Source organism: Dermacentor silvarum, chromosome 1 (genome assembly GCF_013339745.2).
Source record: "Dermacentor silvarum isolate Dsil-2018 chromosome 1, BIME_Dsil_1.4, whole genome shotgun sequence".
In the NCBI taxonomy this organism is placed as follows: domain Eukaryota; kingdom Metazoa; phylum Arthropoda; class Arachnida; order Ixodida; family Ixodidae; genus Dermacentor; species Dermacentor silvarum.
The window spans coordinates 449,605,292-449,749,470 of record NC_051154.1 but is presented as its reverse complement, the minus strand read 5'-3'; the positions used below and the strand labels follow the sequence as shown (position 1 = coordinate 449,749,470).

Below are 144,179 nucleotides of genomic sequence, written 5' to 3'. Positions count from 1 at the left end.
TCTAAAAAAAAGAAGGAAGTTACGTGCCTGATGGTGGGATCGAACGATGGTCCCTCAGCATACGAGCCCGGTACTACTGTGCGGCGGGACCTGCAGCTTCCCGAGTTTTGAACAGGCGCCGGATGAAGTGCCCGAACGGTCAACGAGTATACCGCTGTCCATCACGTGCGTCATATCAACAAATCGCTTGGAAAAACGAGAGCGTGCCAGTTTCCCACATTTTGTACCGTCTTCTGGATTAGCCTTTTAGCGGCGAGAAGTTGGAGTGGCGCCCTCTCCCGAGTGACGTCATGTTCAGGACGCCGCTCGCTCCCGCTCGCTCGCCTGCCGCGCGCGCTCGTTCGCTTCGTGCATGCTCGATGTATGGGGTGCGCCAGCCGTACTTCCTGAAAAAGTGAATGGGCGTTCCAGTTAACTTTGTGCTTCAATAAATAAAACAGCGTTTTCCTCAAAAAGTTACCTGGAATGCCCATGTATTTTGTCGGACATTTTAAAAATGAATACCTCGAAACTGGTTCAGTCCTGAGAATTCATTCCAAGTAGATGCGCCTTGCGAACTCAGCGGCTAAAATTCGTAGATTGAGTAATGTGCCGTAAAACAAATAATTAAAAGGTTAATTAGCGTAATTATGTAAATTTTTCAGTTAAGCGTTTTGATTTCTCATGGAAGTAATGGCCGCGTCATCGAGTAGTTCAGATCAAGGATTATAACTGTGCTATGTGCCACACGCAATTTTTTTAACAACTTGGTGTAGCTAAAATGAAACGCCCTGTATATGGGCCACAACGCAACACTGTATTTGTATAACGTACAGCCTGTATATATATATGGGCCACAATGCGACACATAACTATTATTCCAACGTAGTTATAGAATGTATAGTTTATCTGAAGATCACAATAAGACCGCCACTACACAGCATATTAGACCACAGGGGACATGCAGGGGTATTACCTATTACTAACTGGTCAGAGAAACTTATAGTAACTGCTTTGTGAAGGCAGCACTTACTACAAGTCTGAGTTATTAAAGGTAGTAAACAGCTAGTAAAGTGGTAGTAATAGGTGTTAAATTTAGTATCTACACACGTCACCTACCTCTTTACTAGCTTTCTTTGTAAGAGTGTCGCGTTGGCGAGCTTGAGGTCACGGGTGCAATTCCGGCAGTCACATTCCGATGAGGTTGGAATGCAAGAGTGCTCGTGTACCGTGCACGTTAAAGAACCCCAGCTGTTCAAAATGAATAGCGAGTTCCCGCCCCCTCCCCTCATAAAGAGATGGTTGATTGGGGAAGTAACCCCTCCCTACCCCCTTTTCATAACTAAAGAACGATTGAGTTAGGAAACAATGGCGTCACATTCTTTATTGAATACTACGTTCTAAAAAATTACAATTATACTAGCGAACAGGAACTGCATGAAGAACGGGACAAGAAATATTTTTTGCGATATTTTTTTCTTAGCATAATGTACCAAACAGCAAACTACAACGTCGTCTTCATGAAAGGTAACACGTCAGTGCGTGGCAGTTAGCCTCGCATGATGCGTGGCGCCATGGCCAGATGCGGAAGCAAATGGAGAGAAGGGAATAACCGCTCGGCTTGCACCCCTCATCATTTTAAATAATGTTACTCTTCGTCGTGATGCGCCCGCAAAAAAGAACTGCTTTATTCAAATTTCATATCGACGCACTGTATCTATCCTAGCTTTGGAATTCCAATAAGAGTATAAACGTTGAGTATGACAGTTAGCACGCTCGTCCTATCAGATTCTTCCGTTCTCCGCTCGCGAGCAATATCACCAAAGAAGGAAGGAAATATCCAAGAATTGGTGCTGGCAGTGGAGGAACGGCACCACTCTCACCTTTTGTTGTCGAATTTCTCTATGGTACAGCGCAATGTGCGGCCGATGAGACTATCTGCCAGGAGCTCGTGTGTTACCTTTCATAAAGATTACGGTAGTACATTAAATGTTCATTCAAAGTTGACAGAATAAACATGCAGGTCAAGAATTGCATACGTAACATTCCAGTCCGTCATGATCGTACATACATGCATACAGCCTTCAAAACTTCCTCAACAGTTTTGTTACTTAGCTGACACATTGCAATGCAGAAATATTGTGCACGACCTGTAAAGACTCATTATGCTCTCACAATTGCGTTAAGTTCATCAGAATGAGAGCAAATCATTACATAGCCGGACTCAAAACATTCGCTTCAAACACAAGCTGAATTTTCGTTCGCATTCAATTGGATCCCTGTACTTTCTCATGCGGGCACTCACAGGTAAAAATTTTAAATTACTTATGGGGTTTGACTTGCCAAAACAACGACCAGATTATGAGAGATGCCGTAGTGGGCGACTCCGGAAAAATGTGGACTACCTGGGGTTCTTTCACATGCACCTAAATCTAAGTACACGGCTGATCTTGCAGTTCGCCCCCATCGAAATGCGGCCGCCGTGACATCCCGCGAACTCGTGCTTAGACGTCCAACACCATAGGGGAATTCACAGTTGAGTCGTATATCATAAGCAGTTATTCACCACGGAAATTACAGCCATATACGTGCAGACAGACTTTTGAGCGGACAGAGCGCGGATGTACAGAATGCGGTCTGAAGCGAGGCTAAGAAAATAAAGACGCACCCGCCGTGGTTGCTTAGTGGTTATGGTGTTGGGCTGCTAAGCAGGAGGTCACGGAATCGAATCCTGGCCACAGTTGCCGCATTTAGATGCCGGAGAAATGCAAAAACACCCTATTTAGGTGCACATTAAAGAAGCCCAGGCTGTTCAAATTTCCGGAGTCCCCCACTCCGGCGTGCCTCATAACCAGATCGTGGTTTTGGCACGTCATCATCATCATCAGCCTATATTTATGTCCACTGCAGGACGAATGCGACTGAAGTATGCATTCCATTCTCACAAACAGACACAAATGGCAGATTTCGTTGCGTAATACGCTATTGTACGTTGGAGCACTGGACCCTACCAGATCGTCAACACAAGAGAGTGCGTAAATGGGGCCCAGAAATGAAATACCGCATTCCTCACAAGCTCAAAAGAAGCCAAACAAGCATGGTGCACCGGATTCGCCTTGGTGTCACATTCACGAATTGTGATAGACATATGATTGGTTGCAGTGACACTAGCCCCAATTGTGAACACTGCCAGGTACCAGAAACACTTGATCATATTCGCCTTGGTGTCACATTCACGAATTGTTATAGACATATGATTGGTTGCAGTGACACTAACCCCAATTGTGAACACTGCCAGGTACCAGAAACACTTGATCATATACTTTGCGTTTGTCCCGCATACGCGCAAGAACGACAGAAACTGGTCTCTTCAATTGCAAAAGTCGATAAGAGGCCCCTACCAGACGAGTTTCTTTTAGGTCCTTGACCCAATGCAAACAGCGCAGCCCTGATGATCAGCGCCGCTATAGTCTTTCTAGAAGCCATTGGGCTTGACGCACGGCTTTAGAGATGCCGCAACGTTGTAAACTTGTATATACACACCTACTCCTCTTATCATCATCATCATCATCATCATCATCATTCATTAACCCTTTTCCTCCCCGTCCCTTTTCCCCAGTGAACAGTAGCAGGCCTGAGCAAGTACAGCTTAGGCCGATCTCTCTGTCTTTCTGTAAATAAATTTCTCTCTCTCTCTCTCGACTGCGCTTCCCTTCTTTAGTATCCATTCTGTAACTCTAATGGTCCACTGGTTATCCACCCTACTCAATACATGGCCTGCCAGTAAAACCCCATATTTTTTTTAATATAACGACGCATAAGCGTTCAAGCGATTGCGCAACCCGACAGTTCTACGTATGACGTACGACAACGGATCACCAAAAAGTGCTGAGCATGTAGCCGGTCACTGCCACATAAACTTAGGCTCGTATATATAGTAAAGGACAGCGTAGACAAATAGTGGTCTGGGCGATGAAGCGCTAAGTGGAGGACAGTAAACTTGGGCATCACCCATAATCTATCCATGACATGCACAACATGTGCACTACAATGCAGAAACGACTGGACAGCGGATAATGTTCTGTTTGTAAAATCTCACGCTGTTAAAGTTGTTTTCGGCGTTTTTAGTTATATACCTTTTGTACAGTTATGTGTTTCTGGGCGAGAGAAGAGCGAGAGGCAATGAAAGAAAAGCGGGTAGGTTAACTAGCCTTTATCCAGTTTGCTACCCTACACGGGGGGAGGGGGAGTGAACAAGAAACAATGATGGAAGACACTTGCCCAGATCAATCGTACGCACCATACAAGCAGCGTGTCTACAGTCTGCCGCTTAAGTCTGTCGCCTTCAGGTACGATGAAGAGCCCGTGTGCCTTTCTTGGCTGATGAGCTAGCTGTGAGGCCAGGCTGCCCGGACCTGTGCTTCGCAACAGATTTCTGTGCATTTCTTTGCGCTGAAAACCATCGCGGCGGATTATAGTCGCAGGTATTTGCTTCATATGATGAAGACAGCCAGTTCGAGTCCGGGTATCCTTGGGAGCTAATAGTTAATATGCAGGGTGGCCCAGCTAACCTTAGCCAAGCTCTTCAACGAAAAAGAAAGTATTGAAAGAACACGGTGCAGGGCACGATTTTAAGACCTATATATGGTGTTTGGTCGTCAAAAGTGCGACCACCGAACACCGTAGGTCTGACAACTGTTCTTCTGGAGTTCTTTCTTTTCTTTTTTTCGTTGAACAGTTTGGCTAAAGTTAGCTGGGACACCCTGTATCTATACACACTCTAACGAAGGCTGGCCCAACAGCCAGTACGTGATTCTACGTACGACGTTTTCATTTCTGACGCATTCGACTGCTTATACGGGTTTCCCGTTTCGTGCCTTGGTATTTTCCCGAGTTGCTCTCTGGGAACCCCTATTCTAACGACCTCATCCGACGCGACAGTTGCAATGATCACCGGGAGCTTACAGTTAAAGCCGATAGAAGCGTGCCCTCGGCTTGTGTGATCAAAAATTACGAGACCTAATTAATGGCGTCCAAATATTGGTTGGCCGGCGTGCGCCGCCAGATCTCAGATGGCATGCTTCAATGCGCTGAAGCCTTGGCAAGTCTAAGAGTAACTTCAACTAATGGCAAATTCCATTGGGAGAACAGGAGCACTCAAAAGCACGCTGAAAGTGCTCGTTCCAGAGGCGACGTGTTTCAGTGGTCGAACAGGAGTGGGAGAGCCGTCATCCAGTGGTAGAACAAGAGCAGTTTCGCTGCGCCGAGAGCAGCCGGGAGCAGTCCGGACTGCTCTCGCCTGAAAAGCGGAGTACGGAGGAAGTCACGTTACTTAAACCGTCATATCCTGCTCATTTCTATTTATTTTGCTTCAGCCGGCGCGCGCGGCGGCAATGGCAGCAGCCAAGCGTAGCTGGTGTTTTGGCACCGCTGTTTTTGACGTCGGTGACACGAGCGAGCTTCGCAGCGATTTAGCGACAGATCCTGGCATTTCTAGTCCGCCTTGCTTTTCGTTGGATGCGCGGGGGACAGCGGCAGCAAAGCGTCTTCGCCTTGCTGAAGTGCTTGAGGCGCTCGACGGCGACAGCAGCGATAGCTGCTGGAGCTCAACTTCAGATTCAAGTTGCAGTTTCAGATTATTTTCGCAGGCGAAAACATTGGGGGATGCGTCGGCGCAGCACAAATGTGTGTAGTACGTGGCCGCAAACGGTGACAGCGTTACGCCCGAGAGATTACAAGACGATCACGCGTGTTTTGCCGCTCTCCTGCAGAGAATGGTGGCACGGCGATTGCTTTAATCACGTGGTACATTTCTCCTCACACGTCCCCCTCCCACCTGCTGTCCGAATGCTAGCCGTATTCCAGTGGCGGGTCGAGTGTCCCCGCTCTCACTGCGCTGTCACCCGACTCCGCACGCGCGGCGCCCTGCTCCCGTTCTCCCGATGGAATTCGCCATAAGAGAGGCGTGTATGTCACATGAGGAATTGCTGGCATGGGACCGGTGCACTGTATTCTCCTTGATTAACTATAGGCACCGTGCACCCTTCGCACGGTGGCGCAACTAGCGCTTTAGAAGGAAGTGCCCTCATGGCGGTGAAATTTCCCTGGCACTAGAAGTTGGCGACATTCCCGAAGGGAAATGTACTCAGATATTTGTATTTTTCTTAGTGGTTTCAATACATTCGTCCTGTGTAGGTGACGTCGTTAACCTTTAGTATGATTTAACTATTGTCCACAAACCCAACTACATGTTTATGAGACGAAGGAGCCCGAATAAAAAAGAACAGAATCGAGCGCTAGCCACGTGCTAAAGGTTTTTTATTTTCGTTGTTATTGATCCTTGGCTGTAATTTGGCGGAATCATTTCCATAGATGTTGCTCTGATAAAGGCCGAACAAAAACAACGCAGGTAGCAAAAAATGGAGAGGCCCTACCCAGTGCGCTCTAGGACAAAAATGTGGAGAAAGTCATGTGGTATTTTTCGCTGTAGCGGCCGTGTTGTCGTGGCACAATGCCGGTTTTGTTGTGCAGGTGTGTGCTCATGTGCGTGCTGCTCCCTAGGTCTAGTACCGTGGCAAAGGCGTCACAGAACACCTTAGCAAAAGTCGCAGCGAACGCAAACGCAGCGGCCATGCAGCCTAAGATGGAGCGAGCGCCTCGGCCGTTTAGGCAAGCGGTGACGTATCATGGCGCCCTCTGATTCGCTGAGAGTAATGAAATCCGTGACGACACTGCTTGAGCGCCGAATATGGGGTGAGAGAAATTGAGGAAGAGACACTCGGTTGTTGTTTACGAATTTCTCCGCTAATAACTAATATTTTTGCACCCAAGAAAAAATGCATCCATTCCTGAAGGGTCCCTCTTTTATTCCAGCTGAACTTCCTGTTTCTCTTTAGTGTCCCTTTAATGGCAAGTTCACCTGTGTAAAATGGCAAAAATCAGTCGAATGACAGCAAGCTTGTTCTGCGATCATCTGCTGTACGCTGATTTGAGTTGGGCTGACATCGAAGATCTATTTCTACCGTTGCCAGAAGCGATTTCCCGACGGCATGGCCGGCGGCAGTATACGTCTCGCAAAGGTTGCGTATTGACCGCAGCGAAAATGCTTTCTTCGTACTCTCTGTAAGATTTTTTGCTACTTGTGGCCACAGCTTAACGTCCTGAAAAGGGTTCGTTGAAAGCACTTTACGCAATATGCAGACGTCATGTTCTGCTGTATAGTGCGAGCGCGCGTACGCAGCTCTCGGAACAGTCATGCTTACCGCCTGGGAGATAACGGCTTTGGATGGCTGGGGCTCATGCTGCTCTCCTGGATAGCTCGCGATTTCTCGTAATCCGCGAGGGTGGCCCACAACGGCTTGGGGGCCCACGCTCGTTTTCGATTTTTGGGTCTTGGGTAAACGAGAATGCAAGAACCCAAGACTGGCTTAGGTTCTGCGCATGTACGCTTGTGTCCCGCAATTCTCTTAGGTCCGCAAGCCGCTTGGGCCCCCAATTCTAAAGCTCCCTAATATGCGGTGGATTCGAAGGCTAACCGACCCGAGATAGCTGATGGCTTCGTACGTGTGCGATTTGTTCTCGCGCACCTAGTTCGCGTCGAAGCGAGGGGCAGCACGAATGGGCGGGAATTCGCTCGCCGCTGCTGCCGCTATTCATCCCGCCAGCGTTCTGACAGCGAATGTCCGGGGTCGTTGAGTGAGATGTGTTCATGGTGGCCTGTGCGAGCGTGACACCGTGCTTGTTAATTTAGCTAGTAAGCAAATGTTTACAGCGGTTTATACAGCTTATAAAACGACCAACGTTACTGCGTATAGCTGTCTAATAATTTGCTACCGAAGTCAATGCTTCGCCTTTCGGGAAAAATGGCGACTTTTTTGATAGCTAAGCATCTCTTGGCCTTGTCAAGGTCAAACGCGAAGCTTCCCGACGTCGCAGAGTTTGTCACGCACACCCGTTGCTGTCGCGTAAGTGCATGGCGCTGTAGCGTAGGCGCATGCGCCGTGCGCCAGCTGTCCTGCCGCTGTGGGCTCGGCGCCTCCTTGCTCCACTCGCTGGTAGGGGTACGCGCGCCAATTCATGTAGGTGATGTGGCTGGTTGCGCTAGGTGCGCTATACATCGCGTAGGCTTCTTGTTGTAGATAAAACAATGAACCTTCGAAAGTATCAAACAGAAGAGGAACGGAAGGATGCAAAGGCTCTGCAGAGGCGACAGAAGCACGCGATGTGTATACCGAAGCGGCGAGGGCGGCGAGGCAGGAGGCGAAGCGCCGAGCGGACGAGATACGCGCGGCCGTGGAGCAGCGCGAGCGAGAAGAGAAGCGACGTTACGGTTGAACAACAGCGACACGCCAAGCGGACGGCCGCCGAACAGGTCGTCGATGCCAAGCGGCGCCGATTGGATGACTTGACGTTGTGGGGCACAGACTTTCAAAAGCACTTCATCGAAGACCAATTTGGTGCGGCGTGTTGCGTCTGCGATCCCGACTGATTCCGATCGGACGTCGTCACGGTGTCGCGGCCCGTGCATGCGGCGATCCCCGAGCGAGCGTTTCCCCGAGAGGACGTGGTCCCGCGGCCGCGCGTAGCTCATCCCTTCGCCTTGCCAACCTCGCCGCTTCGGCATCGCGCGTCGTTGACTTTCTGAAATGATTCGCATTTACTTTGATAATATCGTGGAGGATGGTTTCTGGCGCATTCTTTTCCGTAGACGTTGCTGTGCAAGGTGTTCTAAATTTTGCTTTCGTTTAGACAATTCTACGCCACGCCATGCACTCAGGACAAGAGAATTGAAATGGCCACGACATGGCAACAATTGACCGGAATTATCACTAAACTTACTAAGCAAACTAAGTTTTGTTGTCGTTAGTCTATTTCAGTAGCTACGTTTTTTCATGGTCAAATTTTTATTTGTCCCGAAAGATTACACATACACATCAAAACCACTGCTCGCAGGTGACTGCGACCGTTTTTTTCAAGGCACAAAGGGCCAAAGATGACGTGCGTGCCGGTATCGTTGACGTCAAAGCTGCTAAGCGGACCCCGGCTAACATGAAGCGCTCCCCGTTCTGCCCGGCGGGCTCGTCATGGCGTTTGGGTCGTGACGCACTCCCCCCTCCTGTACCCCCCCCCCCCCCCGCCCTATGGCGCATGTCTTCCCTCGACAGTATTCTTACGGAGGGCCGATAGCACAACGAGCGCGTATGGACGTTTTCCAAGTCGCTATCGCCGTTTGTGTGCGTGTGCGTGCGTGCGTGTGTGTGTGTGTGTGTGTGTGGTGTGTGTGTGTGTGTGTGTGTGTGTGTGTGTGTGTGTGTGTGTGTGTGTGTGTGTGTGTGTGTGTGTGTGTGTGTGGAGGTTGTACACCATGCAAAGACAAACTCCTAGCACTCCTCGGACACGCGTGATTGAACATGAGGATGCAGGTTTTTGCATTGCCGAAACAACGCTTTGCTTAATTTAATTCTGACAAACGTTTTTCATTGTTAAGGCGTGCAACCACTTTGCATCAAACTATGCTATTGTAATAAAAAATATAAAATTTCGTTTACGTATTCATGCATTTATATAATGTATTTCGATGACCTAGCTGCTACATGACTTAGAAAAACGAACGGCGCTAAAAACGGGGCCAAACAAAAACAATACAGCGCACTGTCGTGTGTCTTGTTGCAGCCCAGATGTTCTAGTGAGTAGTTAGGCTACGTACAGAAGACGGCGGGTATGTTGCAAGTCGACTATCACTAAATCGCGCTGCCGGCGTTGTGGGCATGCTATATTATTCTAGATTTAAAAATACAGGAACGAAGCTTTGCGTTAGAACTTCGATAGTATCATATGATGCAAGTTCCACTCATTTTCGATGACCTGGCGACGGACTTGTTTGAAGAGATGTTTGAAAATAACTTGCGATCATGGTATTGTAGTCATCACGCGACGCATATTGTTATTTGATCACATTCGAGAATTGATGAGGCAGACAGCCCGAAGCAGAGTTGATTCCTGTTTTGAAGCTTTGAGAAAATTACGGCTTCCGTAGTTCGCAATAAGGTAACGGCTAGTTACTCCGAGAGATTTGAAAGTGTCGTGTCTCCCGACCCCTGTCTAGTCTGAAAATTGCCGAGATGTTTAGTTAAAATGGCCTCTCCGCAGAAAGCAGCACGTGTTACGACGGGGTAGGTGAGCCTCAGCTAGGAGACTGGCCATGGCCGTCTGGTGTTCAGCGATCGGGCGGTGACGAGACGCTCTCTCTATGTCCATAATTATCCGCCAACTTTGTTCTTGACGCCTTTTATGCCCGTCACCCCCCCCCCCCCTCCTCGAGCGTATGCGTATTCATGCCCCACTCCCTTTCTTAAAAGTCGTTTCAGTTTGTCACCTTTGCACTCTTTAACATTCACTGGATTGTTGGATGGCACGGCGACCCCTAGCATTCCTATATTTCTGTTTCCGCGCGAACTTCAAGGCCATTCACCTACCTGTCCTCCCACCTGTTTGTTGTGGTGGTTTCTGATATAGCTTCCCCGGTCCTCTCCTACAGAGGTCCGTACCGATGCCAGTGGTCACGATATCGGAGCCGTCTTAGCCATACGCCAGCAGGGACAAGATCGTGTTATCGCCTACGGAAGCCGCCTTCTCACAGCAGCGGAGCGCAACTATTCGATTACAGATAGTGAATGCCTGGCTCTCGTCTGGGCGGTTTCCAATTGCGCTCGTACTTGTATGGCACGCACCTCCCTGTATAATCACGGACGACCACGCGCTGTGTTGCCTTTCTTCACTCAGGGATCCTACCGGCCGGCTTGGTCGCTGGGCCCTGCGGCTACAAGAACATTCATATGCAGTAGTGTACAAGTCAGGCCGCCTAAATCAAGACGCAGACTGTTTATCACGCTATCCAGTGGATGAATCACCCGCCGACCTTGACAACGATGCCAACGCTTGCGTTTTCTCCGTTTCTCAGCTTATACACGTCGTCGACGAGCAACACCGTGATGCCACCTCGCGCGCCATCATTGATCGCTTGGAATCTTCGCCTTCTGATTTGTCCCTTCCCTTGTTTGTTCTCAGGGATGGTGTATTATACCGCCACAACGTACGCCCCGACTGTCCTGCCCTACTCCTCGTCATTCCTAAGCACCTCCGGTCTGCTTTTCTCCGAGGACTTCATGACTTACTAACGGCAGGTCACTTCGGCGTCTCCCGCACCTACGACCTGATTCACCGACGCTTCCTTTGGCCAGACCTTGCTCGCTCCGTCCGGAAATACGTTGCGGCGTGCGAGAAATGCCAGCGTCGAAAAACACAATCGACGCTCCTTTCCGCGTGCCTTCAAGCGCTCGACATTCCTTCGGAAATGTTCTTTCGCGTTGGCTGGGACTTACTTGGCCCTTTCTCTCTATCAACGTCGGGCAACAAGTGGGTTGCTGGGGCGACAGATTACGCCACGCGTTACGCCATCACCAGAGCGCTTACATCAAGCTGCATCATAGATGTCGCCGATTTTCTTTCACGTGACAATTATCTGCAGCATGTAGCTCCACACCAACTGCACACTGACCATGGTTCGACATTCCTTTCTCAAGTCATCGCCGACATCTTGCAGTCCTCCTCAACTAGGCACAATCTGACTAGGTCTTACCATCCACAGACTAATGGTCTCACGGAGCGTCTGAATCAAACCCTGACAGACATGCTTGCAAAGTATGTCTCGTCTGACCATACTGATTGGGACCTTGCCCTACCCTACGTCACATTTGCATACAATTCTTCGCGTCACGACACTTCCGGTTATTCCCCGTTCTTTCTATTGTTTGGCCGAGGACCCACATTGCCGCTGGACACATCCATTCCATCCGCCGCATCAGAGACCAGCGAATATTCACTTGACGCCATCACCAGGGCAGCCCAAGCACGCGAAATTGCCCGCGCTCGCCTTCTGACTTCCCAAGAGAACCAACGGCGTTTGTAGGATCGACAACACAGATACCTCCACTTTTCGCCCGGATCTCTGGTAATCCTGTGGTCGCCGACTCGTCACCTTGACCTGTCAGAAAAACTCCTGTCTCGGTACACAGGTCCACATCGAGTGCTGCAGGAACTGCGCATGGTGCAGCAGGACCTGTCACAGCAGGACCTGTCATGTCACAGCAGGACCTGTGCCGTGACTCCAGTTACTTATGAAATCGCCCCAGTCAGTACCAGTGCCTCATCTGCCGCAAATTTCACTGACGTTGTGCATGTCGCACGCCTCAAACAGTATTACTCTCCTGTTACCTCCGATATTTAGACGCACCGGGACGGTGCTTCAGCCGCCGGGGATCATGATGCATGCATATTGCCGAGGACCCACATACGATGCGATGCGCGCGGGCACTCCGACGAAGAAGACGAACTGCTTCTTGCTCTCGAGCAGTCGGCTGAGCTGGTTGTCTTTTGTAAATGTACATTGTAAATAGTCTCCAGTGCTTAATCCTTCGTTCGCGTAACAATAATATGGTACGCTAGTAATGCTGCAGCGTAGGCGAATTCATGGCTTGGCGCGTGGCCTAAGGCGCTACATAGGTGAGCTAGCGCTTCACCTTGTCTGCCTTCTGTAGATCATGATAATTTGATGCATTAGCGCATACTTGCTTGCTTGCTTGATCCTCATCCGTGGCGATTACCCACTACGGGGGATTGGCCAAGAAGCCGGCGGTTAAAGGTTAAACGGAAGGGGGAGACGGAGAAAAAAAAAACAAAAAAACTAGACGGAAAACTAAATCAGGGTGAAGTATAGTGTTTATGATAATTTGGGAAGAGATTTACAGGGCATAGACAGAATTAAAATCATTGTAATTGTATAAAAAAACAGCACAAAAATTTTGGTGGTATTAGAATAATTTCTAAACACCAATTAGCGATTTAATGAGTTATCCAATTATTTATTTCGAGAATTAACTGGGTAGTCTTTTTGTGTCACAGATATAGTCACAGAGGGCCACGCAGATGTTCCTGTGGCTAAAGCCCAATGAAGAAGCCCCGAAGGAGAGGATATTTTCAGTAGTTATTGAAATACCCAATTTACGGAATGAAAATTCGAATTTCTTCCTCTCATTCCTAAAGCGATGACAAAATAATAGAAAGTGGTCAATGTTTTCGGGTTCCTGGCAGGTAGGACACAGAGGGGACGGTGCCAGACCGGACCTGTGTAGGTAAAAATTTAATGGTGGGATTCGGCAGCGTAATTTTGTTACGGAGATCTCTAATTTACGTGTGGGGCACCATTTATTGTTCCACGAAAAGGACAAATGATTAAATTCCGACATTTGGATTTTCAGTTTTGTAGAATCTTGTAATAGGGAAAATTTTCTAAACCTAGCCGCAGTGACATAAGCCGAACTAGGCATGACAGACATAACTGGTCCATCAAGAGATATCCGCGCAAGTGTGTCAGCCATTTCATTTAAGAATATACCACGATGGCCTGGAACCCTTACCAATCGTACCAGACTTAAGTTAAGAGGGGTTAACAATTTAAATGTATTGGTTACAGTAGTGTCTGCAGATGAAGTGAGCGATGTACATACGGACAGTGAATCAGTCACTACAACCACTGTTGAGTAATTTGAAGGAAGTTTCCGCAGAGCTAAGATAATCGCTGCTAGTTCAGCCAAAAATATGGGTGTGAAATCCGGAAGGCGTACTGCATAAGACCAGGATAGTGATTCGGAGAAAATACCCACACCCGCTTTCTCTTCATTCATTGACGCGTCAGTCGCGATCACGTGATCTATTCCTAGTTGCGTTAAATGATCTTGTAACATGCCGTTTAAGTATGTAGTGGGCAGGAGTTTGGCATTCGATGGAAATATATCGTCAAATTCAATCATTATATTAGGTAAGGGTTTGTCTGAGCAAGCGATCTCACGTATATTAACATTTAATGGATCGAGCTCAGCTTGTACAAACAAAACTTGAGGTCGAAGTAGGCGGGACCAATGCTCTTCGAAAAATGCCCTCATTTCCCTAATAAATACAAATTGTGATCTTCTCAAAGAAGATGCATAAATGTTTAAATATGTTTTTACCGTTAGAATGCGGAATCTGCAGGGAAGTGTAGGCAGTCGTGCTTCTTGATATAAAACATTGTTGGCTACAAATTTTGGCAAACCGAGACAATTCCGAATTGCCTCCCGCTCTGGAAGAACCAGGGGGTTAATTTTGTACGCTGGCCCACCAGAGAATAGCACGCATCCAAATTCCAATATCGGACGAACATACATACGATAAATCATCATTAAAGTGTCTCTGCGTAGCCCAGAGCGATGTCGGCCAAGTTTGCTTATCATGCCAACCGCGCCTGTCGCCCTAGATTTAACATGATCGATGTGATTTCGCCAGCTCAGGTTTGTGTCGGATATTACACCGAGATATTTGATAAAGTCAACTTGCGGAATAATTTCCTGATGATATTGGAGAGAGATATTAATTGGTACATTCAATGGAAACGCAATCAAAGCGCTTTTGTTAACATTGAGCGACATTCGAATATTCGCAAACCAGGCTTCAAGTGTTCCCAAGTATGACTGTAGTGTACTCTGTAATGAGTGAATATCACTCGCAGACGCAAAGAATGCTATGTCATCTGCATAGACATATACTTGTACACCACCGCACAATGGGATTGAACTTAGTAAAATGTTAAACAAAATAGGAGAAAGGACAGATCCCTGGGGAACTCCTCTTGTTTGACTATATTTTTGTGTCACCAAGCCACGCTGAGAACAATAAAATTTTCTATCCTTTAAAAATTCATGTATCCAATTGATAATATATCCAGGGAAATCCATGCTATTTAAAACGTTTAGGAGTATGACATGTTCTACACTATCGTAGGCTTTAGCTAAATCAAGGGTCACTAAAGCTGCATACTGCCGCCTGTGCCGTGCAAGCTTAATGCGTTCCTCTAAATCGACATGGGCGCACCATATCGAACATCCGGGTCTAAAGCCAATCTGACATGGGCTCAATAATGTATTATCCGTTAAAAATTTCATAATACGAATGAGTAATACCCTTTCTATGAATTTCACGACATTTGAGGTTAATGCGATTGGTCTGATATTATCTGGGTCCAATCCTGCTCCTTGGTTTTTGAGCAGGGGGATTATATTTGCGAGTTTCCAGTCAGGAGGAATCCATGCGTTCATGAGGGAGTAGTTAACGATATTGGAGAGGTCTCGTGGGGAGAGGTCAAACAATATTTTTAACATGCCTGATGTAATGCGATCTGGACCTGGAGCTGTGCCAGGGAGCAGCCGAATAACGTGCTGAAGTTCTTCCATTGATACCTCTATAAAGTCATCCCCTGATAGAACCCCTACGACGTTTACTTGCAGCTGAGTTGTAAAACGCTCTTCTAAGGCTTTTGCGATCTTATTTAATGATTCTAATAATTCTTCTGGTGGCAAAACCACTGAATCAATATTTATGGGCACTGGAAAGGCCTTACGAGAGCGAAAAAACCTAAATAATGCTTTTTTATTATCACTTTTCGATAAAAAGTTGTACCGTTTCTCATCATACTTATCTTTCGCTAAGGAAACTGTTCTTTTAAACGTAGCAGCAGCATATTTATAATTACCCCAATTAGTAGGGCACTGATTGGAAATAAGTTTCTTCCATGCAGCTTTTCTGCGTCGATAATCTCGTGCGCAATCACTATTCCACCATGGACAATCAATGCGCTCTTTTGTTGATGATACTACAAATTCTGATTTTTTAATAGTACCCTTCAAAATTGCACTAAGACTCATCGCTTTAATATCTGTTTCCATATCTGTTCTAGAAGCCAAGGTTGACTGTAAATTGTTTTTAAATTTTGAATAGTCCACGAAAGTATGCGTATGTGTATTTAAAGAAATGAGGGGGTTGTTAATTTCAATGACAATCGGGCGGTGGTCACTACTAGTGGCGGCATCCACCACAGTCCAAGAAGAAATGGAAATGCCTGAGCTAGCAAATGTCAAATCTGGGACAGATCGTGACTGCGAACGCACGAAAGTGGCAACTTTAGCATTTAAACATGTGATATTTTTAACATTAGCCCAATCCCATAAACGTTTTCCAGATGAATCTGTGCGGAAGCCCCATGACACATGATGTGAGTTGAAGTCACCCGCAAGCAATATGTTCTTTTTGCAGTATGTTACTGCGACATCAAGTGGGCGTACGTTTTGCACTCCAGCGGGAAAGTAGGAGTTAATTATAGAGAGCGAGGCGCAACCCGGAATAGTTATTTCAAATATTAAGATTTCACATTCGGAAGATAGGGTATGATGCGAAATTTTTGCTCTATGACAGAATTTAGACGAAATGAAAAAAGCTAATCCGCCACCTCGGGAAGGCCTATCCAATCTAAAACACTTGTAATTGTTTAAATGAAAGTCTTGGTCAGCGGACAAACAAGTTTCTTGTAATAGTATAACGTGTGGTGATTGTTGGGAGATTAAATATAATAAATCTGTAGTTGCAGAAAGTATAGATCGGCAGTTCCACTGCAGTATCCTTAGGCACCCTATGTTGACGGTATACAAGCAGCCGCAACCGCTTGGTCCAGGATACTGTCTTTTAGAAAGTCAGTCCTCGTAAGTGATTCTTTCACACACTTTTTTGTTTTGGAGTTAGGAGAACGAGGGATTTTGTTGTTAGGCGATCTTGTGCGTTTAAGAACTCAGTGTCCATATCTACATCTCGATTGCCTAGAGAGTCTGAATCGGAATGGCATTCATGATCAACCTGAGCGGAAGTCGAAGGGCGTACTGAATCGTGACTGTTAGAAGGAAGAGGTGTCTGATATTTAGGTGATGTTGCAAGTAGGGCGGCCGTATTTTGTGCACTGTTTGTTAGTGTCTGAGATATACCAGCCAATTGCGTTGATATTACTGAAGCCAAAGATTCAGAGATATTTAGTAGAATTTTTTCTAATGCCTTTTCCATCGCTTTTTCTATTGCTGCTGTAATTGCCTGGGGCAGTGACTGATTCATGCCGAATGACTGACTGGCTGTTACACCGGCATAACCCTGGGGCCTGCTCTGAATTTCTTCAAGAGCTTCTCGACGAGAGCACCGTCTCCTCTCAATTATTTCAATCACCTTGATTTCTTTGGATCTGGCAGGGCAGTTGGAGTAGTCTGCAGCATGATTCGCATTGCATAAACAACATGACTGCTCCTGAGACGTGCAATCGTTGGCATCATGTTCTTCTCCGCATAATCGGCATCGAGCAATTGAACGACAGGCATTAGCGCTGTGTCCGTACCGGCAGCACTTGAGACATTGTAGTGGTCGTGGAGCTAAGGGTTAAACCCTGTAGATTAACGGCCATGCCTTTATCTCTGATGGGCGAGCCGTCCCTGAAAATGTCGCTATGATTGTTTCTGTAGGGACCCTCTTATTATCTACAAGTCTGGTACAGCGGTACACGGAAACTACACCTGCTGCAGAAAATATCTCTAGGATTTCTTGTGGAGTTAAGCTTATGTCCACACCGCGGACTAGGCCTTTGCAGCAAGCTAGATGAGGAGGGATGAAAGATCTCACCGGCTGCGTGGCAAAGTTAGTGCACTTGAGTAGATCCTGTACACAGGTCTCGTCTGGTGAACAGCAAAGGATTCCCCCACGTCCAAACTGTCTGACCTCGATGATCTTCTGAAAGTGGGATGAGATAGCTCGAAGTTCTGATTGAATAACCTTGGGGTTCTTCATACAGATAATTCCTCCATTGTTAGGTACCAAAGCCACAGGAACGCTACTGGCTCCACTGCGAAGAAACCATTCCACCGGTAGATCCTGAGGGGGAATAGAAGCAGACCAGAGGGTAGCCCTCTGGCCTGGAGATGAGACAGACATCGCCTTATCAATAACCACCACTGTCTCTCAAGGGGATTAGAACAAAAGAAAAAAAAGAGGTAAGAAAAGTAACCGCCGGCTACTTGTCAGCAAACCCGGATGAGGACCGGATCAGGGCACACCAAGGCAGCGTCCTTCGAACTGGCAGCGTCCTTGATCCGGCGTGACCACTCAGCTTCGGGGCGCAGCTGGTCAGTCTGCATACTCTTTGCATCGTTACCTGCCAACGTTCTCTTCGTCTTCTTTTATGTTCCCTTTGGTCACAGTGAGGTTAATTTTACATTAAGCGAAAGACATCTAGTAAAAGGTTGGAAACTGCCTGCCTGGAAGGTGCACAACGGCTGCCTACCTCAAAGGCGACGCGGCAGGAAGGGCACAGCAAAAGCATACAGATGTATCAGAAACTACCGAATGAGAACACACGCCATTATATCCGCTAAAATTGCTGGTTATGCAATGCAAAAGCCTTCCGCAGTACGTCAGCAGGAAAAACAGCGCTGCAATCAGAAAAGCCTCGATAAACGGCGAAAACTTCTTGTACTTAAGTCTCTAAACATTGGTAAAAATTCTGCTAAACACTGATACACTGTCCCTAGAGCTATACGACTTCAATGCTTAGGGTACTTAGACACACACGCCAAATTAGTATCATCGTCCATAGACCACTCTTGATGCCTTTGGAAAGCTTGGAAGAGCGCTCTGCACTCTTTTTGCTCCGGCCGAATTCATGTGCGTTTACGAATACAAGTCGAAAAGTCTGCATACAGTTTTACAGCATAGCCTAAATTTCGATAGTTGTGAAAGAGCGTTGCACATGCAGTCGGCATTAAATTAAATTATGGGGTTTTACCTGCCAAACCCACGATCTCATTATGAGGCACGCCGTAGTGGGGGACTCCAGAAATTTGCACCTCCTGGGGTTATTTAACGTGCACTTAAATAAGTACATGGGTGTTTTCGCATTTCGCCCCCATGGAAATGCGGCCGCCGTGGCCGGGATTCCATCCCGCGTCCTTGTGCTCAGCAGCCCAACACCATAGCCACTGAGCAACCACGGCGGGTGCAGTCAGCATTGCAAGAATGGCGTGGAAATGTAGTTTCGTACAGTTGGCGCTAGCGTCTACAGGAGCTGCAAGCAGGGGCAGTTAAGCCAGCACGAGTATATGAATTTGCCCAACTTCCGGTTTCCTTCTGGCTTTAAACGACCTTGTCACATAGCAAATGGATCATTTTCAAGAAAGTACTGCGTTATACGTAATTAAGTAAGCGTTATTAAAATTGTCCGACGGCAGAGTTCAAACGCGGGACCTCTAGCACAGAAGTCTGATACGGAAACAATTACGTGACGGACGCATGGACAAGCGGAACCGCAGCAATTAGCAGCGGTCGTGTGTCTTCGCAACGTCTTATTGCCTTCTGCATTCGAAAAATTTATCGATTGCTTTGAAATTTTGGCCAGTAAAGGCAGATAAAGCGCACAAACTAACGCGGTGTTTCGGGCGCGTTGGTATCATATGACGAAGCTTGCAGTGCATGATAACACGAGGACACAGAAAGACGTGGTACCACGTCTTTCGTGTGCTATAAGCTTCATCGTATGAACTAAGCCACAAGAACGTCTAAAGCTACAAGCACCCCCCCCCCCCCCCCCATGGAGGCACCTGGATCAGGCCCTGGTTCACGAGAAAGGTGGGATACTGCGCTGCGATACGTCCACGGGTCAAAAACGTATACGCACCGAACGTGTTTGTTGGCAGGCTAAACGTTTAGTTATATTTACTAGTACTGACATGAGTGGCACCAAATGTGTATATGCTGCATGCACAAGGAATACTCTCATTGGTTAATTGGAATTCATGGTAAGTAAGGTCAAGATTTAGATATACGTTCAGAATTATTGACTACCTCATGGTCAACAGAATGAGGATTAAATATTTGCGTCGCTAGTATTGGTACGTGTTTGAGTTCTCGCGTGCGGCAGCGATAATAAACGTGGATACTGGAGAGAACAATGAGACAGCAATAGACACTAACGCCTGGAACTCGTGTTGGACATTGAGCAGCGCTCCCCGCGCACCGCTAACGCTCCCGGAGATAGAGCGGCGAGTAGAAGCGGCACCGGAAGGTCCAGCAAGGTTCAATGGTTGCTCTGATCCTTGTCGGTGTTTTATTCAACTTTGTCAAATTTTGGCACCGATGTTCGTGCCGATCGCTCAAACGGTGATGTTTCCATCACTGGGGTACCGGGGATCGAGTTGTGTCGCAGGCAGCCGGCGCATTGCTCCCGGGATTCCAGCGGAATAAAGCTCGCCGAAAATCAGAAGCGAAGAGCTCATGAAGTGGACCCACACCCCCGACGTCACTTACATCTTCCTCCGCAGGGCGGTCTAGGTCTACGTAGGCCTTCCTTCGAAGGCGAATTCCTCGACGCGCATTTATGCGACCCGCGCGCCCTGCCCTGTCACCACTCGTAAACGCGGCTTGCTTTCTTCCAGATGAGGTCCCCGGCTTTGGAGGTCGCCGCTCTTCGACCGAGTCGTGTTCCTCGGGAGCTCTGCTGTCGCTGAGCTGTGCGCGGAGATCGCCCTGGGACCACCACGATCGTCGGCGCCGCGGCTTCCGTCGTCGGCGGCGATTGAGATTATTTAATTTGTTTCGCAGGTCCGGATGTCCTGGGCGATCATGGCCAGCTTCCCTCGCCTGGCGCTCGGGTGAGGTCGAGGCATCGCCGGTGCCGTCGTGTGCCTCGAGCTGAAACGTGGGGACGGCCTGTGGCGGTGCATCAAGCTTGGGCGCCGCACGTGCTGTAGGTGGCAAATCTGGGCGCGGCGCTTCGGGTTTCGCTGAAGACGTCAGCGACCTAACTTCGCCAAGGAAGTCGTCATCATCGCTTCCGATCTCAATATCGAGAACGTCTCCCGACTTGTTCGAGCTGCGTGCGAATGAAAAATAAAAATTATCAGAACACGCTGCTAACGTGTTTCTTTCGCCAACTAGAGTGGCCAGAGTTGTATGGTGCGAACTAGTGACGCCAATGACATCGCCAAAAGACGCCTAAGTGCCTCAAGTACGCTTGAAGTACGACATTACTGTTAACAGAGTAGTTATACTAATGGCCAGAGGACAGGCAATACTTTGAAAGGACCAGAATGGGAACCGAGAAGCGATCTGAGAGCATGCATGTTCTATACCAAAGACATTTCTTAGACATGCTTCTGTATCTCTGAATTGTAACCGTAATTCATGCGTACTAAATAAACATAGACATATAAAAAATTACTTCCCGAAAACTTCTGACGCCTATTGAGCTCGTGCACGAATTAAAGGACTACCGTCAGATTGAAATGTCGCCCATTGTAAACTTTATCGGAGCTCTAGAACTCATGCGTTGGCACCGCCTTATAAGAGCACCCTGTGGCTATTTTCAGGTGAAACTTCATCAATATAGCACGCAGCTCTTGGTAGAAGGCACTGGAGTAGAGGTATCTTTGCAGTGAAACTTGATATTGAAACCTCCGAGAGCCGTTAATGAATTACAGTTACTCATTTGGTAGAGCAGCGGCACTTGTCCAGCATTCGGTGGACCTGAGAGCAAATTCTGATTTGAGGCCAATTTATGAATACTGGAGTGCCATGAGCTTTTAAAATATGCCTGATATTTACTATTATAGAGTTAAGAGGCTGGAAATGTACCGGCGCTTAATATATGGGCAGCCTTACCCAAGAGCCCACTGAGCCGGTGAAAAGGCCAATATCTTCATTTGAGCATCGACTGATTCATGCAACAATAGGCGTCGCTCCTTATATCGTGCTTTATATCAGGTCAGGGGTGCTTGCATGCACCCTACTCCGATATTGACATTAGAAAAGATAGTTATATTATCTATGATACCCCTTATAACGATCTTCATATGAAAAAAAAAACGAAATCATGCAGCGTATATCATTCGTGTATTTTAGGTCACTCTAATCCATGCCATTTTGTTAGGTTGAAAGCATTGTACGTTTCTACAGGCCTCGTTTGAGCAAACTAATCACGGCGCGCAAGCACCCTTTCATCTGCTTTTTGTTCATATTTCACAGGATTTCCCGCATGATACACACACACACACACACACACACACACACACACACACACACACACACACACACACACACACACACACACACACACACACACACACACAGACACGCGCGCGCGCGCACGTACGCACGCACAAACACACATGAATACATACACACACACACAAACACATGCGTACATATACTCTTATTACAGTCCCGTATAACGTACTGCACATAAATGGTATATTCTCGTTCCAGCGCAAAGTACTGCATACAAACGGACTTTCCGGCGATATTACGTGTGAGAATATCCGTGGCAGGTGGCTAGGCCCGCTACATGCGGCCGTGAGCGGGCGCAACGTTTATATGCTGCCCTGCAAATTTGGAGCCTAAAAAGCGCGCCGAAGCTTTGAGAGAGCGTTACAAAGCAAACGATGCAAGGAGCGGTGAGAGAGATGCTGGGAGGGAGAAAGAAAAGTGAAAGCCAAAAGCATAGAACGCAGAGAAAGATTTCGCCTCCTTGCGTTGCTTTGATGGTGGAGGAGGAGGAAAGACTGTGCCGGCCGGGAAGAGTGTTACAGCGGGGGCGTGGCACGGCTCACAATAGCGGTCCCGTGGCTTCCGCTTCTTTAAAAAGTCGGCGAAATGTTAAATTTACTGTGGTATGTAATGCTAAACAACATTTTATAGAGCAAGAAATACTGTGCTCGAGGCGCATTGCTGAAATTAACACGTGTTGTCATGGCAATCGTGGAGACGCCGCGACGCAGCTAGGGTGGCGCTGCAGCCTTGCCGAGCGCAACTTATAGGTGCCCTAGGGACAGAATCGTTTGGGGACTTTTGAGAAGATGCGTTGAATGTCTGGCATGGTCCGCAGCTTCGTCGAGCGGTGGGAGAGTGAGCTGAGAGAGAGTAAAAGCAGAGTATAAAAAATGTCAGTTTCGCCCTAAGGGCGAAGCAATGAATGCGATAGCAACATAGCAATGTCATACGAAGTAAGGTCAGCGGCTTTGGTAGCAATATGAATTGTAGTAAACATGAGCTGATTAAGTAAGCAGGTGTGCTGCGGCGTAAGTAGACCGACATGAAGAGAGACTCGACGACCACGAGAAGGCGCGTGTGAAACGGTGCTGCTGATGAGAAGCGCTTCCCGTGGGCAGCGCGTGCGAAGGGACACACCTGTAGCGCTGCACTGCCGATCAGGGCAGCATTGCATGTGTAGCGTGCGTTGGAAAATGTGGCCCGACTATTACTAACTGAATGAACAAGCGTGGTGTGAGCGCTCACAAACAAACACGAATAGATCACACTGAATGACTGCAGACAACGACTGTCAAAACGCTGGCAGCAAGCATACGCCGCAGCGGGCGAAGGTACGTGCGGTCTATCGCTTCAACGGAAACTGAGCGGCGAATGCACGGCGCGTAAAGGTCAGAGCCGTGTGGAGATAAGAGACGGTGCGGACGAGCGACGAGCGCGGTTGTTGGCACAGTAGAAGTTCGCCCCCCCCCCGCTCCCTCCGGCGCTGGCTTCCTGCTTCCTTGCTTGCGCGTGGGAGATTGAGTGCGTTCGCTCTCCGTCATAGTGCGCGTCCCCGCACGCTTCCGCTCGGGCATACGGCGCGCGGCGAAGATTTTATCTATAGGGAACCTGACGGCGACGGCGACGACGACGGCGACGCCGACGGCAGAAATCCGGTTTAAGTGTTCATATAATTGCTATCGCAAGAAAATAGAATTGCGCAGTATAGCGGATACGAGCGGGAGAGGAGGAGTGAGGCAGGTGGTAGTGGGATGCGTAAAACTGCTGCAGACGCCGACCGCGTTTCCGCGCGTTCGCCCCGTACGCGCCCGGTGTCCGTGACTGCTGCCGATGCCTCTGGCCGCGGCTCAGCAGGTTTCGACCAGAGAAATGGACACTCGTCGCTTACGAAAGACTGAAGCGAGAGCTACGGAAGCTGATACCAAGCGTCGCAGAATAGAACATCCCGAGTTTAGATTAAGTGAAGAGGAGAGTTCGCGTAGGCGAAGAAATAAAGATCCGGAGGCTCATGAACGTTGCCGGTTGAATTCATCGCGATACTACGCACACCATCGCGCAGAAATCCTGAGTGCCAGGAAACAGAGAAGACTGGAAGATCCTGGGTTGCGTGTGGTCAGGAACTTTCGCAACATGCAACGACTTTGGACTAACGGTGCTAATGGGCGCTCGCTTCGCCGGTCCTTTTTCTCGCAGTGAAAAAAAAAATACGGAGTGCTCTGCTATATCGCAAACACCAGAGACTAGCGGAGATGGGGGAAGCCCAGCAAAAGGTAGACTAAGTGTGTGGTTTGCCACTACTTTACAAGGGTTTCTCCAGCTCCACTGGTCCCTGGTGTTTGTGATAGCAGAGCCACGCATAATTTTTTTCAAAGTAGCGGAAGTCGCGGGACCAGTTATGGCGATCCGTGCCCATGGTGTACGTGCCCACGACCTACTGTATAGTATTTGAGCAGGTTATGTATGTGCCATAGCAGGTGTAGCACTCTAAGCTTGATTTCTTCCGTTTTTTCTTATCTCATTCGTGGACTTAGCAATATGAATTCATTGCATTTCGTAGTTTAAGTTTGCCGAACGAAGGTTTTATTTTGAACAATTATTGGGTCTTTTACGCACTTTCCTCTGTGTAGTGTGTTGATTTGCGTAGGTATCAGATTTCCTGTCGATGTGTCGAGTTCACTGAAAGTTAAAGCCCGATTTTGCTCTAAGCTTGCTTGACGCGAAAATATTGATGTAACTCCGACGACAGAGCAGATCCGAATGTTTGGTTTGCGCTTGAAGCAGCATTTGCTGCAATATCTCTTGGAGATGAGCATTACACTCGTTACTTGTAGAAGGAGCGAAATTCCGTGCCAATGGCAACATTTCAACAGTGCGATATGGCACGTGGAGCATAGCAGTTTCAAGTTTTATTGCAGAGTGAAACATCTAAGGTCTTCAGTACTTGCGTCATTTCATAATGTTGTCAGAAAGCAACGCTGCATATCTAAAAGCTATGAAAGAACCAGAAGAACATATCAACAGGTTGGACATCTTGCTTTTGTGTAGTGATTGCCATGTAGTATTGATTTTCGGCTATGAGGTACCTACTAGCCCCAAAACAGGCCTTAATAAGATCTTTCTTATGAGCTTATAATTGTGGCATTATCGAATTCCTACAGTTTCGTTTTAACCGCCGTAGTTGCTCAGTGGCCATGGTGTTGGGCTGCTGAGCACGAGGTCGCAGGATCGAATCCCGGCCACGGCGGCCGCATTTCGATAGGGGAGAAATGCGAAAACACCCGTGTACTTAGATTTAGGTGCACGTTAAAGAACTCCAGGTGGTCCAAAATTTTCGCAGTCCCCCACTACGGAGTGCCTCATAATCAAATCGTGGTTTTGGCACGTAAAACCCCATTTTCATTCACAGTTTCGTTTTATTCTCACCTATGTATTTTTTTATACAGAAATAAAGCGGGAGAGGTCGACACTGATAACGCCACCACAGGAAGCAGAACCTCCGGCTTTCCAGTGCAGCTATAGAGTGGACCACAGCACCGGTAAGCGAAAATCAGGCCCACAATGACCGTTAATTGCACTGAACAAAGATCATAAAAGGGTGGAAGTGTTACGCTATTTGCGCCACGCTGCGCCAATCTGCTTTTCCTTCGCCTCCCTGCTCCAAAACGCATTATTGCGCGAAAACTACTCCCAAAGCAGTGCCTAATGAAACACTCCGGCGTGTGTTTCACTCGTCCTATAATGTGTATTTATGCGGGAGTTTTAGGAGAAACATGATGCTAAAGGGTTACAGCGGTATACCTGAGACCTCGAAGAGCAGGCAGCACATTTAAAACGGCAGCCGCCTACGAATTAGCCGCAGGTCCAGTCAACGGAAAGGAACACTCACGACTTACCTCCTACGTTGGCTCATTGAAATCGACCTGAGGCTTGTTCCGTGAAAAGGAGTCCGCGTGTTGTTCTGGTTGCCTGTCACGTCTGTGGATCCACTTGATGATGATGATGATGCACCTCCGTTATGACTCGCACCCACTAAGGGGGATAGGCCAAGAATCGGGCGGCAGTGGGAATGCTAAAGAAAATTCATATTCTTCGCTGTTCGACGTGGCTTAAGCTTCTCCTTTTTCTGCTCTCTCCTTCCAAAATAATTGGCGGCGGCGTGCGGTCGGCATTTATTATTCACTTATCATGGTTCAATATAAATAACATAAAGAGCCAGGGACAGGTCATCAACTTACACTGGAAAGACGCTATGCCCGCACGCTTAAAAACGCAACGACATAATCGACAGCAAATAGAGACAGAGGTAGAACAAAGACGACGACAGAGAGAAAATGGAAGGCGGCAAATTCAAGCAAACAATTGTGACCAATCCCCCCTGTGGGTACGAGCCACGTTTTGAGGCAACAATAGCGACAATTATGCGCACAGATGGAAGTGTCCTTTCGTTTCCGACAAGAAGTCTGTTACTTTGTGCATCACTACATCTTTGCAACAGCGACGCTCATGTGTTAAACACCTCATTCCACATTATAAACACGCATTTTATGCGTTTTTTCATACGGCCTAATCAAAGATCAACATGATCACGTTTCAATTATTTATGTTCAATTTTTAGAAATACCGGTAATAGTTACCATTAAGTTATCGCGAAGCCATTTCAAATTGTTTCCGACGTAAGCCTTGGCCTACATGACCAGGAATTTGAGACATCGCCGAACAGCGCCTCTAGCGGCCGCCTCTGAAAACATGCGCGTTTTCTATCGGAGAGCGTCATTTTTCCCTAATAACTAATCATAGAAACCATCTTTCAATATATTTCCGTGGAAATAGGCTCTAGGCGCTTAGCCCGACCTCTCATGCCAGCGGTACCATTACTTACGGCAGAAAACCCGTTCCAAATTGCGGGCGAAATATGAAGTATGGGAGTCTATGGAAATGCCCAAATTTTGGAGGCTTTTTTGGCCAGTAAAAACAATTTGCGATGAGCCTATTCCATTGATCGACGTATTCCCGGGGATTTATCAACTTCACTGACTCATCTTTCAGCTAGTTGCAGTAGCATCTCTTGAAATGGCAAAAAAGTCGTTCCAAAATGGCAGTTTTCATAAAAAGCTCGCGAAATTTATTCTGGAACATATATAAACCTAGTTCTTGCCTGCAGAATCGCGTCGAAGCAATAGCGGAGTGTTCTAAGTGACCGCAGATCATTATCACTGATACCATGATCGTGAGTTCGCCGGTTCGAAGCCAGCTGCGCACCTGCTTTTTTCACTCTGTCACTGCTTAGTTTGGCGGTTTTCCACCAAATGGCGTATTGCGAAATGCAGGTTCTTTAGTTACGGTTTTTGTTTTGTTTCTTTCTACTGTACCAACGTCTTCCTAAAAAATTAGCTCGCTGGTTACGTGAACATGCGAACGTGCTTCCAAACTTCTTTTGCACTTAAGGTGCAATGTATTTTAGACAATACACCCAGGTTACGTGTTTTGAATGTTCATTTATTTCTTAAGGCGAATAGTTAAGAAGACATTACTTAGAAATATTTTTGCCTCTTCAGCTGTGTCATGGGAAAGGCGTGTTGGTGCGACTTTTGTGCAGCTTCAACCTTAATACCACAAAAATAAATAGCGTCCAGTGTGTGCAATTAGAATGCACAGAAGTAGAAAAGTTGTCTGCAGCCCCAGACGTAGTATTCTTACAAGGGAATGCAGTTGAAGCTATGTGACAGTATATTTGCATTATAATAAAGCAGAATTTTTGTGTACTTGATCTTCGGTGCAAATAAAGGCTGTCCGTATTATGCCACAAGCTTGTTTGCTTAGTACAAACCGGTACCTCGAAACATAAGCATTCTATCCTTAATATGCAGCGCACGTCTCTTATCATTTGAATCATTCCCATATACCTTCCCGAAATTCCAGAAATACTAAAGCTCTTCGTATCCTTTGACCACGACTTACGCAGAGGAGTATTGGAAATTATGCGAAAAGACACCGGGACGTGTTAATGTAGCCTGTCGTGTAAAAATAGAGAACGATTCCAATCACACACCAAACCCTCTGTGAGTTAAGTTCACAAAGTTGTGCAAGAAGACATTGTTTTCGGCTACAATCACCAGAGTTGCTATAGCATTATGCTGTTCTGTTCTTGACTAACCCTATTGCTGAATAAGGTCGCAGCACCATGATATAATTACTGGTGAAATTCTTGAGTAATTCTGTGAGAACATTCTCCTGCCCTAAATTTAACGTATTTGAACAATTGACGAAACATGAGAAAGGACCGTGAGGGTTTGCATAAATGTTCCCTTATTAGAATACTTGATGACCCATATCAGTGCGGTGGTTTTGTCATAATCATGCCAGCGTCCACTGACACCATTTATAACTTTGTCTATACTGCCCGTAAATAAAATACAAAAGCGTTGTTCCTTGTGCGTGAGTAGCACAATGGTAGCAGAACCTTTCATAGGGTCCCACTAAGCCTATTTGTCGCTCACCCGCTGAAAAACTACATCGCTCTCATCTGGACTCCAGCCCATCAAGGACTACCAGGCAACGAAATGGCTCAGGCCGCTGCTCAAAGATTCACGGACCGAGTGGACGGAAATGTGGGCCTTACTCTAGAACCCAATGGCTCCCAACTACGCACCAATAAAGACACACTCATCACATTCCATGTAATTTGCAAACATTAAAAACAGCAACGCCTAGCGTATTCACCTCTCTCTGTGTCGAGCACGCGCCAGAGAGAAATATTGTGGCGCCAACTACAAATTCCCGCTTTTCTCACCCCACGCACTTTGCACTTATTCTTTCTCGTCCCATACCCGACACTAAATTGTCGCTTCTGTCCTGCCCAGACAGCAGATCTATCCCATATCATGTGGAAATGCCCCATCAACTATCCCCCCCTGCACCCTCAAACAATTCATTAGTAGCGAGGAGCTGTGGTAGATTACCTTGCGCCACTCCGATCCCACCATACAGGACCGAGCGCTGAGGTAGGCTGAGGAGGTAGCGGAGGCCCACCACGACTGGTAGTCGGAGGCCCACCACGACTGCTGATACTGGAGCACACATACCTCCCTATCTCCCCCGGCCCCTCCACTTTCTTAAAAAAGGGAAATAAAAGTTTATTCATTCATTCGCTCTTTCCGGTTATCAAATATACGCTCAGGTACTCTGCAGACGTCTCTTTTCGGACAACTCCTATTTAATATTCACATTAGTGACATTGTAGACCTGGCGGAATCACCTGCGTCGTAAAAATTATTCGCTGATTGCATCCTTTTTACACCTGTCAATGGTGGCAGTGATCAAATCGCTCTGTATAACACTTTGAATAAACATGCTGGTTGGTACGATAAATGGGAAAGGGTAATTAACTACACAAAAGCTGCGCATAACTGCATTACCAACAAGAATAATAAACTTCGTTTTGCCTACCAAATATATAACAGTATTTTGCGGGATCAAATTCCGGCCACGGCGGCCGCAATTCGATGGGGGGTGGAATGCTAAAACGCCCGTGTTCTTAGATTCAGGTGCATGTCAACAAACACCAGGTGGTCCAAATTTCCGGAGTCCCCTACTACGGCGTGCTTCATAATCAGATCGCGGTTTCGGCACGTAGAACTCCATAATTTAGTTTTTAAATAACAGGGATGGAAATATCTAGTTTTCACTATTAACATCCAATCCTAACTCGACGACCCATATAAACGACATATGCTATACAGCCCGAAAAAATAGGCATTTTAAACGTAAGTTAGGCGAATCATTTCCTTCACTAAGATTGATGAGCTGTAAGATATTTATTAGACTATCTCTGGTATACGGCAGTGCAGTTTGGGACCCTTTTACCCTGAGAAATGCAGGAAACTTCGTTCTTCTTCCTGGAGTTTTACGTGCCAAAACCAGTTCTGATTATGAGACGCCGTATTGGAGGGCGCCGGATTAATTTTGACCACCTGGGATTTTTTAACGTGCACTGCAAGCACACAGGCCTTTTGCATTTTGCCTCCATCGAAAATGTGGCCGGGCCGCCGCAGCCGGGATTCGATCCCGCGATCGCGTACTCAGCTGCGCAACGCCTTTGCTGACTGAGCCACAGCGGCAGGTTGCAGGAAACCTTGAAAAAATGCAAGGGTTAGCAGTCCATCACGTCTACTCGTACAAGCAGTTAAAACGATTTGATTCACCCTTGGTCATGCAACAGTTGGTTGAACTAGAACCACTTGCTCAAAGAAGGTAAATTACACGTATTAACTTGTTAGCTTCTCTCTACTTTGGGAACCTTGGAATAAAACCGTACAATTACTTTGTCAGGCTTGCATCAGAGGACAGTTTTATAAATGTAACGATTGAAGAGCTTTCGCCCATTGTGAGACATCTACCTGCCTCAGCTCCAGGTCCAGATGATATAACAACGACCATGCTATAAATATTTGACGTGTCTCCACAGGACCTATTTAATATCATCAACTACTCCCTAAACAACATTTCGATTCCTCCAGATTAGAGGCTTGCTAAGATTCTCCCCTACATAAGAAACGAGAAGCGGGATTGCATATAGACAACATATGCATTGCATTAAACTAGCCCTGAACACCTCTTTATCGAAGTGGAGATAGACATTTGAAGTCAAAATAGGCTATTTCAGAATCACTTTGCCGCAAAAAGTACCTCAATGCGTTCAGCAGAAGCGGAGTTATCGGCAGTCAAACACGGCCTCCATTGTGCTCCCCTTCCTCCTCCAATGCCTCGCACTGCGAAGGCTACGGCAGAGACGTCACCGTGACGTCCCTGAGGGCACCCTGACGCGCAGTTCGAACTGCCGATTTGGTGCCTACGCCGCGCTAAACGTAAGCCAAACGCGGCTGTCCTCAGAGAGCCGCAGTGCGCTTAGCCAGTGGACTCTTGGCGGGACCTCGCGGCAGCCGCGGTGTGGCCGACCGCAGCAACCAATAGCAGCCGCGTATTGGAGTGTGCTTTAGTGCGAAATAAAGCACACAGAAAAGAGCGAGGATCATGGGGTTTTTGAAACGAGAACGGTTGAGAAAAAAATTTGTTGCAGTTTCACCTGAAAGGCGAAGCATCAATTGCGATAGAAAATTTGTCGATAGAACTTGTTGTCGACGCCGTCGGCGTTTTACCCGGGTTCGCACCGAATGCGCGCGGCGTTAGTGGCTGTTACCGGTGCCTCTAGGGGCGGCTCGGAGGTTTTCGACGAGATCAGACTGCGACACTCGTCGAGCAGCGTCGGAAATCTTACCCACCTTCTCGCCTCGCAACGTTTTTATATAAATACGGTTTTGGTGTGGCATCTAAATGTCGCCTCCCTTCCTTCCCCCCACAGCCTTTCGCTCGACGGAAAAAGTCGCGTTTGCTGCCTATATTTGATGATTGTAAAGGAGGAAAGAGACGCTTAATTCTGCAGCCCTTCAGGGAGCACGGCGCAGAACGCGCGTTTGCTCTACGACGTGTGTTCGTTTCCCGTGAAAGCGCGCGTCCCTCGCGCCCTTTCACTCGCACATACAGCGTCCGAAACGCAGCGACAATTTCATCGCCGTTGACGTCACATGGAAGCTCCCGGCGACGGCAACGGCGACGCCGACGGCAGAAATACACTTTGGAGTGTCCATATAATTGCTATCGCAATAAAAGGTGACTTCGCTCTCCGCTTGTGAGCTCCACGGACCGCGTACGGCAGCAGAAATTGGTTGAGATGTCCACAACAGGGTATGCTACCCGCGGACTATGTTATTTCACGAAGCCCGAGGGGTGGTTCAGGCCCCCTTTAGCATCTGTTGTTATGGAACTAATAGAGAGATTGTTATACGTCCGTATAATGAGGTTTTTAACTAATAACAACTACTGAGCTCATGTCAGATCAGATTTAGACCGGGATGCTCGATTTGGTGCACGCACGTTCATTTGGAGGGATGTAATAAGCTTTGCTAATGTCTACAAGGATTGCACAGCAACCTTCGTTCTCCACAAGAAAAGTAGAAAGATACCTATCAAGAAAGGGGCCAGGCAAGGAGACACAATATCTCCAATGGTATTCACTGCATGCTTAGAAGAAGTATTCAAGCTCTTAGGCTGGGAAGGCTTAGGAGTGAGGATCAACGGCGAATATCTCAGCAACCTTTGGTTTGCAGATGACATTGTCCTATTCAGCAACAATGGGGACGAATTACAGCAAATGATTGAGGACCTTAACTGAGAAAGTGTAAGAGTGGGGTTGAAGATTAATATGCAGAACACAAAGATAATGTTCAATAGCCTGGCTAGGGAACAAGAATTCAGTATTGCCTGTCAGCCTCTAGAGTATGTAAAAGAGTACGTTTATACAGGTCAATTACTGACAGGTGAGCCTGATCATGGGAAAGCAATTTACAGAAGAATAAAATGGGGTTGGAGTGCATACGGCAGGTATTGCCAAATGCTGACAGGGAGCTTACCGCTGTCGTTGAAAAGAAAAGTGTACAATCATTGCATTCTACCGGTGCTAAAATATAGGGCAGGGACTTGGAGGTTAACAAAGAAGCTCGAGAACAAGTTAAGGACCGCACAAAAAGCGATGGAACGAAAAATGTTACGCCTTACGTTAAGAGACAGGAAGCGAGCGATGTGGACCAGAGAGCAAATGGGGATAGTCGATATTCTAGTTGACATTAATAATAAGTAGGATGGATGACCGGTGGACTATTAGAGTTACAGAATGGATACCAAAGGAAGGGACGCGCAGTCGAGGACGGCAGAAAACTAGGTGGGATGATGGAGTTAGGAAACATGCAGGCGCAAGTTGGAATCAGGTAGCGCAAGACAGGGGTAATTAGACATAAGAGGGAGAGGTCTTCGTCCAGCAGTGTACATAAATATAGGCCGCTGCTGATGATGATTGAGCTTGCTCGACACAGGCGACAGTTTGCAGCGCTGGTGGCTTTTGATATAGCTAAGGCATACGACAGTGCAGAGCATGTCATTCTTCTGAATATCCTAAAGAGCATGAATTTTCCTCCATATATTACAAATTGGATTTATTAATTCTTAAGAAGTAGAAAATTCTATTGCTCACAATAAGTGTTTCGACGTCAAAATATAATCAGTTCATGTGAGTTCCACAGGGTTCCGTTTATTCTCCCATTTTGTTTAACATTCTAATGAGTTCAATTCCATTGCTTGACGATGTAGAAGTGTATGGTTACGCAGATGGCGTTGCATTCGTTGCGTCAGCGAGTGATATTCACTCACTGCAGAGAATATTACAATTATATTCAACAATACTTGAAGATTGGCATGAGGATGTTCGTATGACCTCATATGTTAGCAAAAGTGCCTTGCTTGCATTTCCCTTAAATATACCTGTTAAGGTATCCCTCCAATACCGTCAAGAAATAATCCCTCAGGGTAACATTATTAAGTATGTAGGCGTTATATACGATCAGAAACTAAGTTGGCGCAAGCACATCGAACATGTTACGTATAAGGCAGCGCGCGCTGTTGGCATGACTAGAAAACTCGGTCACCGCCAGTCTGGGCTACGCAGGGACACCTTTATTATAATTTATCGTTTATATGTGCGGCCCATATTGGAATTTCTGTGCATTTTATTCTCTGGTGGGCCAGCACACTAATTAACCCCCTCGTTCTTCTAGAGCGAGAGGCCCTCCGGATTTGTCTTGGATTGCCAAAATTTGTTGCTAATAATGTATTATATCACGAAGCCCGATTACCCACACTCGTTTGCAGATTTCAACTCATTACAGTAAAACCGATTTAAACATTTACGCATCTTCATCCTGCAGTGGCCAAAAATATAGGCTGATGATGATGATGACCTTCAATGAGACGATCGCAGTATGTATTTATGAAGGAAAGATTTGCGTTCTTTGAAGAAACATGGTCCCGTCTATACAAACCACAGGTTCTTTTTCTGCAAGCTCAACTAGAACCATTAAATGTTCAGATACGCTAGATAATTCCCCTCAAAAAGCCCGTAAATGCTATTAGAATTGAATTTGACGACATACTTTCTTCCAATGCGAAACTCTCGCCAACTAAATATCTAAGTGGATTATTACAAGATCATTTAAAGCAAATGAAAATCAATACTGTAATTGCGACAGATGCATCAGTGGGTGGTGAGAAAGTCGGTGTAGGCATTTCTCTGAGGCGCTATCCTGCTCCTATTCAATTCGACTTCCTGATTTTACACCTATATTTCAGGCCGAATAATTAGCAATTACTTAAGCTCTTCGAAAATTTCCTGGAAATTCTTTGAGAGCTGTAATAGTAACCGATTCGTTGTCAGTGTGCACAGCACTAGCCTCATCCTGAGACAGTACAGTTTTGAATGAACTAGAAACATTAATCCCTTTGACCTTACGTCTGGTGCACTTAATATGGGGACCAGGTCACCATGGATTGTTTTTAAATGAAATGGCCGACGCACTTGCACGTACATCCCTGCATGGGCCAGTCAAGTATGTTCTGCCGACTTCTACTTATATCACCGCGGCTAGGTTTAGAAAACTATCTCTTTTAAATTACTCTGCAATATATACATTCCAAATCACAGACTAAAAAACATTTGCTTTACCATTGGGACAATCAATGGTGTCTCACACGTAAATTGGAAAACTCCCTTACAAAATTGCGATGCTGTATCCCACCCCTAAATTTTTATCTAAACATGTATGGTCTGGCGATGTCCCTTCTATGTCATTTCTGCCAAGAACCCGAAACCATTGATCATGTTTATTAACCTGCAGCCGATTAGAAATCAAGAGAAAGAAATACTTCAAAATTCCATTCTGAAAGTTATGCATTGCTCTAAAGAATGAAAACATTTTATCCTCTAGAGTATTCAACATTGGGTTTTAACCATAGGAACGTATGCAGGGCCGTTTGCGAGCTCCTTGGTGACACAAGGAGAATACCTAGTTAATTTACCGATTTATTGTTTATTATTTTACGAAACTTTAATTTACGTTAATTTACTGATTTATTATTTATTCATTTAGAGAATTTCAACAAAACTGGTTAAAATTCATTATCTTCTATAGCTTACGTGTGTTCACAAGCACACGTTTTTCATGTAGGAAAAAATGTCTCTAACACCAGTTTGTTTCCTTAGACAATTTCAACGGTTCCCTCACAATACTTTTTCCCTCAAGTTTTTTCCCCGCGCCCCACCCAAACCACCGGCTTTTGGCCAATCCCCCGTAGTGGGTCTGCGCCATGGCATAGGAAGCAAGCAAACAGCTCCGCTGTTAAAACTTCTTTTTTCCCTTTTTTGGCCGCGTGAGGCACGATCATCTCGTGGTCGCGAGCACGACTGGCGCGAGGCGAACGCGCTCGTTTGGCTTGGCTGTGGCTCTTTTTTCCTGCCAGCGTCGATCTAGTCCAGCCGTTGCGAACTGCTGACCCTTGCCGTCACGGAGAAACTCATGTGCGGGCCCTTGGTCAAGATTCGGGGCGACGATATGGCGCGCTTCGACTGGGATTTTGTGCGGGAGAGGCTCATCCAGCCGTGCGTGGACGCCCACCTGAGGGTTTTCGATATGTCAATCGAACGTCTCGACCAGATCAACTACCAGCGCAACGGCAAGGACTTCGTTGTCCCCGGACCCGGCATCCAGATCAAGTACTCGCCTGCTATGGGAGCGCCCTACAATCTTGACGTAAGCACCGGCAAATTTATTACGCAGCACCTAAAGGGCACCTCACCGGCCAGTGCTTAGATCACGCACCAACTATTGCGTCCGAAGAGTATCAAACGCTGCACTACGTTACAACTGCGCAAAAATAGCTGTAATTTCAAAGGAAAGCCCGTGCGCGCACACTTCCACTCGAGGGAGCTCGCCTTCCTGTTGGAGAATCAAGGTTACACGCATAATCGCCTGCGCTTCAATCTCACTGCGTTAAACGTGACAGATTATGGCACTTGACTTCGGTAAATCATCCATTGCGCAGCGCAGAAAAAAGGCAAGTACAAAAAGAAAAAAAGTTGCAGTGGCTTAGCTCGGCTATGCCAGGATATACGTAGCGTTAGCAAAGGTTCAGCTGATTATTCTTAGCTTTCCTGGTTGTCTCCTACGCTCAACCGCTAATTGCCAGGCAACTACTTCGGGATCCGATGAGTCAAGCTTCTCCGTTCTTCTGCGCTGTTGAGCAGCATTTGCGCTCTCCTTCTCCGTGGCTATACCACACTGGCAAACGCCAGTCAGAAGCGCAGCGGCTCCAGCGCAGTGTCAGACGGCGACTCCATAGCGAGCGCGCGCCGGCGCCAGTGCGTCTACTACGGCTACGACGTCACTCCTCTGGAATGCGCAGACCGGCGGCGGTGAGTCGCGCGCCGCGGCGGCGGAGTGCGCGAGAGGTGCCGGCTCCGGTGGCTTCGGTGCGCAAGCCGTGTGACATCACTGATGCTTGCGCATGCGCAGCACGACTCTTGATGTGCCGCGCGAAACGGTCTTGGCTAGGCCAGTGTAGCTAACGCTACAAAAAATCAACCGACGATCGAATTTTGAGCGCAGCTGTTTAGGGGCTTTGAATTCGTGATATGTTTTCGCAAAGAATTTCATTCTTGTCGACAGGGTCCTCTAGGCGGCGGCGCTTAGCCTTTGCTCGGGCAGCTCATTTAGCAGCTGCGGCAGACGAAGCATTTACACCGGTTGCGTCGCTCATTCTTCAAAAGGAGCTGGCTGACACTATTTTGTATTTGATTATATGGTCACGTGGCAGTGGCAATAAAGAACGACGCAGTGTCGAAACGGTGAGTTACAAGTTAAACACTTTATTGGGCGAACTTGTGCACAGCAAAAAAGTAACACTCAAGCACAACGATAGCGGAGAGCAGAGTCGGCGATCGTCGGAAATCTTATCAGCGGGTTAATCGCGTCGGCTTTTATGCGTTACTCGTCGAATGTTCCAGTGCAATTGCAGGTGCGCGCGTGGCTTCCATAAAGTGCTACACAATTCGTGTCGTGCGTACAAACGGATTACAAAAAACCTCTGGTGGCAACAGCCAATGGATAAAAGTATCGTTAACATGCGAGAAACTTCTTATACATGCAGGCGCGTCGTGCATCGAGGGATAACGTTTAACATTAGTTAGCCGGTGAAAAGCAGTGGCCGAATAAAGGAGGGAACAGTCGACGCACGGTACTCTGGCGCCTTCTCGTAGCGATCGTTGCGGAACACGTCCTGCGGGGCATTACGGTTTTCTTCTCGCGCACTCTTCGCCATCGCCGCTTTTTATTCCCTGCTGCGCACCACGTCGCTCTTTCATCCTTCGGTGTTTTGCGCATGCGCTCGGTTACGTCGATGCTTGCCGAAGAAGCGGGCGCCGAAGATCTTCGTTCTCAAAGAAAAAATACTGAACCAGCCCCGAATTCCGTGTGCCCACTGGTTCACAATCATTTGCGACACTGTGCATTGAACGGGTAACATATGCTGTCTTCCGTACCTTAACCCAGAGTTAGTCAAAGTCGAAGACAAAACTAAAATGGCTCTATATATATATTACCATGCAAGAGAGATAGGGGGAATCTTTCAATTAGATACTGAAGTAGTTGAACTGACAGCATTTAGCGACCGTCGTGCGCATACATAAAGCGGTACAGAAGGCATTTGCAGTGTACGAAACCGCTTGTGTACTACGTACTGCATGTGGTGTGTACGCGCACATAATAGTGTCTAATAAACAGCACGTCACGTATGTACCTCTCGAGAAAGGACGTTCGTGCTGCGACTGTGCCACAGCACGGATGACTAATCAGCTCACTCTCGCTATGCAGGTGATCTACTACGTCATTGTGCGTCTGCTGCTGCCTGCGCTTGCGCATGCAGCATTGCCAACATCAGCGGAATACGACCTCGCCTGTCCTGGAAGGTACGGGGGCACAGCCCGGTTCCTACCTGTCGGCAAGCTACAGTTCCTGCGTAAGCCACATGAGAGACGCTGGACACCTGAACTCTGCCAAGTATGGGCGGCCGCATCATCAACAGTAACCATTCCGGCAGCCAGAAAAGAAAAAGCACCTTCGACGCAACCCTGTGGGCTTGGTGACTGTGCCATTGCACTTATCACTAATCAGTTCACTCTCGCTATGCAGGTAAGTGAACCTTACGCCATGTTTACGAAAAAAAAGCAATAATTGTCAGGTACAGCTGCCCAGCCCACGATACTGTGTTACTATTGTTGTGGAATGTGTCCATGTAATGCGCTCGCTGCTACTCCTACCTGGTGATATTGAATCTAATCCCGGCCCTACTAGTGAGACAGTTCTCACCGAATTACGCAACCTGTCAACTGGCCAAGCGCAGTTAATTGCAGAAATGCAAGGCTGAAGGCTCAGTTCGGTAATACTGACAAAACAATCAGGGAATTGAGCAAAAGAATAACAGATCTCGAAACTTATCAAGCATTGGTACCCCTGCGGAAATAATTTGAGCTCATGCCCACTAGCACAGAGCGCACTGCTTTTTGAATCTCTGAGCTGGAAGCCCGTATCGATGACACTGGAAATCGTTCGAGGGGAAATAACTTGATCTTCTATGCCATCCCGAACCCTTCCACCACGGAAACATTCGTTGAGTGAGAACAGTTGGTCACAAACCTTTGCCGCGATAACATACAGTTCAACTTGGAACCAAGGAATATTTAAAGCGCGCATCGCCTCGGTCATCCCTAAACTGGTCACTGCCGCGCCAAAATAATGAAGCTTGCGTTACACAAGACCAAAACTGCAATATTGTCAAATCGCCGGATGCTTAAAGGGACAAGTTATGGCATCGGAGAGGATTTCTCGCGCCCAGTTTAAAATTCTCGTAAAACACTGATTGCGAAAAGCAAGAACAAGCCATTTTCCGTCGCTCTCATTATGCTGCAACATGAGCCGAAAGCGTTACATCTTTGACGACAATGTAAACAGTGTCAAAGAAATAAAAAACAACTTTCACTTTTTACAGTTTACACTAACATCCGCAGTTTTATTAACAGGCGTGAACGTATATCTAGCATTGTATTATCCTGTAGAAGTAATCTACTAATACCGACACGTGGTTCACTGATGACAAGCGATACTGAAGTGCTATCAGACTTACCAAATTTTCGGGTGTACCGCAATGACCGTCTATCTGCGCGCCGTGGCGGTCTGCTTATTGCATTCGTCGAGCGATTGTCTTGTGCAGTCATCAATATTCACTCACAGCTAGAAATACTATGGGTGATTATCCAATCACGCCCACAGATTTGTACTACTAGGCGTTTGTTACCTACCGCGCCACACTACTTCCGAATTTTGCAGCCAACTTAACCAAACTGTGTCAGCCCATTGCTGCTCACCCAAATACACACATACTTCTTTTCGGCGATTTTAACTTTCCACAAGTAGACTGGCGCACTTACTATATGTGTTCATCGACAGGACTAAACGAAGCCAGCAACTTTCTGTATATCTGTCTTAAATTTAGTATGACCCAGCTAATTACTGAGGCAACACGCGTTTCGCAGGATACATCCAATGTCTTAGATTTAATACCAGCCAATAACCCTGAAAGCCTATCACGAATTTATTATCTCAACGAAGTCAGCGACCATACAGTAATTCTTGCTGTTTATTTTTTATTTTTTGGCCAACAAAGCACGAAATATATGAGGAAACGACACAGCTCTACGACAAAGCTGATTACGAACCAATAAACGTGGGCCTTGGCACATTTTAACCCACATTTCAGACTACTTTTCACCACCATAATGTTGGTACCAATTGGACACGCTTTAATAAAAAGCTGAAGGAATTAACAGATAAACTCGTACCTCGAGTGAGTTTCAGAGCCAGTCATCACAAACCGTGGTTTACAAAAACATTGCAATGCCTTAAAAAAAAAAAAACTCCTATTCCAGGTCGCAAAGCTTAGAGGTCAACCAGGTGCATGGAAGAAATATTACGAATGAGATCAAAACTATATTTCCGCTCTACATCAGGCAAAGCACTCTTTTTGTCACTTATAATTGCCCAAACTACTAAAAACTAATCCCAAAAGATTTAGAAAACACTGAAAGGCGACGAACCACGATAAATTGCACTCACCAGTAAACTAAATGTAGCGATTACCGATGCGGATTGTGTGAACATGTTCAACACCACGTTGGCTACTGTTCTTACTGATGAACGCACCCTCCCGTTTACCTTTGCTTGACTGTGACATGCCAGGCGATAACTTTCTGCGAAAATGGAATTTCATCCATAATAGAAAATATTAAATGTAATCTTCAGCTGGAATGGACGAAATATTTCCAAAATCTTGAAAAAGGGCAAACACAACGTCTCACTTTCTCTCACCCTAATTTTTCTGCCACTTTATTCAGGAGCCATTCCAGACCACTGGAGGACAGGGAAGATCATTCCGGTCTTATAGTCATCTAGCAGAAATTCCCCATTTAATTACCACCCCATCTCTCTAACAAGCGTCCCCTGTAAAAACATGAAGCATGTGATTTACTCCTGCATAATAAGCTTTCCTGACAGTAATCACTTTTTCATCCTTCACTACATGGTTTCCGCAAGGGGATATGTAAAACACAGCTTGCAGTTTTCTTACACGATATCCACACCAAGCTGCATGGTAACGTACAAACTGACGCGATCCTACTTGATTATGCTAAAGCGTTTTATAAAGTTCCTCACCAATGATTGCTTGCGAAACTCTCCCAGCTAAATTTGCATTCTACTGACTCAATATGGATTACAGAATTTCTTACTAATCAAACGTCAATATGTTATAAATAACCACCTTCCCACTCTGATTCCAGTAACGTCAGACATCCCCCAGGGATCGGTTCTTGGCCCGCTCTTATTCTTAATCAATATCAACAACTTACATTTGCATGTATCCTGTAGTATACGTATGTTCTCCAATGGCTGTGTTATCTACCGCGCCGTACTAAACACGTCAGATTAGATAACCCTCGCCGGTTTTCGTACACAGTAATTTGGCTCTAGAATCAAGTGACACTTATAAATACCTCGGAGTCACTGTCAAATGACCTGATCTGGCGTACGCAAGTGCATACCATCATTTCAGCTTCTAAGAAAACACTAGGCTTCTTAAAACGTCATTTGCGGATCGCTCCAAGTCACGTAAAATTATTTCCCTACACATAACTTGTACGAGCGAACTAGATTACGCCTCCGCAGTCTGGAATCTGCATCAAGCATATCACACTGACGCTCTTGAGGCTGTAGAAAACCGCGCCCCTCGATTCATCCATTCTTCATATGACATCCGCGTCACGTCACTGAAATTATTATCAGGGCTTCCAGACCTCATTCTACGTCGCCGCATCTCTTGCCTCTGTCTTTAGCACTAATTGTTTTACAATTATGTCCTTCATCAAGCATCCAATATCATGCCAGTATATCGCGCATATCATACCGGAGCAGCCATCCACAGCAAGTTGCACGACCACGTTCACGAACGCCAAAGTTTTCAGCCTCGTTTTTTCTTCGTATGGCGGCAGACTGCCATTGTCGACGTAACCTGCCCGTCCGTATTTTTACAGCACGTCACTGACCATCTCCAACTACGTTGTACTTGAATTTTCATTCTGTACGTTGTGTGTGCTATATGTGTGTATGTACAAATGCAAATGTGAGCTTTATTATTTTTCTGTTTATGTGTGCATCTACATGTTCCTTACTACTAAACAAGGTTACGTTAACGTGTGTTGTTGTAGCCGACGCAGTTCTGTCCTGTCACCTCCTTTATTGCGTGTTAGCTACTGCCTGCAGGGATAGTCTCGTGTATACATCAAACAAAGGAGTAGACCTCTGCTGAGCAAAGATTCAAGGCTGCGCTCTGTTAAATCTTAATAACCGTATATTTCGAATTTTGACCCCAGGCATACAAAACTTTTCGGAGAATGACTACTGAAACAACAGTGTATAAAAGTTATATACCCTTGCAGTCATCGAACAACGGCTGACAACCACAATACCGACAATGACAACCGATACCGATGAGATGCCCTTGCACCGTCCTATATAAATTATTCCCGAAGCCTATCGTGAAGCATCTGCCTGTTTGGCCTATGTAATTTCTCCCGCATAGCATAACATAGCAATAATGTATATAGGCTTGTGCAAGGGAATCTGGGTTTTCATTGTCGGGAATTCTCGGGATTGCGGTTGTCAGCAGTTGTTCTATGACTACAAGGTTATAGCCAGGCACAATAATAAGGCGACACGATAGATTGAAGCGGCAGAAATTCTGCGCCTCGGCGTGCACAATACATTAGACGAACTTATTGAGGCCCAGAGAGTGGCGCAGTATGAAAGACTTACGCAGAGTTTGACGGGTAGACACATATAAAACGACATCGGAATATCCTACGAAGCACAGCACGGACTGCGGGGAGACATCCCAAGGAAAATAAGGGAAAATCTCTCAATACTCCCAATCCCCAGAAACATGCACCCGGAGTTTCACGAAGATAGAAGAATCGCAAGAGCGAGAGCTCTCCACAAAAAATTCAGTAGTGCTAGGGACGTGGTCTATGTGGACGAGGCGGAATACACAAATATACAGAGTATGTCGATAGTTGCTACCAGTCTAGAGGGTGACTCCAGAGTTAGTGGCAGTGTAAAAACAGGAAAGGCTGAGGTGGCGGAGGAGGTTGCCTTAGCACTGGCAATAGCCTCCGCGGAGGCCAACATCATAGTCAGCGACTCCAAGACCGCCGTCAAAAACTATGCCAAAGGAAGAATCTCGCCGGAAGCGCTACGAATTTTAGCTAATTATCGTGAAGATCGAAAAGTTTACATTATATGGGCACCCGCACACTCCTCCCTTCCCGGGAACGAAATTGCGCACAACCTGGCTCGAGAACTGACGGACCGAGCTGGTAACACGCAAATACTGGGAACGGAGATAGACCGGATGACCAGCTTTACAGAGATAACCAAACACTATAAATTGGGCAGGGCCCGTTACCCCCCGGCACACTCCTCGCTAAGTAGACGGCAAGCGACAGCATGGCGCTTGTTGCAAACAGAAACATATCCGAACCCGGTGGCCTACCACCGCTACTATCCAGAACTTTACACCGATAGATGCAGATTCTGTCAAGAAAGGGCGGACTTGCAACATATGGTTTGGGCTTGTCCTGGGACACCCATACAGAATAAAACGCACAAGACCAGAGAGCAGTGGGAGACCGCGCTGCTCAGCTCTGCACCGGAAGACCAACTTAAGGCAATCCAGCAGGCCGAAGATGCCGCCAGAGCCCAAGGGCTCGAGGCCGTCATCTAGGTAGAGACGCCTAGGTCTCACAAATCTGCTACACAAATAAAGTTTATTCCTCCTCCTCCTCCTTGAAGAAAACTGCTTGAGAATGGCTTCATTGGGACAGTCGGAAAAAGAACTTAGTTATCTTAACTGGGCCGAAATTTACTAAAGCTAGACGACAGATTCGAAGGCCATCGATATGTGTGTCTTGAGCCTTACTTATTATTTAGAATTCATCCGGCTATCTTGCTTGTGCGAATGCACGTGTACATGTTTGTTCTGTCAATTACACATGCATTTTTTATAATGTTATCGATGTTTCGTCACATGTATGTATAAAACCACTCGACTTTCTACCACTAGATCCAGTTGAAAAGTTCGCGCTTGTGTCGGTCGTTTCTAGACCATGTTTCAAGTGGTGCGCAAATAACATTTGTCATAAATTGTGACCAACTAGCCCAAAGCAGTACCCTTCATAGCTTTCAAAATAGGGCGCGCAGTTGCTGCAGAAGAACAACGCCCCCCGGCACCTAGCGCGTGATGGAAGACGGCGCGCACCTTCTCGCTTTCCTTACTTGCGCGCTCGAGACTGAGCCGCGCTCATCGGCTCCACTCGCACATACATCATACTGCGCATGGCGACGGTGTTATCGCCCTTGGACTTCATACAGAACTTGACGGCGATGCCGAAGCCGACGGAAAAAATTCGCTTTGAGCGCCCCTGTAATTGCTATCGCAATAAAATATTCACTGTTATGCAGCAACATAGCTGCGATAAACAGAGTCCAGCCCGAGTACGGTATTCATTTTTGTGGTGGTTTCACAATGCAGTTCAAAGCAGTCATTTCGGGGCCGAATGGAAACCTATTGGCTCAGAATTCTCCAGGAAGGGGCATGCTCAGCCGTGGATTACCCTGCGTGTGGTTTTGCCTCCTTGGGCTACAGTCCGCACTGCCACCTGCTCGACATGTCGCCGTACCCGGTGACGACGCCAAAGTCCAACTATGCGGAGCACGACGGCGACACACTTGCGGCACCCACGTCAAGCAGCTGCCTTTGGAGGCTACACGCGAGGTGAGTCAACTTCTACTTCAACAAATTCATGAAAACCCGCCTGTGGGTTTTATGACACTTCAACTTGGGCCTCTATTCTGCAATGGGAGGTTACATTGGTTTCTGCTCGGAAGGCAAGCAAGTGAAGGCTTATTCCGCCAGCGGTGACAGACAGTACCTTCCCTTGATTGTCATAACATTATTCTTAACCCTTGTGCGTAACACTTCCCTAAACATTGTCTTCAACACGGGGATGGGAAGTTACGCGTTCTCTATTACGGGTTCTGTTTTTTCTGCCAGTTTGTGACTGCGTGGCATTAACAACGGTACGTATGGAATTTTGTGGTTATTAATGGCACCGACGCAGATTCTGATGATCAGCATATTGTAGCGTGCAAGTGTAGTAGCAGACCGTTTTGCCACTCTAGGCAGACGTCACGACGACAAGCGACCAAACAGGCAGCTTTACATGAGGGGCATTGATGCTTTGAGTACCGAAACCAGTGACCACGTTCGGTTCTGGATAACCCGGAGCCCATGCCTTTTAGTACAGAGCTCTGCGCTTGCAGCAACATCGAGAGCTTGCAACGCCATTTCCGCACAGAATCAAACTCAAAAAAGCAATATTTGAGAAACTAAAGCCCTTGACTTATGGGAATGGTTGCATTTGTTATGCTTTTAAATATATAGGTGTAATTGTAAGAACTTATTTTCCGGCTATCCGGCTCACACATTAAGCAATAAGCGTAACGTTAGCAGGACGTTGTAAGAAAAATAACAGCAAAAGCCCTGCTAGGGATCTTTCAAGCACAAAATAAATAGCCTTCGCCCTGTCACCTTTCTTGTCCATCTGTAACGCCACGGTTATTGTTTCAAGTTGTGATTGAACAATGTGGTTGACAATGGGTAATTGATCAATAAATAATTAGTATTTTAAACGTTCTCCACCGCGCCAATCAGTTTTCCTGTCGGAAGCGAATGAAAGCAGCTGCAGTCATTAACCAATCCAATGGAAATTGGGCTACTCTAGTGGAAAACATCCTGCTTCAGGCCTACGAGCTTTTGATCGAAAGAGGATCTCGAAAACATCCGCAATTTATCGTTCGGTCTTCCTGAGTTACGTTAGATGAGTGAAAGCGATAACGGTTTAGAGCGCAGCTCGTAGGCGCCGGTTCCGCGCTGAGCGTCGGCGTCCCTCGTCCTACCTCGGCGTAACCGAGCGAATGAGCACAGTGAAAGATGAAAGAGCGAACGCGTAGAGATGAAAGAAGGCGAGAGCGAAGAGAAAAGTGGTGGAGGAGGGTGCAGGGGAAGCATGAGGTGGAAAGCGGAGGAGGAAAGTATAGCGAAAGGGTGAGGAAGAAAGCGGAGTGCCGCGCAAGACGTGTTCTGCGGCGACGATTGCTCTGAGATAGCGCCAGAGTAGCACGCGTCGTCTGATCACCGATGACGCCATTGATAAGGCATGTGGCGAGTGCTTCAAAAGAAAGCGCTGCATGAGCGGAGGTCTGTCTGCGGCGGCTGCAGTGAACTGCACCCACGCGTGACCCGCGCACTGCCTCTCGCGGACTCCCAATTAGGGAGGCAGTCGCACAACACATCGCTGCGTTTGCAACGTGCCGCACGAGACTGATTGTCCAGGCCAACCAATATATCGCGAAATGAAAACGCGTATAGAACTGCGCTCCATTTTCGAATTAGGGAGTATCGTAATCGTCTGATTTTTTTCAGCCCACGTACGTTTGCCACGATCTTTAACAATTACTGAGAACTCAGTAATCAGGCCAGATTAGGTGCTAGGGGATAGCTGTACGTCGCTTTGATGTTTGTTTATGCAAAGCTCTGGGGCTACGGAGTATGGACCCAAAACCAAGGAATCTGATATTGTTCCGTGCATACACAGTCGCGAGACCTTTTGCGGTATAGGAAGTATTCCAGACTTGGGTGACCCGCCGTGGTTGCTTAGTGGCTATGGTGTTGGGCTGCGAAATACGAGGTCGCGGGATTGAATCCCGGCAACGGTTGCTGCATTTAGATGGGGGCGAAATCCGAAAACACCCGTGTACTTAGATTTAGGTGCATGTTACAGAACCTCAGGTGGTCCAGATTTTCCGGGGTCCCCACTACGGCGTGCCTCATAATCAGATCGTGGTTTTGGTACTTAAAACACAATAATTTTTATACTTGGGTGCCTCTACTCAAGATCATCCTTTTCACGCGGTGTGGATAGCTTTGTAGCTCAATCTCAAGGGCCACCAGAAACATGCATGGGTAATATATGGTGAAGAAAAATAAATGTGGCTTCAAATGTAGGTGATTCTCGACTCCCACAAACGTCTTCGCAGACTTATGAAGTCCAAACCAACCTGAAGTATTCACCATTATTGAACGCGTACAGAATTAAACATTTATTCATCACACATTTTAGTGAATCCTGTTTCCGGCGATTTATTCTGGAACACGCCTGTCAGGCTAGAAGAACTATATATGTGAGAGTGCCTGCACTTGGATGAGATTATTTCTAAACATTGACATGCCTAATCAAGTTTTATATGGTCATGCGCATACACTGAAAAGAAAGAAAGGAAACAATAAGACGATAGCTTAAAGAGCACATGTCACACCCCGCCAGAAGAAAAGGGAAATTATTTGAGAATAGGTTGCTCAGGTAAATAAAACACGTCGCAGTGTTCGTTGCCAATTTTGTTCGTGGAAAAGAAAATAAATTTTTCACCTATGAATGTGCAGTTTTGGAATGAGTTCTTGCCACTTCCTTCCTGCTGATCACACTGAATGTACACCTTTTTATATCTGTGAGTTACTGTAAACACACTTGCTCTTGTTAAATCACTTCCAAGTGAATTTCGAAAAAATGTTGCAGGCAATGGTGCAATGTATTGTACAAGGGGTCTTAGGAGGCTATCGTGAGAATGCAAAGCCAAGTGCAGACAAAGAGCTTGGAATTGTAGAAAGGCTACTGCTGACTGATCTTTGCAAATTATCCGAGGAGTGATACAGGGCGCTATAACGTATAGCTATTCCAAAGTTTTCTATTCTAAGTTTGCAATAAGCCCTCTATGATTGGTCAAAAAATTTCGGGCCACCCCCAACGTCGCCTGTATGTCACGTGACGTCACAAAAACCGCGATAGCTCCCCATCTCATAAGACGTGTACACACTGAGAATGCATGATTAAATCGAGCAAAAGAAAAATAATTATTTCTGATTTGACTATTTATCGCCATTAACTTTTGCAAATGGGCAAAAATGTTTGTACTGCGCCCACTTCGCCTGTCTGTCACGCGGCGTCACAAAACCGCGAGAACTCGCTGCATCAAAGTGACGTGTACGCGTTAAAGATCCATTAATATGCCAAACAAAACTGAAATGTTTTTTTTCTGAATAGCCAGAGACTGCCCCGTTCCGAAAGGAATAAAAGATGGCTGCCCGCCGATCGCTCAGCTAGTAGGAACAGGCACCTGCCGGTAGCGATGGATTTATTTAGGTGTGTGGTGTCACACTGCGCACAAACCTGCGCAGCCTCCGCCTCGCCACTTGCTAGCCCGGCGTGACATAGCTGCATGCTGCACCACGCCTCCGATAAGGGACAGCGCCACCGCAGCATTACCGACGGTGGCTATAAAACCAAGCCTGCCAAGCTCGAGCTTGCTTCCTTCGCTAACCGTTCGAGCGCAGCGGCGGTATGCTCGCCCCGCCGCTGCTACTACGGTAATAAACAGTCGTTACGTTTTATGTGGGGACGCGTCCTTCCGCCGACACGGTATCCAACATCTGGTGACCCGGAAACCGAACAAACCGCACCGTCATGGCTGAACCAGAAGTCCTCACCGCTCTTCGCCAGCAAGTGCAACAACTTCAACAGGAACTGCAGACCCGGCAACAGCAGCATTCTCGCAACGCCTCCACAACCGAGGCCGCGCCTGCGGGCTCTGCTGAGGACGTCACTGATCCTACAGAAGGCACCCCGCACGCTGCCACATACGACACCTGGCATGTCGCCGTCAAGCTTGCGCCGTTTTGGGTGGACTCGCCCGAGGTCTGGTTCGCCCAGGTCGAGGCCCAGTTCTCCCTAGCGTGTATCACGCAAGACCGGACCCGCTGCGATCACGTCGTCGCCCACCTGGACGCACGCTATGCCAACTAGTTCCTTGCCAACCCACCAACGGCCAACCTCTATGAGCACCTGAAGACTGCACTTATCCGCCGCCTGTCGCTCTCGGAAGAACAGAAGATACGACAACTTCAGTCCGCAGAGCTTGCTGAGCGCAAACCTTCGGAGCTCCTGCGCCACATGCGTGCGCTCGCGGGCATCATGCAAGTCCAGGATTCTTTCCTGCGAGCGCTTTGGCTCCAACGACTCCCGCCGCACGTCCAGACAATTCTGAAGGCTCAGATTAGGCTACCTCTCGACGAACTTGCAGAGATTGCCGATCGCGTCATCGAGGCCTCCTTGCCGCAGTTGTCGCCCACCATCGAGGCTGTCGCCGCACCGCTGAACACCACAGAGCTTGCGCGCCGTATCGACGACATCAATCGACAGCTCACCTCCATTCAACAACGTCTGGGTGAACGTCTTCAGATGCAACAGCGCCGCCACTTGCAAAGCCGCGACCTTAACACCACTTTGTCGCGGCAACCTGATAACAGCGGCCCGTGTTACTACCACCGACGCTTCGGGCACAGAGCCCGGCAATGTCGACCACTCTGTTCCGTGGGACATGCGGAAAACGCCAACGGCAGCTCGTAGAGACGGCCGCAAGCTGCCAACCCGCAGGCCGTCGCATCTTCGTCTCCGATCAAATCACGAAGCAGCGGTTCCTTGTCGACAGCGGTTCCGACATTTGGTGGCACCCGCGATCCCATCTTCAAGGTCCTCGTCCGCCTACGTCTTTCGAGCCCAGTGCGGCAAACCACTCCACAATCACGGCTTGTTTTTGGGTCCCTCGGAACAGTGAAAACAACCTAAATGAAAATGAGGGTAGCCCGCACCACAAACGTATCGCAGGCTTAAACCAATCAAACAAAAATGAATAAGGGTATAACCCAAAAAGTTATTGAAGGAAAGCCAATTGGAAAAAAATTTAAAGAATGCCGAGGGTGAGCCGACCCAAAAGCAGAGAAGATATTCGGCCAGATCCTGTCATAAGGTGGAAGCTAATTGTGTCTGCCATGGCATGGCATGTCGCGTCTCAGCTGTTTATTTGAAACACACACGTAGTTCACAGACATACTTACATAGAGTAAGAAAAGGGGAAAAAGAAATATAGAACGAGATAGAGAAAGGAATGACATAGATCGAACAGCAAGGGAAAGGAAAGAAAAGAAAAGAAAAGAAAAATTAGAGCAAACGCTAGCAGCAATGGTCCAGATAGCACAGTTGGCGTGCATGAAGAAGGCGTCCAGGAGGCATCAGCACTACCGCCAGTCCGGGCCCGTGACATCGAGCAGGACCCAATGACACCAAAGACGGACGGCCTGGTAGGCTAGTTCAGGGATGACTTTTAGGCTCAAAGAAGGAGTCATGAACAAAAAAAGGTGAGAGAGAGTGATGATGATGATGGTATGGACCAGACATTCCGTCCCAACTGTCCCCGGAGGCAAGCTCCACCTTTGTTGGCATAATAAAGGACAGCAGAAAACGAAAGCTGAAAGTGAGTAAAAAAAACACTACAACCTCCTTCCGGACTGCCGCAACGACCTCCTCATCGACGCGACAACGGGACACTCCACACCAGGCCAGCGAATGACCGCCCAACAGCCAAGCATCAAGGTACTCCGTGTTGACAATCATTCGCCGTACCACGCCATCCTCGCCGAATTTCCCGGAATCACGGCGTACGGCTCGCTCCGCCTGAACATCCAGCTCAGAAACTTACGCCATGACCTTCACTGGAACTTCGTCATCGCCGACGTCGCCGAGCCAATCATCGGCTTAGACCTTCTGGCCCACTACAACCTCCTTCCGGACTGCCGCAACGACCTCCTCATCAACGCGACAACGGGACACTCCACACCAGGCCAGCGAATGACCGCCCAACAGCCAAGCATCAAGGTACTCAGTGTTGACAATCATTCGCCGTACCACGCCATCCTCGCCGAATTTCCCGGATTGACGCGCCCCAGCGTACTGCCACGCAAAGTGCAGCATACCTTCTGGCCCACTACAACCTCCTTCCGGACTGCCGCAACGACCTCCTCATCGACGCGACAACGGGACACTCCACACCAGGCCAGCGAATGACCGCCCAACAGCCAAGCATCAAGGTACTCAGTGTTGACAATCATTCGCCGTACCACGCCATCCTCGCCGAATTTCCCGGAATCACGGCGTACGGCTCGCTCCGCCTGCACATCCAGCTCAGAAACTTACGCCATGACCTTCACTGGAACTTCGTCATCGCCGACGTCGCCGAGCCAATCATCGGCTCAGACCTTCTGGCCCACTACAACCTCCTTCCGGACTGCCGCAACGACCTCCTCATCGACGCGACAACGGGACACTCCACACCAGGCCAGCGAATGACCGCCCAACAGCCAAGCATCAAGGTACTCAGTGTTGACAATCATTCGCCGTACCACGCCATCCTCGCCGAATTTCCCGGATTGACGCGCCCCAGCGTCTGCCACGCAAAGTGCAGCATACCACCGTGCACTACATTCAGACCACTTCAGGCCCCCCGGTTTTCTGCCGCGCCCATTGCCTTGCCCCGGACCGCATGCACATAGACAAAGCAGAGTTAGAGGCCATGCTCCGCGAAGGAATCGCCCGCCGCTCGGACAGTCCATGGACCTCGCCACTCCATCTTGCGACGAAGAAGACCGAAGGATGGCGGCCCTGTGGGGACTACCGTACCCTCAACGCGTGCACCATCCCGGACAGGTTTCCCGTCCACCACATACAGGACTTCGCCCATCGCCTTCATGGCTGCCACGTGTTCTCCGTGCTAGACTTGGTGAAGGCCTACACACAGATACCCGTCAATCCGGATGACGTCCCGAAAACGGCAATAATCACTCCCTTTGGCTTGTTCGAGTATCCCTTCATGAGCTTCGGCCTGAGGAACGCTGGACAAACCTTTCAGCGCTTCATCGACGAAGTCGTCCGCGGCCTCGACTTCTGCTTCGTTTACCTGGACGACATACTGGTATTTTCCCGCGACGCCGAAGAGCACCACCGGCACCTTCGTCTGCTGTTCCAACGCCTCGATGACCACGGTCTACTCGTCAATATCCAAAAAAAGCAAGATAGGCGCTTCCGTCGTCCGCTTCCTCGGCTACGAGGTTTCTTCTGAGGGAACTCGGCCCTTGCCCCAACGCATCTCGGACCTGCAAAATTACCCTCAACCCACCACTGCTAAAGACCTTCGCCGTTTCCTCGGCATGCAGAAATGTTACAGGCGTTTCTTGCCACACGCAGCCGACTACCAGGCTCCCCTCCACGATGCTTTGGCTGGCCTACGAGGAAACCAACCCGTCACGTGGACACCAACGTTAACGAAAACTTTCGAAGAATGCAAAGCCGCCCTCTGCACCACCACGATTCTCACCCATCCCGTGCCAGACGCTCCTTTGGGACTCTTCACGGATTTCTCACGGACACATCTAGCTTCGCCATCGGCGCCGCCCTCATGCAACGCGTGCACAACACCTGGCATCCCTTGGTGTTCTTCTCCAAGAAACTCGCAGCTCAGAAAACGACCCCTTCAACCGCCAGTTCCACTGACGAAATCACGACCACCGCCCCGACAAGTTTGCCATCCTACTACAGAGAACTTCTGGCGATATACGAAGCAGCTCAACACTTTCGCCATATTCTCGAAGTACAGAACTGCACCCTCTATACCGACCACTATCCTCTTACCTACGCCTTCGATCATCTCTCAACGTCGCGACAAACTCCCGCCTGCACAGCAGAACCAACTCTCGTTCATTGTACAGTTCACCACCGACATCCAACACATCAGCGGAAAAGACAATGTGGTCGCCGACGCGCTTTCACGCTTAGCAGCCATAAACTCTGTGCAGATAACAGCGGACGTCCTCGCCGAGACTCAGACTACGGACGCCGAACTGCAGGAACTTCTCAAGGGCAGGTCCTCACTACAGCTACAACAAGTTCCCATTCCAGGGTCGACAACCACAATTTGTTGCGACATGCTGACAGGACGAAGCAGGCCCTACGTGGCCCTGTCTCATCGCCGTGGTCTTTTCGACCAGCTCCACAACCTCAGCCACCCCGGCATACGCGCCTCTACACGCCTTGTGGCTGACCGCTATGTCTGGCCCTCCATGCAGCGGGATTGTCGCACCTAGGCGCGCTCCTGCATTCAATGCTAACGCGCTAAAGTCACCAGGCATGTCACGTCACCACTCGGAACATTCCCTCAGACTTCTGGTCGGTTTGAGCACGTCCACCTCGACATCATAGGACTCTTTCCCCCGGCTGGACCCTATCGCTACTGCCTCACTGCCATCGATCGGTACACTCGATGGCCCGAGGCATGGCCCCTCGAGGGAATCACCGCGGAAGATGTCGCTTCGGCCTTCTTCACCTGCTGGATGGCTCGTTTCGGCGCCCCCCGCCGCGTAACCACCGACGAAGGACGACAGTTCGAGTCGCACCATTTCAGGCTCCTCGTGCTGACCATCGGCTTTGAACGCTTCAGGACCACCAGTTACCACCCCTGCGCCAACGGAATGATCGAGCGTTTCCACCGACAGTTCAAAGCAGCCATTATGTGCCACCCGGACTCAACCTGGCTTGAGGGCATCTCAGCCGTCATCGTCGGTCTTCGCGCCACCTTCAAGCCGGACATCCACGCTACACCAGCAGAGCTCGTCTACGGGGAAGCACTCCGCCTCCCAGGTGAATTTCTCGCTGCACTGCCTTCCAGCACTACGACGTCAGATCCCACCGACTTCGTCGCCCGGCTCCGACGCACCATCGCCGCCTTACGCCCGTCACCTGCAGCCCACCACTGCAAGCCTACACCTTTCGTGTTCAAGGAGCTAGCATCGTGCACGCACGCTTTCCTTTGGTCACGACACGCCCTGGACGTCTGATACGCCTCCCAGATTTCTACAGACCCTGAGGGCTCTACACTTCGCGGGGGGGGGGGGAGGGGTGACGTGACGACACACTGCGCACAAACCGGTGCAGCCTCTGCCTCGCCAATTGCTAGCCCGGCGTGACACGGCAGCATGCTGCACCACGCCTCTGGTAAGGGACAGCGCCACCGCAGCGTCACCGGAGGCTTACGTCACCGGCGGTGGCTATAAAACCAAGCCTGCCAAGCTCGAGCTTCCTTCCTTCGCTAACCGTTAGAGCGCAGTTAGGCATGCTCGCCCCGCCGCTGCTACTACGGTAATCAACAGTCGTTATGTTTTATGTTGGGATGCGTCCTTCCATCGACACGGTATCCCACAGGTATAATAAACCTTTTTGCGTGGCAGTAAAACTTTATTCAGCCGGGACGTATACGACATCGATCTGCCAACTCTTCCTTGCTGAGGATTCGTTTTATCAGCATTCTTAATCTTCCGTTGCTCGCCGCGATTTTCGACCAGCCACCGGAAGCTAAGTAAGGGGAAGCGGACCAATCGTAGACGCCGGCACCACCCTCTTCATTCGGTTATCTATTTTCATTCTACCGACTCGGCCCCTTTGAAACACTCTCCACTTGAGCCTGCTCCTCGCCTATTGGCCGCCAATTAGATAACAAAAACCGCTCAGTGTAGGCAATGTTATGCGTTTTGACAGGCAACAAAGGTGACCTCCTATAAACGAGGAGAGCGTTTGATTCGGCTGTTCAGACAAAGCTGTGGGTCACCGCCCGTTGCTTGCGGCGGTGGTTACGTAAATTTGACGTCAGCAGATTGAAATAAAAATAGGTTGGAATAGTTTTACGTAATGGGGCCCCAGATATAGAAAAGCCATTAAGTTGCACTTCGAGAAGGGGCGCCAAGTACGCCATATACCAGACGTTGGACTGCTAGACCTTGTCCTCGTACGGAAAGGAATATCAGCCAGTGATGCAAAGATTATAGGACGTTTTTAACCAGTGAAGTCATCGGCGCAATAAGGTGTACTCAATACTGTGGGGTATATGAATACTGACCAGCAGGAGTTTGCGGCCATAAGCAACGTTCTTCGTTATCACCCCAGGAGGGGTGAAGCAGAAAAGGGAGGAAGTGTAATCTAGTCGAGGAAGAATCGATTAAAGCGTTCTTTCTGAAGACAAATTGGGGAGCTTTTGGGAACATAAAGTGATGGCCACCTCGCTGGCCTGGAGCGGCTTGAAGGAACATTTCATAAGGAAAATAATAACGATTTAATGACGTGTTATTAAACGTTTCCTAAAAGGCTAGAACATCGTGCCTATCTACAAGGACCGGGAGAAACCGACTTCACGCAGCTGACCCTAGCTCGGTGACCTCTCCGTAGACCAGTGGTGCTTTATCTCAATCAAAACGCGGGTATAACTGGAGGCATGAATGACTCTTCTATTAGACGGCTGGCTTGTTCGCACCTAAATTTTCTTGTGAGCACGAATACTGCGGTCCATTTCATTACTTACTGGAACGTTCCCACCCCGTGTTCGCGGTCGAGGCTTGCCTCGTGGCGCTAGAGCACAACTACTCAAGCGAAGGGTTGGCTGTGTGAGCGTGTGCGAACGTTTATACCGACAATGACGTGTGGCCAGTCCACCGTGTACGTCTTGCGATTGCAGCGAGACAGTTCAGCACCTTATATTGGAGTGCCCGGCTTTCACTGCGCAGCGCACTTCGCTAGTGACAGACTATCACCTCCTTGTCCTGCGGTCACTCGTCACTCAACGAATGTTCGTACCCCAGTGTTTGTGCGTCTCGACGCGATTAGGCGCATCGCTCGCTTCTTACTTTTCTAAAGAAATCAAACTTAGGTTCACGTTTGTAGCCACTTTCTGTTTTCTGGTGACGTAACCTCAGACACTATTGCTTCTATTTCAACATACTTTAGTGGAGTGACCTACAGTGACCAGCCCTTCTGTGTGTGACCTGTACTGTGTGTGTTCTGCTTCATTCTTTGATATTTGACTTTTCTCTTTCTTTCCTCTTCCCTCTCCTTCTTCGTATCTTCAATTTCTATGTTACTGCCTCCTCCTTTCTGAAGAGTAGGCAGGCGTTGTGCCCCTTTCGGTAGCAGTTGCCAGCCTGCAGCTCGCTTTGCCTTTCCTGTCTAGTGTATAAATATGTTTCAAAACAAATAATAATTATTACTTATTGCCTTTTTAGGCAATAATTATTAGGCAGCGCCTAGCAGAACGCATAGAGCTTCTGTGGTGAAATCGCGGCGCAGTTTGATACTACCAAGGTAATACCATAGGCTACGGGTGAAACAAGGCTCTCCATGTTTCGCCGTTAAAACGACAGACGGCACTCTGGTTCCGTACCCGCACTCAGTGTAATGAAATATCCAGAGAAGAAAGGATACCACCCTATGTGGCTTTTTAGACGTTACCGGAGCGTATGACAACGTAAACCGCAACATATTGCGAGATATTCTGGAAGGGGAAGTCATAGGCAAAGATTGTATACAGCTTTTGAGAGGTATACAGTTTGCGTTGGATAGGAACAGTTGAGGAGCGAGGAGCAAGTTGATATGAACAAGGGACTGAGACAGGGGTGCCCTCTATCTCCGCTGCTGTTTATGATACACAAGGTAAGAATGGAAATGACGCTAGAGGGAAGCAATATTGTGCTTAACCTCACATACAATCAGGCTGGTGGAATGGTAGAGCAGCAGCTTCCAGGTTTGTTTTGTGCGGACGACATTGTGTTGCTAACCAGCAAGAAAAGTAATATGCAACGTCTGGCTAATATCTGTGGACAGGAAGGCGAGAATTTAGGTCTGAATTTAGCATTAAAAATTGGGTCTTGTATTATTCGATGAAAACAGTGAACAGACAGTGTCAATGAGGGCCAGGAAGAAAGTCGCGTAAAATAATATAAATAACTCGGTATAGGGATAAAGGAAGGCAATAGATATATGGAAACACAGGAAAAAATAATAGCAAAGGGGAAGAGAACTCCGGCCATAATGAAACACAGAGCGCTATAGGGATGCGATAGGTACGATGTGCTCCGAGGTATGTGGAAAAGTGTAATGGTTCGAGGACTTACATTTGCAAATGCGGTTGCTTGCTTGAAGTGAGGGGTACATTCAGGACTCGATGCCAAGAAAAAAAGGTCAGTGGGAAGCCTCGCATTGGGCGCTCACGGGAAGACTACAAATCAAGCTGCGCAGGGTGATATGGGCTGGACAAGTTTTGAAGTGAGGAAAGCTCAGAGTAAACTTGATTATAATGAGAGACCGAGAAATGTGGAAGGACGTAAATGGGCTGCGAGTGTATCCAGATATGTGTACCGGCAAAACTTTAGTTCACGGTGGAGGAAATGAACTGGGAAGTTTAGTATTCGGCCGGAATGATGAGCAACATGGCAGCAAATAACGTCAAGCGGAAAATCATAGAGGCTGAGATAGTCTCATGGGTGGCGGCAATGAAAAAGAAACCTGCTATGAGTAGCTACATAGCAGGACAAAACGAAATCAGGAAATAAATAATTTATGATAACTCAACAGGAAGCTCTTTACTTTTCGAAGCGAGATCAGGATGCCTTAGAAAAACACTTATACAACGACATACAACAGTTAAGAAGAAGCATCTGCTTGCGGCGGTAAAGCTAGGGAAACGGTGGAGCATGTTTTATTTGAATGTGACGATATCTACCCAGCGGGCGAAATAAGCACCTATGGCCTCCTTATAGCCAGAACAGGGGGAAAGTAAACATGTCCGCAATTGATTAGTTAGGGGCGATTGGAAGACTGGTGGAAGAAAAGTGGGGAAACGACAAACAACGGAGACATACAAAAACAAAAGTTCCAAATAGGGGTTCAGAAAGTTTGGTCAGGGGAGCTCTTCGTGTTTGTTTTCTTTTTTTAATCTAGGTAGGACATTAGGCAATATAACAAGAGCTTGGTGCTGTAACCCACCGCCCAGTTCGAAAGGGGACGCTCCTAGCATCCATCTATACATCCATCCATGCGATTTCTTTACGCTTTCTACTAGGCAAAGGAATGAGATGTGTATCCTGTTTATTCTGAACGAAAGAACCAATAATGCTCTCAAATGTGGTATTAAAATGCATGCACCACGAAATAATTACTTTGTTTGGAATTTGACCACGAACGAACGAGCAGTTCAGGAGGAAAAGTGATGTACGTACGGCACTTATTTAGGCAACATAGTGAGGGATCTTTACGACTTTCACTTACCAGCAAAAGGTAAAGACAGGAATCGAGTGAAGAAGCGATTGTATTTGTAACAGTATGGGGGGTGGGGGGTATAATTGCGCGTAAACAATTATCTCACAGGTATACACGTAAACATAAAGAGTGCGGGTCGTAAAAAGGCATTCTATGGTTCGGAGACTGAGCGGCAAAGCACCAATGCTCAGCACATCACGCTGAGTGGTAGTCAGCATTTGGCGCGTTGCTTGTACAGGCAAACATGAACGCTACGCTAACATACTTCAAACCAATTGGTGAAGCCAAAACCTATTGAACAACTCCGTCGCCAGCAATTTACACCGCCTAATAAGACATTGTCAAGCAATCGTCGGTTTTAAGCTTAGTAGGCCCATCGATACAGCCGAAATAATGAGCCGTTTTATCGGAGCTTTTCAACTCAAGCACTCTTCACGTCACCGTGAGAGCAGTGTGGCAATCGTATATGCACACCACTGACATTTTTGTAATCACAGGTCCCAACACAAGCGGTATAATTGCCACGTAACGAGGCTGGCACTGCGCACAGAGATGCCGCGTCTAGCTCGCGTCCGTTCTCTTTACATTCGGCGACCCGACGACTGTGCTGCATGGAAAAGCTCCTTCCTTCTTCATAACTTCTTGTGGGAGAGAAGCCGTCATATCAAATCATCCCAACGTCTCTGGTCATTAAAAGGAATGTTTCCAGTTGGCGTGAGTGTGGTGAACCGACGAAAAGGCACACAACAGTTTGCGGAGACTGGCGGCCATGTTAGCAGGGCAAGCTGTTCCCCAGCGTCCCTTGCCTCAACAAGAGCCCTACTATTTGACTACGTGGGGAATGTCGCACGTGCACATGACACCGTAAGACCAGCGCTTCTTTAATAATGTAGTTAGAACTAAACACATGTCACGGCACCTGTTGCTGGATAAAGTAAATCGAAATCTTGCGAAAAATGTTTTTACAGAGCAACATAGGTTGCGTTTCTAAAATCCAGACAGCGATATCATCGGTTCGTTTTCAGAAGCTGATCGCGTGAGCACCGTAGTATTCCGCATTGGCAGACCAGTATAATTTAGTAAACTGTTGGCTAAGAGCAAATTAGCGGTGGTCTAGGGGCCGTTCAATAAATCGTTATTACAATTGTTATTATATTCTTTATCAAATGTTCATGCAAGCCACCCCTGGTCACTGGTTCTCTTACAATTGTGTACTAAAGAATCGGGAGAATGAATGTGGCAAGTTTCGGTAACCTTTATTGAGAAAACGCGGCCTATCCATGAAAAAAATTAGTTTGAAATTTGTGACGCTCCACTGACGCTCCAGCGCTGGTGTTTCGGAATCACGTGCGAAAGCTGGAAGTTTAACCTTTAAATTTCCTTCTGAGATTCAACCAATCATTATGGAATGAACATATAGAGAGTAATTTTTTCAGTTTTCCGGAATTTTTAACAATAACTTGTTGCATATCACACAATTCTGGTCATTGAGTTAAATTATTCCGAGGCGGACAATACTTTCACAAGAAATTAAACCACACATTCGAATAAATAACAAAAACTCACACTTATTAATTAGTAATTTTACGGCGGAAATTGCAATTTACGAATTGTAATCGGTTACGTTGGAATGTCTATCCACTTGAAATTAATGTTCAGCTTGACATTTTTCTACGTCTTGTTCACAACCACTCTTACTGCGCGGTCAAGGTGGCTTCTTGCCGCCGCCAGATGCTAGTCCTCCGGTCACATGTGCGGCATCGCCATCGTTTTCAAGTCCTTTGTCCAGGCCTACACGGAGTGTCTTCTTCACCGTTGAAGTATGCTACGTCCTTACTCAAATCAGACTTAACTTCAAACGTTGGCACAACTTCCGCTACGCCACTGTTAGTTTTTCGCTGCAGTAAGGTAAAGATGAGGCGAACGTTCGCAACAATGATCTTCAGATCAGGCAGTGACAGCTCGCGCCGTCACGGCATTGTGCATCGTCAGCGCCTTCCATTGGCTTCTGTTAGGCCTACTCATGACGTTCGACGCCGGCGTTCGGAACACTCGTAGCTCGTCAAGGCTCGATTCAATATCTTTGCAGGGTCTGTTCACTTTCCTCAAGGTCTACACCAGGCGTAGGATTCCCTTTCTGACAAACATTAGCTTCCAAGGAATGAACACAAAGGAAGAGAATGTTATCTCCCCACTTTATCGATCAGCACACGGCTGCTTGGACCCGCCCCGCATGACTTGGTCTGTTGTCTTCTTCTTTTGTTAGTGCCCACCGCCTCGTAATACATGATACCTTCATGTGATACATGGGCCTCGGAGAAGGCGACTGGCCAATAAACCTGAAGGCATCAAGCGGCTGGGGTTCTTAAAACAAATAATTCAACCTTTGCTTTCATGGGTGTCGCATATTGGCTTCATGTAATTTTCATTTCATTTTTCGTTCGCTCAATGCAGGAACAGGCGCCTGCGATCAGCACTCCCAAAAAAGAATCCACAGACCAAGACAGTCTAGCAGTGCACATGGAAGGCAGTGTTTTGAAAGCCTCTGCAGCACAAGTTGCAGGCTGTCATTCGGTCGTGCTAGCTTTGCACATTTTCATGGAAAGGCAAAAATAAAAGCTTGTTCTTCTACATCCTTTACAGACAGATCTTCGTGCCTATGTAAAGTGTTCAGAGCGGTACCCGGGGGCTGTAGTAGCTTAGCGGCTGTGGTATTGTGCTGCTGAGCTCAGTGATTCATCCAGCTGCATTTTGATGGGACAAAATGCAAGAATGCTCCTGTTCTTGGATACACAAAGGAACCCCAGGTGGTCAAAACTAATCCGGAATCCCGCCTACTATGGTGTGTCACAATCAGATCGTGGTTTTGGCATGAAAACCCTTAGAATGTACATTCTTTTGGTTCTGAGTAGGTTAGGGTGCCTTTATTAAGGTTTTGCAGCTTATCTAGCGGTGCTCATTTAAAAAAAATACAAACGAGTTGTTTATAGCAACCGATAGTGGCCGAGACGACTTGCTATATTTTTGTTCTATGTTCTTTTTTCAGGAGTCCGTTTTGGCCATTCCAGAGGACACGCTGGCCGAAAGCTTGCCACAAAAGCAGCTGCCTCTTAGAAGCAGCCACTAACGGCACATATTGTGTACATATGATATATTTATGTGCTTCTGTACGAACATTTTGCCATGAATTGGGTGACGTAAATTTGTGTAGTTGCTCTGCATCTTTCTTTTACCACTCCCTTGAATAAACACAGCTAGCACTCTCACACACCGAACTCACTATTTTAATTTGGACCTTTTTGAATGGCCTCGTTGATTTAGTCTTTTAATTCCATAATTGTTGTCACTTTCTAGTTCATTCATCACATTGTTCTGCATCTGACAATTCTTCCCGATGCTGTGTTTTGTGACAAACATTTAACAGCCACCAAGACAGCATGGCATGGACATCCATAAGGTAACCTTAAGGGAATACTCACTTGAGCCTTGAAGTTCCCGCAGCAGGTCACCACGACTATATGGATTTTGACGGCATCTGCTCTGACATAGCAAATATTTTTATCAGGGAAAATTGACTACATTGCATTCGAGAAGAGCCAATCTCTGCACTTAGCAAGTTTAAAAACCTTTATATAGAGCTACGGCAGCCCAAATAAGAAAAATACTTTGAAATCAATGACGTCACATTGGCGTACTGCACTGGAGCTTGAGTATTGGAGTATTAGCACAACCCTAATTTACACCATAGGTGCCTATCTTTATCCCTTAACAATGATCATCTATGCGTGCCTTTCCTTTTAATACTGTGCAGCCTACACTTCCAGGTCACAAATGGCATGAAGTAGCATTCTTGACACAAAAGTAGCAGGCACAGAGTTTTTAAGAAAGTGAGCGCCAGCAAGACGGATGATTATTGTTCAAATTCTGAACAGAAGAACGACACACACATTCCTGTGTGTATTTTGTCCAAGCGCTCGTCTTCCAGACTTCGAACTATGCTACACCAACTAACCCAATTTTCTGCCCTAGTACTGGTTAGTGTTCTGGGACAAAAAGACGCCCCGAAGGGTGCAAGCTGTTTTTAGAGTATGGCTTTGGACTTAATTCAAAGTACCATATTGAGTTGGTGTGTGTTGCATGGCTTCTGAAGTGTAAGACTGCACCAAGACAAGGACAGATATAAAGGAATACAACACAACCACTTGTCTGAATTTATTTATTTATTTATTTAACAATACTGCTGATCTCACACGAGATCATAGCAGGGAGGGCACATACATGAGTACGGTGTAAACGATACATAAGGCAGGTATGTAGAATACAGTGTTACAATAATTATTCATCAAGTCAACTATAACAATATAACGGACGAAAGTACTTGGAACACAGAAGAAGTAAGTAAAACAAAACTAAGTCAGCAAAAAGAAAGGGAGCACAATTGTGACGCAAGTGCGAAATCGGAATACATAGAACGTAATACAGTTCAAAAATGTACATAATGAGGTGTAAGATTAGTGATGAACAGCTATGCACGTATTATTTCCTCGACCAATGCTAGAAAATTTACCAAAGTCTGAGTGCTCGTGACTGAAGGGTCCAGTTGGTTCCACTCTCTGATTGCACGATTAAAATAAGAGTATTTAAAACAGTTTGAGTTGTACCTGCGTTCAATAAGGGTATGAGGATGTTTATGACGTGTAGGTCTTGTGCGGGAGAAAGAGATAACTTTAGGTGTGTCAATGTTTATTTCGCCATTAATTAATTGATACAAGAATTTCAGTCGGGCTAGTTTTGCTCGATTTTGTAAGGTTAGCATACCAGATTGCTTTAGTAAGCTAGTTGGTGAGTCAATTAGCTTGTATTTATTAAAGATAAACCTTAACGCCTTTCTCTGCACCCCCTCTAGTCTGTCAATAAGTTCGTTAGTGAAAGGAAACCAAACAACGTTAGCGTACTCAAGGGTTGGTTGAACAATCATGCGATAAGCCGACAGCTTTGTGGCGGGTGGTGCCAGGCGAAGTCGTCTTCTCAGGAAGAAGAGTCGCTTTAGTGCAGTCGATGTAATGTTTTCAACATGCGTATTCCATCGAAGATCATGGGATAATGTTAAACCTAAGTACTTATGCTCTAAAACCCTAGTCAGAGGCGTGTTATTAATGGTGTAGGTGAAGTGCGATATTTGTTTCTCTCTAGTTATTGTTAATGTTACCGATTTCTGTGCATTTAGTGTCATCTGCCACTCCTGACACCAAATGAAGACCGACTCTAGAGCATTATTTAGAATTTCATGGTCATCATTAGAATTAATTTCACGATACAAGATGCAATCATCCGCAAAAAGACGTATATTTACTTGACACCTAGCAGGCAAGTCATTTATGTAAATAAGAAATAAAACAGGTCCTAGGACGCTACCCTGGGGTACACCGGAAGTTACAGGGGCTAAGCTAGAAGCTTCATTATTTATTTGAACGAACTGTGATCGGTTAGCGAGGTAGTTTTCAATCCAATCAACAACAGGACCGTCACCTATTGTTGAGCGAATTTTTTTAACTAGTTTTTTGTGGGGTACGCGGTCGAAGGCCTTTGCAAAGTCTAGTAAAATTAGGTCTATCTGTTGTCCATTGTCCATAGATTGAGATATGTCGTGCGTTAGTTCTATAAGTTGCGTGACTGTCGAAAGTCCTCTCCGGAAACCATGCTGACACGGTGATAGTATGGATTCTTCGTCAAGGTATGTGGTTATGTGTTTTAGGACTATGTGTTCAAGAAGTTTGCATACAGTCGAAGTTAGTGAAATAGGTCGGAAATTTGACTCCTGAGAAGCGCTTCCAGATTTATGAACTGGGACAACCTTGGCAATTTTCCAATCTGCAGGAAGAGTACTGGTTGTTAGAGATTTCTTAAAAATTAAGGAAAGATATTTATCGCTCTATTCAGCATATCTCACAAGAAATACGTTGGGTATATTGTCTGGCCCAACAGATTTTTTAGTGTCAATTTTCAGTAGAAGGTTTAGTACCCCTGCTTCAGTTATATTAAGTGGGCCAATACGTGTGCGGGCGCACGGCTCTACGTTCGGAAGCCTGCCGTCATCGATATAAGTGTTAAAAGAAGTCCGGTGTTTCGGTTGTCGGCACTAGAAGTTGTAGAGCCGTCATGCTTCTTAGGGTTAAGATAATTCCAAAATTTTTGAGGTGCGGTCTTCGAGAAATTACGAAGAGTATTGGCGAAGTAGTTAGCTTTAGCGTCCTTAATTTTAGATTTCATATTGAAAATGGCTTCACTCAGCCTCTGCCTAGTTGTGTGCAAAGTGTTTACTTTTAGCCTTTTTCGTATCCTATTTACTTTTCGTTTCGCCTGGATAATTTCACGTGTAATCCATGGATTAGCCGTGTTTGATTTTTTTGTCTTACTTGGCACGTACGTACGAGTGCAAAAAAAAATAAGATGTCTTTAAACTTACTCCACAGGACATTAATGTCTGTAGAGGCAAGCTTAGAAAATTCCTCAAACTTAGCATATTCAAAACTAAGGTGGTCGATTATACTGGCATCATCAGCATTTGAAAAGTCCAGAAAGGTCGTGCACGTTTTCGGAGTATGCGTAGAACCTTTTATGTGTATAGTGCAATATGTGAGCTTGTGGTCTGATATTCCTTCCATTATTTGAGTATCTATACGTTCGTGCGAAAAGTGATTGCTCAAGAATACCAGGTCAAGAATGTTTGATGCGGTACCCTTAATGCGCGTGGGCTCTGTGACAACTTGGCATAAGTTAAAATGGAGCATCATATCACAAATAAGTTCAGATGAAGCAGAGGGGAACTGCATGGCTTGCCAATCAATATCTGGCAAGTTGAAATCTCCAAGTAAGATTAGTCGACCAGATGATGCATGACGTTCCAAGTAGTCGCATAATGATTGAATCACGTCATTATCAGCCGTGGGACTGCGGTAAACACAACCCACGGTGATAGTGTGCTGGCCTACATTTATCTTGCAAAAGATTGCTTCCACGTTCTCGACATCAGGTAGTGCCACGAAAGGGATGTTCTTTTTTATTAGTAAGGCAATGCCTCCACTACGTGTCGGTCGATCATTCCGTATTATTGAGTAATTTGGCGTGGCTAGTTCACCGTCTAGAATATCAGCCGTTAGCCATGTTTCCGTAACTGCAACAAAATCAGGTTCTAGACTAATCAGTACGGATTCGATAGCATCTAGTTTATTCATGACACTACGTGAATTTACATTTATGAAACTTATACGTACCCGTGCCACACGGGCAAAGTAGAGTGCACTTTGAGCGAGTGCACTTCGCGGCTAGTGTCATTCGCAGGCTGCCACACGGGAACGCTTAGTGACACTCACTGCAGAGTGCACTCGCCGGCGAGTGTGTTTGGCGAACTCACTTCGCGACGGCGAAGTGTGTAGCCTCGTTACCAATGCTTAGAAGATGCATAAAGTGATATTGAAAGAAGGGTCCGGAGTAACTTTTAATAAGATTGTTTTAAATTGCTAACGTTACAAGATAATAAAATGTGCCACACCGCAAAAGAACGACAATAACTGCAAAAAAACTCTCGCTCTCGGGCTGTTCACGACCACGCCGGATAATGACTGCGCAGTTGTTTGGTGGATCGAGTAGTTCTGACTGTTGCTAGTCAAGTTGCCGTCGTTTCCGGCGGTTATAAAGGTGGATTGTAAATGTTCTTTCTAACAATAATAAACTGTTTTTGTGCACACATTTTTAGTAAATATATGCTTTCCCGTATGACTCCCGGTTGCCATGACCATCAATTTGAAAGAACACTTTTCTTTCTCGTGTAGCAGCGCACCGCATAAGTGACACTCAGCGCGCTGAAGTGCACTCTCTCGAAGTGCACTTTACTTTGCCCGTGTGGCACTGGTATTGTTCCGGATGCTCCTATGTTCGGCGCGGACGCAGCGACATTGGCTCGCTTCTCTGTTTTTTTGGGGGGAGCGGTTGCTCTTCAATGGAACTACGCCATCCTTTTGGTCATCCCAACAGAACAGTTCACCGTTCACTTTCAACTTGTCGTACGATAAGGACACCTTATCGCCAGCTTCCTTTTTTGTTTTGGCGTAGTTCCAGAGCTTTTTCCTTATGTCTCGTATTCTAGTTGAATAGTCTTCACTAATAGAGCAGTTGGTCCCCTTCAACCTTTGACAATTTTTCAGTACTCTAGTTTTTTCTCGAGCGTCAACGAGCTTCATAATTACTGGCCTAGATTTCTTTTTTTCTGGTCTTCCGAGCCTATGAATTCTTTCTATAGCTAGAGGCTCCGTTTTCAGGACGCTCTTAACAACTTTTTCGTTAATTAGTAGTTCCAGACTCTCACTGTTTTCTTTTTCATTCTCCTGTATTCCATAAATTATCAAGTTAGATCTTCTGGAACGGTTTTCCAGATCGTCTACTTTAAGCTCCAGAGCTTGTACAACATTTTGCAAATTAGTCACCTGCTTCATACAGCTTCTTATTTTATCGTCTAGAGCCGTCAGCAATTCCAACTTAGACTCAATAGCGGTTATCGTTCCAATTTGATTTCCCTCAAATCCTCAGCAATCTGCTGAAGCTGCTTTGAGAGAGCAGCAGCCTCAGGCGCGGGGTTAGTCTCAACATCACCACATAATAATAGAAGTGTATCGGCAAGCGTAACGTTAACACAGTCACACAGCAAGTCTATAAGCAGCCTCGGGCACGGCAGCACAACCAAAAACACATTATTTGATCAACAGCATTTGCCGTAACGTTTGCTCACCTGCATAAAGAAGGCGAATGGATTAGCAGGGTGCATTCCGATGGTGCCGCCGTGCCCTTGACACGCGCGAAGCCTGAATGCGACTTTTATGTCCCACGATGACCACTTTCACGCCAGGGTGCCGTTGAATGTAGCGTCCGTATTCGTTGCTGTCACCAGGCGCGAAGCGCCTATGTCACCGCTGAGTATCAGCGGCATCGATGACACGAAGGTGCTGGTATCGTGGAATGTCTCTGTCAAGTTGCTTTGCGCAATGCGCGCCGGTCCTTCGTAGCCCGATGGCAACATCAGCAGAACGACGAGTAACTGCATAAAGAAGGCGAATGGATTAGCAGGGTGCATTCCGATGGTGCCGCCGTGCCCTTGACACGCGCGAAGCCTGAATGCGAGTTTTATGTCCCATGATGACCACTTTCCCGCCAGGGTGCCGTTGAATGTAGCGTCCGTATTCGTTGCTGTCACCAGGCGCGAAGCGCCTATGTCATCGCTGAGTATCAGTGGCATCGATGACACGAAGGTGCTGGTATCGTGGGATGTCTCTGTCAAGTTGCTTTGCGCAATGCGCGCCGGTCCTTCGTAGCCCGATGGCAACATCAGCAGAACGACGACTAACTGCATAAAGAAGGCGAATGGATTAGCAGGGTGCATTCCGATGGTGCCGCCGTGCCCATCGGAATGGTGTGCGGCAAGTGGTGTGCGGCAATACACTTCTGAATAAACAAGCGATTGATACTATTGAATAACGCATACGATGATAGGGCCTGAAGGCGACTCAATATTAGGATTTTTCCCGAGTTAGTGAGGGTCAAACTATTAATCTTGTACTGATTGAAACCGTTTAATAATGCATTGATTCATAATGCCGAAATGGCAGCTCAAAATTATCTTACTTTAAATAGTTTCTTTCTCCTTCTTCCGAAGAAGCGAGAGTCAAATTGATACTATTGAATAACGCATACGATGATAGGGCCTGAAGGCGACTCAATATTAGGATTTTTCCCGAGTTAGTGAGGGTCAAACTATTAATCTTGTACTGATTGAAACCGTTTAATAATGCATTGATTCATAATGCCGAAATGGCAGCTCAAAATTATCTTACTTTAAATAGTTTCTTTCTCCTTCTTCCGAAGAAGCGAGAGTCAAATCATAAACTTTTTAGTACTATATGCAATTTCTATGACCATTAGTGGTATGCAAGGTGGACCAGGGAAGTTTGCTGTGACCATGTTCAGCAGGCATTCTTTTTGTAGGGCAGTTGGGAAGGAAAGAAAATTAGCGTAGGCGCGTTGGTACAGTCAACAGAGGTTGTTTATACCGGGTCAATGATGCAGTGTCACCTCCGGGAGCTGCACGGCGTAGTTTTCCGAAGCGTAGGTGCCAGGCCGTGCAGGGGACGAGGACTGGCGTGGTTGCGGTGATAGAGATCGACGGCCTTTTGGTGACAGCGAATGGCTGTATCTGGAGTGTGGAGCGGTGGTGTAGGAAGCCTGTGGATCAGAGCGGGGGGAAAAATTACTCCATCTCCCGCTAAAGGGAACCATGTGTGGATGCGAAGCAGCGGGAAGATGGTTTCGCGGCAGCGGCTCGAGTGCTCATCGAGGCGCTGCACAGGAAAGAGAATGAGGCGCGCGCGCTCCGTCATTTTCATACCGCGGAACTACCGTGGCGCCCCCAGCGGAGTATGTAGCTTGAGCGGGAGATGGTCTCGTGGCAGTGGCCCGACCGCTCATCGCGACGCTGCACAGGAGAGAGAATGAGGCGCGCGCGTTTCGTCATTTTCATACCGCGGAACTACCGTGGCTCCCCAGCGGAGTATGCAGCTGTTGCACCACCTGTCGTGCGCGCCGCTCCGGATTCCTAGAGGAAAGAAAGGGGGACCGTAGGAGAGGGGAGAGGGGAAGGGGACGCGAATGCGCTGTAGGGGTGTGGGACGCGGGACGGACGGACAGAGCCACCGGCAAGAAATGCATCGCATTGAAAACGTCGAATGTTGCCTTAAGCAGGACGCCAAGGTTCAGTGCTCTAGTTTGAAGCTGATGACCAGTGACTGCGGCAAGGATGGACAACGTGTCCAACGCGAGAGCAGTTTAAACATATGCGTCGGTCGTCTGCTGTCGTTGTGTCAGTCGGTTTTGTCTAGCGTGGACGGCAGGCCTGGTTATGGGTGGCATTCGCAGGAGTACGTTCGGGTGCACTGATAGAACAGACGGCGGTTGATAAACCCAGGCCTCGAAATCTGCGCAGACGACTGCTTGTATGAGCGACACGGTGGGCAGGTTGGCTGACTGAACGTCTGAAAGATAGGTCGTAGGAGCTATTGCTTCTTGTTCGCGGCGGACAACGCGAATTGCATCATCCATGTCTGTAGACTGCGCAGACATTGGTGCATGGGTCAGCGCATGGTGGTGTGGTGGCGGTCTAAGGCAGCCGAAGGAACTGACAGACGATGAGGCGAATCTTCACTTGTTCAAAGCGTTGACATTCCTTAACTATGGCATCGACCGTCGTACAGTCCTTGAAGACAAGTAGAATAAACGCATTATCGGATATGGCCTTCAAAATGTGCGTAATCGTGTCAGATTTGGTGATTTTTGTGTGAGCTTTTCGACAAAGGCCTAGCACATCCTGTATAAGAAATTTAGGATTCTGTGTTCATCTGGAAACGGGATCCCAGCTCGTTTTTTTTTGGGGGGGGGGGCATTTTTAAAACCTCCGATGACTCGTCGTGTTAGAAGCTCGACACTTACCTTTTCCTTTGCAGTGCACATGAGATCTAAATGTTTGTCATTCCGTCCTGGCCACCGATCTGCCTTGCCCACAGAGCCAGCAATTTCTCGCCCCATGGTTTCATTGCGACCAACAATCTTTGTGACCCACGGGAGAAGTCACTTACAGCGACAATACCAGTACACATTGCTCTTTTCGCCAGCGACCATACCTCTTGCCAGCTGCTGTACAACGGCATGTGCCAATTCGGTGTTTGTTATCGGCAGATCAGGATCATCACACGAAATACGGGAATCCCCTGTCTCAAATGGATTACCCCCTCGAATGCTTGCAAAGCGTAGAGTCTTTCTCATCCTTGGATCTTCACGGCGGTTATTGCCGAGTACCGATGGATGAAGATAACAGTGAGAAGAGAGCCTTAGTCACGCTGGGCAGCATTCACGAATTTGGCGTATTTATCCATTCGGGCAATGTAACGTGCCTACCAGATTTGTGCACGTGATGGAAGCCATTCTTCGCGTCCATATGTGGTAGACCAGTCAGTGCTATCAATATTAGACTGTCTTAATGCACGAATAAATGCCCCATATGCGACACCGCGTATGCGAGTCTTCAATGAAATTATGCTGGATTGCGCAAGTACGCCTCGTAATCCGCATACTACCGTGTTTACTCGAACCGATGAAGCTGCGTAGCTCGGCCGCTTTTAGGCTGGAGTGGTCACTCTTGTAATCCGTATGTTACTCTATGCTGGGTTGCTGCGATCAATGAGGTCGCGGCCCCGTGCGGAGACCTCCCATTGCACTGCGGTTGGTTGAAGCGCGCCACTTCCACGAATCGGGGTTGGTGGGGCACATAATTTTTGGTAGTGAGGCTCGGCGTTCGCGCCAGCCCCAAGGTAAATACACCTGGTAGCGAAGGTTGCATAGAAGTCCATACGTTCTAAACATGGCGGTTCATCGGCGGTTCATGGGGCTTAGCACCATCTGTGTGAGGAGGGAACACTTCCGGCGGGAGAAAATAATTTGACGTCATATCCCTTGAAAACCGAAGTGACGTCATTTTGTTCTCAAACGCGCGAAATTTGTTTTCCGAGGCCTGCATTAGAGCTGTATATTCAAATACCCCGTCATTCGACTTGATGGGCGTTCTGAGCTTTGAGCGCGGAATGCGGTGCAGCAAGAGGACCGCCGTACGGGTGTCGAAATCGCACTCCTGCACAGAACGTAAGAGTGCTCGTCCTTTCGTCGGACGCCAAGCCAGTCGGCCAGCGCTGTCGCACGAAAACAACTAAAGTAAACAATTATGTGGTGGTCGCAACTCACTACTTTTCAATGAACAGGTGAAGAAACAATGAAACTACCCGCGCCACCAAACTCAGACAAACGTCGACAAGCAAAACAACACAACTAGCGAGGGGGGGGCGTATTGTAAGGGGTCAACTTTACGAGCACGCCTTTCTGCACACTTCAAGAGCTGCATTGCATTGCAAGGGATAGCGGCGTCAAAGCGCGCGCCGCTATCGGTGGGCGTTCTTACGGTGGACGCTGAGAAAAGGTATTTATGGATAATGATCAAGTAAAATAGAGTTGCCTCTTCTTTTCTCGCCATGCTTACATAAAATTGATTAGGAATTTTATTTTCAGTGAATGATTCTAAATTTGTCTCGCTTTAATTAAATAAAACGCCTTTTTCTTTCCTAATGTTTGTTCCCTCGAAACACAGTCGCGCTTCAATCGCTGCTCCCATAACCACCCTTGCTGATGTCGGTGACAATTCGTTCTGAACCGCTTTTTGCCCTAAGCTTCACAGCCTATTTGGATCGACCTTGCAGCGCCGCTGCCGACAGGACCCCGTCATTCAGAATCAGGGCTCGAATTCACAAAAACTTCTTACGCTGAAATTTTTTGTAAGAAAGAATTTTAACCAATCCGGATGCCAGACATATCATCAGCGAAGCCGGCCAGCCAATGGCAAAGCGAACTTACGATAGAAAAGCTTCGTGAATCTGGCCCAAGATTCTTTCGCGCAATATATCGCGAATTCAAAATACCTAAAAAGCTGCGCTCAAAATTCGCATTAGGGAGTCTCGTAATGGTCGGTGAAAATTTTACTCGTCTAAAATATTACACAACTTCGCGTATTTATCATAAAAATTATTAAAGCCTCAAGCAAAGTATTTTCAGATTCTTTCTAGTACAACCGTTGCATTTCAGTGATTCAAGCACCATTCAGCCGAATATCAAACTATTCGCATATTAAGATAATCACCTTCTATGATTTCTGCGTGATATCTTTTCTTTGTATGGTTTGTATAGCAACTTCTCGTTCAACCGAAACATTTAAATGAAAGTTTGCATGCAGCAACTGCAGTTACGAACAAGTGAAGTTTACGAGGGCATTTCTGACCAAAGAATAGTTTATTTTACGAGTATCCTTCCACATAAGTCCCATTCAATAAACACCACACTGATAAATGCCAAAAATATGACGTAGCTGATCATCCAAATCTTCCATTTCATATGGAAGAAGCATTTCTCTCATTTTCTAATGGCAACGTTAACAAATTGCGAACAAAGTTGAAAATGTGTTGTGACTTTTTGATGGGTAATTTTACACCTGACAAAATGAAAAGGATTGGTCGAGATAACAGATGTATGACGATAGAAAGTATTTAATACTCGAAATAATCGCTAACGTAAGCAAGAACTTGATAAGAACTTTATATTGAATTTAGCTCTAGCTAATTGAATTTAGCTCTTGTCGCGGCGTAGTGACAGTTAGGAACACAGTAGCAAAACTATGATTAAATAACGAAGCGATCTCTTTATTGGCAAACCTGCGCCCACAAAAGCAAGTGACACTCGAAGCACAACGATAGGGGTTGGCGATCGTCGAAATCTAAACAGCGGGTCAAGCGAGTCGGCTATCACTGGCTGTGACACGTGACTCGTCGAATGTTCCGGCGTAATCGATGATGCATGCGTTCCTTCCAGAAAGTACTAAGAATATGCGTCACGCACGCAATCAGGGGCGGAATCTAATAACGGCTCCGAAAGGAACCGGTTCGCTTGCCCTCACGTGATTGGTCAGAATTGTGGTTGCGTCAGCGGTCGTCAGAGACAGCGGGGCGGTACCGCAAAATTTGAACACGTCACGCATCTGTCGATCATCTTCAAAGAGAACCCGTCGTCGGCCATGAGTAGAACCGGCGAAGAGGTAGTCCGCTTTGGGTTCCGTTGCTGCGGCTTGGCTGTTTGCTTGCGACCTTGGCCGCGCGCGCGTGCCGTGCCGCCTCGGAGACTCACGGGCGGTGGGCGCGTGCGCTGATTATCCCTTAGGTATGCCTGGAGACACATGAAAACATGGCGGCGCCCCTCATTCTTTGCCTCGGGTTGCTCTCTCGGACCCGTCAACGACTGGAGGGGCTAGACGCGTTTTCAGAGCTAACAGAAGAGGAGTTTCGGCGTCATTATTGTCTCTCAAAGGGAACCGTTCGATGGCTGTGCGGCGACGTCATTGCATAAAGAACCAAATTTCAAAATTTCCGCACAACTGATGGTGACCTGGCCATTTCCTTTGATTGGAGTGGTAACAATTTTTAACGCCTGGATTTTCACCTGGCGACGAACAGTTAAACAAATGATAATATTATATTGCCTAATGTACAAAAAAGGAATATGTCAACACGCGACGATAATTGAAAGCTCTGAGGACAATATTTAAATAATCGTTCAAATTTATTGAGCAAGAGGAAACATTCCGCAATTCCTTGATTAATTCGTAATATGATGACGTACACTTCAAAGGCCGCACCGTTTCGTTTATTGGTCGCATCCTCCCCGTCTTCCCCCTCCGGCTTGGGAGTGGCCTATTTAGTGACGTAAGGGACGAAGCGAACCTCTTCGCATTCGGAACCATTATAAGATTCCGTCCCAGAGAACACTAGGTTCGGAGCCGAGAGACAACGGATAGAACCATCGACAAGGCTACGTTCACAATTGGGAAGCGGCAAGCGGGCGGAAAGGCCAAAGCGACCGGAAAATCTTTTCCGCGCATGTCCAAGTTGTTCACATTTCTTTTGCTACCGCCGCGGCCGCCGCTGCCACTTTCGCCCACATCCATCTAGTCTGTGTACGTTTGTCGGCGTTGTGGCGCTCATTATCGCACCATTTCGAGCGGTATGTCCATTCATTGTCCCACCCGTCATCAAAAGTGTTCATTTCGCGCAAAATAGCGTGTCATCTGCGACCTTCGGTAAATTCCTCGTTGGCGTTCCGTAATTCTGCTCACACGGGCAGGGTAGCGCTGAGTCACAGGTTGGTGCCTAGGCGTGATTATATTTCTTTAATAGCTTTTATTTAAAGGTTGTAATAACATTTGATCATTTCGTATTATTGGCGGCGCCTCCAGTACACCAAAGCTAAAACCCGGGCTGGCCCTTATGTTGGGGCTCGCCGAATCCTGCGCGTCCTACGTTTGACCTGAGACCTATGCTCCCAATCTATAGTCGCGACGAGAAAAGCACTGGGCAACGAAAAAAGCGCCCTGCGACTTCTGCAACATACCGCGCCCGTGCGAGGAGAATAGCGGAGCGCCAACGAGGAATCTGCCCAACTTTTTTCTGCCATGGAAGTGGGAGAAGAAATTGTTTTTTTACTTCTAACTATTGTTTCATAGAAATGGACAATGAATAAACGGAAGGAGCGGACACCTCGGAAGCGGCGGAGGTAGGTTCGCCCGGCTCTGCAAAAGCTCGAGATGTTGGGTCACGCCAAGGCTTCGTTGCCGCACCTCCGGTCGCGCGACGTTAAATACTATTGCGAGTATTGCTGACAGTACGTTTTAGTACCACTCTTGTAGAGCAAGTGGTGGATCTAGATCGCGTCGAGCACCATCGCAGCCTGCACTTTTGGTGCCACGTACAATTTTACGACCGGATGTTTACATGCTAGTGGAGCTTCCGGTCGAGCGTAACGACTTTCCGCCGCGTTTTCGCCTCGCCATGGCGAAAAAATCTGTCCGAGGCCGATTTTGCTCGCCGCCTGGTTTTCCGCCCGCTTTGCCGCCTAGGCGGGCGGGTTTTTCGAAGTTTTTGCCGCTTCTGCTTGCTTCGAGACCAAGTGTGAACGTAGCCTAACATTCGGGAAACTTCTGATACATGCAGGCTTACATGCAGGCTCGGCGAACGCTATCGCCGAGCGATAGCGTTCAACATCTGTTAGCCGGTTAAAATGCGGTTACCGGAGAAAAATAAGCAAACGTGTCACTATTACAGCATCAGCATTTCTGTTCAAGGCGTTAAGTAAGTTCTATTGTGCTTACACACTAAAAGTTTGCTGGGCCGGATAATATTCAAAATACGTTCCTAAAAAGATATTCTAACTTACTGGCTCGCATATTAATAATTATTTTTGAGAAGTCCATCGATCCTGCCTCGCGACCTGATTATTGGTGTGCCGCAAGAGTCATTCAGGTTACAAGTCGATAACTACAATTTTATATCCCTCATTTCTACTTCCTGTAAAATGCTTGATCATAGATTAGGCAAAAAATACAATGACCTTTTAACCAAGAAAACGTTCTAACTGATGAGTAATATGGTTTTCGGCATGAATACTTACAGCAGTTAATGAATTGTCCGCGGTTCTTGACAAGGCGGTCAGATTGACTTAAAACTATAAGCTTTTTCTAAAGCACGTGAATGGTTAGCACACTGGAAGTTAATATGAAAATCGAAAGGAATTGGTTTGGCCTCTAAAATAATTAACTGGGTTATCATCTACACTGCTGTGGTTGCTTAGTGGCTATGGTGTTGAGCTGCAAAGCACGTGGTCACCGAATCAAATCGCGGCCACGGCGGCCGCAATTCGATGGCGGCGAAATGAGAAAACACCCGTGTGTTTTAGGCTCATGTTAAAGAACCTCAAGTGGTAGAAATTATTCTGGGGTCCCCCTCTACGGCGTGCCTCATGATCAGATTGTGGTTTTCGCACGTAAAAACCATCATTAAATTTTTTTATCTGTGACCCCCTGCGCAGCTGCCACCTCGACGACCAACTCTGGGCTACCCAGCAAGCCTGCGAGGTGGCGAAGAGGCAAGTCCTCGACGTCCCCACGTTGGAGGCCTAGGACCAGTCAACTAAACTGTTGGCTTCAATAAAAGTTTGTTCCTCCTCGTCTACCTATCCAACCACAAGCAGTATGTTGACATCGACGAGTCCTCTTTCTTGTGCTCACACCCACATGCCCACCGAGAGAACAAATGGACACTGTTGCACCCACTGCTACGAATGAAGCAGCAACTCCAAGGCCGCCTTCACCACACATGCAGCCCCCACCAACCAAAAGGAAGAATGTCGAAATAACAGACACCGACAACACCGTTGAAAACGCCATATTTGCCCTCAGTGACCACATGACCACCCTGGAAAACAAACTTGTTGAGCATGAATATCGACTACATAGAAAGCTTGATGCTTTTATTTGTTAGGCATCTGGGCACTTCGGCAGATTTCAATAGCTAATCGACAGCTGGGGAGGACGCTCCACGACGTCACAGGCTCCCAGCCTTCACAACAGCGATAACAATAATGAAGCCAGCACGTAGTCTGGTCATCTGGCAGTGGAACTGCCGGGGGTTCCGCAACAAGAGCACCAGTCAAACACTATTTCTGCAGAATCTTAACGAGCTCCCTGACATCATAGCCTTGCAGGAAACACACGGGAAAGTAACTCTACCTGGATACAACTCGTTTCAAGACCCTGACATAGTCAATCCCAACACTGCCATAGTCGTAAAACGACACCTTCCTGTTATATGGGAGACATTCACCAGTACTGACATCCCTCACGATATCATCTAAATTCTACCTCAAAGCCTCATACAACCCACCCTATACCTGTTGAATGTTTACAGCCCTCCCAAAGCTCGACAACACCGCTTTGAGCACATGCTTGCTCAAGCCAAAGCTAACACCAATAAACAAATGTGGGGCCACTCTGCATCCACCCCTAAGCGAAGAGCTCTGTGGCAGCACATACACAATCAAGGTTTCACCATCCACTATGACTTTACTCTTCCTACCCGGCTAGGAAATGGCGTCAGTCACCCTAACCCACCGTATCACTCAGGTGACGTAGCAAAACGTCCTAAACAACTTAGGAAGCAGCCATTAGACCCTTGAACTCCGCGTAAACTTCAAGCACAGACCGCTGGCCAGGAAACCACTATAGGCTTACCAATTGGACGGAATTCAGAAAATCTCGCTCCAACACCAACGAAGAAGGCATTACCTACATAGAGCAATGTGCAAACGCTTTACAAGCAGATGTAGAGGTCCAACCCACCCCTCTCCCGTTAGATACATCCTTGGCAACAGTTAATTCGAAGCTCCCACACATGTGGGAAGCGAATTAATCCTTACCCAGGAAATGGCTAACAGCCCGTTACAAGCACAAACTCCGAATTATAATCGCCAAATTTGACTCTCAGATTGAACAATACGCTATCAAATTGGCGGCACAGCAATGGACTCAGGTTTGCGAAGGAACGCATGGTCACCTTAGCACAAAAAAGACCTGGCAATTGCTCCGGCTCCTGCTCGACCCCACCACGTCTAGGGCGCATAATAACCACAAGATCAATAAACTGCTACATGAACATGCAGCGGACCTGCCGGCAATGTGCAGTAACCAGGATTTCAAACATATGCCCCCTCCTACACAAATACCCATGCACGACTATACTGGTGAACCGAATTAGGGACTTTGCAGCCCATTCACAGAAGCGGAGGTTCGACTTGCCCTCAACCCAGTGCGAACCACCACGGCACCAGGTCCAGACTCTGTGACAAATAAGACGCTTCGCATCCTCGAGGAACAATCCATACACACACTCACCGAGTATTACAACCACCGTATCGAAGACGGCGAGATACCCCAACAATGGAAAGCAGCCAAGGTGATCTTCATTCCCAAGCCGAATAAGCCCATTCACATTAATAACTTCCGTCCCATCTCTCTCACCTCATGCATAGGGAAGATCTTGGGAGCCCGTGATCCGCCTACGCCTCTACAAATACACCGAAGATAATCACTTGTTTCCCTGGGAAATGACTAGCTTTCGCAAGATCCTTTCTTGCCAGGATGTCATGCGAAGGCTCAACCAAGACATTATCGAACTGAGTGACGCACGTGACACAAAAGCGTTGCTCGGCCTCGACGTCAAGGGATCCTTCAATAATTTGTCGCACTTGGCCATTGTACGCGAACATAGCGGTATAAACTGCGGAGAGGGAATCTACCGCTATATATGCAGCTTCCTTACGAAGCGCACTGCAATGCTCCAATGAAGCAGCGAACAATCTTGTCAAATAAGTTAAGGAAGTACTGGTACGCCCCAAGGAGCAGTAATCTCCCCCTTCCTCTTTAATTTGGCTATACGACCATTAGCTTTCACGCTCAAGAAGATTCCTGACTTCCGATTCGCACTGTACGCGGACGATATTACGCTGTGGATGACCGGAGGTTCGGAGGGGAACATCCAAGACACCCTCCAAGCAGCCGCTGACTAGATCGAATAAGTAGGTCACGACTTGAATCACCCGCCGGGGTGGCTCAGTCGACTAAGGCGTTGCGCTGCGGAGCACGAGGTCACGGGATCGAATCCCGGCCGCGGCGGCCGCATTTCGATGGAGGCGAAATGCAAAAATGCCCGTCTGCTTGCATTGTAGTGCACGTTAAAGAACCCCAGGTGGTCAAAAGTAATCCGGAGCCCTCCACTACGGCGTGCCTCATAAACAGCACTGGTTTTGGCACGTAAAACCCGAGCAAGTAAAAAGACTACTTTAATCTTAGGTCCTCCTGAACTAAATCAGAGCCTCTCCTTCTGCCCCCCCCCCCCCCCCACGAGACGCTTCAGGACGCCGCCCCCGAATGTCCAACTCACAGTTGAAGGGCACTCCATACCCCAGGTAGACAGGATAAGGGTGCTAGGACTTCACCTTCAAGGCAACCGAGGAAATCAGCGTAGCTTGCATGCACTACAAACAACAGTAGATAACACGCTACGCCTCATAGGAAGGATCTCCAACAAACAGAGAGGTCTTCGAGTGAAGGAGTTTATTCGGCTCATCCACGCTCTTGTCCTAAGCAAAGTCACCTTCGCACTACCATATCTCCCACTCTCTAGGAAGGAAGCGGGTACTGTAAATGCCTTGATCCACATGATACACAAAGTCGCTCTTGGTGATCAGATTAGAGCATCGACACAAAGGGTGATGGCTACAGCCACAATTATTACCCTTCAAGAATGAATCGAAGCATTTCTTTCATCGCAATATCAGAGGCTCACCATCACTGAAGCTGGGCGTGAGATCCTGTGACAACTTCATTACGCTCCACCACTCAACGAGAACAAGCGACATCAACATCCTCCGAACATACACGGCCAATGCCACATCCAACCCCTACCCAGAAACATGTGCCCCGAATTTCACATCAAAGGCCGGAAACTTCGAGCCAAGGCGCTGCAACGCAGCTATGGACAGGCGGAATGAGTCTACTATGTGGACGCCGCAGCCTATAACATTAAACATCATTATGCTCCAGTGGTCGTAGGCAAGCAGGGCAACACTGTTCGTTCAGCATCAGTCAAGGCCACCTCGGCGGGCGACGCGGAAGAAACCGCCATTGCACTCGCATCGGGGGTACTGATTGCGATGACATCATCAGTGACTCGAAGACTGCTATCCGGAACTTCAGTAGGGGCTACATCACCAACCTCGCGCACGCTCTATTTGTCGCTCACCCGCTGAAAAACTACATCGCTCTCATCTCGACTCCAGCACATCAAGGACTACCAGGCAACGAAATGGCTCATGCCGCTGATCGAGGATTCACGGACCGAGTGGACGGAAATGTGGACCTTACTCTAGAACCCAATGGCTCCCATCTACGCACCAATAAAGACACACTCATCACATTCCATGAAATTTGCACACATTACAAACAGCAACGCCTAACGTATTCACCTCTCTCTGTGTCGAGCACGTGCCAGAGAGAAATATTATGGCGCCAACTACAAACTCGCGCTTTTCTCACCCCACGCACTTTGCACTTATTCTTTCTCGTCCCATACCCGACACTCAATTGTCGCTTCTGTCCTGTCCAGACAGCAGATCTATCCCATATCATGTGGAAATGCCCCATCAATTATCCCCCCCCCTGCACCCTCAAACAATTCATTAGTAGCGAGGAGCTGCGGGAGATTACCTTGCGCCACTCCGATCCCACCCTACAGGACCGAGCGCTGAGGTAGGCTGAGGAGGTAGCGGAGGCCCACCACGACTGGTAGGCGGACGTCTGGCAACATAAGGTGCTGATACTGGAGCACACATACCTCCCCATCTCCCCCCGGCCCCTCCAATTTCTTAAAAAAAGGAAATAAAACTTTATTCATTCATTCGTTCTTTCCGGTTATTAAATATATGCTCAGGTATTCTACAGACGTCCCTTTTCGGACAACTCTTATTTAATATTCACATTAGTGACATTGTAGACCTGGCGGAATCACCTGCGTCGTAAAAATTATTCGCTGATTGCATAATTTTTACGCCTGTCAATAGTGGCTGTGATCAAATTGCTCTGTAAAACACTTTGAATAAATATGCTGGTTGGTACGATAAATGGGATAGAGTAATTAACTACACAAAAGCTGCGCGTAACTGCATTACCAACAAGAATAATAAACTTCGTTTTACCTACCACATATATAACAGTATTTCGCGGGTTCAAATCCCGGCCACGGTGAACGCAATTCGATGGGGGTGGAATGCTAAAACGCCCTTGTTCTTAGATTCAGGTGCATGTCAAAAAACCCCAGGTGGTCCAAATTTCTGGAGTCCCCCACTACGGCGTGCTTCATAATCAGATCGTGGTTTCGGCACGTAGAACCCCATAATTTAGTTTTTAAATAACAGGGATGGAAATATCTAGTTTTCACTTTAACATCCAATCCTAACTCGACGACCCATATAAACAACGTATGCTCTACAGCCCGAAAAAATAGGCATTTTAAACGTAAGTTAGGCGAATCATTTTCTTCACTAAGATTGATGAGCTATACGATATTTATGAGACTATCTCTGGAATACGGCAGTGCTGTTTGGGACCCTTTTACCGTGAGAAATGCAGGAAACTTCGTTCTTCTTCCTGGAGTTTTACGTGCCAAAACCAGTTCTGATTATGAGACACGCCGTAGTGGAGGGCGCCGGATTAATTTTGACCACCTGGTATTTTTAACGTGCACTGCAAGCACACAGGCCTTTTGCATTTTGCCTCCATCGAAAATGTGGCCGGGCCGCCGCAGCCGGGATTCGATCCCGGGATCGCATACTCAGCTGCGCAACGCCTTTGCTGACTGAGCCACAGCGGCAGGTTGCAGGAAACCTTGAATAAATAGAAGGGTTAGCTGTCCATTACGTCTACTCGTACAAGCGGCTAAAACAATTTGATTCACCCTTGGCCATGCAACAGTTGGCTGAACTAGAACCACTTGCTCAAAGAAGGTAAATTACACGTCTTAACTTGTTAGCTTCTCTCTACTTTGGGAACCTTGGAATAAAACCGTACAATTACTTTGTCAGGATTGCATTCGAGGACAGTTTTATAAATGTAACTATTGAAGAGCTTTCGCCCATTGTGAGACATCTACCTGGCTCAGCTCCAGGTCCAGATGGTATAACAACGACCATGCTGTAAATATTTGACGTCTCTCCACAGGACCTATTTAATATCATCAACTACTCCCTAAACAACATTTCGATTCCTCCAGATTGAAGGCTTGCTAAGATTCTCCCCCTACATAAGATACAAGAAGCGGGATTGCATATGGACAACATATGCATTGCATTAAAGAGGCCCTGAACCCCTTTTTATGAAGTGGAGATAGACATTTTAAGTCAAAATAGGCTATTTCAGAATCACTTTGCCGCAAAAAGTACTTCAATGCGTTCAGCAGAAGCGGAGTTATCGGCAATCAAACACGGCCTCCGTTGTGCTCCCCTTCCTCCTCTAATGCCTTGCACTGCGAAGGCTACGGCAGAGACGTCACCGTGACGTCCCTGAGGGCACCCTGACGCGCAGTTAGAATTGCCGATTTGGTGCCTACGCCGCGCTAAACGTAAGCCAAACGCGGCTGTCCTCAGAGAGCCGCAGTACGCTTAGCCAGTGGACTCTTGGCGGGACCTCGCGGCAGCCGCGGTGTGGCCAACCGCAGCGACCAATAGCAGCCGCGTATTAGAGTGTGCTTTAGTGCGAAATAAAGCACACAGAAAAGAGCGAGGATTATGGGGTTTTTGAAACGAGAACGGTTGAGAAAAGAATTTGTCGCAGTTTCACCTGAAACGCGAAGCATCAATTGCGATAGAAAATTAGTAGAGAGCTGTACGGAGTAAGGAGAGTAGTTTTATCAGCTGTATAAACTTGGGCATGCAGCAGCACCGGCAACGCGCAGAACTGTTGTCGACGCCATCGGCGTTTTACCCGCGTTCGCACCGAACGCGCGCGGCGTTAGTGGCTGTTACCGGTGCCTCTAGGGGCGGCTCGGTGGTTTTCGACGAGATCAGACTGGGACCCTCGTCGAGCAGTGTCGGAAATCTTACCCACCTTCTCACGTCGCAACGTTTTTATATAAATACGCATTTGGTGTGGCATTTAAATGTCGCCTCCCTTCCTCCCCCCCCACAGCCTTTCGCGCGACGGAAGAAGTCGCGTTTGCTCCCTATATGTGATGATTGTAAAGGAGGAAAGAGACGCTTAATTCTGCAGCCCTTCAGGAAGCACGGCGCAGAACGCGCGTTTGCTCTACGACGTGCGTTCGCTCCCCGTGAAAGCGCGCGTCCCTCGCGCCCTTTCACTCGCACATACGGCGTCCGAAACGCAGCGACAATTTCATCGCCGTTGATGTCACACGGAAGCTCCCGGCGACGGCAACGGCGACGCCGACGGCAGAAATACACTTTGGAGTGTCCATATAATTGCTATCGCAATAAAAGGTGACTTCGCTCTCCGCTTGTGAGCTCCACGGACCGCGTACGGCAGCAGAAATTGGTTGATATGTCCACAACAGGGTATGCTACCCGCGGACTATGTTATTTCACGAAGCCCGAGGGGTGGTTCAGGGCCCCTTTAGCATCTGTTGTTATGGAACTAATAGAGAGATTGTTATACGTCCCTATAATGAGGTTTTTAACTAATAACAATTACTGAGCTCATGTCAGATCAGATTTAGACCGGGATGCTCGATTTGGTGCACGCACGTTCATTTGGAGGGATGTAATAAGCTTGGCTAATGTCTACAAGGATTGCACAGCAACCTTGGTTCTCCACAAGAAAAGTAGAAAGATACCTATCAAGAAAGGGGCCAGGCAAGGAGACACAATATCTCCAATGGTATTCACAGCATGCTTAGAAGAAGTATCCAAGCTCTTAGAATGGGAAGGCTTAGGAGTGATGATCAACGGCGAATATCTCAGCAACCTTTGGTTTGCAGATGACATTGTCCTATTCAGCAACAATGGGGACGAATTGCAGCAAATGATTGAGGACCTTAACTGAGAAAGTGTAAGAGTGGGGTTGAAGATTAATATGCAGAAAACAAAGATAGTGTTCAATAGCCTGGCTAGGGAACAAGAATTCAGTATTGCCAGTGAGCCTCTAGAATATGTAAAAGAGTACGTTTATCCAGGTCAATTACTCACAGGGGAGCCTGATCATGAGAAAGCAATTTACAGAAGAATAAAATGGGGTTGGAGTGCATACGGCAGGTATTGCCAAATGCTGACTGGGAGCTTACCGCTGTCGTTGAAAAGGAAAGTGAACGATCATTGCATTCTACCGGTGCTAAAATATGGGGCAGGGACTTGGAGGTTAACAAAGAAGCTCGAGAACAAGTTAAGGACCGCACAAAGAGCGATGGAACGAAAAACGGTACGCCTAACGTTAAGAGACAGGAAGCGAGCGATGTGGATCAGAGAGGCAAATGGGGATAGTCGATATCCTAGTTGACATTGATAATAAGTAGGATGGATGACCGGTGGACTATTAGAGTTATAGAATGGATACCAAAAGAAGGGACGCGCAGTCGAAGACGGCAGAAAACTAGGTGGGATGATGAAGTTAGGAAATATGCAGGCGCAAGTTGGAATCAGGTAGCGCAATGCAGGGGTAATTGGACATAACAGGGAGAGGCCTTCGTCCAGCAGTGGACATAAATATAGGCTGCTGATGATGATGATTGAGCTTACTCGACACAGGCGACAGTTTGCAGCGCTGGTGGCTTTTGATATAGCTAAGGCATACGACAGTGTAGAGCATGTCATTCTCCTGAATATCCTAAAGAGCATGAATTTTCGTCCATATATTACAAATTGGATTTATTATTTCCTAAGAAGTAGAAAATTCTATTGTTCCCAATAAGTGTTTCGACGTCAAAATAAAATCAGTTATGGGAGTTCCACAGGCTTCCGTTTTTTCTCCCATTTCGTTTAATATTCTAATGAGCTCAATTCCATTGTTTGACGATGTAGAAGTGTATGGTTACGCAGATGGCGTTGCATTTGTTGCGTCAGCGAGTGATATTCACTCACTGCAGAGAATATTACAATTATATTCAGCAATACTTGAAGATTGGCATGAGGATGTTCGTATGACGTTATATGTTAGCAAAAGTGCCTTGCTTGCATTTCCCTTAAATATACCTGTTAAGGTATCCCTCCAATACCGTCAAGAAATAATCCCTCAGGGTAACATTATTAAGTATCTAGGCGTTATATACGATCAGAAACTAAGTTGGCGCAAGCACATCGAACATGTTACGTATAAGGCAGCGCGCGCTGTTGGCATCACTAGAAAACTCGGTCACCGCCAGTCTGGGCTACGCAGGGACACCCTCATTATAATTTATCGTATGTATGTGCGGCCCATATTGGAATTTCTGTGCATTTTATTCTCCTGTGGGCCAGCACACAAGATTAACCCTCTCGTTCTTCTAGAGTGAGAGGCCCTCCGGATATGTCTTGGATTGCCAAAATTTGTTGCTAATAATGTATTATATCACGAAGCCCGATTACCCACACTCGTTTGCAGATTCCGAATCCTTACAGTAAAAACCGATTTAAACATTTACGCATCTTCGTCCTGCAGTGGACAAAAATCTAGGCGGATGATGATGATCTTCAATGAGACGATCGCAGTATGTATTTATGAAGGAAAGATTTGCGTTCTTTGAAGAAACATGGTCCCGTCTATACAAACCACAGGTTCTTTTTGTGCAAGCTCAACTAGAACCATTAAATGTTCAGATACGCGAGATAATTCCCCTCAAAAAGCTCGTAAATGCTATTAGAATTGAATACATACTTTCTTCCAATGCGAAACTCTAGCCAACTAAATATCTAAGTGGATTATTACAAGATCATTTAAAGCAAATGAAAATCAATACTGTAATTGCGACAGATGCATCAGTGGGCGGTGAGAAAGTCGGTGTAGGCATTTTCCTGAGGCGCTATCCTGCTCCTATTCAATTCGACTTCCTGATTTTACAGCTATTTTTCAGGCCGAATTATTAGCAATTACTTAAGCTCTTCGAAAATTTCCTGGAAATTCTTTCAGAGCTGTAATAGTAACCGATTCTACTCGCCGTGGTTGCTCAGTGGCTATGGTGTTGGGCTGCTGAGCACGAGGTCGCGGGGTCGAATCCCGGCCACGGCGGCCGCATTTCGATGGGGGCGAAATGCGAAAACACCCGTGTACTTAGATTTAGGTGCACGTTAAAGAACCCCCAGGTGGTCCAAATTTCCGGAGTCCTCCACTACGGCGTGCCTCATAATCAGAACTGGTTTTGGCGCGTAAAACCCCATAATTTAATTTTAATAGTAACCGATTCGTTGTCAGTGGGCACAGCGCTCACCTCATCCTGAGACAGTACAGTTTTGAATGAACTAGAAACATTAATCCCTTTGACCTTACGTCTGGTGCACTTAATATGGGGACCAGGTCACCATGGATTGTTTTTAAATGAAATGGCCGACGCACTTGCACGTACTATCAGCGTCAAATGAAAGCCGAACAGCGGAGCGCGTGCCACAAGCACTCTTAACATTATAGTGCGCGCCGTCCTGTCATCACCACTGACAGGCGAGCACATCCGGTGTGGCAGCACTGCGCGATCCCCCTATGGTGCGTTATCTTCACTTCTGTTCCAGTTTTCGTATGGTAATAGCGGTGGCCGGCGTGAGCGTGCCAAGCGTTTTTCGTCGTATCGCTCGCTTTTACTCTAGCGCTGCATTGCAGTCAGCGTCGGGGCACGATAAAAAGAAAAGATACATCTAATCGCTTTGTGGTTGATCTCAAGCTATCGTTTTTTCTTGTTCAGCACAACCTTGTTCAGCCACAAGCGATCGGCACACCCATGCCGGATTACCGTATAGCAGCTGCGAGCGATATGCCGCGATGCGCAGGTTTGCCGATCGAATGCATGAATGTTACAGAATTTTCGCTTCTGTTTTCTTTTTTTTCTTCCTTTCACAATCACTAGTGGGAACACAGGCAAAAAAAAAAATCGCACTTCAGTGGGGTGGCGCTGTACTACCAAACCGGATGTGTGGGCCTGTCTGCGCTGATGACTGGACGGCGCGCACTATGATGTTTCTAATGCTTGTGGCACGTGCTCCGCTGTTCGGCTTTCATTTGACGCTGATAGTACATCCCTGCATGGCCAGTCAAGTATGTTCTGCCGACTTCTGCTTATTTCACCGCGGCTAGGTTTAGAAAACTATCTCTTTTAAATTACTCTGCAATATATACATTCCAAATCACAGACCTAAAACATTTGCTTTACCATTGGGACAATGAATGGTGTCTCACACGTAAATTGGAAATCTCCCTTACAAAATTGCGATGCTGTATCCCACCCCTAAATTTTTACCTAAACATGTCTGGTCTGGAGATGTCGTTGTTGTTGTTGTTGTAGCCTATCACGCCTGTGGCTCCTGCCCACGGAGGGGGATTGGCCAAGAAATGGGTGGATTATTCCAAATTAATATGGAGGATACATTTCCGAATATCTATGAAACTTGTATTGAACAGCGTAGAGTTATATGTTAAAGTAAATCAAGAAAGTCATATCGAATGAGTAATCATTAATTTGAAAGTACAAAAAAAGGATAGAATTTAGCAGGGTATTCGTTTGGAGTCTGTAAGGAACGTTTGGACGGCGAAGCAAGCATCCCTGTGGCTGAATCCCAAAGTGGACGCCCCGAACGAAAGAATATTAGGTTCTGTTAAGTCCAGGCCAAGCCTTCGAAAAGGTACTTCCAAAATTCGTTTTCTTGCCGCAGTAAAGCGGCGACAAGATAGAAGAAAGTGGTGTATCGTCTCTTCCTCATTACAAAACGGGCAGAGGAGGGAGGGAACCAAACCAGACCTGTGTAAGTAGAAATTTAGGGAGGGTATACGGCTACGTAATTTGGTAAGAGAGACCTCAAGCATCTTTGTGTTACAGGATTCGCTATGCCAGGGAAATATCAGGTGCTTATAATCTGGAGAAGCAGTCAGAGCTGGGTTTGATAAGGCTTTTCTAATTGATCGCATCCGAAATCTAGCCGCCGTGATGTGTGCAGTCACTGGTAGCATAGGAAGAACAGGGCCGGAAAGTGAGGTCTTTGCCAGTGAATCGGCAGTTTCATTAAAAAACACCCCTTTATGACCAGGTACCCAAATCAAATGAACACATCGCACATGGGCAGGAACTAGCATGTAAAATAGTTTTAGCATAGGTGAATCATTAGTGGCGGTAAGGGAAGAGCATACAGAAAGGGAGTCAGTAAGGATAGCAGCTGTTGTAGTCGTTTGGTCTAATTTACGTAAAGCTAGGATTACGGCTAAAAACTCGGCCAGAAAAATAGGCACAAAATCGGGCAATCTTAAAGAAAAAGACCAGTCGAGTGCAGGACAAAATATCCCAATGCCAGTCTTTTCCTCGCTCTGTGATGTATCTGTTGCAATGATAATATTTGTTCCTAGGGAGCTTAGGTGGTCTTGTAACACGGCCTTTAAGATGCTGTAAGGTAGTAGTATTGCGTGGTTTGGGAAAATATCGTCGAACCTGATATCCAGGTAATTTGAATGCGTATTGTTAGGAAGCACATCGCGAATTTGCACATTTAGTGGTTCAAGTAATTTTTGCACAAATATAATCTGTGGTGTATGAAACCTGGGCCAATGAACGGGAAAAAATAATTGTGGATCGGAGATGAAAATTATTTGAGGACGGCTTAATGGGGATTCATATAGTCGTAAGAAAGTCTGAACGGTCAGGTGAAATCGGCAGAGAATAGGTGGGATTCTCGCTTCCAGATATAATACGGCATTTGCAACGTATTTTGGAAGGCCTAAGCACAGACGTAGCGCCTCTCGCTCTAATAAAACTAGCGGTCGAAGCTTGTATAATGGAACACCTGAGAATAAAACACAGCCAAATTCTAATACTGGACGAACGTACATTTTATATACCATCAAAAGGGATTTTCTTCGCATACCTGTTCTTCGATTGCTTAACTTGCGCAAAATGCCCATTGTACGAGCTCCTTTTGTTGCAAGATATTAAATATGCGGCCGCCAGTTAAGATTTCCGTTATAGATAACTCCAAGGTACTTCAGTGACTCTACTTGTGGGATATCTTCGAGATGATAGTTAAGCGTTATGTATACTGGGTCTTTAAGGGGAAAAACAAGGATAGCACACTTATTAGCATTCAGGTTTAAGTGTAAGCTATCCAGCCAGCCTTCCAGTTTCTTTAGATAGGACTGCGAAATTTCGTAAAGGGAGTATAGGTCACTAGCCATACCAAAAAAGGCAATGTCGTCAGCATAAACGTAGGTACTGACACCTGGGTGAACGGGGATTCCGCTCAGTAAAATATTAAATAATATTGGTGAAAGTACCGATCCCTGAGGCACACCTCATGTTTGCTTGTGTTTACCAGATGAATAGCCGCTTCGAAAACAAAAGAATTCCCTGTCTTTCAAAAAGTCATGCACCCATGCTACAATATATCGTGGAAAGCCATGGCCCTGTAACCGATTTGTTAAAATTGCATGTTCAATGCTGTCATAGGCTTTACATATATCTAAAGTAACTAACGCCGCATATTGTTTTTTCTGTCTGGCGATGTTAATGCGACTTTCAAGTTCTACATGCGCGTGCCATATTGAATAGCCAGATCTAAATCCAATTTGACAAGGACTCAACAATTGATTTTCATCAATAAACTTCATTATATGCCCCGTGAAGCACTCTTTCAATAAGTTTTGCTATGTTTGATGTCAACGCAATTGGTCTGATGTTGTCGATAGTATACCCTGCCCCTTGCTTTTTAAGTAACGGAATAATTTTGGCGATCTTCCATTCATGTGGAATCCATGCATTGCTAATAGAGTAATTTAGCAACTTCAGAAGCTCACGTGGGGCTTCTTGGAAGAAAATTTTTAACATTGCATTTGTTATTCCATCCGGGCCAGGCGCTGTAGTTGGTAACCGTAACATGACCTGTGCTAGTTCCGAATAGGATATCTCTTTGTAGTCCGAGAATGTAGGAGTAAGAACAGAATTTTGAAGACGCGTTGTAAACCGGCTCTCCAATCCTTTAGCCAATAGGTCTAAGGACTCCTGCATTTCCTGTGCGGTATAGACAATTGAGCCTACATTAACGCTCAGTGGGAGTCTGTTTCTAGATCGAAGGAAATAAAATAAAGCACGTTTGTTTTTGAATTCAGATAGATAATCAAAATGTTTTTTATCGTACTCATCTTTTGCGTGTTTGACAGTGCGTTTGAAGGTTGCCGAAATAAATTGATAATCTTTCTAATTTTGTGGGCTCTGATTATGTAGAAGTTTTTTCCAAGCAGCTTTTCTTCTGCGATAAACTCGTGAGCACTCATTGTTCCACCAGGGACTAGATGATGTACGCTTAGCTGTCTGAATTACGAACTCAGACTTTTGTCGGGACATCTGTAACGCTGAACAAATTTTCAAGCCAATTTATTCGTCATTACTGCAAGTTAATGACGCAATGGAAGAGTGCAAGCAGTGTTTATATATTTTCCAATTAACAAATATTCTGTCTTGTCGCTCAACTGATGTTAATGGGCATGCAATTTCGAAGTATACTGGGACATGATCACTGTTTGTAGAGAAATCAATCGTAGTCCAAGATGTCACGGCAATACTTGTGCTAGAAAACGTCAAATCTAACACTGAGCGAGATTGGCCACGGACAAATGTGGGTCGTCTCATATTTAGGCATGAAAGATTTTTATCTATGGTCCAGTCCCATAGACGCGCCCACATGTATCTGTTCTGTAACCCCATGATACGTGATGCGAGTTCAAGTCACCAGTAAGGATGACTTGATTTTTGCAGCTAGCAAGCGCACTATCCAATTGGTATGTACTGTGTACGCCCGTAGGGAAATAAGCATTTATAATCAGAAAAGTACGGTAGCCTGGTATGCTAAGGTGTACTGCCAAAATTTCACATTCCGGAGACATTAACTTGAAAGCTATTTTAGCCTTATGACAGAATTTAGATGACAACAAAATCATTAAACCACCTCCTAGTGAAAGGCGATCTAATCGAAAAGGTCGAAACTCTTAAAAATTAAAATTTTTCTCGGGAGTAAGCCAGGTTTCTTGTAAAATTATTACGTCACGGTTAAGATGTGTTGTTAAGCAATTTAAGTCTATTGAAGCAGAAATCAAGGAACGACAGTTCCACTGTAGCACTTTTAAAGAAGCTATGGTGATGATCTAATTGATATATTTACTTCAGCGACTACCGTCGCAATGTACTTTCTTGGATGCCAGAAGGAGAAATAGGATTACCCTTTTTGCTTTTGGAATAGGGACAAGACGCTGTTACTGGAGAACCTGTTCGTTTATGCGGCCTGGTATCATGACCTGTTTCCATGTCATCCTGTGAGTCTGTCTGACGCGAAGAACAAGGATCGGATCGAGCAAACGTTGGGTCTGATCTGGTATTCGGCGCTAGGACTGAACTGGCTACCTGTTCTGCAGCACAAGCAAGCGATTTGGTGATGGGTGTTGCGGCTGTTTGCAACAGCTGTGTCATCTGAGCGGTAAACACTTGGGAAATGCATTCTGTAACAGTTTGAACAATATGTTGCATAGCCTTTGTCATCGCTTTTTCCACTGCTGACTCAATGAGTTTAGACAAGTTGTCTTCATTTAAAGTCGACTGCCTCGCAGTGACGCCAGCGTATCCAAAAGCTCTGTCCTTGACGACTGCAATAGCATATTGCCGCGAACATCTTCGAATGTCAATTGCCTCGAGTACCTGCATTTCATTAGCTTTTGCCGAGCAGTTTGCATAGTCAGCCGCATGGTTTCCTCAACACAGGCAGCATGTTTCGGTTTCAGCTGTGCCCTCATTAGGGGAATGATCCTCACCACAGACGCGACAGCGTGCATTTGATTTGCAGCCTCCTGCACTATGGCCAAAACGCCAACAGTTCCGACACTGAAGTGGACGGGAAGGGAGAGGATCCACTCTAAAAATAAGTGGCCACACTTTTAGTTCAGATGGGCAGGACATGCCAGCAAACGTAGGAATAACCAATTCAGTGGCAACTTTTTCCCCGTTTACGAGTCGGTTGCATCGGTATACGGCTATGACACCAGCATCAGACAACTTCTCCAGAGTCTCAGTAGGGCTCAATCTAGAGTCTACGCCCCGGACAATGCCTTTAGTGCATGCTAGATTGGGAGGAATGAACGCACTCACCGGCACAGATGCAAAAATCTTACTCTTTAGGAGGTCTGCAACACAGGTCTGATCTGATGACCTACAAACTATCCCACCTCTTCCAAATTGTCGGACATCGCTTATCATTTGGAAGTGACGCGTCATGGCTTGGAGCTCCGCCTGGACAGCCTGTGGGTTGTTCAGCCGGATGAATCCACCACTCGAGGGCACCAGCGCGACAGGGATGCTGCTAACACCGCTGCGGAAGAAAGATTCCAAAGGCAAATCATCAGGAGAAAGGGAGGCTGACCAAGGGCTGGGCCCTTGCCCAGGAGAGTTTTTAGACATCAGCGCTGCTTCAAGCACTAGGTAAGTCCTGTAAATATGAGATGGTTAAGATGCGTAGGTCAAATCCACCCAAAACTCAGCCAATCCACCGCGCAGTTAGCTTGCCAGGAGACTTCAGCGTGGACGTCGGGACGCCGATGACCAGGATGATCCGAAACGGCTGAAGACGCAGGTGTCTGGCGAGTGCCTTGGGGTTAGTGGCTGCTTGCCGATCGCTACCAGTCTTCTAATGGCACACTGCTCGCCATCTCCCGTAAACACCGAGTGCTAGGCGCTGCCAACGTATGGCGATGTCCCTTCTATGTCATTTCTGCAAAGAACCCGAAACCATTGATCATGTTTATTAACCTGCAGCCGATAAGCGATCCAGAGAAAGAAATACTTCAAAATTCCATTCTGAAAGTTATGCATTGCTCTAAAGAATGAAAACATTTTATCCTCTGGAGTATTCAACATTGGGTTTTAACCATAGGAACGTATGCAGGGCCGTTTGCGAGCTCCTTGGTGACACAAGGAGAATACCTAGTTAATTTACCGATTTATTGTTTATTATTTTACGAAACTTAATTTACGTTATATACTGATTTATTATTTATTCATTTAGAGAATTTCAACAAAACTGGTTAAAATTCATTATCTTCTATAGCTTACGTGTGTTCAAAAGCACACGTTTTTCATGTAGGAAAAAATGTCTCTAACACCAGTTTGTTTCCTTAGACAATTTCAACGGTTCCCTCACAATACTTTTTCCCTCAAGTTTTCTCCCCGCGCCCCACCCATTTAACCACCGGCTTCTTGGCCAATCCCCCGTAGTGGGTCTGCGCCATGGCATAGGAAGCAAGCAAAGAGCTCCGCTGTTAAAACTTCTTTTTTACCCTTTTTGGCCGCTTGAGGCACGATCATCTCGTGGTCGCGAGCACGACTGGCGCGAGGCGAACGCGCTCGTTTGTCTTGGCTGTGGCTCTTTTTTCCTGCCAGCGTCGATCTAGCCTAGCCGTTGCGACCTGCTGACCCTTGCCCCCACGGAGAAACTCATGTGCGGGTCCGTGGTCGAGATTCGGGGCGACGATATGGCGCGCTTCGACTGGTACTTTGTGCGGGAGAGGCTCATCCAGCCGTGCGTGGACGCTCACCTGAGGGTTTTCGATAAGGCAATCGAACGTCTCAACCAGATAAACTACACGGTAACCCTGGAGGCCACCCAGGCGTTCAAGATACACAACGTGGGCGTCAAGCGGGCCACCATCACGGCCGAGAATGATGTTCTCGAGAAGTACCACTTGAAGCGCATGTGTGTGTCGCCCAACGCCGCCATTCACAACACCCTCGGCGGCACCATCTTCCGGGAGCCTAAGGTCTGCCGCAACATCCCTCCGGTCGTGAAGCAGTGGTGCAAGCCCATCGTCATCGCGCGCCACGCTTTCGACTACCAGCGCAACGGCAAGGACTTCGTTGTCCTCGGACCCGGCATCCAGATCAAGTACTCGCCTGCTATGGGAGCGCCCTACAATCTTGACGTAAGCACCGGAAAATTTATTACGCAGCACTTAAAGGGCACCTCACCGGCCAGTGCTTAGATCACGCACCAACTATTGCGTCTGAAGAGTATCAAACACTGCACTACGTCACAACTGCGCAAAAATTGCTGTAATTTCAAAGGAAAGCCCGTGCGCGCACACTTCCACTCGAGGGAGCTCGCCTTCCTGTAGGAGAATGAAGGTTACACGCATAATCGCCTGCGCTTCAATCTCACTGCGTTAAACGTGACAGATTATGGCACTTGACTTCGGTAAATCATCCATTGCGCTGCACAGCAAAAAGGCAAGTACAAAAAGAAAAAAAAATTGAACCGACGATCGAATTTTGAGCGCAGCTGTTTAGGGGATTTGAATTCGTGATATGTTTTCGCAAAGAATTTGATTCTTGTCGACAGGGTCCTCTCGGCGGCGGCGCTTAGCCTTTGCTCGGGCAGCTCATTTAGCAGCTGCGGCAGACGAAGCATTTACACCGTTTGCGTCGCTCATACTTCAAAAGGAGCTGTCTGACCCTATTTTGTATTTGATTATATGGTCACGTGGCAGTGGCAATAAAGAACGACGCAGTGTCGAAACGGTGAGTTACAAGTTAAACACTTTATTGGGCGAACTTGTGCACAGCAAAACAAGTAACACTCAAGCACAACGATAGCGGCGAGCAGAGTCGGCGATCGTCGGAAATCTGATCAGTGGGTCAATCGCGTCGGCTTTTATGCATGACTCGTCGAATGTTCCAGTGAAATCGCAGGTGCGCTCGTGGCTTCCAGAAAGTGCTTCACAATTCGTGTCGTGCGTACAAACGGATTACAAAAAACCTCTGGCGGCAACAGCCAATGGATAAAAGTATCGTTAACATGCGAGAAACTTCTTATACATGCAGGCGCGTCGTGCATCGAGGGATAACGTTTAACATTTGTTAGCCGGTGAAAAGCAGTGGCCGAATAAAGGAGGGAACAGTCAACGCGCGGTACTCTGGCGCCTTCTCGTAGCCATCGTCGCAGAACACATCCTGTGCGGCATTACGGTTTTCTACTCGGGCTTTCTTCGCTATCGCGGCTTTTTCTTCCCAGCTGCGCACCACGTCGCTCTTTCATCCTTCGATGTTTTGCGCATGCGCTCAATTACGTCGATGCTTCCCGATGAAGCGGGCGCCGAAGATCTTCGTTCTCAAAGAAAAAATACTGAACCAGCTCCGAATTCCGTGTGCCCACTGGTTCACATTCATTTGCGACACTGTGAATTGAATGGGTAACATATGCTGTCATCCGTGCCTTAACCCAGAGTTAGTCAAAATCGAAGACAAAACTAAAATGGCTCCATATATATATTTACCATGCAAGAGAGATAGGGGGAATCTTTCAATTAGATACTGAAGCAGTTGAACTGACCGCATTTAGCGACCGTCGAGCGCATACAGAAAGCGGTACAGAAGGCCTTTGAAGTGTACGAAACCTCTTGTGTGCTACGTACTGCATGCGGTGTGTACGCCCACATAATAGTGTCTAATAAACAGCACGTCACGTATGTACCTCTCGAGAAAGGACGTTTGTTCTGTGAATGTGCCACAGCACGGATCACTAATCAGTTCACTCTCGCTATGCAGGTGATCTACTATGTCGCTGTGCGTCTGCTGCTGCTTGCGCTTGCGCATGCAGCATTGCCAACAATAGCGGAATGCGACCTCGCCTGTCCTGGAAGGTACGGGGGCACAGCCCGGCTCCTACCTGTCGGCAAGCTAAAGTTCCTGCCTAAGCTACATGAGGGACGCTGGACAGCTGAACTTTGCCAAGCATGGGCGGCCGCATCATCAACAGTAACCAGTCCGGCAGCCAGAAAAGAAAAAGCACCTTCGACGCAACCCTGTGGGCTTTGTGACTGTGCCATTGCACTTATCACTCATCAGTTCACTCTCGCTATGCAGGTAGGTGAACCTTACGTCATGTTTACGAAAAAAGAGCAATAATTGTCTGGTACAGCTGCCCAGCCCACGATACTGTGTTACTATTGTTGTGGAATGTGTCCATGTATTGCGCTCGCTGCTACTCCTACCTGGTGATATTGAATCTAATCCCGGCCCTACTAGTGAGACACTTCTCGCCGAATTACGCACCCTGTCAACTGGCCAATAAAAAAACAACTTTCACTTTTTACAGTTTACACTAACATCCGCAGTTTTCTTCACAGGCGTGAACGTATATCTAGCATTGTATTATCCTGTAGGAGTAATCTACTAATACCGACACGTGATTCACTGACGACATAAACGATACTGAAGTGCTACCAGACTTACCAAATTTTCGGGTGTACCGCAATGACCGTCTATCTGCGCGCCGTGGCGGTCTGCTTATTGCATTCGTCGAGCGATTGTCTTGTGCAGTCATCAATATTCACTCACAGCTAGAAATACTATGGGTGATTATCCAATCACGCCCACAGACTTGTACTACTAGGCGTTTGTTACGTACCGCCCCGCACTACTTCCGAATTTTGCAGCCAACTGAACCAAACTGTGTCAGCCCATTGCTGCTCACCCAAATACACACATACTTCTTTTCGGCGATTTTAACTTTCCACAAGTAGACTGGCGCACTTACTATATGTGTTCATCGACAGGACTAAACGAAGCCAGCAACTTTCTGTATATCTGTCTTAAATTTAGTATGACCCAGCTAATTACTGAGGCAACACGCGTTTCGCAGGATACATCCAATGTCTTAGATTTAATACCAGCCAATAACCCTGAAAGCATATCACGCATTTATTATCTCAACGAAGTCAGCGACCATACAGTAATTCTTGCTGTTTATTTTTTAAATTTTTTGGTCAACAAAGCACCAAATATATGAGGAAACGACACAGCTCTACGACAAAGCTGATTACGAACCAATAAACGTGGGCCTTGGCAAATTTTAACCCACCTTTCAGACTACTTTTCACCACGATAATGTTGGTACCAATTGGACACGCTTTAAGAAAAAGCTGAAGGAATTAACAGATAAACTCGTACCTCGAGTGTGTTTCAGAGCCAGTCATCACAAACCGTGGTTTACAAAAACATTGCAATGCCTTAAAAATAAAAAAACTCCTATTCCAGGTCGCAAAGCTTAGAGGTCAACCAGGTACATGGAAGAAATATTACAAATGAGATCAAAACTATATTTCTGCTCTACATCAGGCAAAGCACTCTTTTTGTCTCTTAGAATTGCCCAAACTACTAAAAACTAATCCCAAAAAGATATAGAAAACACTGAAAGGCGACGAACCACGATAAATTGCACTCACCAGTAAACTAAATGTAGCGATTACCGATGCGGATTGTGTGAACATGTTCAACACCACGTTGGCTACTGTTCTTACTGATGAACGCACCCTCCCGTTTACCTTTGCTTGACTGTGACATGCCAGGCGATCACTTTCTGCGAAAATGGAATTTCATCCATAATAGAAAATATTAAATGCAATCTTCAGCTGGAATGGACGAAAGAATTCTAAAAACTTGAAAAAGGGCAAACACAACGTCTCACTTTCTCTCACCCTAATTTTTCTGCCACTTTATTCAGGAGCCATTCCAGACCACTGGAGGACACGGAAGATCATTCCGGTCATATAGTCATCTAGCAGAAATTCCCCGCTTAATCACCGCCCCATCTCTCTAACAAGCGTCCCCTGTAAAAACATGGAGCATGTGATTTACTCCTGCATAATAAGCTTTCTTGACAGTAATTACTTTTTAATCCTTCACTACATGGTTTCCGCAAGGGGATATGTAAAACATAGCTTGCAGTTTTCCTACACGATATCCACACCAAGCTGGATGGTAACGTACAAACTGACGCGATTCCTCTTGATTATGCTAAAGCGTTTTATAAAGTTCCTCACCAATGATTGCTTGCGAAACTATCCCAGCTAAATTTGCATTCTACTGTCTCAATATGGATTACAAAATTTCTTACTAATCAAACGCCAATATGTTATAAATAACCACCTTTCCACTCTGATTCCAGTAACGTCAGACATCCCCCAGGGATCGGTTCTTGGCCCGCGCCTATTCCTAATCAATATCAACAACCTACATTTGCATGTATCCTGTAGTATACGTATGTTCGCCGATGGCTGTGTTATCTACCGCGCCGTACTAAACACGTCAGATTTGATAACGCTCGCTGGTTTTCGTACACAGTAATTTGGCTCTAGAATCAAGTGACACTTATAAATTCCTCGGAGTCACTGTGTCAAATGACCTGATCTGGCGTACGCAAGTGCATAACATCATTTCAGCTTCTAAGAAAACACTAGGCTTCTTAAAACGTCATTTGCGGATCGCTCCAAGTCACGTAAAATTACTTCCCTACACGTCACTTGTACGAGCGAACTAGATGACGCCTCCGCAGTCTGGAATCTGCATCAAGCATATCACATTGACGCTCTAGAGGCTGTAGAAAACCGCGCCCCTCGATTCATCCATTCTTCATATGACATCCGCGTCACGTCACTGAAATTATTATCAGGGCTTCCAGACCTCATTCTACGTCGCCGCATCTCTTGCCTCTATCTTTAGCACCAATTGTTTTACAATTCTGTCCTTCATCAAGCACCCAACATCATGCCCGTATATCGCGCATATCATACCGGAGCAGCCATCCACAGCAAGTTGCACGACCACGTTCACGAACGCCAAAGTTTTCAGCCTCGTTTTTTCTTCGTATGGCGGCAGACTGGAACGGCCTCCCTCCTGCCATTGTCGACGTAACCTGCCCGTCCGTATTTTTACAGCACGTCACTGACCATCTCCAACTAGGTTGTACTTGAATTTTCATTATGTGAGTTGTGTGTATCTATATGTGTGTATGTGCAAATGCAAATGTGAGCATTATTATTTTTCTGTTATGTGTGCATCTACATGTTCCTTACTACTAAACAAGGTTACGTTAACGTGTGTTGTTGTAGCCGACGCAGTTCTGTCCCACTCACCTCCTTTATTGCGTGTTAGCTACTGCCTGCAGGGATAGTCTCATGTATACATCTAACAAAGCAGTAGGCCTCTGATGAGCAGAGATTCAAGGCTGCGCTCTGTTAAATCTTATTAACTCTATATTTCGAATTTTATCCACAGGCATACCGAAATTTTCGGAATATGACTACGGAATCAAGAGTGTATAAAAATATGCCCTTGCAGTCATCGAACAATGGCTGACAACCGCAATACCGACAATGACAACCGATACCGATGAGATGCCCTTGAACCGTCCTATATAAATTATTCCCGAAGCCTATCCTGAAGCATCTGCCTGTTTGGCCTATGAAATTTCTCCCGCATAGCATAACCTAACAATAATGTATATAGGCCAGTGCAAGGGCATCTGGGTTTTCATTGTCGGGCATTGTCGGGATTGCGGTTGTCAGCAGTTGTTCTATGACTACAAGGTTATAGCCAGGCATAATAATAAGACGACACGAGAGATAATTGAAGCGGCAGAAATTCTGCGCCTTGAAGAAAACTGCGCGAGAATGGCTTCATTGGGACAGTCGGTAAAAGAACTTAGTTATCTTAACTGGGCCGAAATTTACTAAAGCTAGGCGACAGATGCGAAGGCCATCGATATGTGTGTCTTGAGCCTTACTTATTATTTAGAATTCATCCGGCTATCTTGCTTGTGCGAATGCACGTGTACGTGTTTGTTCTGTTAAATACACATGCATTTTTTATAATGTTATCGATGTTTCGTCACATGTAACCACTCGACGTTGTACCATTAGATCCAGTTGAAAAGTTCGCGCTTGTGTCGGTCGTTTCTAGTCCATGTTTCAAGTGGTGCGCAAATAACATTTATCTTAAATTCTGACCAACGAGCCCAAAGCAGTACCCTTCATAGCTTTCAAAATAGGGCGCGCAGTGACTGCAGGAGAACAACGCCCCCCCCCCTCCCCCCCCCCGGAACCTAGCGCGTGATGGAAGACGGCGCGCACCTTCCCGCTTTCCTTACTTGCGCGCTCGAGACTGAGCCGCGCTCATCGGCTCCACTCGCACATACAGCATACTGCGCATGGCGACGGTGTTATCGCCGTTGGACTTCATACAGAACTTGACGGCGATGCCGATGCTGACGGCAAAAATTCGCTTTGAGCGTCCCTGTAATTGCTGTCGCAATAAAATATTCACAGTTATGTAGCAACATAGCTGCGATAAAAAGAGTCCAGCCCGAGTACGGTGTTCATTTTTGTGGTGGTTTCGCAATACAGTTCAAAGCAGTCATTTGGGGGCCGAATGGAAGCCTATGTGCTCAGAATTCTCCAGGAAGAGGCATGCTCAACCGTGGATTACCCTGCGTGTGGTTTCGCCCCCTTGGGCTACAGTCCGCACTGCCACCTGCTCGACATGCCGCCGTACCCGGTGACGACGCCAAAGTCCAACTATGCGGAGCACGACGGCGACACACTTGCGGCACCCACGTCAAGCAGCTGCCTTTGGAGGCTACACGCGAGGTGAGTCAACTTCTACTTCAACAAATTCATGAAAACCCGCCTGTGGGTTTTATGACGCTTCAACTTGGGCCTCTATTCTGCAATGGGAGGTTACATTGGTTTCTGCTCGGAAGGCAAGTGAAGGCTTATTCCGCCAGCGGTGACAGACAGTACGTTCCCTTGATTGTCTTAACATTATTCTTAACCCTTGTGCGTAACACTTCCCTAAACATTGTCTTCAACACGGGGATGGGAAGTTACGCGTTCTTTATTACGGGTTCTGTTTTTTCTGGTGTAATTGTCAGAACTTATTTTCCGGCTATCCTGCTCACACATTAAGCAATAAGCGTAACGTTAACAGGACGTGTAAGAAAAATTACCAGCACAAGCCCTGCTAGGGATCTTCCAAGCACAAAATAAATAGCCTTCGCCCTGTCACCTTTCTTGTCCATCGTGTTAACGCCACGGTTATTGTTTCAAGTTGTGATTGAACAATGTGGTCGACAATGGGTAATTGATCAATAAATAATTTGTATTTTAAACGTTCTCGACCGCGCCAATCAGTTTTCCTGTCGGAAACGAATGAAAGCAGCTGCAGTCATTAACCAATCCAATGGAAATTGGGCTACTCCAGTGGAAAACATCCCGCTTCAGGCCTACCAGCTTTTGATCGAAAGAGGATCTCGAAAACATCCGCAATTTATCGTTCGGTCTTCCTGAGTTACGTTAGATGAGTGAAAGCGATAACGGTTTAGAGCGCAGCTCTTAGGCGCCGGTTCCGCGCTGAGCGTCGGCGTCCCTCGTCCTACCTCGGAGTAACGGAGCGAACGAGCACAGTGAAAGATGAAAGAGCGAACGCGGAGTGATGAAAGATGGCGAGAGCGAAGAGAAAAGTGGTGGAGGAGGGTGCAGCGGAAGCATTAGGTGGAAAGCGGAGGAGGAAAGTATAGCGAAAGGGTGAGGAAGAAAGCGGAGTGCCGTGCAAGACGTGTTCTGCGGCGACGGTTGCTCTGAGATAGCGCCAGAGTAGCACGCGTCGTCTGATAACCGATGACGCCATTGATAAGGCATGTGGCGAGTGCTTCAAAACAAAGCGCTGCATGAGCGGAGGTCTGTCTGCGGCGGCTGCAGTGAGCTGCACCCACGCGTGACCCGCGCACTGCCTCTCGCGGACTCCCGATTAGTGAGGCAGTCGCACAACACATCGCTGCGTTTGCAACGTGCCGCACGAGGCTGATTGTCCAGGCCAACGAATATATCGCCAAATGAAAACGCGTATAGAACTGCGCTCCATTTTCGAATTAGGGAGTATCGTAATCGTCTGATTTTTTTCAGCCCACGTACGTTTGCCACGATTTTTAACAATTACTGAGAAATCAGGCCAGATTAGGTGCTAGGGGATAGCTGTACGTCGCTTCGATGTTTGTTTATGCAAAGCTCTGGGGCTACGGAGTATGTACCCAAAACCAAGGAATCTCATATTGTTCCGTGCATACACAGTCGCGAGACCTTTTGCGGTATAGGAAGTATTCCAGACTTGGGTGACCCGCCGTGGTTGCTTAGTGGCTATGGTGTTGGGCTGCGAAATACGAGGTCGCGGGATTGAATCCCGGCAACGGTTGCTGCATTTAGACGGGGGCGAAATCCGAAAACACCCGTGTACTTAGATTTAGGTGCATGTTACAGAACCTCAGGTGGTCCAGATTTTCCGGGGTCCCCACTACGGCGTGCCTCATAATCAGATCGTGGTTTTGGTACTTAAAACACAATAATTTTTATACTTGGGTGCCTCTACTCAAGATCATCCTTTTCACGCGGTGTGGAGAGCTTTGTAGCTCAATCTCAAGGGCCACCAGAAAGATGCATTGGTAATATATGGTAAAGAAAAATACATGTGGCTTCAAATGTAGGTGATTCTCGACCCCCACAAACGTCTTCGCAGACTTATGAAGTCAAAACCACCCTGAAGTATTCACCATTATTGAACGCGTACAAAATTAAACATTTATTCATCACACAATTTAGTGAATCCTGTTTCCGGCGATTTATTCTGGAATACGCCTGTCAGGCAAGAACTATATATCTGAGAGTGCCTGCACTTGGAGGAGATGATTTCTAAACCTTGACATGCCTAATCAAGTTTTATATGGTCATGCGCATACAGTGAAAAGAAAGAAAGAAAACAATAAGACGATAGCTTACAGAGCACATGCACACAACCCGCCAGAAGAAAAGGCAAATTATTTGAGAATAGGTTGCTCAGGTAAGCAAAACACGTAGCAGTGTTCGTTGCCAATTTTGTTCGTGGAAAAGAAAATAAATTTTTGACCTATGAATGTGCAGTTTTGGAATGAGTTCTTGCCACTTCCTTCCTGCTGATCACACTGAATGTACACCTTTTTATATCCGTGAGTTACTGTAAACACACTTGCTCTTGTTAAATCACTTCCAAGTGAATTTCGAAAAAATGTTGCAGGCAATGGTGCAATGTATTGTACAAGGGCTCTTAGGAGGCTATCGTGAGGATGCAAAGCTAAGTGCAGACAAAGAGCTTGGAATTGTAGATAGGCTACTGCTGACTGATCTTTGCACATTATCCGAGGAGTGATACAGGGCGCTATAACGTATAGCTATTCCAAAGTTTTCTATTCTAATTTTGCAATCAGCCCTCTACGATTGGTCAAAAAATTTTCGGGCCGCCCCCAACATCGCCTGTCTGTCACGTGACGTCACAAAAGCCGCGATAGCTCCCCATCTGATAAGACGTGTACACACTGATTATGCATGATTAAATCGAGCAAAAGAAAATAATTATTTCTGAATTGACTACTTATCGCCATTAACTTTTGCAATTGGGCAAAAATATTTGGACTGCGCCCACTTCGCCTGTCTGTCACGCGGCGTCACAAAACCGCGAGAAATCGCTGCATCAAAGTGACGTGTACGCGTTAAAGATCCATTAATATGCCAAACAAAACTGAAATGTTTTTTCTGAATAGCCAGAGACTGCCCCGTACCGAAAGGAATAAAAGATGGCTGCCCGCCGATCGCTCAGCTAGTAGCAACAGGCACCTGCCGGTAGCGATGGATTTATTTAGGTGTGTGGTGACACACTGCGCACAACCCTGCGCAGCCTCCGCCTCGCCACTTGCTAGCCCGGCGTGACATAGCTGCATGCTGCACCACGCCTCCGATAAGGGACAGCGCCACCGCAGCATTACCGACGGTGGCTATAAAACCAAGCCTGCCAAGCTCGAGCTTGCTTCCTTCGCTAACCGTTCGAGCGCTGCAGCGGTATGCTCGCCGCGCCGCTGCTACTACGCTAATAAACAGTCCTTACGTTTTATGTGGGGATGCGTCCTTCCATCGACACGGTATCCCACATGTGGTGTCCCGGAAACCGAACAAACCGCACCGCCATGGCCGAACCAGAAGTCCTCACCACTCTTCGCCAGCAAGTGCAAGAACTTCATCAGGAACTGCAGACCCAGCAACAGCAGCATTCTCGCAACGCCTCCACAACCGAGGCCGCGCCTGCGGGCTCTGCTGAGGACGTCACTGATCCTACAGAAGGCATCCCGCACGCTGCCACATACGACACCTGGCGTGCCGCCGTCAAGTTTCCGCCGTTTTGGGTGGACTCGCCCGAGGTCTGGTTCGCCCAGGTCGAGGCCCAGTTATCCCTAGCGTGTATCACGCAAGACCGGACCCGCTACGATCACGTCGTCGCCCACCTGGACGCACGTTATGCCAACTAGTTCCTTGCCAACCCACCAACGGCCAACCTCTATGAGCACCTGAAGACTGCACTTATCCGCCGCCTGTCGCTCTCGGAAGAACAGAAGATACGACAACTTCAGTCCGCAGAGCTTGCTGAGCGCAAACCTTCGGAGCTCCTGCGCCACATGCGTGCGCTCGCGGGCATCATGCAAGTCCAGGATTCTTTCCGGCGAGCGCTTTGGCTCCAACGACTCCCGCCGCACGTCCAGACAATTCTGAAGGCTCAGATTAGGCTACCTCTCGACGAACTTGCGGAGATTGCCGATCGCGTCATCAAGGCCTCCTTGCCGCAGTTGTCGCCCACCAACGAGGCTATCGCCTCTCCGCTGAACACCACAGAGCTTGCGCTCCGTATCGACAACATCGATCGACAGCTCACCTCCATTCAACAACGTCTTGGTGAACGTCTTCCGATGCAACAGCGCCGCCACTTGCAAAGCCGCGACCTTAACACCACTTCGTCGCGGCAACCTGATAACAGCGGCCCGTGTTACTACCACCGACGCTTCGGAGACAGAGCCTGGCAATGTCGACCATCCTGTTTCGTGGGACATTCGGAAAACGCCAACGGCAGCTCGTAGAGACGGCCGCAAGCTGCCAACCTGGAGGCCGTCTCATCTTCGTCACCGATCAAATCACGAAGCAGCGGTTCCTTGTCGACAGCGGTTCCGACATTTGCTGGCACCCGCGATCCCATCTTCAAGGTCCTCGTCCGCCTACGTCTTTCGAGCCCAGTGCGAAAAACGGCTCCACAATCAACGCGTACGGCTCGCTCAGAAACTTACGCTATGACCTTCACTGGAACTTCGTCATCGCCTACGTCGCCGAGCCAATCATCGGCTCAGACTTTCTGGCCCACTACAACCTCCTTCCGGACTGCCGCAGCGACCTCCTCATCGACGCGACAATGGGACACTCCACACCAGGCCAGCGAACGACCGCCCAACAGCCAAGCATCAAGGTACTCAGTGTTGACAATCATTCGCCGTACCACGCCATCATCGCCGAATTTCCCGGATTGACGCGCCCCAGCGGACTGCCACGCAAAGTGCAGCACACCATCGTGCACTACATCGAGACCACTTCAGGCCCCCCGATTTTCTGCCGCGCCCATTGCCTTGCCCCGGACCGCATGCACATAGCGAAAGCAGAGTTAGAGGCCATGCTCCGCGAAGGAAGCGCCCGCCGCTCTGACAGTCCATGGGCCTCGCCACTCCACCTTGCGCCGAAGACCGAAGGATGGCGGCCCTGTGGGGACTACCGTGCCCTCAAGCGGGCGCACCATCCCGGACAAGTACCCCGTCCACCACATACAGGACTTCGCCCATCGCCTTCATGGCTGCCACGTGTTCTCCGTGCTAGACTTGGTGAAGGCCTACACACAGATACCCGTCAATCCGGATGACGTCCCGAAAACGGCAATAATCACTCCCTTTGGCTTGTTCGAGTATCCCTTCATGAGCCTGCAAAATCTCGGACCTGCAAAATTACCCTCAACCCACCAGCGCTAAAAACCTTCGCCATTTCCTCGGCATGCTGAACTGTTACAGGCGTTTCTTGCCACACGCAGTCGATTACCAGGCTCCCCTCCACGATGCTTTGGCTGGCCTACGAGGAAACGAACTCGTCACGTGGACACGAACGTTAACGAAAACTTTCGAAGAATGCAAAGTCGCCCTCTGCCAGTTCCACTGACCACCACACTTCTCACCCATCGCGTGCCAGACGCTCCCGTGGGACTCTTCACGGACTCTTCACGGCCGCATCTAGCTTCGCCATCGGCGCCGCCCTCATGCAACGCGTGGACAACACCAGGCACCCCTTGGCGTTCTTCTCCAAGAAACTCGCAGCTCAGAAAAGGACCCCTTCAACCGCCAGTTCCACTGACGAAATCACGACCACCACCCCGACAAGTTTGCCAGCCTACTACTGAGAACTTCTGTCGATATACCAAGCAGTGCAACACTTTCGCCATATTCTCGAAGTACAGAACTGCACCATCTATACCGACCACTAGCCTCTTACCTACGCCTTCTCTCAACGTCGCGACAAACTCCCGCCTGTACAGCAGAACCAACTCTTGCTCATTGCACAGTTCACCACCGACATCCAACACATCAGCGGAAAAGACAATGTGGTCGCCGACGCGCTTTCACGCTTAGCAGCCGTCAACTCTGTTCAGATAACAGCGGACGTCCTCGCTGAGGCTTAGACTACGGACGCCGAACTGCAGGAACTTCTCAAGGGCAGGTCCTCACTACAGCTACAAGTTCCCATTCCAGGGTCGACAACCACAATTTGTTGCGACATGCCGACAGGACGAAGCAGGCCCTATGAGGCCCTGTCCCATCGCCGTGGTCTATTCGACCAGCTCCACAACCTCAGCCATCCCGGCATACGAGCCTCTACACACCTTGTGGCTGACCGCTATGTCTGGCCCTCCATGCAGCGGGATTGTCGCACCTAGGCGCGCTCCTGCATTCAATGTTAACTCGCTAAAGTCACCAGGCACGTCACGTCACCACTCGGAACATTCTCTCAGCCCCCTGGTCGGTTCGAGGACGTCCACCTCGACATCATAGGACCCTTTCCCCCGGCTGGACCCGATCGCTACTGCCTCACTGCCATCGATCGGTACACTCGATGGCCCGAGGCATGGCCCCTCGAGGGAATCGCCGCGGAAGACGTCGCCTCGGCCTTCTTCACCTGCTGGATTGCTCGTTTCGGCGCCCCCCGCCGCCTAACCACCGACCAAGGACGACAGTTCGAGTCGCACCATTTCAGGCTCCTCGTGCTGACCATCGGTTTTGAACGCTTCAAGACCACCAGTTACCACCCCTGCGCCAACAGAATGATCGAGCGTTTCCACTGACAGTTCAAAGCAGCGATTATGTGCGACCCGGACACAACCTGGCTCGAGGGCATCCCAGCCGTCATCCTCGCTCTTAATCGCGCCACCTTCAAGCCGGACATACACGCTACACCAGCAGAGCTCGTCTACGGGGAACCACTCCGTCTCCCAGGTGAATTTCTGCTGCACTGCCTTCCAGCACTACGACGTCAGATCCCACCGACTTCGTCTCCGACGCACCATCGCCGCCTTACGCCCGTCACCTCCAGCCCAAAACTGCAAGGCTACACCTTTCGTGTTCAAGGAGCTAGCATCGTACACGAACGCTTTCCTCCGGTCACGACACGCCCTGGACGTCTGGTACGCCTCCCAGATTTCTACAGACCCTGAGGGCTCTACGCTCCGCGGGGTGGGGGGTGGTGATGTGGCGACACACTGCGCACAAACCGGCGCAGCCTCCGCCTCACCACTTGCTAGCCCGGCGTGACGCGGCTGCATGCTGCACCACGCCTCCGATAAGGGACAGCGCAACCGCAGCGTCACCGGAGGCTTACGTCACCGACGCTGGCTATAAAAGCAAGCCTGCCAAGTTCGAGCTTCCTTCCTTCGCTAACCGTTCGAGCGCAGCGGCGGTATGCTCGCCCCGCCGCTGCTACTCCGGTAATCAACAGTCGTTATGTTTTATGTTGGGATGCGTCCTTCCATCGACACGGTATCCCACGGGTATAATAAACCTTTTTGCGTGGCAGTAAAACTTTATTGAGCCGGGACGTATACGACATCGATGTGCCAACTCTTCCTTGCTGAAGATTCGTTTTAGCAGCATTCTTAACCTTCCGTTGCTCGCCGCAATTTTCGACCAGCCACCGGAAGCTAAGTAAGGGGAAGTGGCCCAATCATAGACGCCGGCACCAGCCTCTTCGTTCGGTTATCTATTTTCATTCCACCGACTCGGCCCCTTTGAAACACTCTCCACTTGAGCGTGCTCCTCGCCTATTGGCCGCCAATTAGGTAAGACAAACCGCTCAGTGTAGGCAATGCTATGCGTTTTGACAGGCAACAAAGGTGACCTCCTATAAACGAGGAGAGCGTTTGATTCGGCTGTTCAGACAACGTTGTGGGTCACCACCCGTTGCTTGCGGCGGTGGTTACGTAAATTTGACGTCAGCAGGTTGAAATAAAAATAGGTTGGAATAGTTTTACGTAATGGGGCCCCAGATATAGAAAGGCCATTACGTTGCACTTCGAGAAGGGGCGCCAAGTAGCCATATACCAGACGTTGGACTGCTAGAGCTTGTCCTCGTACGGAAAGGAATATGAGCCAGTGATGCAAAGATTACAGGACGTTTTTAACTAGTGAAGTCATCGGCGCAATAAGGTGTACTCAATACTGTGGGGCATATGAATACTGACCAGCAGGAGTTTGCGGCCATAAGCAACGTTCTTCGTTATCACCCCAGGAGGGGTGAAGAAGAAAAGGGGGAAGTGTAATCTAGTCGAGGAAGAATCGATTAAAGCGTTCCTTCTGAAGACAAATTGGGGAGCTTTTGGGAACATAAAGTGATGGCCGCCTCGTTGGCCTGGAGCGGCTTGAAGGAACATTTCATAAGGAAAATAATAACGATTTAATGACGTGTTATTAAACGTTTCCAAAAAAGGCTAGAACATCGTGCCTATCTACAAGGACCGGGAGAAACCGACTTCACGCAGCTGCCCCTAGCTCGGCGACCTCTCCGTAGACCAGTGGTGCGATATCTCAATCAAAACGCAGGTATAACTGGAGGCATGCATGACTCTTCTATTAGACGGCTGGCTTGTTCGCACCTAAATTTTCTAGTGAGCACGAATACTGCGGTCCATTTCATTACTTACTGGGACGTTCCCGCCCCGTGATCGCGGTCGAGGCTTGCCTTGTGGCTCTAGAGCACAACTACTCAAGCGAAGGGTTGGCTGTGTGAGCGTGTGCGAATGTTTATACCGACATTGAACGATGGCCAGTCCACCGTGTACGTCTTGCGATATCAGCGAGATACTTCAGCACCTTATATTGGAGTGCCCGGCTTGGAGTGTAGCAGTGCACACGGAAGGCAGTGTTTTGAAAGCCTCTGCAGCACAAGCTGCAGGCTGTCATTCGGTAGTGCTAGCTTTGCACATTTTCATGGAAAGACAAAAAATAAAAGCTTGTTCTTCTACATCCTTTAGAGACAGATGTCCGTGCCTATGTAAAGTGTTCAGAGTGGTACCCGGGGGGCTGTAGTAGCTTAGCGACTATGGTATTGTGCTGCTGAGCTCAGTGATTCATCCCAGCTGCATTTCGGTGGGGATAAAATGCAAGAATGCTCCTGTACTTGGATACACAAAAGAACCCCAGGTGGTCAAAACTAATCCGGAATTCCGCCTACTATGGTGTGCGTCACAATCAGATCGTGGTTCTGGCATGAAAACCCCCAGAATGTACATTCTTTTTGTTCTGAGTAGGTTAGGGTGCCTTTAATAAGGTTTTGCAGCTTATCTAGCGATGCTCATTTAAAAAAATACAAACGAGTTGTTTATAGCAACTGAAAGTGGCCGAGACGACTTGCTATATTTTTGTTCTATGTTCTTTTTTCAGGAGTCCGATTTGGCCATTCCAGAGGACACGCTGGCCGAAAGCTTGCCACAAAAGCAGCTGCCTCTTAGAAGCAGCCACTAATGGCACATATTGTGTACATATGATATATTTATGTGCTTCTGTACGAACATTTTTGCCATGAATTGGTTGACGTAAATTTGTGTAGTTGCTCTACATCTTTCTTTACCACTTCTTTGAATAAACACAGCTAGCACTCTCTCACACCGAACTCACTATTTTAATTTGTACCTTTTTGAATGGCCTCTAGTCTGTTTTAATTTCATAATTAGTGTCACTTTCTAGTTCATTCATCACATTGTTATGCATCTGACAATTCTTCCCGATGCTGTGTTTTGTGACAAACATTTAACAGCCACCAAGACAGCATGGCATGGACATCCATAAGGTAACCTTAAGGGAATACTCACTTGAGCCTTGAAGTTCCCGCAGCAGGCCACCGCGACATTATGGATTTTGACGGCGTCTGCTCTGACATAGCAAATATTTTTATCAGGAAAAATTGACTACATTGCATTCGAGAAGAGCTAAACTCTGCACTTAGCAAGTTTAAAAACCTTTATATAGAGCTACGGCAGCCCAAATATGAAAAATACTTTGAAATCAATGACGTCACATTGGCGCACTGCACTGGAGCTTGAGTATTGGAGTATTAGCATAACCCTAATTTACACCCTAGGCGCCTATCTTTATCCCATAACAATGATCATCTATCTTTGAGTGCCTTTCCTTTTAATACTGTGCAGCCTACACTTCCAGGTCACAAATGGCATGAAGTAGCATTCTTGACACAAAAGTAGCAGGCACAGAGTTTTTAAGAAAGTGAGCGCCAGCAAGACGGATGATTATTGTTCCAATTCTGAAAGGCCAGCGCTTAGACGTGCTACACAGAAGAACGACACACACATTGCTCTGTGTATTTTGTCCAAGCGCTCGCCTTCCAGACTTCGAACTATGCTACACCAACTAACCCAATTTTCTGCCCTAGAGGTTAGTGTTGTGGGACAAAAAGACGCCCCGAAGGATGCAAGCTGTTTTTAGAGTGTATGGCTTTGGACTTAATTCAAAGTGCGATATTGAGTTGGTGTGTGTTGCATGGCTTCTGAAGTGTAAGACTGCACCAAGACAAGGACAGATATAAAGGAATACAACACAACCACTTGTCTGAATTAACTGGTGTGCGGCAAACACTTCTGAATAAACAAGCGATTGATACTATTGAATAACGCATACGTTGATAGGGCCTGATGGCGACTCAAAATTATGCTTTTTACCCATTTAGTGAGGGTCAAATTATTAATCTTGTACTGATTGAAACCGTTTATAATGCATTGATTCATAATGCCGAAATGGCAGCTCAAAATGATCTTACTTTAAATAAAGTTTATTTCTCATTGTTCCGAAGAAGCGAGAGTCAAATCGTAAAGTTTTTACTACTATATGCAATTTCTATGACGATTTGTGGTATGCAAAGTGGACCAGGGAAGTTTGCTGTGACCATGTTCAGCAGGCATTCTGTTTGTGGGGCAGTTGGGAAGGAAAGATAATTAGCGTAGGCGCGTTGGTACAGTCAACAGAGGATGTTTATACCGGGTCAATGATGCAGTGTCACCTACGGGAGCTGCACGGTGTAGTTTTCCGAAGCGTAGGTGCCAGGCCGTGCAGGGGACGAGGACTGGCGTGGTTGCGGCGATAGAGATCGACGGCCTTTTGGTGACGGTGAATGGCTGTATCTGGAGTGTGGAGCGGTGGCATCGGAAGCCTGTGGATCAGAGCGGGGGGGGGGGGAATTACTCCATCTCCGCTATAGGGAACCTTGTGTGGATGCGAAGCAGCGGGGAGATGGTTTCGCGGCAGTGGCCCGAGCGCCCATCGCGACGCTGCACAGGAGAGAGAATGAGGCGCGCGCGTTTCGTCATTTTCATACCGGTGAACTACCGTGGCGCCCCCAGCGGTGTATGCAGCTGTCGCACCACCTGTCGTGCGCGCCGCTCCGAATTCCTAGAGGAGAGAAAGGGGGAGCGTAGGAGAGGGGAGAGAGGGGAAGGGGACGCGCATGCGCTGTAGGGGTGTTGGACGCGGGACGGACGGAGAGAGCCACCGGCAAGAAATGCATCGCATTTAAAACGTCGAATGTTGCCTTAAGCAGGACGCCAAGGTACAGTGCTCTAGTTTGAAGCTGATGACCAGTGAGTGCGGCAAGGATGGGCAACGTGTCCAACGCGAGAGCAGTTTAAACATATGCGTCGGTCGTCTGCTGTCGTCCTGTCAGTCGGCTTTGTCTAGCGTGGAGGGCAGGCCTGCTTCTGGGTGGCATTCGCAGGAGTACGTTCGGGTGCACGGTTAGAACAGACGGCGGTTGATAAACCCAGGCCTCGAAATCCGCGCAGACGACTGCTTGTATGAGCGACACGGTGGGCAGGTTGGCTGACTGAACGTCTGGAAGATAGGTCGTAGGAGCTATTGCTTCTAGTTTGCGGCGGACAACGCGTATTGCATCTTCCATGTCTGTAGACTGCGCAGACATTGGTGGGTTCGCGCATGGTGGTGTGGTGGCGGTCTAAGGCAGCTGAAGGAACTGACAGACGATGAGGCGAATTTTGACTTGTTCAAAGCGTTGACATTCCTTAACTATGGCATCGACCATCGTACAGTCCTTGAAGGAGAGTTGAATAAACGCATTATCGGATATCGCCTTCAAAATGTGCGTAATCGTGTCAGATTTGGTGATTTTTGTGTGAGCTTTTCGGCAAAGGCCTAGCACATCCTGTATAATAAATTTACGATTCTGTGTTCATCTGGATACGGGATCCCAGCTCGTTTTTTTTTTTTTTTGGGGGGGGGGCATTTTAAAACCTCCGATGTCTCGTCGTGTTAGCAGCTCGACACTTACGTTTTCCGTTGCAGTGCACATGAAATCTAAATGTTTTTCATTCCGTCCTGGCCATTGATCTGCCTTGTCCACAGAGCCAGCAAATTTCTCGCCCTATGGTTTCTTTGCGACCAACAATCTTTGTGACCCACGGGAGAAGTCACAGCGACAGTACCAGTACACATTGCTCTTTTCGCCAGCGATCATACCTCTTGACTGCTGCATGTGCCAATTCGGTGTTTATTATCGCCAGATCAAGATCATCACACGAAATACGGGAATCCGCTGTCTCAAATGGATTACCCGCTCGATTGCTTGGAAAGCGTAGAGTCTTCGTCATCCTTGGATCTTCACGGCGGTTATTGCCGAGTACCGATGGATGAAGATAACAGCGACAAGAGAGCCTTAGTCACGCTGGGCAGCATTCACGAATTTGGCGTATTTATCCATTCGGGCAATGTAACGTGCCTACCAGATTTCTGCACGTGATGGAAGCCATTCTTCGCGTCGATATGTGGTAGACCAGTCAGTGCTATCAATATTACACGGTCTTAATGCACGAATAAATGTCCCATATGCGACACCGCATATGCGAGTCTTCAATGAAAATATGTTGGATTGCGCAAGTACGCCTCGTAATCCGCATACTACCGTAGTTACTCGAACCGATGAAGCTGCGTAGATCGGCCGCTTATAGGCTGGAATGGTCACTCTTGTAATCCGTATGTTACTCTATGCTGGGTTGCCGCGATCATTGAGGTCGCGGCCCCATGCGGAGGCCCTCCCATTGCACTGCGGTTGGTTGAAGCGCGCCACTTGCACGAATCGGGGTTGGTGGGGCATATAATTTTTGATAGTGAGGCTCGGCGTTCGCGCCAGCCCCAAGGTAAATATACCTGGTAGCGAAGCTTGCATAGAAGTCCATACGTTCTAAACATGGCGGTTCATCGGCGGTTCATGGGGCTTAGCACCATCTGTGTGAGGAGGGAACACTTCCGGCGGGAGAAAATAGTTTGACGTGATATCCCTTTAAAACAGAAGTGACGTCATTTTGTTCTCAAACGCTCGAAATTTGTTTTCCGAGGCCTGCACTAGAGCTGTATATTCAAATGCCCCTTCATTCGACTTGATGGGCGTTCTGAGCTTTGAGCGCGGAATGCGGTGCAGCAAGAGGACAGCCGTATGGGTGTCGAAATCGCACTCCTGCACAGAACGTAAGAGTGCTCGTCCTTTCGTCGGACGCCAAGCCAATCGGCCAGCGCTGTCGCACGAAAACAACTAAAGTAAACAATTATGTGGTGGTCGCAACTCACTACTTTTCACTGAACAGGTTAAGAAACAATGAAACTACCCGCGTCACCAAACTCAGACAAACGTCGACAAGCAAAACAACACAACTAGCGAGGGGGGGCGTATTGTAAGGGGTCAACTTTACGAGCACGCCTTTCTGCACACTTCAAGAGCTGCATTGCACTGCAAGGGATAGCGGCGTCAATGCGCGCGCCGCTATCGGTGGGCGTTCTTACGGTGGGCGCTGAGAAAAGGTATTTATCGATAATGATCAAGTAAAATAGAGTTGTCTCTTCTTTTCTCGCCATGCTTACATAAAATTGATTAGGAATTTTATTTCCACTGAATGATTCTAATTTTGTCTTGCTTTAATTAAATAAAACGCCTTTTTCTTTCCTAATGTTTGTTCCCTCGAAACACAGTCGCGCTTCAATCGCTGCTCCCATAACCACCCTTGCTGATGTCGGTGACAATTCGTTCTGAACCGCTTTTTGCCCTAAGCTTCACGGCCTATTTGGATCGACCTTGCGAGCTGCCCGAGCAGAGGTTCAGCGCCGCTGCCGACAGGACCCCGTCATTCAGAATCAGGGCTCGAATTCACAAAAACTTCTTACGCTGAAATTTTTTGTAAGAAAGAATTTTAACCAATCCGGATGCCAGACATATCATCAGCGAAGCCGGCCAGCCAATAGCAAAACGAACTTACGATAGAAAAGCTTCGGGAATCTGGCCCAAGATTCTTTCGCGCAATATATCGCGAATTCAAAATACCTAAAAAGCTGCGCTCAAAATTCGCATTAGGGAGTCTCGCAATGGTCGGTGAAAATTTTACTAGTCTAAAATATTACACAACTTCGCGCATTTATCATAAAATTATTAAATCCTCAAGCAAAGTATTTTCAGACTCTTTCTAGTACAACCGTTGCATTTCAGTGATTCAAGCACCATTCAGCCGAATATCAAACTATTCGCATGTTAAGATAATCACCTTCTATAATTTCTGCGTGATATCTTTTCTTTGTATGGTTTCTATAGCAACTTCTCGTTCAACCGAAACATGTAAATGAAAGTTTGCATGCTACCGACAGCTAAATTGTGTCATAACTTTTTTTTTAATTATGGGGTTTTACGTGCTAAAACCACGATATGATTAAGAGGCACGCCGTAGTGGGGGACTCCGGGAAATTTGAACCACCTGGGGTTCTTTAACGTGCACCTAAATCTAAGTACAGGGGTGTTTTCGCACTTCGCCTCCGTCGAAATGCGGCCGCCGTGGCCGGGATTCGATCCCGCAACCTTGTGCTCAGCAGCCTAACACCATAGCCACTAAGCAACCACGGCGGGTTGTCATAACTTTTCAACGCAAAAGGGATTCCAATATATATCGAAATTAACACAAATACTCCCATTTTTTAAAGCCGTAGCGATACCCTGGTATGGGTATATTCCACATCCCATCCATGTTGCACAGCGCCTGCAAGATGGCAACTGTTTCGATGGCAACTCCACGCTCTACGACTCGTCTATACTTTACTTGAATTGATGCCTCGGCTTCCGGAGTGTGCTTTCGATCAAGCAGTATTGTATTTGCTTCGATCAAGCGGCAAACCATGAAACAGTAGGAAGAGTTGAGCAAAACACCGCTTTAACGCAACCACGTTGCGTGTGGGCGTATAGGTTAAATATGTGCATGGGGTTTAACACCGAATACACCATAGTCATCACTCGATGTTCGCTTTAGAAACTTATTTTCATCATACGCAAAGATATCCGGCCGGGGGCTCCGGGCAACCAGCGCCAGAGTGATCGCCTGGCTGCCATGCTCTATTCCTTTCTTAATACTAAAAAAGTTTTTTTTCCTTTTGTCCTTTTGGTCTGATAATAAAGTTTACTACGTACACGTTACTTTGAAGAGGTGATTGTTCGTGGTTTCCCTGACAACGCGTGACCGACAGGCGAAGTCGGCGTGGAATAGAAACAGTTTTAAAAGCTTTACGCTACCTTAACCCAAATCACGACGCTTTTGTATTGCCGAGTGAAAGGCAGTGTCTCATTTCTGCTGTGAAACCGCACCACTTATAAAGCGCATTGCGTAGGAAACCCTAGCGTTGACCACCCAGAGGCAAGACGCCACCAGGGACTGTTTCTCGGTGGCGAAGACGTCGTTGTGTAGAAATAATGCTGCGCGTCGAACAAGCCCGTCTACTCGAGACTCCTTGGTTTTCTGAGGTGCAACTATCTTTATGAATTCATTTAACGCCTACAGTTTCCCAGACAAAACGTTATGTTTTTTGTATTTTTGTTTATCATATTTAATGAAAATGACTAATCACGCACACATCAAGAAAGAGTTCACACGGTGTACTTTAATGCGGTGAGACATGTATTGATGTATCAGGTAGTAAGGTGCAATCTATTTATGCCACCGAGACAGAGTATTTTAATTAAGAAGTTTAATAGTCTGAGCGAGTTGCTAAATCTCGCCATCATATGCGTAGCGTACAATAAAAAAGGCAGAGAATTAGTGAGACAGCCAATGCTTGTAAAACTGCTCACAGCAATACTTGTGTCCCAGTCTACCTTTTTTTCTCACTTTTCTTTATCCTACACTGCGTATATGGATCAATATTATATTTTCAAATCCGTTATATATCACGTTGTGTGTAAATTCTGACAATGCGATATAGGTGAGTAAAAAGAAAAAAAAATCTGGCCAATAGAAAAATATAGCTTATGTGCCGATATATTTATGAAACTCGGAAAAATTCAAAGCGCTCACACTAATAAGCACAAAAATGCCAATGAGTTGCAGTAGGAATATACGAAACAAACAAGAAGAAAATGATTTTGCTTGATAGCTGAGCTGGATCATCCACAGGTTCCTCTAGAGGTGCGTCATCGGGGATCTCTTGCGGGCTCAGCCACGCTTCCTCGTCAGCCTTTGCGCATCCGATTTTATGGAAGCCTATAACATCCACAGGAACGGCCAAGACACCTCCGTACTACTTGCGATGCACGAGAACCTGTTTGACAATTACTCCGTCAATGTCACTATAATGGAAGAGTGTTTGGCCTCACGGAACTGTAAACCCCGTGAATGGAAGTTGTGGTCGAGAAATTCGCTCTTGAGCCAAAGACCACTGCCATTGGTTACGGTTGCGCAGTGCTCCTGCGATGGTCAGATGGTTAGTGGAGGTTTGAAGACTCTGGAAGTGTGGGTGTCGCCGGGGCTGGCACGCTGCACCAACGGTGAGCTCAGCACGCCTCCCGTGAACCGCCGTCTTGGTCACGGGGTCTCGACCGAGGAGCGACGCCGCGGCTGCCCCAGCTGATCCGCGACCAGACTGACAAATGCCACCTCTGGTGTTTTGCTTTCCACTGAAACATGAAGATTTCGCACTAAATCAGTATCTTCGCATCACCGTTGCGAAAAAGTCACTTTACACGTTAATAAAGTGACGATTACTTTTCAAACACTTTGCTGACAGTGGCGGATGCTGTTTTGTCGAATAGCCCAATACAGGGCAACACAGTCGGCGTAAAATCACAACGGATGTGCCGATCATTGGCTCTGTTCGATACAGAAATGCGCAATGGGACAATGAATGGTAGCTAAATATTCTCCCTCCATCATTTATTTGTCTATATGGCCCAATTTATTGGGCTGATTTTCACCGCTGAGGGGACGTAATCTCACGCAACCCAGTAGAGGGGCGTGTGTCTCCGAACGTGATGTAGCTCATTGAGACGCAAGTACTCTCGCACGAGAGTTTTGCGGCGTCTGATGGTGTAGATGCTGTGGTCAGCTGTGGCACTGAGTTGCGTTTATCCGCCACCTGGGCTGTCGGTTGCAGGGCGCTTTATTTGCCGAAGTCCGCTACCCTGCTCTCGTTTTGAAGACCTGATGGTCCTGTCAGCTCAAAATACTTCCCTTACATCGACTCCCACAGTGCATTGGATCTGGTTGACTCTTGTGTTCTAGTATATTTTTTTCTATCCACTAGTAAACTTCATCGTACAACACGAAATACCCTACGTTAGGCAAAAACGACTCGTAACTCTTTTTATGTTTATTTTTACGACAACCCACTCAAATTTCTCCACCGTATGACGTACATTCGTCTCCTGGGCGCCCATTCACAAAGTAATTATTACACTAGAGCTGTTCTGAAGAGCTTATTTCAGCCAATCATAATTTTGGATATTTTATAAGTGCAGGCAACCTGCCAATGGCGAACAGCCGCTGACAAACAAAAAGCTTTGTTTAAGTAGGCCTCTGTTTACTTAAATAGAGGCCGAATAAAAGCCTCACATGTAGTGCGATAGGACAATCACAAAAAGAGCACACCCACACAAGACAGGTGCAGTGCTATGCGCGCTCTATTTGTCTGTCTTCTTGTGGTGTGTGAAATATGTTTAGGCAAGCATGGACTCGCCTGGAAGTTCTCGGGACCTTGTGCACTCAAGTCTTCATACTGCGATTACAATGGCGGAAAAGTGTGTTCAGGATGTGGTATATAAGTCTTATTTTGAAATATGTTTACATGTGTTCTTTCTAAATGTTATGTTCATATTTTCCTTTCGCGCATTCTTTGTATGGTAATATTGGTAAATTTATTTACTTTGTATTACCTTTGTGTACTACATTGTACTAAGCTGTACCTTTGAAGTTTCAGCAGGAATCATTAGGCACTGCAATATGTCCATTTGCAATGTTATTCTTCACATTTCTTAAGGGAAGGGCAGTCCTTTAGGTAGTGTACCAGCTTTTGCCTCCCTTCCTCGGTTTGTAGCCTACAAACCAAAATGAAATGATTATTTTGCTTCTTGAGTTAAAACAATTTCTGAAAACAGCCAGAACAATGCTTTCGCGAACATCCCCACCGGCCTGGGCGTACAATGCCACCGAGATCAACGCAAGCTCTCTTCAAAACATGGCATGAATGCTAATTTTCAACTTTACTTACAGAAACGCAATAGCTTCGGTTATAGAACATGCACAAATATTCTCCTCTGAACTGATCCGATGTCAAATGTGAACGGCCAATTGTTCCCGGGCCAAAGGAACGTCGAGACGTAACAGTTGCGGGAACAAAAGATGCCGAGAGGCCTCCGGTACTTCGTGCCCCCAAGACAATCAAGAAACCGAGAGCAGCCATGGGTGAACATAATTGGCGATTCATCAGCGCCGCCGCAACTCTCGTCTTGCTGAACTGCGTGCTGAAATTCAAGGCCAGACGTCTTCAAATTTCGGGGTAAGGTTGCGGCGTCATAGTAAGGCCGCTGTTTCATGATTGGAGCCCTCCTCGGCTTTCAATTGGACATTAATACATTTTATTTCGTTTAGTCATTTCATACACTCATGACGAGGCACCACCCCCTACCCATTCGCTGCACCGTCATGTGCCTAACGACGCACGCACTAGGCCACACGTGTAGTCAGCCAGATGGCTTGGACGCGGCGTGCGCAATGACGCACGCACTAGGTGTACCTTTAGTGATCACAACCGCGGAGTCGCTGTGGCATCGGGGAGCACGCTCGTCTCGTGCCCCGGAGGGTGATGGTGGTGAAAATATTTATTGCCAAATGATTGAAGAAAGGGGGAAAAGTCCCCTTACATGACACGAGGCAGCCCTTAGGGGGCCGCCTTTATACAGCAAAGGAGAGTCCTTGGAGGGCTACCCGCTTCAGGGCTGCGGCGATAATCAGGCGCTGGTCTTTAGGAGGCGTCCCCCGCGTTCCCAGTGAGACACGGGAAAGCCGGTGGTCCCCCAGGGTGAGTGTGGCTGTATGTTGGGAAAGGAATTCGTGGATGTAACTGTACATCCGTTGCCTACGTCTAGGGCGTGGAGGCCTTCTATGGCGGCTGCGTGGATAACGTTGTCAAAAGCGTTTGTCGGGTCGAAAGCGAGGATAGCCTTGGTGTCAGCTGCGGGGGAGTCAAGGATGTGGTGTTTGAGTTGTAACAAGATGTCCTGGCTATACAAGCCCGGGCGCAAAGCAAACATGCACTAATGAAAAAGGTGGTTGTTCTCCAGATACCGGCTCAGTCTGGTCTGGAGAACGTGCTCCATAAGCTTGCCCACGCAGGATGTAAGAGAAATGGGACGGCGATTAGCAGGGAGAAGTGGTTTGCCTGATTTGGGAATTAAAACTACCTTAGCGTTCTTTTCTTCAGGTGGGAGGGTGCCGCGCAGACAGCATTCATTGAAGTAGTCGGTTAGGGCTGTGATGGAGGGGGAATCGAGGTTGCGTAGCACCTTGTCGTGCACTCCATCGGAACCGGGAGCTGCGGACGTATTGAGGCGCTGAAGTTCTGCTCTGGCCGCGGCCGATATTGGTGCGGTCGAGGAGGTAGTGGGAGTTGCGGACATAAGGGACATGCAACATTTCCTTATAGAGGGGGTTGGCGGAGTCCTGGGAGACTACGCATGCCCAGTTCACCTGAATGGTGTGGGGGCCGGGTTCGTGTGCAGGTGTTCTCCTGGGGACTGGAAGTGGGGGTTGCCTGAGTCCGTTCCAGGAGTGGGATCGGGCCATGGGCTTGGTATGGTTGGAGGGCTGTTTCATTGCGGCACGCTGCAGGACCGAGAGGGACTCCAGGGTGAGCTGCAGGGCCTGGGGCTTGCGGGTCATGGAGCGACTGGGATGTTGAGGTGGAGCTTGATTGGTGGGAGCCTGGTTGGCGGCTGCCTCGGTGGCTCGCTCGGCATCCCAGTACCTCTTGTTTACGAGGTATGTGGTGCGTTAGCGGGCCTTCCAGGCTGTGTCCACCGTCAGGTGTGCTTTGCTGCAGATCTTGCAGAGCGCGTTGTCCTCGGGGGGGGGGGGGGAGGGGTCAACTTGGTCACAGCCGGGGCAGCGGCGTTGTTTGGAAGCCGGGCACACATCCACGCGGTGGCCGAGTGCGCCGCAGTTAAGGCAGTGCTCGATATTCGTTTTGAAGTGGTAGCACCTAAGAGCACGGAGGAGTCTTAGATATGCTGGGGGCACCCAGTCTTGTTAGAAAAGGACGATGATGGACTCCGTCGAGACCATGCGTCTAAATTCGAGGATGGGAGGGTTCCGTTCGTGATTGAGCTGATCCTGCATGTATTCGTAAGAGTGGGCGAAAGGGACCCCGTGGACCAAACCTCGGGAGCAGTTTTCTGGTGCCGCTTGGTAGGAGTAGATGTCGTAGTAGATGTCTAGGCAGTGACGGACTTGACGGCGAGATAGTGGAGTAGGCGATGCGGGTCGGGAGTGTTGATGAGAACGAAGCGTTGGAGGGTGTTCATTATTACGCTGTCTGGCTTGGCCTCTTTTTGTTTGAGGCGGGCTGCTTGCAGAATGGCATCGCGAAGCGCAACTCCTTTCACAGTCCGAAGGTTGAGGCCGCCACGGAGACGGAGTATGATTTTATGATCGTCGATGGCTGGCTTGGGGTGGCGTGGGGCAGAGAGTTGGGCGGCCGGGGCCAGTGGCCCGACAGGGCTTGAGGCGTAGATGGCTGGTTACATTTCTCGGCACTGGCGGAATTCGGAGTAGTGGTGGGGCGGGAGTTGCGAGTCGAGCTTCTCTTATTGTGCGCTGATTACCAGCCGTTGTTAGAGGTTAGTTCCGTGGGTGATATTTAGTTCCGAGGAGGAAAAGTTGCTATCGGCGGATTGCAGGTGGGAAGCGGAGGCTGATGACACTAACTTCGGGTGACTAGGATGGGTTCATCCGGTCGTTGAGGACTAAGTTTGTGGAGTCCAAGTAAAGCACGTCCGCTCAGCACAAGCGGCTGAGCGGGTCTCCTCCGCGCCTTGGAGGTACGGTTTCGATTCCCACCCAGATAAAAATGTACCTAGTTTTCTTTTCAAATGGGTTAATTCACATTGTTTACATGAACCTCCCTGCTAAATTTGTCGTGAATTAAAGCATTTTTACGCGTTTTTACACTTTGCCGTCTGCCATTTTTGGTAGCGTTATTCGGTCATGCCACCGACCACAACGTCGTATTTTCGCGTAATGGGGCATATAATCCTTTCGCATTAAATAATGGAAAAGAATCGGCCCAACACGGAGCCTTGTGGCACCCCAGACGTAGCAGCAAATCATCTGAGCAACTCCCATTCAAAACAGCTCTTCGACGTACTTACTTACCAAAACGGAGTTAGAGCCTGTATATTCATAAAAATATTTACGTGTACATAGTACCGCTAATATTACCTGGTCAACCTACTACCGCTAATCTCACCTGGTGTATCGACATTAGTAGCAATGCGGATCGAACGTTTGGTTCTTTACTCCGCTACACTTATATTGCAACCAACCTCTCTCAAGTTAGTACATAGAAAACACTAATAGGAACAAAATTTGAGTATGCATCCAATGCGTTACATTCCATTGTATTTATTACCTCACTAGAACTCAAAATTACTCCACTCATTATATGTTCAAGTTATGATAAAATAGCTACTCTAACCTAAAAAAAACTAAACTTGAATTTGTAGCCAATGAACTGATACAGTCTAACCCGGATGTATAGAATCTCAAGGGAATCACAAAAATTCGATATATAGGTAATTCGATATATAAAATAATAGGCGCTCAGGTAAATGGTGGCCTAAGGTGCATTCACACGACCGGACGGAGGAGGAATTTTCGCAGCGGATGGCGTATCACGTGACGCGCGCGTCATCAAAGCGTGCCGCCCTCGCCTTGTCCGGCCTCCTCCGCTCGCGGTCCGGATTGAAAATGCTCTCCGTCCGTCCGTTTGGCGGTCGTCTGACCTCAATTTTGCGTAGTCAGCGTCAAATCTGCCAACATTGGACGCATTGGCGTGGCTCCGATGGCGTGTTGTCGGCTTGAAGGACCGTGTGTGTTTGCTGTGCAGCAGTGATCGCACGTGCTCTTGTTGTGGTGATGCGGGAAAGGCGAGTCGTGGTTGCGCGCACATTTCTATTTACACAGACCGCGCAGCCTGCGTGATTTCAAGTGAGGTTCACAAGAAAACACCAAGTGAAAAGGCAACCGTTACTTTTTTTACTCTTGTTGATGGATTCATAGCTCTATAGAATATAGAGCGGGCCGATTATGCAAACGTGCAGGTGCTAAAAGCGTTGGACTCGAGAGTAAGCACACGGATTCCGCAAAAAGGCGCTCCGGCTGGTGGAATGCGACCTAACTCGGCTGCGTCAGATTCAAGTGGTCACGTGACTGTTTGGCCCACGGAGCAGGCGGGAATTTTGCTTCTCATGTGTATCCACCTTTATCGATTAGTGCCTCCGAGAGCCGCTTACTGCACGCAACTCGGGGAAAAAAAGCAAGTACACTTTATTTACCCACAAAAATTGCTGGATCACTTTCAAGTTTAATAAAACCTCCAAGCTGATTCTTTTCTTTACACTTGTAGCAGCCATCGCTTGCGGAAAATAAACTCGTGAATAGGCACTCAACCCACACAACGACGCCTCGAAAATCGCAGAGAAGGAATGTTGACCACCGAGGTAGCATGCGGGCTAGCCGAACAGCCTGACGGGGCTCAAATGACTGCACTATCTCTTCTTCACCTCCAGGTGCCAGAATACCTCAAAGTGTACAAAGAAGTGCACTATGAGATCTTCTGCGTGGCGCCGCGTTCGATATATCGAATTTGCTGGTGAACAGACGTTCTACATACGCGTGCACCAGCCCGATACATTTGCATGGAATTTTTAAGGGAATTTAAAGCTGTTCGATATACAGAATAATTCGTTATGAGTTGGTTCTTCATATCAGGGTAGCATTGTATCCCTGTCACCACTTATATCGCATCGTAATGGTCAGCTGTACAAAATACGTATAGATTTAGTCCCATTAACTTGCATAAGCTCTTTCTGCCCTCGTACGGCCCTTCAATGGTATCACCTCCCCAAAGAAATCCTAAAGCGTACTAATAAACGGAAGTTTCTTGCAACATCAACTAGCGTACGTTGTGTCATCTGAATTTGTTAATTACTTTGTCCCTTTCAAATTCTTTGTAAGATCAGGTAATATGGTATAATTGTAAAGCTGCCTTCCTGGTGCGCACTGAAATTTTTTTCCACGTACCACCAGCTAAAATTACATGATTACAAAGTTACTTTTTAATAATTACATTATTTGTTTAGCCTGCTCAACCCACTTCTTTTCGTAATGCTTTCGAGCGCTGACGGAGCAAATAAATGAAAGATAAACTGTAAAAAATATTTCGTGCATGAGGGTTGGTCAGCTCCGGGAATGTTTCATCATCATCATCATCATCATCATCATCATCATCAGGCTACCTTTATGTCCATGGTAGGACGAAGGCCTCTCCAGCGATCTGCAGTGACCCCTGTCCGTCGATGTATAAAATATATGCATTACTTAACGCTACATAGTTTAATACTACATAGCTAAACTCAGTTTTACCTTCTGAAAAAACTAATCAGTTGTTGCTCTTAGCCGCCTATTTTATCTGTGCATGAAAGTCTCTCATCTTCTTTGCTCGAATGACAACCTAATCAAATAAAATTATGGGGTTTTACGTGCCAAAACCACGATGTGATTATGAGGTACGCCGTAGTGGGGGACTCCGGAAATCTGGACCACCTGCGGTTCTTTAACGAGTAACTCAATCTAAGTACACGGGTGTTTCCGCATTTCGCCCCCATTGAAAATGCGGCCGCCGGGACCAGGATACGAAACAACCTAATCAACATGCTCTTGAAACTTATATAGCTTTGTCAATTAAGTTGCTACGTGTTTTTGGACTCACGCGCTAAAATAGAAAAAAACGCACATTGTTTTATAAATGCAGTGGATGAAATTGCTGAGAAAACACAAAGCCGTGTAATACATTTGAGCTCATTACATGCCTCTAGCCAGGATGTTTATGCAAACAAACACCCTGTATTATTACATTCTGAAATTCGTAAGGCATTTCCCCTATGTGGAGAAGCCAGTTTAACTTTTAAATGATTACCAATTGGAGTAACTGATGTTTTGATCATGCATTTGATATAGAGAAATGTGCAAGTCCAATAGGGAGAAATGTTGGAGGACAAAATTCTTATCATTTTTTTCAAAATAAACTGTGTTTATCATCTGAACAGGATGTTTCAACCCTGGAACAGATAGGAAATTGAAATGAATAACATGCATCAAAGTTTGCATTGTGTGTATTATGACATACAGTTTCAGTTTTCTTTCAATTTATCATATATGAAAGTTGATTTGATGACTTCAATTTCCTGTTTTATACTTAGGCTACTGATACTGCAGAAACAATTTTTTTTCATAATACAGACTACAGACAGCAGAGTGCGGCTCATAAACACATCGGGATAATGAGGAGTAATTTGTGGATACATTTCTCGCTATGGGTAATATAGGAGCCCCTTTCTCGCAATTATGTGCGTTAGTTCAGAGCGCGTGTGCTGAAAGTGGACTGATTCTTCGCGCTTTCCGTGCAGCTACCGAAGTGACTGTGACAGCATAGAGAAAGAAATTCAACAAGAGGGGACACTCGGCAAAAACTGGCAACAGGAAACACGTCACCCTACGTCACGCTATACTTTTGACACCGAACGTTAGCTGCCGCGAGCATCGAAAAAAAAGGAAGTGAACTTAAATTAACAGGCATTTATTTTTTTTTATTCTTTGCCGCGAAAAATTAAACGCTTTGCGTATAAATGAACTTAAGCTTTGCGACTTATTTTCCTTGCCTTACCTAGTCACAGGTCAGTGACGCGCCAGATACATGCGTCATCCGCCGGACACTCCCCCGAAGCCAGCGAGGATGGCTGCGCGCGCGTTTGAGCGCTCGCGCGCGGCGACCCGTCTGCCTCCTTCTTTCTTTCTTTTTTAAATGTAACCTGGTTTATTGGGCTCTCGGCGTATTCTTGCGTTCCTTCTGCACTGGGACAAGACACCACTGCACTATTGGACTACGGCAAGGTGAGAAATCTTGTTTCACAGTCTACGACGCAATTAGGCTTACGGCACGGGACCGAGACTTAAGACGCAGTTAGCGAAAAACAGCTCGGCCATCCTGGCGCAGTTAATTTGAGTTCATGAATCGTGCTGAGACATGTTTCCGACGCTTCCTATGGCACTATTGTAACTTATTTCGGTTTTTGAGCCACACTGGCCGCACAGGGTGCCGTGTCGCAGTTAGCGAGAACTCAGCCGTGTGTGTAGTCTAGTTCATCTTGCTAGGAGAAGTTTGTGCCGCTTTCTCTGACGCCAGACATTACTGAAAAGTAATTTCGTTACTTTCTGGGGTACTTTTGAGGCACGCTGGCCGCCCAGCGCGCTGTCACGCAGTTAGCGATAAGCAGCTCGGCCGTGGTGATAAAGTTTGGCGTGTAATGAATCTTAGAGGGACAAGTCTGTGACGTTTTTTGCGGCTCCGCAACAACATATACCTTCTTTCGGTACTCAAGCCTGTTGAAAACGCGATGGCCAATTGCCAAGAGTGATAACATGGGGTGTGCTGCTGGCGCTGGCAGAACGTGCGAACGACGAACATATCGGAAACTTGTAATTCGAAAATTACGTCTTCTAAAGGACTGAAAAAAGGCATTGCACCCACGCATTTGTCTTGAGAGCCTGTTGCGTCCGTCTCTATGTATGTAGCGTACCGTCGCGTCGCCCGAGGCCAAGTTTTGGAAACGCGAAGTCGCTCGTGTATTTGTGCTGCCTAAATGCAGGAAATAATGCCCGGAAATTGGGGAACGCTTGGAAATCAGATGTTTTCATATATGTTTGGGATTAGTCGAGTATTTTCTACGCCATGTATGTAAAAGCGAATTGCTTTTGTTTGTAATGCTGCCCATTCACCGCTTTTGCACGTTTCGCCTCGCAGTGTTCCTATGTATAAATACCAAAATGACTCATGCTTGTAACATGCTGTTACGTGCTTGCAAATGTAACATGCTTGTAATTAACTTTTTTTTCAGCTGGTGCCGTCCGGTGGAGCTTCATACAGGGACTACTGCCTTACCTGCTGGTGTCACAACGTTGGATGAACGCACAAAAAGCGCCGGAACGAGCTTTTATATAGACCAAAATAAATATTTCCTCATTGCACAAAAGGTCTTGCGTCTACTTTGTGAAATTGCACGTGGCACAGATTCGATGGGACTTCATGAGATCGTTCGCAATCATTTTTACTAAATAATAAACCGATTCTGCACGAAGAGCAAAAAAAAGGGGGGGGGGGGCGCAGCCGGCGTGCTAGCTTGCGTTCAAAATGCGCGCGCTCAAAACCGAAACCGGAAGTGATTGACACCGACCGCTTGGAACGCTGCAGTCAATTCGGCCGCTGGGCCCTATGGGAGTGTCCCCTCTTGTTGAATTCCTTTCTCTATGGTGACAGCTTTTCGCTGTTTAAAGGTTTAAGCCTTTCGATGCCAAGCGCCTGAAATATACACGAAGAACCTGTTTGTCCGGAACCAGAAATGTCGCAAGCATCATGCCAAGGGAGGGATTACCCTTCTACAGGTTAGTCATCTCCTTGAGCAAAAAAAGAAAAACCGGGCAGTGAAAAGTCATTTTTAACGACGGGCTGTCGCTCTTGTGGTTATCACAAATGACGACTTGCGCCAACGTACCGCGCTATGTCGGGAAACTGTTATGGTTCATTCTGTAGCAAGGGTATTTATTTGTGTGCCGCAGCGTAACTTACGTCCCCAGGCAGCACAACCAGGCTGGCCCCAGCACGGCAATATCACGGCAAACACCGGCACAAATATAGGCCCGAAACCAGCAGCGCTACCCGCGTCAGGAATGGCCCAGTGTGGCCATGCCACTAAAACATTTCGGCCATTGTGTGGCAGCGCCAATACAGGCAGATAGCCGGCTCTGCCGTTCATTGCCATTCTAGTGTCCCACCTTGCCTACTGGCAGCGCCGGTATAGGTCAATAGCCGGCTCTGCCACTTTTAGTCAAGTTATTGTCCCACATTACCCACTGGCAGGGCCATATTGTGATGTATGTGGGCGATGCCGTTATTTCCTACGATTTTAAAATGCGCAATTGTTGCACGGCAGCTCGATGCAACATGCCGTGATCTACTATAAAATCACCAAATAATAATACATAATTTCTTTATTGGTCTTAAAATAGGTTGATACAGATTGTCACTCGTATCCCCAATCCTGCGGGCCACCTACGAAAGCTTTGTTGAAGACGCTACGGGGGGTTGAGGCTGGGCTCGCAAAAGGGGCACTTGAAGATGCTGAACGGGTTGAGCCGCTTCGGCGTAACACCTTCTGCTATTATCACAGTCGACGGCGTCTGGCAGTCACATCCTTATGAAGTCTTGCGCTTGATTGATGTCGATCTCTGCGTCTCACAGGCACCATCTGCATACAAAGCATATACCTATATTATCCCAACACTGCCAGAAGTGCATAATATAAGCAAGAGGCACGAAACTGAGAAATTAAATGCGTATCACCTGTTCCCCCTCTGCATAGCTGCATGTTAAACAGTGTCTTTGCTTTTCTTCCCATTCAGGCTGTACGGCAGTTGAACTGCATGGCCCATGATGGCGTTTATTATATTGAAGGAAACCTCCCGCAGATATGATTCCTCCATTCAAAGAAGTTGTTGAAGCTGAAAAAAGAATCAGAAATACACAGAATTAGGTAGGAAATTCCGCTGCATCAAAATATGCGATTTTTGTTCTAACTAGCCAATTATGATGAATTATGCCATCATCACAAGACTTCTCGTAAGTGCTTGTGGGTAGCTGTACTTAGCCTTTGGCAATGCGCAAGCTTTTAGAACAGAGGGTGCATTATTTCATAATAAACACCTAAGCAAGCTACAACACAACAGATTATCGTTTTGCAGGAAGTTCTGAACACCAGTCAGCTCGCAGAATGTACTTCCTGAGTAACGAAGTACATTCCAACTTTGGTCTTCCAACTTTGGTCTTCTAGAATTCAATTTTGGTCTTCTTGAGTGTACCAGCCGAAATGTGCCGTGCTGCGCGTTTTCAAACAGACTGTGCGCTTCAGCGTCAGCTGAAGCGATGCAGCACCGTCTACGTACGTAGTAAAAAGTGGCCGTACATTATCTCTGTAAAAAAAAAGAAAATACACGTATTAGGCAATGCACTTAGTTCGAACACTATACTTGAGAATTGAAATAAGACAATTGTACTTACCTTGCAATAATCGAGTCTATTTCACAGTAAATGCAGTTTTCCGACGTTTGGCTAGTTTATGTTTCGCCCGATAGCAGTGTGGAACCAAGCTTGTAGTGACGAAGGTCTAGCCGCTGGTACTGAACACGTTGCTGGTCAAGTTGATGCATGCTTCGCTAGCAAAACATGGTGCAAGCAATGTGGACAACGATAGCTCACAGGCAGAAGCAGAATGTGTACGGGTCCCTCGTTCTCCGAGAGACCGAGAGTCGCCACGTTTTTTTTTTTTTTTGGCAGCGGGCGAGGTCCGCGCAGGGAGCAACAAATTTGACAGGGCATTATTCACGCTTCTTTGTGCACCCAACCGGTTCTGATTAGCAACGCAGGCTCGGCTGTGCGCGACCGTGCATACCTTCGACACTGCAAAGCGAGGGTACAGTGTACTAGAAGGGGACGACAGTACACTGTCCCTTCTAGTACACTGTAGCGAGGGGACCCAGGGAAAACGTGGTGAGAGTGAAACGCATTCTTGGTATTTTGACGTCACTTCGCCTGATAGTAGTGAAGAACGAGACGCGCACGTTTTTTTATTCTTTTCTTTTTTTTTTCTTTTTGCAGAAGCTGCTGTGGATGAACGAGCAGTAGAACTTGTGCTGATTTTATTATATATGCTGAAATGTAAAACATGACAAATGGGCCTGTAGAACAACTCAAAGTGATCAATTTTTTTTTATTTCTTGCGCTGCTTATCCCAGGAGAACGGTAGAGCAAGACAACGTGTGCGCAAGGGGGTAGTCCGGCGCACAGCATCACTTGCTAACATTCCCCATGCATTTCTTGCTTCTAGTTAAATAATACAACTTCCATCTTCGGAAAAAAAAAATGAATAGACACAAAGCAGCGGCAGCCGTATCTAAGAAACCTCGCGACAATACCTTACGCGGCGCATAACATATAAGTGAAGCCCAAAAAGCGAGTACAAGGATCTCGTTCAAGTTCGCCATATTAATTTACTCAATTATGTTAGTATAGTGTCAAAGCCAGAAGGCATTGCATAAAAAAAGCGGGCAGTTTTTTTTCTTCTTTTCATAAGCAACAAAGCTTCAAACCTGGCCGCTGCGAGAAGAAACGTAGGGGGCAGGTAGAAAAATATGTCGTTTAAGCAAGATGAGTAATAAAATGAATCCTAATAAACCAACTCAAACGAGATCGCATACGGCGACAAGGTAAACCAAGCGATGATTTTATTGAAGACGCACTGGCTACACGTGAGTAATTAATTGTATGTATAAAAACACGGACGGCAAGGTTTTGGACACTTTCGAGAGCTTGCGATATGGTATAGCAGTTGCTGGATTCCAGACAGAACTGGTGCATTCGAAGATTGACCCCACCATGTATTTATAAAATAAAAGCTTCCCATGAAGAAAATTTTGGAGCAGAAAACCAAACATATGGTTGGCATTGGTAAATTTAAAACTCAACATAAATGTTCCGAAAATGTTGCGTTTGAGATGTGTATCCCGAGATATCTACAAGAGGAAAAAGTTATCAGAGGTGTGTTGCTGAGGGTGTAAGTGGGAGTCTGAATTTAATAAGGAATAAGGAAGCTTATGTATGCCTCTTTGCAAAATCAAAACAACGATAGGTTTATTGATTAGCTGATATAAGATGCAAACGTCAGCGAACAATTTATTCAAATCTCTGTTGCTCGCACAAAAAGAGTTCACCTACTTGAAAAATGTATATATATTTTAGTAGTTTTTTTCTTTACGCTTGTTTAACTTTTTAATCAGAAATTAATTTTATTCAGTAGCTTACATTTTTATCCAGTAGCGTTCATTTTCTTTCTTTTTCCATTCTATTTTCCTGTATTCTCCTTATTCTTAGCTTCGCTCTTTGTTCTCAGTAGTAGGTCGGTCACTTCAACTCTTTCAGCCATCCGTCAAGGTTCGGAATGGCGCGGCGGGCTACGAACATTCCTGATCTTTTTTTTTTATTTTTCTTTTTTTTCTGTTCCCTTCCAACTGAGATCGCCTTGTGTATACTCGTCTTGGTCGTCTGACCAAACATTTTCGCCCATCCCACCCCCGTCTATCTGTTGTGGCGTTGTCTCTGTTCTCCGCCTTCCCCCTGCTCTTCAGTGCAGATATATCTGGAGTCGTGCAATATAAGCATTTCATTGTAAGTTAGCATTGGGCTTGTCTCACATTCTTGTCCCTTCGACTTGCAGTTTTTTGTTTTAGAAATATGCACCAATAGTGCAGCAGAAACCTCTTCTTCAGCATGGCACCACTTCTTTTTTTTTCGCGATTCTTTTTGCGGGGAAGAATTTACGTCTACTGTGCCCGTTGGTGAGTAAAAATCATGTGGCATCAAAAAAAAAAAAAAAAAGACACGCACGACAGAGCTTTCCGGGAAAGGCACCTAAGATTATAATGAAGCGGGCCGCAGGAGACACTACTGCATAGTTCGATATGCTCTTTATGCAGAAAAATAATATAGGGAACAGTCATCCAAAATGACTTGTATTGTACTAGCAATAAAATTTACAGCCGCTACAGAAGTTCAGCTAGCAACGGCATTACTGGCAAGTGGTACAGATGATTGCACCATAAATTTATGCAGTATTTTGAAGTTCACTACCCGCAACACTATTTAAACGACGCACATGTAAGCGCACATGCTTTTTAATTATACACCCCCTTGAATTTGTTATTGCGCCTATCGAGGATGCACACGGCAAGCGCGCAAGTGCCCTTGTGTCACTTGTAAATAATTTCCGATCGAATGATTCAACACAATAAATACAATTACGCCAAAGTTAACAGCCTTTGTAATAAAACGAAGATATGCAGAACATACATAATAATTTAGTAAGAAACAAAAAAAAATTGCAGAGTGATCTCGTTGCAGTTGGCGTGAGCGGTGAAAAATTCAAATAAATATTGCGTGCTGTAAACATACGTATATAATCGGTAAGGGCCAGCGAATGCTGCGTGAAAAATAATATTGAAATGCCGTTCTGTTTGACGGGCCGGTATGTACGGGTCTATCAGAACTGCTAAACAATGTGGCTATGCCTTTAGCTTTGAACGGACGTTATTAACCAATGTTTAGAGATGTACAGCCAATGACGGCACTCTAACGGCAAAGCAGGCCCGGGATAGCCATTTGCGTCGCCCGGCCTAGCCATTAACGGGCATTCACCGGCAAGGCAGGGCCAGTGCTGGATGTCTGTTACAGTGGCTCTGCCAGCACTGGCATTACGGAGGCAACGGCGGGCCTTCGTGGCCCAGCCAGTGCCAGCTGGAAACCACCATCGGCCCTAGTTGGCCCCATGTAATGTGCTGCCTGGGTCATCGGGACCGATTTAAAAAAATGTCATGAGTCAGGCAGTGGTATCTAGGTGACATGAACGCCCGAGAAAGATGGACTTGTACAGTCATATTCTTTTGGAAGCGCTCATAACTTTGCAATCTAAACCACAATAGAACTTCGTACACGGTATTTTTCCCAACAGCTTAACAGATGGCTAATCAGCCCTGCTGTTTTAAACTTATAATTTTTAGCAGAGACACTCTCAGATCACCACAATATATATATATATATATATATATATATATATATATATATATACAATACAGGGCTCTGTAATTTCCACCGTGACTTAACGTAGGTACGTTGCCGTATTTCATGTAACAATCCCAGTCAGCCTACTAACATATACCGCATTACTAATCACATCTACCATGGCTTCGGCTACATCCCATTAAGCAATTGCCTACCTCTTTTCAATGCTAAAGACTCGGTAGGCGTAAGACAGGCCAAAATTCCAATAGGAATACGCAGTGTGGAATTAGTATGGAATCTTCAGTGACATAGAACGTATGCATTATACACGAGTCTGTCCAGAATCGGACAGTAACATTGATTTACTGTGACCATTCATTTCGCATCAGTGTTAATACACAAAAAGCATGCTGACATTCTATCGCTAGGTTTGCGTCGTGAAGTCGCCTGACCTTGCACAAGTTCTACAATTCTACGCTCCAATATTCCATCATCTAGAGCTCTGTGCTTGTCATCACGTACAAGCTAAAAAGCCACCTTTGGCTTCATAATTTATAGTCAGCGTCAATAGCTTTTAGACGCCGGAAGCTGAAAAAGCATTTATATTTCTACACCTTAGGCACGCATCCTGGTATTCTGATTTACAGCGTATGCTGGTCTAGAGTAAACAAAAGTTTTGCATAGTTTTACTGGCTGTGGGCGTAGGTGCGCTGAAAATCATGTTATTCGCAGAGCCTCGGCCGCGTAAACTTTTTGATGGCGACTGTGCCATTGAACACCAGCATTTTCTTTATTCTGCACACAATCTTTTTAATGAATGGCCTTCCAGCCAACGTCATGCAGTGCTTACACCTGGTTAATTTTCAGGACAGCCATGTCAGGCATGATTTATTAATTAGAAGAACTGAACTATTATGTAAGACGTCATTATTATCACAAATGAGGTGTAACAAATATGTAAACAAATAAAGGATAATAACATAGCCTATGAAATTTTACTTAAATCTCAGAACTACTTCAAAACTTCGCCTGTTCGTCTTGTGTACGTCCCTATGCTTTCTAGGAAACTGAAACGGCGAAATTCAAGGGTAAAATTCAGATTTCTTGCGGCACCATGACAGAAAACGGAAGGTGTGGCTTAGTGCGACCCTATGAAAGGTTGTGCTACCATTGTGCTACTCACGCACAAGGAACGACACTTTTGTATTTTATTTACAGGCAGTATAGAAAAAGCTATAAATGGTGTCAGTGGACGCTGGCGTGATCATGACAAAACCACCGCACTGATATGGGTCATAAACGATTCTAATAAGGGAACATTTATGCAAACCCTCACGGTCCTTTCTCAGGTTTCTTCTTTGTTCAAAGACGTTAAATTTAGAGTAGGAAAATATTCTCCCAGAATTACGGAAGAATTGCACCAGTAATTATATCATGGTGCTGTGACCTTATTCAGCAATAGAGTTATTTAAGAACAGAACAGCAGACTGTAATAGCAACTTTGGTGATTGTAGCCGAAAACAATGTCTTCTTGCACAACTTTGTCGGCCTAACTCAAAAAGGGGCTGATCTGTGGTTGAAATCGTTCTCTATTCTTACGCTACAGGCTGCATTAACACGTCCCGCTGTCTTTTCGCATAATTTCCAATACTTATCTGCGTGCGTCTTGGTAAAAGAATATGAAGACCTTTAGTATTTCTGGAATTTCGGGAAGGTATATTGGAATGGTTGAAATGGTAAGACACGTGCGCTGCATATTGAAGATAGAAGGCTTATGTTTGAGGTACCGGTTTGTACTAAGCAAACAAACTTGTGGAATAATTTGGACAGCCTTCATTTGCACCGAAGATCAGGTACGCAATAATTCTGCTTTGATGTAATGCAAATATACTAAGTCAAATAGCTTCAACTTTATTCCTTTGTAAGAATACTACGCCTAGGTGCAGCCAACGTTTCTACTTCTGTGCCTTTTAATTGCACACACATTGGACGCTATTTATTTTTGTGGTACGTTTGAAGCTGCACAAGAGTCGCACAAGCACGCCTTTCCCATGACATAGCTGAAGAGGCAAAAATGCTTCTCAGTAATGTCTTCATAAATATTCGCCTTAAGAAAGAAATGAACTTTCAAAACACGTTACCTGGGTTTATTGTCTAAAATATATACACCTATCAAGTGCAAAAGAAGTTTGGAAGCACGTCCGCATGTTCACGAAACCAACCAACTATTTTTGTGGAAGACGTTGGCACAGTAGAAAGAAATGAAACAAGAACTGTAACTAATTTCCATCTGACGGAAAACCGCCAACTAAGCAGCGACAGTGATAAAAAAAGCGAGGCGCAGCTGGCTTCGAACCTGCGAACTCATGGTGGTCGTATCACTGATCCTGATCTGTGGTCGCTGAGAACGCTCGTTATCGGTTATTTTTTTTTCTTTATTGTCGGCTATCGGTTAGACGCGCTGCTGCAGGCAAAAGTGAGTTTATATATGTACCACAACAAATTCCGCGATCTTGTTATGAAAACTGCTATTTTGGAACGAATTTATTGCAATTTCGTGAGCGGCTGGTGCAACTAGCTGAGAGAGGAGTCATTGAGGTTGATAAATCCCCGGGAATACGTCAGTCGTAGCAATAGGTTCATCGCAAATTGCTTTTTACTGGCCAAAAAAGCGTCCAAACTTTGGGATTTTCCATAGACTCCCATACTTCAAACTTCGCGTACAATTGGGAAAAGGTTTTCTGCCGTAAGTAATTCGCTGTCGTTTCAGTTTGTTCATGTTTCATGTTTCCGTTCTGTTTCCTGCATTAACGAAACAATTCCTGTTGAAGCAGGTGTTAACGGCTCACGTCATGCGTATGTCATTGGGGCTTGTAAATAGCTTCTGTCCTGCAGATACGGTTGTGAATTGTATTGCAGTGGCACCCATGCCTCTGCAGATCCACACACCTTTTCTTTCATGCTGTGGACTTTTACTGGAGAACTACATGAAATGTCGAATGATCGCCATGCAATTACGACGACGAGAACGCTTGCAGAAGCAGCGGCACTGAGAACGCGTTGCTTGTCGCAGAGGCTCGACGTTCTGGACGGTGACTGAAGTAGCACTGTGCACTTCATCAGTCCTGCCTTTTAATAAGCCTCCTTCACTGCCTGAAGCAGCTGGAGGGCAAATGCCAATTGCAGCAACCGCAGGACGTGGACACCAGTGCTCAGCATCAAAGCTGGCGTCATGAATGGCAAGCTACACCTGGCTAATAGGCGATGCTTTGGGATGGGATAAACACTTGCGCAACATTTGATCATTATTTGAAAGGACCAGTGGATCTGTTTGGAGCACGTGATTATCATGCCCAGGAGAAGTAAGTTACCTATTACGTTGATACCCGGGAATTTCGATAAATGTTCATGTTCAGCGCGCAAGCGGATGAGGACCAGTATGGAAGATAACGTAGGATGAGCGCTTGGCTTGTGTTTTTCCGTCGTCGTCCTCTTCCTACTTGCCCGCTTCTCAATACTTCTACGGTTTATTGCCCCTTGTGTTAGAAGCGACTTTAGCTTGTCTCACTGGTGAAGAGCAGATGGTTCAATAGGGACTCACGTTTGAGGAGCAGTACTCATCTCCGCGTGGGTAGCGCACGGTGATCATGTTGACCACAAGGGGCACCGAGGACAGGAGCTGCCACACGGACATCTCTCGGCGACGCAACTTCCAGTTGGTAGCCTGCCAGAGATATAGGTGCAACAGAACACGTGTTGGCTGGGCCATTCGACTGGGTCCCGAGACACACCCCGGGACACCAGCTCTTGGTCAGGCCTGGGCTGGAAGTTCTCCGCCGAGTAGACGGACGGATCTTCCGGAATGTCTGCACGCAGGTGGCACCCCAATTAGCGCTAAGTGAAATCATTGCGCAGATGCGATGAATGACACAACTCCCCTTGTTCATCGGAAACCCTTCGTGAGCTTTACGTGAAAGAGCATCGTGATTATGATCATGATCATCATCGTCCTAACATTTCATGCCATTAAAAGCAGCCATGATTCTGCACTGGCCACTATATAATATAGCTTTCAGCCGTCATGCTCGTAAACCGACCCCAAAGGATAGTTGACAGGAGCTCTTACTAAAATGTCATTATTTTAGCGCCGGCTATTCCTGAAAACGAACTACGAATACTTCAAAAATACTAAGCACGCAGAATGCACTGTGTATAAAGCAAGACCATGGAGAATGACAAATTTGCAATCTACCAGATGTGTAAGGGCCTGTTAAATTGATCGAAGTTTTGAGTTCCTGCGATACTTTTGCAAGGTACTTGTGGATAGTCCTCAAGGCCTTCGCGCTCTGCGCCAAACGACGGATCTTGATCCCGCGTTGTTCAGAGCAAGACACCATTGCAATTACCCCGGTCACATGAATACTTACTAACTTAGAAAGATACATAGTGCCCGTCATTCTAAGACATTCTGCAGCATAGATATACAGAGTGCTAAGCTGAAATCTTGAGCCATTCTCTTACAGAAAAAAAGCAATTAGGTTTAATTGAGTGCTCCAGTGCATAGCAACATTGTCACGGTCGGTGATGTAGTTAGGGTCATCATCGTTAAGGATAGTGCAATTTACGCAGCGGCCGCTCTCGCCAACTGCGTGTTCTATGTCGCGCTCATGACTGCTCTCCAGGAGCACACCCGCATGCACAGACACTTCGCTCTTCACGCGCTACGTCATCTAGTGGCATGTAGCCTTCAGAAAGACAGATATGGCACCGCAGCTGCTACGCCGGATAAAGAAGCATTAAAGTGAAAATTGCCTAGCTTCAGTTACGTTAGCTTGTAAGCTTGTAGCTTTATCATATGGATAAATTAGTTTTGGAAGAAATAGACACACCTGAAACATGGAGGGGACGAGCGCCAGTAGCGTGCACATTCGGTGGGTCTGCAGATTTTCTGACAGTCTGCATTATTGCAGTCTAGTAATTAAATGTACAGATCTCAAAAAAAGAACTCGGCATCTGTAATTGCGTGATTGTGATTGCGAAGAGAATTATCGTATCAGCGTCACAGATGGATAAGACGTTGACTGATTAAGTCGAAGCAGCACATTCCTCCTCCTCTTCTACTTCGGTTGGTGTAGCTACTACTACTACTAGTACTAACCTTATATTGTCAGGCTTTCAGAGTGCTATATAACACAATGGGCTAGTCAAAAGCCACAAGGAACCTTCCACGACTAAGCAAGAACAACTGTAGCTGTAACGAGGATGGCAACAATAATAGTGGATGGCACAAATCCAACCGATAGAAGGTTCTATACGCGAACGCGGAAAAATACAACAACAATACGAAGGTTCCAAATAATTATAGCGTACATCCTTTATACTACTCTCGGCTTTATTAACAATGTTATTTCACGAAACAGGCTGCGATTGAAGGGAAGAACGCGGGCTTACCTTATGCGTGGATGGAGCTTGTAAACCGCGAGCTGCCGATTGGTCCGGTGCTGCGATGTGCAGTGTAGCCCAGCTGCTTCCACGTCCAGCGTGATGTGAGGTGCTCGTAGTCCAGCCTCGGAGAGCTGTCCTGGTTCTTCAGCCAACTGGAGCAGACTCAGGTATCTGAAGAAACCCCTTGAGTTGGTCAGGCCTGAACGAATCCGCCGTTCGATGAAAGATGAAGACGTAGCGCGTGTCCACCTGCGGCTCATGCAGAGCGCGAGTGCACGCGTTCTCTGAGGGCTGTTCACTGATGCTGCAAACATTTGTGATGATGATGATTATAATCTCAGAAGACGTGGCTCTTGCACATGGGGACTAATGGACTCCTCGTTAGATATTACGAGGCAACTACACCGGCACCTCAAACTTCTTGGCTTTGCTGATGAGTGCATGGGTCCCCCTTTTCTGCGCGGACCCGCACTTGGATAGCGCATTCAACAAAGTACTTTACTCTCTCATATTTTTTTATCCACGAGCCATGCTCACCCAAGAATACTATATATATTCAGTAATTTATTACGTCCAAGCTGCTAATCCTACTGGGGTTCCTTTTGGTGTCCAAAAACCAGACCTCCCCCTGTTCACAAGAACTAAATGTCGGATCGTGGTGAACCCAGCAGGAACAAAGGGACGTCACAGATTACTTCTGAATTGACAATCAACGAGATCAAATCGAAAGGAAACTTTGAAGGTGCAGATACCACGCACTCGTACAAGACGTCTATAGGCTTTCACATGTTACGATCGGAGCGGGAGAAATCGGTGCAGTCACGGGTCTTCGCATCGCGATTTTCGAGCAGTTGCTTTCACAGGCCAGCGATTCTGCCCATGCGATGCCCAGGGCTGTTGCTGTCATCGCACGTGCCACTTCTTGAACACCTTTTGTTACAAAACGCGAAAATACACATGTTATCATTTTCTTGACAACTGTTTATTGGATGGAAACATGTCGATAGAAATTCAAGATGATCCTAATCAAAGCTTAAGTCATTAGTATACTAAAATGCTTGACAAACACTGCACTAAATGATTTTCGACAATCCGGATAATCGACACAGACGACTAGAGAGATTGGACGCCACCATGAAATTTAGGCTACCACCGAAAATTCAACGCAGCTGTGGAAGTCTTCCGCACAGGCTAAGGCTGGGGGTAGCGTTTACGTGCGGATACGTGCACCTCATGCGACGCACCGAGTCTCCAGACTCTGAGTTGTGCGATGTAAATGAGACAATAGGTCATGTGCTTTGTGACTGCCCGAAGTACGTGTAAGAGCGTGAAAGGTCGAAGGATAAGCTTACGCGTCTCGACAGCCCACCGTTGACGGAGGACGTTATTTTAGGCCCTTGGCCAGACGCTCAATCGAGTTTCAAGGCCATCCAGGCGTTACTGAACTTTTCGAAAAGTACGGGCCTGTACTGTAGGCTTTGGGCATGCGAAATTGCTCGCCATATGTTTTACATCCTCCTTCGGCCGTCATCGTCATCCATCATGCGCCTCTGTCTTCCCTGTTTCTTTCCCTCTTCTCGTTCCCCCAACGCGGAGTAGCTGGCTAGGGGAATTTACCTCCGGGCGACCCCTCTGCATTTCGCATCATTAAACTTCTCTCTATATCTCTCTAGGGTGAAAACTAAGCAGAAATTCATACAAGAAATCAGGTATCGGAAAAATGGAACAAAGGGTAAAATCAGTGGTTAAAATAAAAAAATAAAATACAGAGCAGATTACGAAACAACAATATAAAAGGAGCAAAACAATGCTCGAAAAGAACAAATCATACTGTGTTTAGGACGTCTATATCTTAAGAAAGCCAAAACGCTTTTTCATTAGCCAAGCAGAAGCACCCTGGGGGAGACGACCAGAGGAGAGAGAAAGAGATATAAGTTTTCTTGAAAAAAAGGGGAGAGATTGGAACAACCACAACAACAATGACAACAACTTGATCCACAATCCGATTAGCACCTGCTGTCCGATTGCTCCTGGGACTTGGTCCATGTCACTGACAAGTACGCACACATTATAAATACACGCAACAATATTCTCGGTGTTTTTTAACTGGACCAAACTATAGAAAGTGTACGGCACATCTTTTAAGAATGAGAGCAAAGGTTACCATACTTTGAAGTCGTCTTGAGTTATTATTGCTATTTTTGAAAAACTATTAGATTTACTAAGATTAAATTACGCAAACATGTAACCATTTGTATTGTACTATTAGTCGTGTTCTCGGTAATGTGCTAGTGCATAACCAAGTAACCATATTTACATTTCGCCGCCGACTAGTGCAGTGCATAGAATTTGTTAACGGCATCCACAGCAGGCACCGTGTTGGCTCGTCGGCCTATCTCGTATACATGGCTCTCTCACTGTACTGTATGGTAGCAAATTTTAGTTTCCTTTCACTCGTAGATAGTAGGTCGCTCATAGCCACGTCATGTTACTCCGTGTCTCCAGATCAAATATTTCCTGGGCCTAGGTGTCCTCCAGAATATGTGGCTCTTGTATATTCTCGTTATAGGCAGCCTTGAAAGCACAGAAAATAAAAAAAAATTTCGTGCTCATCTGCAACCTAATTGAACGTCACATACTTCCACAAACAAAAATTATTTACCAATATTCTAACCAGAAGTAATAAAACCGCGGAAACTTCCCCGCAAACACACAGAATTCTCACTGTAGCAATAGTGACTACCACCAAACTCCACCCCTTGAAGCCATCCTTAAAGTGCTAGAAGTACTAGGACTTGGTGGCAAGACATATCTCTGGGTTCGTAGCTACCTAGAGATGCGATCATTCTACGTGCTCACCGGGGATGGCCCGACACGCCGGTATTACAGTTGCCGCGGAGTCCCTCAAGGCGGAGTACTAAGCACAACGCTCTTCATTCTAGCCCTTATTGGACTAATCGAAAACCTGCCAAGCACTGTTCGACTCTCTATCTACGCCGAATACATATTTATATGGACGTCGGGGGTGACACGGCTTCAGCTTCGCGATCGGCCTCAGAAGGCGTCCTCATCGACATCATGCTATACCTTCGTAAACAAAGACTGGAGAACGTGAGAAAAGTGCGCAATGGTGGCATTTACCCGGAAGCCAATGTCCGCATAAGGCATATCAATCAACGGACAAGCGATGTCGTTCAGCAGGGGTCACAGGTTCTTGGGAGTTGTGATTGACAGAGATATGTCCTGGACTCCTCACGTCCACCACGTGAAAAAGCGCCTGTTGGCTATTTCTCATCTCTTCAAGTTCCTTGCAGGAAAGAACTGGGGGTGTACGCACATTCCATGTTACAGCAATACAGAGTGTTGTTTGTTGGGTTCCTCCGACACAGCCTACCAGTTGTATCCAACACCTGCAAAACTAATTTGCGTACAATTCAGAGTATTCAGGCGCAAGCTGTTAGGATATGCCTTGGAGTACCCCACAGTGCTTTAATGGCTGAAACTATCGCCATTGCTCAAGATTATTTAATCACGACGCCCATCACCGTCGAGACAATGCGTGCACATGTCAGCCACATTGCCCGGACTCCTTGCCATCACCTCGCCGCACTCACCGTGGAGAGACCACGCACGTCATATTGCACAACTGTCAGTGCATACCGTGCTTCGTTTACATAGGGGTAGGGACCTGCGGCCAGACCGGTGGCTCCTTCATGGTGTTTGGGCCGTCCTGAAGTGCAACACGGAATTCCAGGACTTCAGAAAAATTCCGCGTTAAAACATGTCAGTGGGGCAGTCGCTCGCTGCTGTCTCATCCGTTTTCTTTTTTGTAAGAGCATAGGTTGAGCGTTGCAGTGGAATGCAGTAGAGCCCACCGTAACCCGATTGCGTGTTGGGACGAATCTCTTCGCTTCAACTGCGTTGCGCAATCCTCTTTCTTAGCTTTATTTCTTACATGCCTTCAGTCGGGACGTGGGCAGCGCGACACAACAGAGACGAAAGGAAAGAAAACATGGACCTTGTGCTGTGTCTGTGTTTTCTTCTCTTTTCTTTCAGTTCGTCTCTGTTGTTTCGGGCTGCCCACGTCAAGATGCGTTACCAACACAACCAGCAAACCACCATTTTTTGGTTTCGGTATTGTTAGTCAGGCTAGCTGCACCCGACTCTGATGGCACCTTTGACTATTCGTTCTTTAACCTGGCATAATGTGTTTCTAGATCGCTTTTAGAGTACCGATTGAGTTACGGTAACAACAAACATACACCAGCATGTGGGCACCCAAATTGGCGATACAAACACAGAGAACTGCGTCTCATTGTGAAGAGTATGTTTTTCTGGTGCCTTCCTAAACATGTACCGGAAATGGAGCCATTCGCGCTCGAATGCAAGTAACCGTGGGAACTCGTAATAAATAGGGATATGAACGCACGATCAGTCTTCACAAAAAGACGCAGTGCAAACAATTAGCGCCCTTTCTTGGTAGTTGCACCATCAAATCTACGTCGATTTTGAACAAGTAATTGACCTATATTCAATGTTTGCAATTTGACATGGAAACCTCGAGCATCACCTTAAAACCAACGAAAATGCGTGCTTAGTACAGGTAACCAGAGTGGCAGCAGCTGCACGTGCGCCCAATGTTAAACACACGCATAGAAGAAAAATAAACTTTATTTAAAGTGCCGGCACTTTGCTTTTAGCGGCCTCAGGTGTCGGCTTGAAGTCCTTGGACTCGGGCGGCATCTTCGGCACGCAGTAACATTTCACGTTGCGATATCGACCTGCCTTTCCAAACTCAGTCCAGTAATGAGAACTTTTTTTAAAAGAACTGTTAAGGGTTTGTTAGGGTTAAGTCACTTGTGGCATACTTATATATATATATATATATATATATATATATATATATATCTTTGATATATATAAGACAGCCGTAAAATCAGCTTTTATCATCCTATTGGCGTACGTTCAGTGCAGGTCTAACAGTGGCAAATGCATGAACTCGGCTGCTACGATATGGCTAACCTCCGCTGAGCGGAATCGATCCCAGCTTGAACGTGAGGTGGGCGGCTGGCGAGTGCTCACGTTCGCGCTCTTCAACTTCCGAAGCATGTTTGGATTCATATTGGGTATACGACTAAATAGGAATAATAGGAATACAATCGTATAGGCGCTGTGCCAGTCGCGTTACTTTGCGATGTGTTCGTTCAGAGGCACATCGCACGGTGACTGCTTTTATAAGCGTAGGTGCACAAAATCCCACTCATCATATTTCGACGACTTGCAGTTTTAAGTCGCGCCTGAATCTTCACCGGCCTCGGCGTTCTGTCCAGGAAGCGGCGAGTCACACAAAACAAAAATTACAACTGACAAATGCACTAAACTACTTGAGCTCGCTTCTTGCAGCGTGCCTCTGCGTCCCGCGGTGCCCCGACGCCGTACATTTTCTTTCTCGCGGAGGCCACCAGGTGGCGCCACAGCGCAATGCAAAAGGCGGATTGTTTTACCAATGTGTTCGCATTGTCCATGCATCGAAAGCTCGCTACACAGAGGCTTAAAATGGCTTCGAACAGGGGCACCTAACCCTAGGGTGCTCCGCAGTAAGGAAATGGGTCTCCCCACTGCGCATGCACGCAACTAAATCAGCTTCCTGGCTTTTGGGTTCGTACTCCGGTGCCCGAGAGATTTTCATAAACGCACATGATGGCACCCATGGAAGGAACGCACGGCTACCGCCTAGCACCTAAGGCGACCTTATTTCTCAGTAATTGGTAAAGTTTGTGGCAAGCGTACGTGTGCTGACAAATGTTACACATTTCACTCATCTCCATCAAATAAGGAAGAGTGAAGTACAAATAGCCTGTGTTTTCAGGATCGTTTTAAACATATATCCGCATTTGTTTAATTATGGAGTGACTGGATGATAATAGAACACGTCGACATTGCAGATTTACATAGAACATATTGTGCATTCATTACAAAGCTCCATCTACGAAACTTTCTCTTGGTTATGACAATAAAGAATGGCAAAAAACGTTTCGTTACTTCCTTGCGCTGTCCTGTACCGGGCTGATGTAAGAACTAATGTCTATAATGCATACACTTTGTTCTTTCATTTTAGGTTGGACCCGCCGTGGTTGCTTAATGGATATGTTGTTGGGCTGCTGAGCACGAGGCCGAGGGATCAAATCCCGGCCACGGCGGCCGCATATCGATGGGGGAAAAATGCCAAAACACCCGTGTACTTACATTTAGGTGCACGTTAAAAAGCCTCATGTGGCCCAAATTATTCCGGAATCCCCCACTACGGCGTTCCTCATAATCAAATCGTGGTTTTGGGAAGTAAAACCCTACAATTTAATTTGAAATTTAATTTTAAGTTGGTGCAAGTTACACAGACAGAATGATCATGCATCATCGCCTACAAGCTAGTGCGTGCAGGAATCCTACAAGCTACTGCATGCTGGTGCCAACGCAGGCATAAGGCATAATGTTCTGTACTACTTGTGTGTTGCACCATATGAGCCTGCGCTTCATTTCATTGTCAAGCGGATGTTTCAGCAGTTACTAATTAAGAATGGCAAATACAAACCACTTACTACGTAAGCATTTTTGCACGTGAGATGGCTGCACTCATTTGAAAGCTTAGTCAGTTGGTAGTCTCGGTTTCCTTTGGGGTGAAATACAGGTACTGCACACCTATATGTTATCCACTTTTCATTTTTAAATGTAACTGTCCATTAGCGAGCTAGGTTGTCACTACATGAATGACATTTAGGCCATGCCCCACTGAATCCAATAACGTGAGTATAGGTTTGGCTATAGCTCGCTGACTTTGTGCGTTCTCGTGCAATTTTTTTATTTAATGAAAAGAAAAAAAACGAGAATACATGCATGGATGACGCTGATAGCGTCAAAAGGTGTCAAGGCGAAGATCCTTCATGGTCACCACTACTGAGAGAGGGATCATGCCTGTATGCACTTTGACCTTAGGCCATATATTCTTTAAATACTGAATGAGATATGACTGAGTAGTGAAGGAGCTGCAGATTGGCCACCAAAGCCTTCTTCCATGGGCATTGCTTCCTTGTGAGGCCCCGTAAACCTGTCATTTCTTAAAGCATGAATGAGATAAGAGCACCACTAACTGTGGTGAAATTTTTGCATGAACAAGAAATATACACATTATATGATTTCAGCCCTAATGAAGGGTAATGAAAGCATTAAAAAATAAAATTTGTTTTCATACAAACATTCTGCTTCGAACACATATCTC

At 46.9% G+C, this 144,179-nt stretch overlaps 1 protein-coding gene and 2 non-coding genes across 3 annotated transcripts; all 3 read left to right on the top strand.

The window, feature by feature from the left end:
* The first annotated feature begins 35,468 nt into the window (after window positions 1-35,468).
* Window positions 35,469-108,800, top strand: LOC119449204 (uncharacterized). Its single transcript, XM_049664488.1, has 4 exons — window positions 35,469-35,666; window positions 37,785-38,102; window positions 99,120-99,362; window positions 108,584-108,800. Exons 1-4 carry the CDS (start codon window positions 35,469-35,471, stop codon window positions 108,662-108,664), a joined length of 840 nt encoding a protein of 279 aa, XP_049520445.1. The 3' UTR covers window positions 108,665-108,800.
* On the top strand, window positions 69,907-70,067 carry LOC119437985 (U1 spliceosomal RNA). Its single transcript, XR_005189616.1, has one exon. It is a non-coding gene; the product is annotated as a U1 spliceosomal RNA (small nuclear RNA).
* Window positions 108,801-112,196: 3,396 nt separating the features above from the next.
* LOC119437983 (U1 spliceosomal RNA) lies at window positions 112,197-112,358 on the top strand. Its single transcript, XR_005189614.1, has one exon. It is a non-coding gene; the product is annotated as a U1 spliceosomal RNA (small nuclear RNA).
* The last annotated feature ends 31,821 nt before the right edge of the window (window positions 112,359-144,179 follow it).

Excerpts from the sequence above, each read along its gene's own strand:
- LOC119449204 (XM_049664488.1), top strand. The coding sequence starts at position 35,469 with ATGGCGCGCTTCGACTGGGATTTTGTGCGGGAGAGGCTCATCCAGCCG. Across the intron at positions 35,667-37,784 it reads GAGCGCCCTACAATCTTGAC|GTGATCTACTACGTCATTGT; the intron begins GTAAGCACCGGC and ends CTCGCTATGCAG. Across the intron at positions 99,363-108,583 it reads CTTTGGAGGCTACACGCGAG|GAGTCCGATTTGGCCATTCC; the intron begins GTGAGTCAACTT and ends TTCTTTTTTCAG.